The sequence below is a fragment of the Bufo gargarizans genome, chromosome 4, assembly GCF_014858855.1.
Source record: "Bufo gargarizans isolate SCDJY-AF-19 chromosome 4, ASM1485885v1, whole genome shotgun sequence".
In the NCBI taxonomy this organism is placed as follows: Eukaryota; Metazoa; Chordata; class Amphibia; order Anura; family Bufonidae; genus Bufo; species Bufo gargarizans.
This window is the reverse complement of record NC_058083.1, coordinates 519,096,289-519,240,467: the sequence shown is the minus strand read 5'-3', so window position 1 is coordinate 519,240,467 and position 144,179 is coordinate 519,096,289. Positions and strand designations below refer to the sequence as shown.

The 144,179-nt window shown below is 44.4% G+C and overlaps 2 protein-coding genes across 2 annotated transcripts in view; both read left to right on the top strand.

The window, feature by feature from the left end:
* The window catches only part of TLR5 (toll like receptor 5), an 18,342-nt gene extending 548 nt beyond the window's left edge, over nucleotides 1-17,794 (top strand). The window contains exons 2-3 of the mRNA XM_044290334.1: nucleotides 8,134-8,196; nucleotides 13,130-17,794. Of these exons, the coding sequence (XP_044146269.1) occupies nucleotides 8,195-8,196; nucleotides 13,130-15,734 (2,607 nt within the window). The 5' untranslated portion in view covers nucleotides 8,134-8,194 and the 3' untranslated portion in view covers nucleotides 15,735-17,794. The remainder of the gene's footprint in view (nucleotides 1-8,133; nucleotides 8,197-13,129) is intronic.
* Nucleotides 17,795-47,827: 30,033 nt separating this feature from the next.
* DISP1 (dispatched RND transporter family member 1) lies at nucleotides 47,828-110,864 on the top strand. The gene is made up of 9 exons (XM_044289786.1): nucleotides 47,828-47,951; nucleotides 51,734-51,828; nucleotides 74,677-75,194; nucleotides 93,441-93,470; nucleotides 99,604-99,727; nucleotides 102,538-102,668; nucleotides 103,521-103,618; nucleotides 104,576-104,673; nucleotides 107,283-110,864. Exons 3-9 carry the CDS (start codon nucleotides 74,704-74,706, stop codon nucleotides 109,902-109,904), a joined length of 3,594 nt encoding a protein of 1,197 aa, XP_044145721.1. The 5' UTR covers nucleotides 47,828-47,951; nucleotides 51,734-51,828; nucleotides 74,677-74,703; the 3' UTR covers nucleotides 109,905-110,864.
* The last annotated feature ends 33,315 nt before the right edge of the window (nucleotides 110,865-144,179 follow it).

Sequence of the window (144,179 nt, the reverse complement as noted above, 5' to 3'; positions counted from 1 at the left end):
CTGATGCTGCGTTCATAGCTGATCGGGGCATCTATCATTGATATTACAGTGTAACATAAAAAAATCATACTTATATCGTCCATTTGATCGCGAAGAACCGGCCGCCGCCATCCTGATTGAAGATCTAGTGCAAAATCTCACGTGGCCCATGATGACGTCATAACGTCAGCCGGCATGGTGACATCATACGTCACCGCGCAGGGGATTTCGTGCGAGATCTTCAATCCAGATGGCAGCCGCTGGGTCTTCCTGCTCAAACGGATGAGGTAAGTATAATTTTTTTTACCACCAGGGAAAATCGATTTGCTACCACGAGGAAATTCGGCTTCGCAGTGAACCGAATTTTCCCTGAAATTTGGATGGAAGTTTGAGTCGCTCAACATTAATTTTTATTATTATTACACATTATTTTTATCAGTAATATTTTGGGCAAAAAATTTCTCCCACATAACTTTACCCGCTGCTATATGCACGTGGTGCGTATTACTTACAGATTTTCTGTGCCATAAAATCCGCAGGGTGATACAGTACCAGCTAACGCTACTTTCACACTACTACTTTCACCCTGGATCCGGCAAGGTTCAGCAAAAACGCTTCAGTTACTGATAATACGATCATCCACATCAATTATGAACGGATCCGGTTGTATTATCTTTAACATTGCCAAAACGGATCCGTCATGAACTCCGTTGAAAGTCAATGGAGGACGGATCCGTTTTCAATTGTGGCAGAGAAAACGGATCCGTCCCCATTGACTTGCATTGAGGGTAATGCCGGATCCGTTTTTCCCAGGACGGAAAGCAAAATACAACATGTTACGGTTTTCTCTCCGGTCTGGGAACAAAATTAAACGCAACGGAAGGCATTTTGGAGCACTCCGTTCTGTTCAATGAATGGGGACAAAACTGAAGCGTTTTTTTTTCCGGTATTGAGCCCCTATGACGGAACTCAACACCAGAAAACTTTAACACTAGTGTAAAAGTACCCTTAGATTTTCGAAATCTCATGTACGCGGTGCGGAAATTTTCCAAGTGGAAATTGACCTGCGTATTTTGAAGCTTGCAGCATGTCGATTGCTTGTGCGGATTTTCAGTGCAATGCAAAGGGTGAGATCTGGGTCACAATCCACAAAACACGGTGTGCGTACACCCTTACAATGCCTTCACTGCAGGAATTCAGTTCCATTGATATTAATGGGATTTTTTGGGCTGTCAAGCACATGGATTTCTGCAAGCGCCATTCAAATAAATGGAACTGATTTTCGGTTGCAGAAAACTGCTCCGTGTGGGCTTATATTTTTTTTAAAATATCCTTTCTGTATCAATTCCTTCCTGTTTTCTAGGATCTCTGCTTGCTGTGATTCAGTTAGAACCTTCAATCTGTTTCAGTCATGTGAAGGGCTCATTACATTACAGACGTAGCTCTGATAACGGTTTCTCTCTTTTTTCCTTGTTTTTGAGTGTCGGCATTTAATCATTTAACCCCTTGGTGACATGTGCCATAAAGTGCATGGTGCTGGTAGCCGGTTGCTGTGCCGTAATAGCGGGGAGCACAGTAATCATTCGTAGGGGCTGTGGTTGCAGCATCCCAAGGAATGTGGGGGAAGGTTCTTCTATTTCTGACTGGCCCAGAGGATTTTAAAGAACAGCCCTAGGCCTAACAAAGACCCCCAGGGCTGTCCTATACTAAACCTTCTTAAGACATACCCGACCATTTTCCAGGCAGTAATGTAGGCATTCCTGCGCATTCTAATAAAACCATAATCATGATGTATTTGTCTTTTTTACAGTTGTTTATAATAACAATAATTGATTAAAATTCTACAGACGGAGTGCAGATAATTTTTGACTCGCCCTTGTACGACGTTGATAGTGGAGGGACAAAAAAAATATTTTAAAACAGTTTAATAAAATAATTGTTCAAAAATATGTGCATAATTATTAAGAAACACATAATAAAATGTTATTAAATAAAATCATAAAACATGAATTAGTCGTAGCAAACTCATATAATACATTTAAAGGGGAAGTCCGGGCTTTTACTATTGAATACCTGTTCTTGGGGTAGGTCATCAATATAAGATTGGCGTGGGTCTGACACCCGGGAACCCTGCCGATCAGCTGTATGAGGAGGCGGCGCGCGCATTACTGTCTCCCTTCTCTCTTCCTGTCCACCACTGCTGTCTATGGCAAAGACCATTGACAGCAGCAGCTGACAGGAAGAGAGAAGGGAGAACAGTGCGCGCGCCGTCTCCTCATACAGCTGATCGGCGGGGTTCCCGGGTGTCAGACCCACGCCAATCTGATTTTGATGACCTATCCCAAGGACAGGTAATCAATAGTAAAAGCCCGGACTTCCCCTTTAAATGTATTATATGAATTTGCAACTACAACCTCTTTAACACACATTTTATGGTGTTTGGAGAACTATGTGGAAAAAAGCAGCAGAACCGGATTTAAAAAAAACAACTAGATATGTAATTTTATGTGTCGAAAAAGAAATACGCTCCATGTCCATAAGGATACCTGCACACAGTACAGATTTGTGTGCAGAAAATACGCAAGAAATCTGCACCAAAACCACACACAAAAAAAACGTACATAGATCCGCACTCTTGGTTTTTATGTGGCTTTGGGTGCGGATTTACTGCTTATGTTAACAATCCCATTGAAGTCTATAGGGAAAACCCCTCTACAGAAGGTGCGAAATCGACATGTGACATGTGGATTTTAAAATCCTCACAGCAGGTCAGTTTTCGCACGGAAGAAAAAAGCAAAGTGTTGATGAGATCGCTCAAATCTTGTTCACTTTGCTTGTATTGTTTTACGCTGCTGTTTTCCTTCATGAAAATACACACAGAAAAAAACCGCACCTAATCCGCATCGTGTGCAGGTAACTAAGGGTTAATGTATGATAACTGGGATGAATGATCCACTAGACACCAGGTATGATTAACTTCTTCGCTACGTTAGACCACCAGATATGCTGACAGTCAGTGATGGCCAGTTTGCAGTGTTCGCCAGCGAACACATGCGGGCTGCCATCTTTAGTAAGGTTAGACTCCGAGGGGGCCTTCATCGGGCTGTTCTCGGAACTGCCTGCTCCCGGTGACCACATTTGATTTCAGACCGGCTTGCGGCACAGACACAGGTAAGGGCTTACCTGTGCATCGCCGGACGGGTGAGTCTAACCTTACTAAAGATGGCAGCCCGCATGTGTTCGCTGGCGAACACTGCGAACTGGCCATCACTGCTGACAGTAACCTCTTGTCCTGACCCCAGATCACCAGAGATACTGGCATTAACCTCTTACTCCCCTAGACCCCCATAGATGCTGACATTAATCCCTTACTGCTCTAGATCACCAAGGACGGTTACAGTAATCTCTTCCCTGCAATAGTCCATCAACCATGCTTTCATCAACCTACTGACAGTTTGGCATCTTCACACTTGGCCACCAGTAATGTAGGTGTTGACATGTAGACCATCAGGAAAGTTGGCCCCTCCTAGACTACCACTGACCACCAGTGATGTCAGACAGTAAAAGGTCACCAGTGATACTGACATTAACCTCTTACTGCCTTAGACCCCCAGGGATGCTGACATTAAAGGGGTTGTGCAGCGATATATATTGGTGACCGGGACCCCCATCAATCAACTCTTTGAAGAGTAGGCAGCTCTCCATTTGAGCGCCGCTTCCTGTTCATTACACTGCACTTCGTTAAAGGGTTTCTGTCACTAGAATTTTCAGTATTAATCTGGCTGACATTAGCGATGTGCTAATGTCAGCTGCACCTAACTCTGCTATTCTATTATCCATGCCCCCATTACTGTAGAATTCTTCCTTTTATAATATGTAAATGAGCCTCTTGGAGCGGGGGCTGTTGCTCCTGTACCTAGAGGCTCCCGTCTGCCACCTCAAGTCACGCCTTCCAAGTGTTGATTGACAGGGCCAGGCATTATTCGCGTCCTTCTGCCTGTGCTGTGCCCTGGGGAAATCTCGCACCGTTCAGTATTTTAAGAAGTGCAGTGTAATGACGAGAACAGCCCGATGAAGGCCCCCGGTGGCTGTTCTCGGAACTGCCTGCTCCCGCTGACCCCACTTGTTTTCAGACCAGCTCGCGCACAGGCACAGGTAAGAGTTTACCTGTGCCTCGCCGGACTTGTGAAAAAAGATGGCAGCCCGCATATGTTCGCGGGCGAACAATGCGAACTGGCCATCACCGATGACGAGTACTCACTCCATTAATTTGAATGGAGTGAGTATTTGAATTACACTATGCTGCCGCGTAGTGTAAAGACCAGGAAGCAGCACTCGCATTTAACCCTGCCTCTTCGTTAAATAGCTGAACGGCGGGGGTCCCGGGTGTCAGACCCCCACCGATCAGATATTGATGACCTATTGTGAGGTTAGGTCATCAATATAAATCACTGCAGAACCCCTTTAATCCCTTACAGCTCTATATCACCAAGAATGCTTACAGTAACCTCTTCCCTGAAACAGACCATCAATCAGGGGTGGATTGGCCATAGACCCTACAGGGAAATTTCCTGGTGGGCCGATGTCTAGGAGGGCCACTCAAGCCCTCCTCATGGCCACCAGCTGGGCACATATTGATCTGATGCTCTCTTACGCCCCTGGCCAGCAGCCGCAGGTGTCCTCCTGAATTCAACTTTATCAACATCCTCAAGACAGCGATACAGTTGAATACTGTGGCGCAGGTGGCAGTGTTTTGTGCTGCATTGTGGTGTTTGGTTCAGCTGGGGTGGTATATTGCTCGGCACTATGGTATTGCTGGCCCTGCTTACTTCTGTTGTCCACTGCTAATTATGTTGCCCTGTCTTCTGTCAATTTGGACCTATCTGCAACATGGGGCTACTTTTACCGTTTTTTCCAGGGCCACTTTTAGTTCCCAGTCCACCCCTTACATCAGTGATGCTTCTTTAACCATCCGTTAATCATCAAAGCACTAGACCACCAGGGATGTAGACATTAACCCCTCTATTACTTATACCATCAGGAAAGCTGACATTATTCAACTACCTTGACCACCAAAGATATGATAAAAGGTCTTTGTATGAAGACCCAAATGACACCTCCTTTTTATCCAGACCACCATCCATTCCTGGATTGAAGTATTTTGCCCCATTAGCAATGATCCTGGGAAAGACTAGAGTTGTACAGGCCATAGACTTTGTGTGATCTTGTAAACAAGTTGGCTCTCGGCTGAGCACTTCTGACTAATCAACCTAGAAATCCATGGGCAGTGTCGAAATGAGGTTCTTTGGCCATCAGAGAAAATTATTCTCAGGACTCAACCTCGATATCTTCAATAAAGTCTAAAAGATTTTGAATCTAATTGTCGAAGGTGGCAAGTTATTGAGGCAGCTCCAAATGAGATCTTTCTCCTGGACCTCTGGGGCCCTTTATAGTATGAGAGCCTCTGGTACTCTGGTGGGCCAGTCCAACGCTCTCCGTGGGGGATATGTAACTAGAAGTTAGACATTTACTTTTTGATTATTAGCAGTCACTCATATACTATGTATTGTACTGTTTAGTCACAGGGTAGTGACTTGATCTCTAAGTGATGTTACGTTTTTTATTTATACAGCGCTCAAATATGCTGCTGCATCGTACCAACTTTGTCCCCACCCTGTCCCTATTGGGGCTCGCAATCTAAATTACAAAGGAACCTGTCTGTATGTTTTTGGAGTGTGGGAAGAATCCCACTCAAACTCGGAGAGAACATACATGGTGCATGCAGATTTTTCCCTTGGTCAGCTTCATACCCAGGTCTCCACCACTGCAAGGCCACCCTGCTGCCTGTGGTATATCTGTCTCTTGGTTTTCAATTGCACCTTCCTGTAAACAAATTACTGGTAGTACAAATGTAAAAATCTCCCATTGTCATACTAAACACACATGTAGGGCCCATTCACTTGTCCTTAGTGCCAACCTGCCTGTGTTGTGGACCACAAAACATGGGCACCAGTCGGATGAACTCTGCATTGCAGACCCACAAGATATGGTATATAAAGATAGGTCTTTTTCAGAGCGGAGGCATGGACCCGGAAGCCTATGGAATCACACAAAAGCCCTTCCGTGGGCTTCCAGGTCCGTGCCTCAGGCTCCGCAAAACATAGGACATGTCCTATCTTTAGCCGTATCTTGTGGATTGCTGACCCATTGAAGGCAATGGGTCCGCACCACAATATGAAGTTCACACAGCTGATGCCCATATTTTGCGGCGTGCGGTCCTCAACCCGGGCACCGAGGCACTGCAGCTGTGTGACTGGGCCTTAAGGGGGATGTCCTATGATATACATTATTATTTCTATTGCTTATATGGCGCTAACATATCCCACAATCCAAGTTCTCTATCAGTTTGTCATTTGGAGTGTGGGAGAAAACCTGAGCACCCGGAGGAAACCCACGCAAAAACGAGAAGAACATACAAACTTCATACAGATGATGCCCTTAGTCAGATTTAGGACTCTAGCGCTGAAAGTCACTAACCACAGGATAAGGGCATAAGTGTGCGATGGGTGAGGGTCCAACCACTACGGCCACCTACTTAACTTGTCAAACCTACATACAAGTTGGCGTGACTCTCCAGTGAAATGAATGGAAGTGATAGAAACTGCTAAGTGAGTCCTATATATATGTTATGGAAACTATATGACTGAGCGAAGCTCATGTCTGCTGCATTTTTTTAAAGTGGACAATCCTCAGTGTATTTGGCCAAATACGTCTTTTCACAGATTTCACCCTCGGTATTGTATTGCTTTGAAATCCACACCACAAGTTACATGCGGATTCCGGTGCGGACCCTCTTTGAAGCTCATGGATCAAATTTGTGAAGATCACATCCGCTTCTGTGCAACTTTAAATGCTGCAGATTCTCTGCATGCCATTCCACTGGAGGAATGTTACTGTGCACTAAAGGGGCTATCCTATTTAGTAAAAAAAAAAAAATCTCTCAGTCGAACAATTTTCATAAAATAATATAAAAATGTATACTAACAAACTTCATCCCCCAACGCTGCTAGTGCCTCTGCTATCCGCCACTGCAGCCAAGATGTCATCTTCTTGCAGAAATGATGTCTACACCAGACACCACTGCACCCAGTCACTGACCTCACTGGTATATACCACAAGACTGCTGAGGTCAGCGATTGGCTGCAGCGGTGGAGTATAAGGGCACGTCACGTTTATAGCCTAACAAACAAAGCCTGACGGGGAAGATCACTGGAATTGATGGGGGATGAAATGGGTGATTATACATTTCTAGAAGATACCCTCATGGACATTTGATTAGACAATTTTTTTTTAGCTTTAAGATATGTGACCAGGTTTTAAGATAAAATCCAAAAATCTTGAGATGGAGTTGGAACTGAAAAACGGATATAAATTGTAAGGATTTGAGCCAGGAGTAGGGTGATAAAACATTCCTGAGATGCAAGCGAAGCGTATTTATTCACTGTATGAGGAAGTCACTTTTTGGAGAGAAGCAAACAAATCCAAGACAGAGCCTCTGCTAAACCACAGAGGACATGCCCCACACCTTCCACTCCCCACTCCATGTTCCACAGTGGTCAGCTCATTACAACACTTCCCCTAAAAGTTACTCAGTAACTTTTAGAGGTCACAATTTGTCAATATTTGGTAAGTGAGTGATATGTGTGAATAAGCACCCATGCAAGATCATGCTTATGTTTATATACACGTACAGTAGTATGTAATGAGCGTGCTTATGTGTGCCTGTAAGTAGCTTGTTGTGTCGTATGCTTTTTTTGCATGTCTGTAATGGGCATACAAATTTGCATGGCATTGTATGTAATATACGCAAGCATGTGTTTGCTCACGTATAGCAGCACTGTTTATGTACGGTATGACAGTATTATTAGGCATTGTAGGGCAGTATTATATGCTATGTAAATCAGAAGCTGGTTCTCACGACACTATCAGCTGAAGCCTGAAATCCCAAGTGTCTGCTTATCATCAGTAAACCTGAGAAACACGTGAAAATGTCCCTGGCACCAATACCTGTAAAATATGAATAGTGGGTAACATCATGGTTCATGTGAGTGTAACCCTCGATCTAACCCTTGATCTTTCATCCTCTGTCTTCAGGAACCTCTGAGTAACAACAACGACTGCAGCCGAAGCCACCATTACTGACCGGAGGAGCATCATGTAAGTTTATATGACTTTTATATATTTTTGTGTCTCATGGTTGTAAATTTCTATCACTGTCTCCCTCATTTTTTAGCTGCCACTGATATGATAGGTCACAAAGAGAAAGACACTCTTTCTAAGGATTTGGATGCTGGCTAACATGTGAGGGTCCTGAACGGAGGAGCCCCTCTAATAAATCAGAATTCCCTACTAGTATTTCAAAATGGGATTTATGAACCAGACAACTACATTGGTCATCCAAGTAGAAGACCATTAGAGAACTAGGGTTATTTTATATGTTAGTGAGTATATGAGAGACATAAAAAGATAGACTGTGGTTTGGATCTAACTACTCAGCTGGTCCCAAGAAGTCATCCTCTCCAATCCCCGCTGCTTCCTTTCAGATGCTGTTCTGGCCCTAACTGCTCCTCATTTCTTATACTAGGTCGGCATGCAAAAATTGCCAGGAAAGAACCTCTCAGCCAATCACTGGCCGTCGTGGTGATCCACCTCAGAGTGTGATTGGTTGGGTGAGCCTTTCCAGACATTTATGGTGTGTTGTTCGGTTGGGACAGAAAGTGGAGAGCAGCCGAGACCGGGCCCTCATCGGCAAGGGAGCAGCAGCAGGGATGGGGAGGGGGGTCAGTGAGTAATTCTTCTTTTTCATGTTTTGAAAACAAAAACTTGCAAATTTTTTCACATCTAGAGAGACCTGTAAAGGGCAAATTAGGTACCTACTCCCTCTATGGGTCCTGGTCTGTCTTTACTGAACTTGCAGACCCTGCATGTAAACTTCCTTCATGGTCAGGGTCAAATGCGCTGCTGCTGCGCTGCTGCTGCCAATACATGGACTCAGGAGTAAGGTGTTTTGAAGAAGAAAATCACTGCTGTCATGTGCCACCTGGGGACACGTCATGGCTGGGGCCAGTTATTGGCTGCATCGACACATTTAACCCCGTCCTTGCAGGAAGTTTACATGCAGGGATCGGAAGTGCAATGAAGACAGCCCCGGAGCTGAAACCGTGCGGTAGGGAGCAGCTAATACTGTGTAGTAGTCAGAATAGAGGTCAGATAAGCCAGGTCACGTCAGGTCAGTTCAGGACATGGGCATCAAAAAGTTTAAAAGCCCAAAGAGGGGTAAAACCATCTCTTCTGGGGTCTCTACCTTGACTCCAGAGGTGTAACTTGAAGATTCTCGGCCCGAGTACAAAATCTATAAAAGTGCCCTCCCAGCATGCATTTTCTACTGGTGTCTTCTTATGAGAAGCCCTCTCATTCGGGCCCCCTCAGGCTCCTGGGCCCAGTAGTGACTGCTACCTCTGCACCCCCTATAGCTACCCCCCTGCTTGACTCCCCACCCCCATCACAAAACGGTGGGAGGGAGGACAATGACATGTCGCTAGAGATCAGAAAGGTTGAAACACAAATCCTAAAAACGTACCATCAGTGACTTTGTCCAGAGATCTCATGGATGGCCCACTAAAGTGAAGAAGATAGTTGGCTGGAACCAACAAGACACACAGCGGGATGGCGCCTTCCTAGCACTGTGGCAACTTAATTCCATAGGTCAAATAGTTGAACCTCCAGCAATCAGACCTAGATCTCATGTCCTAGCGAGAGTCTATCGATTTCCATCATGAGTCAACACCTTTAAAGGGAAAAGTATCCTTTCACGATTGTAAATACAAGAGAAGTGGATTATAAGCAGCTGGAAAGGCCAAGTAGTCATCACCAGATGGGTTACCTGCTGACTGCCGCGAGAGACAATGATCTGATTGTAAGCACAGGGTGTGGGGGCGTGTTGTGTAATAAGCAGGAGAACCTCAATTGTGCAATCCAGAAATCTGCAAATATCATGTCACTACTGTACAAGTCTGAGACAGTGGCCTTAGGATCCCATGTTTTCTCAAGTGTAGAGTGAGAGACAGATACTTGGTCTCTAATTATCACATATAGGGGCCAGATTAGTCTCATCAAACACACAATTATCAGTAAAGTCTCCATGTTCCACTATCCTCCTGTCCAAACTGAATCTTTAGTGTAAAACCTGCGGAGCTCTTCTCTAAGGATACCCATTACACGCTGCAGTAATGGTGACTATAACTAGAGAGGAAGATATCATAGATTTCTAAAAGATGGAGAAGGTTTCCATAGAGAGTGCAGCTCTTGAGTATAATACAGGATGTAACTCAGGATTAGTACAGGATAATAATGTATGTACACAGTGACTGCACCAGCAGAATAGTGAGTGCAGCTCTGGAGTATAATACAGGATGTAACTCAGGATCAGTACAGGATAAGTAATGTATGTACACAGTGACTCCACCAGCGGAATAGTGAGTGCAGCTCTGGAGTATAATACAGGATGTAACTTAGGATCAGTACAGGATAAGTAATGTATGTACACAGTGACTGCACCAGCAGAATAGTGAGTGCAGCTCTGGAGTATAATATAGGATGTAACTCAGGATCAGTACAGGATAAGTAATGTATGTACACAGTGACTCCACCAGCAGAATAGTGAGTGCAGCTCTGGAGTATAATACAGGATGTAACTTAGGATCAGTACAGGATAAGTAATGTATGTACACAGTGACTGCACCAGCAGAATAGTGAGTGCAGCTCTGGAGTATAATATAGGATGTAACTCAGGATCAGTACAGGATAAGTAATGTATGTACACAGTGACTCCAACAGCGGAATAGTGAGTGCAGCTCTGGAGTATAATACAGGATGTAACTTAGGATCAGTACAGGATAAGTAATGTAAGTATTAACAAAGTGACTGGAAACTGATAAATGATGTTCAGAGGTGAATGTGTCTGCCCCTCTCTAAGAATGTTGGAGGAAGGATATATCCTCTGGTTAGAGGACTATTGTCATACATGTGTCACTGGCTGTAAGACAGCGGACAATAAGAACAGTGATTGTTCCCTGTTTTGGATGTTTGACAGAGTGAATTGGCAGGGTTTGTAGGAAACTGAAAAGTGAGACTGAGAACCGTACACAAAGCAGGTGGTGAAATGTTACTGACTTGTGATGGAAGGCCGGACCCATCTACGGCATCATCAAGAAGCCGTACAATGCTGGGAGTTATGCAGATGTCCTAAAGCAACCATGACTGATGCTTGGCTGTACGTTGTTTTATACCGGTGTTTGCTAAAATAATTTAGGAGAATGACTACTTGTTCTTCTGTCCTGACTGGCTTCAAGGGAAATATTACCAATGGGCAATTGAAGAACCAGTTTTGATTTTAAAGCATTATGTATTTTTTCAACAAGTCTTTGACTGTATTCATCTAAGGCATCTAAAATAAAAAATAATAATAAAAATAAAAAAGTCTATAATAAATAGTCTGTTGTATTCCTGATAACCTACTGGCAGCAGAAGAGGGGCCTGATGGAAGAGAGACTGCAGGATCAGACTACACACAGGGTGTTTTTGTAGGCGGTAATCATGGAGACGTATTGGAGCTGCATACTGTTAGACTGGCTGTAGGGATCTCCTGGTTGGACGCTACAGCCTTTACTCACAGCAGAGGCGAGGGGCTTCGGAGCTGCTCATAGACTGAGCCTGAAGCACTCATTGATTAAAAGTAGGGCAGAGATACTATATGTGTTGCCTCCTGTACCCTGTCCCTGCCTATGTCTGTCAGCAGTTTTGCATGGACAACACTGCTGACGGACACCAAGTATTATATGGTTGTAACAAGTCCTCCAGAGCCAAAGCCAATCTTAGCAGCAACCTTACACTGGTATAGAGGGTCTGACGATAGACTATTCCCTCTGTAATGTTCCAATGGAATAACCCCTTTAAATGGATATGTGGTGCATTTGATCACCTTCTTCAGGTAAAACAATTTTCTTAAATGGCATCTGTCAGCAGTTTTGTACCTATGACACTGGCTGACCTGTCGCATGTGCACTTGGCAGCTAAAGACATCTGTGTTGGTCCCATGTTCATATGTGCCCGCACTGCTGAGAAAAATAAAGTCTTAATATATGCAAATGAGCATCTAGGAGCAACAGGGGCGATGTCGTTACACCTAGAGGCTCTGCTTTCTCTGCAGCTGCCACGCCCTATGCAGTTTGATTGACAGGAGCAGGCAATGAAAATGTCATCACACCTGGCCCTGACTTCTCCTAAAGTCATTGAAAGTGCCTTGGGCATGGCAGTTGCATATATAGCAGAGCCTCTAGGTGTAACAGTAACGCCCCTGTTGCTCCTAGAGGCTCATTTGCATATATTAAAACTCAGCAGTGCGGGCACATATGAACATGGGAACAACACAGATGCGTTCAGCTGCCAAGCGCACATGTAACAGGTCAGCCAGTGTCACAGGTACAAACCTGCTGACAGATGGCCTTTAGGAAAATTGCTTTACCTGAAGAAGGTAAAAAAAAAAAAAAACACATATCCAAACTTACTCTTATATACATAGAACATTCTTTTATTCATAGGTCAATTCTCCTTATCTGCAGCAATTTAGGAGAACTCTGCCAAATACAGGCGTGGACTGGGAACTTAAAGTGGCCTTGGAAAAAAATGTTTATAGTTGGGTCCAAATTGAGAGTAGTCGGGGCCAACAATATCATATTGCTGCACATTATACCACTCCTACAGAGCCAAATACCACAGTGCATTACAAAATACTGCCCAAGCAGCACAAAATACATCCCCAAAAACTGCCATTGGCCGGCCATAAGGAGGGCCAGGCTCCCCTTGGGCATCCCACCGGGAGATTACCCTGTAGGGTCTATGGCCAGTCCACCCATGGCCAAATATGTTGCCACTATATCAGGAGTCCTGTCAATCCTACTGGGATTATTACCATTTGTGTTTTAGAGACTTTATGTAACCATGGCTGTCTTATGGTTCCTTTAATGATTTAAGAAGAAGTCTAACTCTTAATATTGAAGAAGTTGCTAACTGTCCTTTTTCTTTTATTTAGGAACACTGCCATTTATCTCCTGATGATTCTGTTTGTTGTCGACTCATTCCTCCTGGAGAATGGTGAACCGATCTGCAAGACTATTAGTCGAACCGCCTTTTTTCAGTCTTGCAAATTGACTCAAATCCCTTGGGTACCAATGAATATTACGTCACTGGTCTTAAGTAATAATTACATTCCGGAAGTGAACGCCACATCATTTCCACCACTGCTGAACTTAACTATGTTGAAACTGGATGGTCAGATAACTGGAAGGTTAATAGTACGCAAGGATAGTTTTAAAAATGTACCTAAGCTGACTCACCTGGATCTGTCCTACAATAAAATCCTGGTGCTCGATCAAGATGCCTTCACCGGCTTATCACATCTAGAAGATCTTGTGCTGTACTACAATCAGTTGAACGGATCCTTTCTGGAAAACGATTATTTCAAGGATTTGACCAACTTGGTATTCTTAGACCTGTCATATAACAGCCTCACATATCTCAAACCCCATCCTAAATTTTATAATTTATACAGACTTGAATTATTAGATTTAAAGGGAAATCAAATATCGAGACTTTGTGAAGGAGATTTACACAGTTTCCAATATAACACATTTACAGTTTTTGATATTTCAAAGAATTGGCTTTATAAATTAGATGTCACTGATTGGGAACGCTGTGGGAATCCCTTTAGAAATATTGAGTTTAATACACTAAATCTAGGTGGAAACGGATTCAGTGAACCGACCACAAAAGCATTGTGCAACGCCTTGAATGGAACCAAAATCGTTCATCTAAAACTACGTAATCACGGCATGGGACCAGGTTTTGGCTTCAAAAACCTCAAGGATCCAGATAATTCAACATTTGCTGGACTCGAGAACAGTGACCTCACAATCTTTGACATATCAGATGGAAAAATTTTTACTCTGCAGTCGGACGTATTTGGAAAACTTTCTAAGCTTTTACTTCTTAATCTTGCCCAAAACAAGATAAACATCATTCAGAAGAATGCCTTCCATGGTCTTCAAAACTTACAATACTTGAATATGTCCTTCAACCTGTTGGGTGAATTATATAATGATGCTTTTGATGGTCTCCCCAATATACAGCAGATTCATCTGAACAACAATCATATTGGACCAATACAGAATGATGCCTTTAAAAACCTCCCGAACCTGCTGTTTGTGGATTTAACTAATAACGCCATTGCAAATCTTCAATTTTGTGAGTCTCTGCCATTGATGCAGTTTATAGGTTTAAAGGAAAATAAACTTAATTCAGTTAAGGCTGCCAAAGTGAAGACTCCAACCATTAATCTTTCTGAGAACCAACTAACAAGTCTTGACGATGTCTTTGAATTTCTTAAGAACTCTCTCATTGAAAATATCTCCCTTCGAAAGAATCGACTGGCAATCTGTAATTATCAAGTTAGTCTTCCAAAAGAAAATTCACTCCATTACTTAGATCTATCTGATAACATGATTCAGCTGATTTGGGAAGAAGGCAAATGTTTGGAGATGTTCAGGAACCTTAGTGTTCTTCAGACTTTATATTTATCTAACAATCATCTTCGATTCTTACCTTATGGGATTTTTGGTGGCCTGACATCCTTACAAGTTCTTAACTTGTCATACAACTTTCTCACAGATGTCCCGTCAGACGTTTTGCCAGTCAGTCTTCACACTTTGGATCTATCTAGGAACCAATTGTTTTCACCCAACCCAGATGTGTTTCTTCATTTAGGAACCATTGACATAACACATAATCAATTTATCTGTCTATGTCCCCTTACAAATTTTTTGATATGGTTGAATGAAACTAATACTACAGTATTGGGTGACCGGAAGGACATCTCCTGTGCATATCCCGACTACCTAAAGTCTATACCGCTTGATGATCTTGTATTTTCTGACTGTGATGACCTTACTGTATTAAGGCCACTCATGTTCGCTTTATATGTGTTCATGTCATTTGTCATTGTGACCTTTATGACAACTGTGATTGTATATAACCATTTCCGAGGGTTTTTCTTTGGACTCTATAAGAGACTGATACAGTCTGTACCTAGGGAAGAGAATCAAGAGGAAAAAACCTTCAAACATGATGCTTATTTGTGTTATGCCAAAAAAGATTTCACGTGGGTTGAAAATGTCTTCCTCAAAAACTTAGATTCTGACTACGGTGAGCGGAACCGCTTCAATCTGTGTTTTGAGGAAAGAAACTTTATTCCTGGTGAAGATCATATTGTAAATATTCGCGATGCTATTTGGAATAGTAAGAAAACGATTTGTGTTGTGACAAAGCATTTCCTGCAGGATGGATGGTGCGTGGAGGCCTTTAATTATGCCCACAGTCGATACTTTACCGAACTCAAAAATGTTCTTATCATGGTTGTGGTAGGGTCTCTATCAGATTACCAACTGAGGAAATATAAGCCCATCCGGGCATATTTACAGAGGTGCGCGTACCTGACGTGGCCTGAGGACGATCAAGATGTAGAATGGTTTCTAAGCAGACTTTCCTATAAAATACTACAAGAAGAAAAAGTCAAAAACAGAGACGTAAAAGTCAGTTTAGTAAGCTCTACTATAGAATTACAACAAATACATGTTTCTTGAGCGGTCATGAAAGAATTCATGGCCGTCCAGCACTTGACATTCATTGACACGTCACAACATTCCTAAAAAGAGCATCATACTTTTCTGCATGATCACATGTAGCCACCCACCAGATGAACCATGCTCCCATGCTCCCATATAACCGTTTGTCTCGCAGAGTTTCATCATATAAAAATATGGGGGTATTTGGCAATGATACGGTTGGGTTTCTATGAGTCAAGTATTTCTATATAAACTATATCTGGAGTATTCTCCTCTGGAATATTCTCCTCTTGAAGTATTTTATACTTGGAATTGTTATATGAAGATTTTCTTTGAATCTAAATCTAAATCCTCCCTGTCTGCCATCACGGGAAACAAGAATCGGGCAGCTTGCATTTCAATATGTTAAACCTTTTTGTTGAGCCTGGAGATAATCTTCTGCCATAGTATCCGGCTCCAGCTTGTCTCTACCAATGCAAACAATAATGGAGTCCATGCATATTTTTGGTGGAGGTTTGGAGATAAATCTAATTCTGCATTTAAACTGCCTGACCTAGCAGGCAATTATCAGGAAGGGATAATTTGCATTTTAGATCATACATTCTTGTATGCAATGAGATAATGAGTTTTATTAGTCTAGTTGTATCACACAATTCAACACTTATTTGACTACTTTACGCTACAGTGGATCATGACCCCCCTAGGCAGCTCTGCAAGTGGAGGCAATCAGTCCTGCCCACATTCTAGGATAGCTCGCTTGCGGCCATTTTAAATCACTCCTGGTGTTTCCCTTTAAAGAGGCTGTCCAGGATTTTAGAATCTTCCGGATAGGCCATCAATATCTGATCTTCGGGGATCCCACACCCCACACCCCCAAAGATCAGCTACTTTGTGGTAGGTCAAGTGAAGAAGTTGGTGCTGGAACTACACAGCTCTGTGGTGTGATGTGTAGTAGCTGTGTAGTTCTGGCGCTGCCTTCTGGGTCAGACCCCAGACGATCAGATATTGATGTCCTATTCTGGACACCTCGTTTAAGCTTTGTGAAGAGAAGCATTATGTCACATGGCTAGACACCCCTTTCTACGTGAAACCAAAAGAGTCTCTAAGGTGAGGAGATGTTTTTACAAACTCTTGGTACATGGTACCCCTGCTCTTTTACCCAGACATCTGGTGGTGCCACTACATGGGGCCACCGATTTTGTCTCTTACCATTGGGCTGGAGGTCCTGGCACTCCTTATACCTCTCCTTTGGACAACCGAGGTCACCATGTGACCTACTTTAAGTAGATAGTGGTGCAATGTGCCCACTAGATAAAACGTGATTGGGAATCTGGAAGATGCTTCAGTCTGGATCCTACTATTGTGGACCACTATGACAAATATTTCCATGGGCAAACTTGTAGATGACATGTCTGGTATCCTTGAAAAAAGTTCTGCTACAACATGTGGCTATCACACTGCAGGTGGGTCAGATAAAGAATCTTTTGCAAGATATTGGATATATGTGATGTCATCTACAAGTTTGCATTTGAAATTTGGCCCTGTGGGGGGTTCATGGTACTTGACAGAGTGACACCAGCCCAAAGCTGGGGCATCTATGCTGTTCCATTGCTGCAATTTCTAGATCACTCCATGACTTAAAAGGGTATTAATCTTATTGTCTTTTTACTGCGCTATACAATACCTCATTTTTTATCTCACTTTGAATGTTTTGTATGTGTTAGTCAATATGTACCTCTCATGTCCCACAGCGGAGGCAGCCATATTAACTGGACGAGTAGCCATCTATTAGGCACTGACTGGATAGTTAAACATAAAGGGTTTTAAGCATCAGTGAATAGAGGGGTCTCCCAGTTTCAGACCCTTATCTATCACCCAAAGCAGAGGGCGCCTGCAGAGAGTCGTTCTCGCTCTGGAGGACCCAGCAAGCCCATGCATTACATAGACAGCCCATTGATTTCAATAGTGTAATTCTTCATTTCCCCTGCGGTGGCACTGCAAGGAATTGAACACGTATCATTGGGGTCCTTCCTAGATTACAGATGATCAGTGAGGGATCCAGCAGTGGGACATCCTGTCAGATTCTAACAAAAAGGGATTGTCCAAAGAGGACAACCTCCTTCATCTTTTATTTCAAATGGGTACTTTGGAAGGCTCCTCTGCTAATAAGATGATCACTGCTAATAGTTTCCCCAGCCATAATCTGGATGGGCAACCTATCTACAAGGGTTCAATTCCCTTACAGCGCCTCCACAGGGGAAATGGAGCATTACACTGCACATACTGAAATCCTCCATGACGGACCTGCTATTTGAAGTTGCCCTCTGCTCTGATTGATGGAGGTCTACATTGAGACCCCACTCTATTAACTCATTGTGCTAATCCTGTTAAATATGCATAGGAGGTAATACGTGTATGTAGGTGCTCCTTGTGTATATGTATAGGGGTATAACTATAGGTTGTGGGAGAAGATCATACTATTAACCCCGTCACTGATACTGGTCCAGTATATGCAATGGCTGCTTCCTCTATGTGCGGATGATGGGGACAATTTAGTATATTTAGGAAATTTCAAGTTTTGTAAAGATTTAAATACTTATTTTATAGTATAGACCAAAGAAATTCAACATTTTATTTTTTCAGTTGTTTAATGACAAATAAAATCTATTTGTAAAAAAAAAAAAAAATATAATGTTGGCTTTATTTTGTAGTTCTATCGGTATGCTTGGAAATGGTATTCAGTCAGCGATCCTCCACCAAAGAGTCCAATCAGTGGCTAAATAATCAAGAGAATTAACAGTTTATTAGAGCTATGAACACCTTCAGGAGCATTTTTTATGATTGGATTTTACGCATTTTGGGATAAAAATTTTTTTTTCAATTGGTGTGTATCAAACAGTTTTTGTTAAGTTTTAGCCTGTCTGTAGAGTATCTTACTTTCAGTTTCACACTTAGTTGTCAGCTTGCTTCTCTGACGGCTGGATGTGCAGCCCTTCTCTCTGAACTTCTGACAGCTCCTAACACCCATTTAAAGGGTATCTGTCAGCTCTGAAACACGACCCAAAACTAGATTAAGCGGTGTATAGTGTAGTTGACACAGAGACCAATTTTATATTATTTTTATCTTCATACTCGCATGCATTCTGACACTGTGCTCCGACAAACCAGCAGTAAATTGCATGGAGAGGACTCCTGAGCTGATGCACATCATGGAGAGGACTTAAAAAGAGGAGTCATGTCTCTGCATTTTGCTGCTGGTTTGCAGGAGCACAGTGTCAGAATACATGTGAGTATGAAGTTAAAAACGACATAATTGGACTCAGCATCCCTTACACTATACACGGCTTACTTTAGTTTGGGGATGTTTTGGAGCTGACCGATTCCCTTTAAGCCATGTTCTCATCAGTTTGCTAAGAATTTAGCTATAACAAGTGTTTGTGAGCTGTCAGCAGTTCAGAGATAAGAGCTACACATCCAGCCGTCAGAGAAGCAAGCTGACTATTAAGTGTAAAACTGAAAGTAAGATACTCTACAGACAGGCTGAAACCTAAAGGCGAGCAATTTTTTTTAAATATTGCATTATTGAATTGAACTAAAAATCATTTTTGTCCTTTGTAAAAAATTTGCAGCATAACAGTGTAATCTGTGTATTTACAGAGCGGCCGGGTTCTGTTCTGTGTTTACATTGAATCCCATCATCTGAAGGCTCATGTGAATCTCTTATCTGTATTCTCCTGAAGCTCATACTTATTTAAGCCATATTCTGATCAGAAATTTTTAGTATAGACCAATTGAAAAAAAATATTTTAAGCCCAAAATCAGGAGAATACAATAATAATAATAAAAAATGTCCCCAAAGGTGTCCAGAGCCTTTTACCCTGTAGGACAAAACCCCTTGCAAAGTTTTAACACAGAACAATTGAAATATTGGTTTTTAGCCCAAAATGAGAAAATGCAATCATGAAAAATTGCCCCTGAAGGTGTTCATAGCTATCAAAGGGGTCGTCTCACTTCAGCAAGTGACATTTATCATGTAGAGAAAGTTAATACAAGCCACTTACTAATGTATTGTGATTCTCCATATTGCCTCCTTTGCTGGCTGGATTAATTTTTCCATCACATTATACACTGCTCGTTTCCATGGTTATGACCACCCTGCAATCCATCAGAGGTAGTTGTGCTTGCACCCTACAGGAATGTACTATGTGATGTCTGATTTTCCTAGTACATTAGACAGTCTCATTCTATTGAAGCTAGGACCAATCTTCTACCTCACATGGGTCCAGAGATCTCCCCATTCATTGCTTCTATAACTTTGCTAGATGTATTTGAAGCTGGCAGCTGAGGGGTGTATTCTATCTGGGGGGACATGTCCTTTCTGCTTCAGCTCTCCCTTTCACAGCTCAGGGGGTGTGTCCTTTGTCAGGGGGTCCGACTGCTGGGAGAACTAACAATCATGAGAACAGTGGTTCCAGAGTTCCCTACGTGAATGAAGCGGGTGGAACGCAGTATATTATGTCAGTCTGTCAGTATACTTCTGACACATAGCTTATTAGTCCCTGCTTCCAGCAGGACCTAATAGGATTCTGTACTTGAAAAACCCAATAACAAAATTCTGGACCACCCTAGTGCTATATACAGTAAGTGCATAAAATGAATAAATTAAAACTGAAAGAGTAGACCCACTCAAAAATAATCTGGGTGTAAAGAGGTTGAGGAAAAGGCCAATCTATGAAATGCCTTTTACACATGAAATACCAATAACACATGTCATGGTTAGGAATAATATAATTCTACATTAAATGTTGCCTGCTTAACCTAGGAAGATCTGAAGCTCTGTCTAAAAAGCACTAAAATGGACAAATCACTGGGTCCCAATAGCATACACCCCTAAGGGAACTAAGTAATGTGACAGACAAGAGGTTTATTTATAATATTTAAAAACGGTGTAATGACAAGGTCTGTTCCATAAGATTGGCGCCTAGCATATGTGATGCCAGTATTCAAAAAGGGATCAAAAAGTGAGCCTGGAAACTATAGGCCATTTAAGCTTAACCTCCATTGTGGGTAAAATATATGAGTATTTTCTTAGAGATGCCACCCTGGAGTATCTCATTGACAATAATCTGCCGAAGCAAAGAGATGAAACTTTTCCAAGTTTCAAAAAAGCACCGCACCTTTCCTTCTTTACCTAGAGAAGCCTGAGCCCAATCCGTTTTAAATAGATCACGGTCGTGGATTCATACCTGCGGAATGGACTTAATACCAGTTGCTGCCACTAAATGTTAAAGCTTACGAGCTCCCAGAGAACTTGTATATTTATTCGGGTCTAAATATTCGAAGATAGCCCATAGATGTCCATCAGGAGCAAAATTTGTCAGTAAACTGTCGTATTTGTGTCCAGAAGGGTTTAATAAACGACCTTAGGCAGCTAAATAAATTTAGCATCGGGAGAGTGAAACCTAAAACATTCCGAGGTTGGGTAAAGCACCATTCTGTGACCCTTCTGTAGAGTAAGATAAGATCTATGACAGACCTTTCATTTCTAGGAAACGAGCCAGCCAGCCGAGGGGAGGAATTTATGGGCTTGATCCAGAGCGTTCAGGCATCATAAATTTCTATGATGGATGATGCTAGGAGCTCAGGTCAGATGAGCCGCGGGTGGTCCAGGAGGTGCAACCAAAACATGGACCATTTCTTCCAGGCTTCAGACTGCTGACACAAGCTTTAGGCCTTATGCACATGGCCGTTGTTTTGGTCTGCATGCGAGCTGCAGTTATAGCGGCTCGGATGAGGACCTATTCACTTCAATGGGGCCGCAAAAGATGCGGACAGCACTCCGTGTGCTGTCCGCATCTGTTGCTCCGTTCCGTGGTCCAGCAAAAAAACATATAACATGTCCTATTCTTGTCCCCGCTTTGCGGACAAGAATAGGCAGTTATATTAAAGGCTGTCCGTGCCGTTCCGCAAATATCCGTGCCATCCGTGTTTTGCAGATCCGCCATTTGCGGACCACAAAACACACCATGGTTGTGTGCATGTAGCCTTACACAGATACTTTACAACCTATATTTATTGAGGACTTTGTAAGGGTTGACCCATTAAAGTGACCAAGGGGTCTCTGAGAGCATGGGCCCACTAAATTCATTGAAGTGTCTCTGGGAGGGTGGGCCCACTAAAATAACCAAGGTGTCTCTGGGAGGGTGGGCCCACTAAATTCACCAAGGTGTCTCTGGGAGGGCGCTCTCCCATCACCCATACACATTCTCTGGTGCCGCAGTAGGCCAGGCAACCACTGGCCATAAGCCAGGGATCTCTAACAAGCCGTGCAAAACTACAACTCCCAGCATGTCCCGAGATTTCCCTGTTCATAGCAGCTGGAAAGACCAAGGAGTGATCACCAGATTATCTGCCATGAGAGACAATGAACTGATTGTGTGTGAGCACAGGGCTTCTTGTGTAATAGGCAGGAAAACCTCAATTGTGCAATCTAGAAATCTGCAAATATCACTGACTGTACAGACGTTATGTGACATCAGGGTCCTAGTGTTTCCACGTCTTGCTTATGATTTTTTTGTAATAATTTAAATAGGCCCTGTACTAAGAGCGAAGGATCAACACCGATCAGTCATAACATTAAAACCAGGTAAAGTGAATAACATGGGTCATCTTGTGACGGTGGCTCCCGTCAAGGGTGGTATACAGGGAGTGCAGAATTATTAGGCAAGTTGTATTTTTGAGGATTAATTTTATTATTGAACAACAACCATGTTCTCAATGAACCCAAAAAACTCATTAATATCAAAGCTGAATATTTTTGGAAGTAGTTTTTAGTTTGTTTTTAGTTTTAGCTGTGTTAGGGGGATATCTGTGTGTGCAGGTGACTATTACTGTACATAATTATTAGGCAACTTAACAAAAAACTAATATATACCCATTTCAATTATTTATTTTTACCAGTGAAACCAATATAACATCTCAACATTCACAAATATACATTTCTGACATTCAAAAACAAAACAAAAACAAATCAGTGACCAATATAGCCACCTTTCTTTGCAAGGACACTCAAAAGCCTGCCATCCATGGATTCTGTCAGTGTTTTGATCTGTTCACCATCAACATTGCGTGCAGCAGCAACCACAGCCTCCCAGACACTGTTCAGAGAGGTGTACTGTTTTCCCTCCTTGTAAATCTCACATTTGATGATGGACCACAGGTTCTCAATGGGGTTCAGATCAGGTGAACAAGGAGGCCATGTCATTAGATTTTCTTCTTTTATACCCTTTCTTGCCAGCCACGCTGTGGAGTACTTGGACGCGTGTGATGGAGCATTGTCCTGCATGAAAATCATGTTTTTCTTGAAGGATGCAGACTTCTTCCTGTACCACTGCTTGAAGAAGGTGTCTTCCAGAAACTGGCAGTAGGACTGGGAGTTGAGCTTGACTCCATCCTCAACCCGAAAAGGCCCCACAAGCTCATCTTTGATGATACCAGCCCAAACCAGTACTCCACCTCCACCTTGCTGGCGTCTGAGTCGGACTGGAGCTCTCTGCCCTTTACCAATCCAGCCATCTGGCCCATCAAGACTCACTCTCATTTCATCAGTCCATAAAACCTTAGAAAAATCTGTCTTGACTTGAGATATTTCTTGGCCCAGTCTTGACGTTTCAGCTTGTGTGTCTTGTTCAGTGGTGGTCGTCTTTCAGCCTTTCTTACCTTGGCCATGTCTCTGAGTATTGCACACCTTGTGCTTTTGGGCACTCCAGTGATGTTGCAGCTCTGAAATATGGCCAAACTGGTGGCAAGTGGCATCTTGGCAGCTGCACACTTGACTTTTCTCAGTTCATGGGCAGTTATTTTGCGCCTTGGTTTTTCCACACGCTTCTTGCGACCCTGTTGACTATTTTGAATGAAACGCTTGATTGTTCGATGATCACGCTTCAGAAGCTTTGCAATTTTAAGAGTGCTGCATCCCTCTGCAAGATATCTCACTATTTTTGACTTTTCTGAGCCTGTCAAGTCCTTCTTTTGACCCATTTTGCCAAAGGAAAGGAAGTTGCCTAATAATTATGCACACCTGATATAGGGTGTTGATGTCATTAGACCACACCCCTTCTCATTACAGAGATGCACATCACCTAATATGCTTAATTGGTAGTAGGCTTTCGAGCCTATACAGCTTGGAGTAAGACAACATGCATAAAGAGGATGATGTGGTCAAAATACTCATTTGCCTAATAATTCTGCACGTAGTGTATACAATACCGGAAAATGAAAAAATAAAACTTAGAAGAATAGGGGATAATTATTAGATTTGTGGGGATCCTCCTGCTGGGATCTCCACCGATCAAGAGGGGGCGCTACCATTCTTACACCTAGCTACTGTCTCTAATCGCTACCAAAGAATGTCATCTGGGTATTTAATTCTAGGTCCTCTGATACTGTGCCTTAATAATATTGTTATGCTACTGTTATTACATATAATGTGCCTGGTTGTCCAGGAAGAGGCAGTGTATCTGGCAGAGAGTACCATTAGATGGAATGGAACTTACCATTCCATTCTCCTCTTTTTGGGCAGAAGTGGGCTAGTCCTGCTTCCTACCAGGGGATGGGTTGGGGGAAGATACAGTGGAGAAATGGAGTTCAGAGTTGGAGCAAGAGAGTGAAGTAGCACGGTGTGGTGAGGGAGCATTTCCCCTCACTGCTGCAGGAGCTTTGGGGAAGTAGCTCAGAGAGCAGCCCACTCCTGATATATAAAAGGACTTAGTACTTCTGAGAGGCAAAACGGAGCCAAAGACCCCTACTCGGTAAAATGGGTCACAGGTTACCTCACTCTCATAAAAAACAGTAACTGAAGCCTGAGATTAGCACAGCAACAGAGAGATAAAGCAAAGTATTCAAGTTTACCTGCCAGTTTATACATAAAGATCACCCTGTAAAAAGAAACAACCCCCTCAAGCTTTTCTTGATATACTACTGACAGTTCAAATAGTGGTCATGAGTGCGAGAAGCACTCAAATTAATAAGGTGACGCTATCAGGGTCACTATTTTGATCTAATGTAGAGCCTGGATCTTTATTTTAAGGTACCAGAATTCCTTTTGTCCCATTTACTATAAGGACAAAAGAACTATAGCATTTTTTCAGCCACCGACCCCCCCCCCCATAAAGGAGGCGTATTAGGGGTTAAACTATCTGCCGCGCGGCTTCTGGGAGCGCTAGCGTCCTTACCCATCCATAGCAACCGCTGGAGGCTGGTATATTAGCGATCCGCGGAACCGGAAGTGACATCTGCGTTCCACCGTACCGGAAGTAAGGTCATTTTTAAGGAGCAGAAGCCACCTCTACGCCACTGCCATATCGAGTCCTTGGGAGGAGGCAGTCATGACAGGAGCTGGGAGCAATTAGTAAGTTTACCTGAATGTCTTTGCATGTGAAAGCGAACAGTATGCCCTCCGATTGAAGGGCTTTTTTGTATATATCTTTCTTGCATCTGGGACCTATTTTTTATTGTATCCTTTTGATTACAGATAGCAGCCCCACTATTAAAATAGGATCTAGCGAGACGCCCAGCTCGCATCTGATAAGGTCTGTTTAATTATTATTATTAATTGGGACTTCGCAGTATTCTTTCAGGACGACAAATGGTATAATATACATACGGTGATTGTATCAATTTCACTTGTCCATGTAAACACTGTAATAAGTGTTATCATATATATCACTGGAACCAAGACCCCCTGAGGAGCCCTTCAGTGGGCGAAACGCGTTGGTGCATTGTGTTGTGGGGTACTACATTGGTACCTGACTCATAGACAACAATCATCTCTGTTGTGGCAGTATCATTTGGGTATTGTGTTGTGGGGTACTAATTTGGTACCTGACTCATAGACAACAATTATCTCTGTTGTGGCAGTATCATTTATTATATGTTAATTGTTCTCATTATCACTGTCAGGGTGTTACAGGGAAAGTAGGGAAGGTACGCGGACAGGGAAACCCCACCATCAGGGGTGACCCCTGGGCAAAGGTTAGAGGAGGATTGTGTTCGGGAAAGAATTCCCATACAAGGATACTAACCGATGACCTCCCCAATCGTACTGTACACTGTGTATGTCTGTTTGTGTATTGTTTGTACGTTACAACTGTGGCAGATGCTATATGTGTAATAATAAGTAGCCGGCCTGAGGTCTGCACTTATTGTATAGTGTCAGCCACTAATAAGGGGTATTTATTTTAAAGATAAACAATAAAAGGTATATTTTATAAGGGTCCGAAGCTGACTAGAGAGAGAATAATATTGATGAGAGGACCTATTATTATCTCAAAACATAATAAAACGTGTCAATACCTGCCAGTTTACCCTTAGCCTGCTGGAGCCAAGAGAAAGATCAAGTATTGTTTGGATGACACAAGTTTATTGCAAATGTATTCAAGTAAAAACCGTTAAACTTGCACAAGTCTGGACTCTACTTACTCCACCAACTATACAACTCCTTCTTTGCTGCAGTATCCAGGTAGGAGCACCGTAACACCAACTATTAGAGCCACAACATACCACTTAGCATTCTTAAACACTGCGACTCGACTGGGCCCTGGGGGATGCCCTGCTGAAAATGGAGGCCCCCATACCCCCAAAAGGAACAGAGCGGCAGGTTGGGCATGCACCCTGCCACTCCAGTAATCACTATGGAAGTTCTGGGAATAGCTGAAGCCTGTACTCTTTCAATTGGGTCCGCCAAAAAAACCTGAAGTTACTCCGTGTGCATTCAGTTTCCGTTTGTGAGTTCCGCCAAAAAAATAGAACAAGTCCTATTATTGTTTGCATTATGGACAAGGATAGGAATGTTCTATTAGGGGCTAGCTCTTTCGTTCCACAAAATAAAGAATGCACACCGCGTCATCCGTATTTTTGGCGGAACCGTTTTTTTGCGGACAGGAAAATACATACGGTCATGTGCATGAGCCCTAAAGCCGCTGCCAGACACTTTTATCTCCCAAAAGGATTGGACAGTTTAAATCCAACAGCCTGATCCTTATCTCCCCCGATGGCAGATGTGTGGATATCCCCATACAGATAGTAGTCCGGTCCTGCTGAAATTGTCGAGTTTGTCCACATGCCTCTGGTCTATGTCCAGCTTTAGGGCTCATGCACACGACCATATGTATTTTGGGGTCCGCAAAACACGGATCCGCAAAAAAAAAACGGATGACATCTGTGTGACATTCGTATTGCATCCGTTTTAGTGGTAAGATTTTTATTGAATGTGTGCTGATTCTGATCTATGGATGTGACGTGGACATTGAGGTGAGGATGCGTACGGAGAAGATGGAAGATCTCACACTACCATAAATGTAGTCCCCAGCAGCACAGACTATTTAAGTAGGGACCTGTGCACTTGTGTGATTACGATAGTGAGGACAGGGCTGTGTCATGACGTGACGAGAATGTCTATTACTAGACTTAGAAACAGACTCCCCCTCTCCGCACAGCAGAGCTGAGTAAGCGATATGAGAAGGATATGTCAAGGACGCGCCCCTTCAGGTAACGTTTCACTAGGAAATCAGAACAACCTCCACATACGTAGGGTCTTGTAGAATATTTTCGTACGTCTGTTGTACTTTTCTATGTCATAGATACTGTTACTCCTCTTCCCAGCATTGTGTCGAGCATTGTTCCCGGTGGGAGCGAATATCTCAGTCCTATTTACCCAGATCAAGATGGTCTTTATTTCTCCATCACTGGGATTACGTCTTCACAGCCAAGTATTTGTTCTGGAGGAACACACTGACCCTCTGTCAGATCAATTCATGTACGCGGATACGCTCCTCTGGTCTTACATACATGGATTTGATCTATAATGTCATCAGATTGTCTTCTCAAATTATGGGAAGGGGGTCAATACCCAGCAGGTGTATGTAGCGGGCATGGGTTTGACGAGTCAGTGCATAAAATATGGTGATGCCATAAGAACAACAGGCGACAAAAATAATAGAAATTAAAGGGTTCAACACTGCCACTTGGTGGTCAGAGCAAGTACTGCAGGTTTATTTTTTAACCCCTTAGTGACCATTCTTTTTTGGGCCTTATTGACCAAGTGTTTTTCTTCATTTTTTTATGGTCGCCTTCCAAGAGCTATAATTTTTATATTTTTCCGTCTATGTAACTGTATGAGGGCTTGTTTTTTTGCGGGACAAGTTGGATGTACTGTTTCAGGTGGATGCGGGTGGACGGATCACGCCCAATCTGTTTAGAAAAGAAACATCAGTAAATGCTCTCCTGCATGCAGATTCGTCACACCCAAGCAACCTAATTAAAAGTATTCCAGTCGGACAATTCCTGCGAGTTCGCAGGGTTTGTTCCTCCGATGAGATGTTTGAGGTCCAGGCAAGGGACCTGAGGGAAGGGTTTGAGCAGAGAGGCTATGGCAGGCGTTGTATCGAAAAGGCCTATTGGAGGGCCAGATCATCAAGGAGAAGAGATCTCTTACACCAGAAAAGTATGCGGGATGACTCACAACAACTGAGATTCATCACAGGATATAACAACAAGTGGAAGGAGGTAAATAGGAGGGATATTCTATTACAGGACCCACAACTACAGGGGGCCATTACCCCATACCCTTCGATCACTTTTAGGGGGGCTAAAAATTTGCGGTTGGTCCGCAGCCACTATACCCGCAAAGAGGTGGGCCTCTTTGGGACAAAGGGGACCCCGTGGGAGAGCAAGCCTTGTGGTAAGTGTGTTGCCCGTGCTAACATGGAGAGAGCAACACAGTTCCACAATTCTGCTAATAACAAAACCTTCAGGATTACACATTCCATTAATTGCATGACAGTGGGGGTCATATACTGGGCCATTTGCCCATGTAACTTGATTTATGTGGGGTTGACATCCCGACAACTAAGGAGAAGAGTCAGAGAACATGTGCTATCCATTATAGCAGCTAAAGATGAGGAAGATGAGACACAGTTGAAGACCTTGGCAAGACACCAAGGAAAAACATGAATCAGATGGGTCTCTATTACGGGTCAGAGGTATCGACAGGGTTCTTATAGATACGCGAAGTGGCAATTGGAAAAAAACACTGGCCCAAAGAGAAACCAAATGGATTTTTCTTCTTGGCACCATTACACCTTTTGGTTTGAATGAGGGAAACAGTTTTGCCCCATTGCTTTAAAATCTTTCTCGTTGTTGAGTGTGTTCCTTCTCTGTTGCCTTCGGTGCACTCATATGACATTGTTGCTTATGGCCCCGGTTCCGAACCAGTCACTCGCTATGTGTTTTTAACTGTCATTTTATATTAACATTGTTGTTTCTGTATTTTTAATAGAATTACACATATGGGATTTGGTACCTGCAGATCTTACGTGTGCCCTGGATCATCTGACCATTCTATATTTACAATCTGGATCGGGTTGACAATCATGCGAACACAGAGAAGAGAGTGCCATCTGATATATTTTTATATTTGATTGATGGTTTTATTCATTTTGGGGGGTAGCCTTTGGATATGTAGTCCGGCGTATGCACTAAGGCCTCTTTCACACTTGCGTTGTCCGGATCCGGCGTGTACTCCACTTGCCGGAATTACACGCCGGATCCGGAAAAACGCAAGTGTACTGAAAGCATTTGAAGACGGATGCGTCTTCAAAATGCGTTCAGTGTTACTATGGCACCCAGGACACTATTAAAGTCCTGGTTGCCATAGAAGGAGCGGGGAGCGGGGGAGCGGCATACTTACAGTCCGCGCGGCTCCCGGGGCGCTCCAGAATGACGTCAGAGCGCCCCATGCGCATGGATGACGTGCCATGCAATCACGTCATCCATGCGCCTGGGGCGACCTGACGTCACTCTGGAGCGCCCCGGGAGCCGCACGGACGGTAAGTATGCTGCTCCCCCGCTCCCCACTACACTTTACCATGGCGTCCCGGCAGCCATGGTAACCATTCAGAAAAAGCTAAACGTCGTATCTGGCAATGCGCCGAAACGACGTTTAGCTTAAGGCCGGATCCGGATCAATGCCTTTCAATGGGATCCGGATCCGGCCTTGCGGCAAGTCTTCCGTTTTTTTGGCCGGAGCAAAAAGCGCAGCATGCTGCGGTATTTTCTCCGGCCAAAAAACGTTCCGTTCCGGAACTGAAGACATCCTGATGCATCCTGAACGGATTTCTCTCCATTCAGAATGCATTAGGATAATCCTGATCAGGATTCTTCCGGCATAGAGCCCCGACGACGGAACTCTATGCCGGAAGAAAAGAACGCAGGTGTGAAAGAGCCCTAAAGCTTATATTTTATTGAACTGTTATATGGGTGAAACTTAGGATGTTCTGTATTATCCATCATATAGTCATTTAAGTTAAGAAATTTAAAATCACTGCATGTCACCTGCATGTTTCACTGGCACTGCACCGCACCATCACAATTTCTTATTTTATCATTGTCTATGGTCTGTTGTTATATTTATTATTTAATAAAATATTTGTGTTATAATTGTACATGTGTGTCTTTTGTTTCAATTGGTTGTGTTATAACTCTTCGGCACACATAATCTCATCCTTTGGATGATTTAATAGGTGGTATTGCCTGCTTCTAGCGGCATATACTATTTTCCTTTTCCTCCTTTTGATTTTGGATCCATTATACCCAGTATCTGCCGGTTGAGCTGCTTATCGCAGCGCTAGCCTGCACTGCTGCTATTCTATTTTATCATTGTTTATGGTATGTTGTAATATTTATTATCTAATAAAGTATTTTTGTTATAATTGTATATGTGTGTCCTCGATTTAACTGGTTGTGTTATAAGAATTTGGCACACATCAAATTCATCCTTTGGATGATTTAGTAGGTGGTTCCAGTTCGGGAGCTCAGCCTAAAGCCCAAAGAGATTGGGGCTCCCCTAGAGAGGGGGAAGATCTTCCAGAGTCTCTAAGCCCCCCAAGAAGTCCTCAAGGCTCCTCGAGGCTCTTGGTACCTTGCTGATCTGACTGGATTTCCAGAACTCCCTGCTCCCCATATTCCGATAGGCGGTCACCTACAAAATTTTCTAGAGTCTTGGCAGACTCATATCCAAGACCCGTGGGTTCTCCGTATTATATCTCAGGGATACCTGGTAGACTTGGACAGTCCCCCTTTAGACAAGTTTGTTCAAACAAAATTGCTTCCATCCAGCAAAAACAGAGAATTCTGGAGAACTACGTTCTGGAGTATCTTCGGAAAGAGGCACTAGAGGAGGTGCCTCTTCTAGATCAGGGAGCAGGTATCTATTCCCCAGTTTTTCTGGTAACCAAGGTGACCGGCAGATGATCATAGATCTGAGATACTTCAATCAGTTCATCAAACGCAAGCATTTCTGGATGGAAACTATCCAGTCAGTGACCAATCTTCTCTTGCCAGGGGATTTCCTGGCAACCTTGGACCTTAAGGATGCCTACCTCCATATTCCCATCCATCCTGGGTCCAGAAGATTCTTAAGGATTGCAGTGCAAATCAGGGGAGTCCTAAAACACTTTCAGTTTGTGTCCCTCCCGTTTGGAATTTCTTCGGCTCCACACACATTTACCAAGGTGGTAGTTTCCGTGGTGGCAGCTCTAAGACTTCAGGGTGTGAGCATAATTCCGTATTTGGACGACTGACTCTTCAGAGCCCCTTTCCAATCGATCCTGTCCCAACACATTCAGCGGGCTGTAGCCTTCCTCCACCAGTTAGGATGGATAATCAACTGGGACAAGTCCCAGCTCCTACCAGCTACCTCAGTGAAGTTCCTGGGATTCCTGGTGGATTCAGTGGAAATGACTATTCATCTTACTCCCGAAAGAAGGCTATCTGTTCAGAATTCAGCCCGCTCTCTCTCAGTACCTCGGAAGGTAACCATTCGTACTTTGATGAGGATGTTGGGACTAATGTAATCAGCCGAAGAGGATGTTGCTTGGGCATTATGGCATCTACGTCTGCTACAATCGGAGGTACTAGCCAAGTGGAATCACAGTAAATTCCATGCACTCCCTGTCTTATCGTGAACCCGTCTCGAGGACGGCAAGTCCCTGATCCAACCCTCGTGGATCATACTTACCACAGATGCATCCCTAGTAGGCTGGGAAGCACATCTTCTAGACAAGACAGTCCAAGGAACCTGGACACCTCAGGAGAAGTTATCATCGAATCTCCTGAGAAATCAGAGCGATCAAGCTAGCCCTTTTTCATTTCGCTCCCTGCATTCAAGGCAAAGCGATGAGAGTACAGTCAGACAGCATGACCGCTGTAATGTACATCAACAAGCAGGGAGGCACGAAGTCACAAAGTCTCCTGAGAGAGATAGGTGTGATATTGGATTGGGCAGAATTAAACCTCAACCACTTATCAGTCGTCCACATTTGTGGAGTTCACAATATGATAGCAGATCGCCTGAGCCGAGGTCCCTTCCAACCAGGGAGTGGTCTCTCCATCCAGACATCTTCAAGAAGATAACGCTCATGTGGGGAATGCCAGAGATCGATCTCATGGCAACGAGGTTCAACACCAAGGTGGAGAGGTATTGCGACAACCCGGTGGCAATAGATGCAGTCAATCTCATGGAGGTTCGGGCTTGCATATATCTTCCCTTCAATTTCCTTGATTCCGAGGGTATTGATGAAAATCAGGCAGGACCAAGCGTCAGTCATCGCCATCATTCCATACTAGCCTAAACGAGCTTGGTTTACCCAACTCATTTAAATGAGTCGGGGGCAATTTTGGAGGCTTCCCCCAGAGACAGTACTGGTGTCGGGGGACACTCAGACCTCCTCAAATCTTCAACCTGACAGCCTGGAGGTTGATCAGTCCCTTCCAAGAATAGAAGGGCTATCGGGGTCTGTCTTGAGAACCCTAGAGCACTCTAGATCTGAGGCTACCAACAGATCTTATTCAAGAATTTGGAAGATTTTCTCAACTTGGTGTTCCAGTCGTCAACTGTCATCCACAGATGTGTCCATACCTACCATCCTACAGTTTCTGCAGGATGGTCTGGATAAAGGGTTGTCACCTTCGACCCTCAGAGTGCAAACTTCTGTGATCTCAACAGGTCCATTTCTCAAGAACCCCTTATCAAGAGGTTCCTTAGGGGAGATTCAAGGTTAAAGCCTACGATAATTAAACCTATCCTGGTATGGGATTTAACGGTTGTGCTCAGGGGGTTATCATCTCCCCCCTTTGAGCCCTTAGAGGAGGTGGAGCTCAAGTTTCTAACCTGGAAAATTACTTTTTTATTAGCTATCACTTCTGCAAAACGAGTTGGGAAACTCCAAGCTTTTTTTGCTTTTGAGCCGTACACCAAGTTCCTGCAAGACCGGGTGCTGCTCAAGTTTTTACCTACCTTTATTCCAAAGGTGCCTTTGTTCAACAACATCAACTAGGTGATTTATCTTCCAGTTTTGGCTCCTCTCCCCTTCTCAGAAGAAAGAGGGCTCCATACCCTTGACGTTTCGAGATGTCTCAGGAGTTACCTGGAACGGTCCAAGGTATTTAGGAAGGATGAAAACCTCCTTATCCCTTTTTCCGGGACCCACAAGGGTAGGAAAGCCTCAATCCTCCATCAGTCGAAGGATCAAAGAGTCAATTCGGGAGTCTTATGTTTCTCAGTGTTCGGAGCCACCTGAGTTCGTGAAGGCCCACTCTACTCGAGCGGTGGCTACTTCCTTTGCAGAAAGAAGCTCGATTCCGCTGGATGTCATCTGTAAGTCGGCTTCCTGGAGTTCTCACTCCACTTTTATCTCACACTATAGAGTGGATTCTAGGATAGATAGCTATTCCTCATTTGGCCGGACAGTATTATCTTCCGCCAGGCATGAGAGCCCTCCCATGGGGGTTTCTATTTGCTAATCCCTATCTGTGCCACTGGTTATGACGTAAGGGAATCGTTAATTTCTAACGATAATTAGTTTTTCCTTAGTCCTAACAGTGGCACACAAATACCCCCCCCTAGTTATACTTTAGTGTTGCCTTTTTTCTGCTTGTAACTACACAGGGGGACTGGGGTTGATCCCCTCTTTATAAGGGTGGGAGGGTCTTGTTAATTATTTAATTACTTTCATTTGTCAATAAATTTCCACCTGCCACTGTTAGGAATAAGGGAAAACAAATTATCGTTAGAAATTAACGATTATAGCTCAGTTCTTATCTTACTGATAAGAATTTGGCTGAAATCAGTGTTTATGACCTCTTAGTGATTTAGAGAGAAGATTTATTAGATGATCGGCACAAAGTAAAAGTAAAAGTACCAGTCACACAGCTAGAAAAACAGTTAACCCTTTCTGAAAGAATAGCTCAATATTTTGAATAAAGAATAATTGAAAAAACTATTTTTAGCCCCAAATGAGTAAAATGCAACATAAACAAAATTTGTCCCCTAAGGAGTACATAGCCTTTAACTGTTCATCTGTGTGAATAGTACTTTCTCATTAACTTTGTGCTAATAAACCTTATCTCTAAATTACTAAAAGGTCACAAACACTTATTTAAGCCACATATCAGTAAGATAAGAACTGAGCTGTTTGTAAGGTCAGAGATAAGAGATAAGTAGCTGTCCGGTGAGCTGCCTGATGCAACAGAGTGAAGATTCAGATCCTGCTACTAGAGAATCTCAAGGCTACACAAAGACAAGGGCTCAACATTTTTTTATAAATACCAATCGAAAAATATATATTTTTTGCTGAAACTGAATACAATGTAATAATAATAAAAATTGCCCCTAAAGGTGTACATAGTTTTTAAACCGGTTGTCTGGGAACAAATTAATTTTCACAGGTGCCCGTCTTCAGTATGGAAAGATGCAGCTGTCCATCTTCTGGTCTGTGATTTGTTTACTTCCTCCCCGACATCACCTTCTCCCACTGCAGCCAATGACTGACTTCAGCAGTGATTTCTCCAGAAGAGACCTGTCGTCTCTGAAGCCAGGGCTTGGCTTCAGTGGAGCAGATGATCATGCCCATGGCGGGGAGGAAGTAAAAAGCTGTGCACTGGAAGATACACAGGAGAAGGTAAGTATGATTATTTCCATAGTGGAGGCAGGCCGTGGGCCCCTCGAAAAGTCATTTATTTCCAGACAATACTTAAATACATTAAATACATTAATAATGTACAAAATGAGAATCAGACATCATATAGGACATGCCACCAATATGATAACCGGATCAATAGTTGTAATACAACGAAGAGGGGCAAAAACATGTAAACTGAGCCACAAACAAATAGCAACGCCACACTTCGGTGAGAAAGTGGTAAATACAAACTTTATTAAAGGTAAAATATTACAATACAGTACATAGATAAATATTTTAGACAGCAGCCATAACAAAATGGAGGAGACAAAACCAAGGAGGGGGCTGAGGGGTCAGCACATACGGGACACTGCGAACAGCATGAAAAAAGCAGACATCCACATTCACCTGTCTATAAGGTGCATGACACTCCCGGACAAAACCAGGGAAAAAGGAAAGAGCAAAAGTGACATGTGGAGAAACATAAATATAGTGAATACCTGCCGTGTGCTGACCCCTCAGCCCCCTCCTTGGTTTTGTGCCCTCCATTTTGTTATGGCTGCTGTCTAAAATAATTATTTATTTATGTACTGTATTGTAATATTTTACCTTTAATAAAGTTTGTATTCACCACTTTCTCACCAAAGTGTGGCGTTGCTATTTGTTTGTGGATCATATAGGACAGTGTTTCCCAACCAGTGTGCCTCCAGCCAAAGGCTGTCCGGGCATGCTGGGAGTTGTAGTTTTGCAACAGCTGGAGGCACACTGGTTGGGAAACACTGATATAGGACATGACAATCTCTTTCTAACAATGCTAGAACCAGCCCTGGACCAGCCCATTGATCCAGATTTCTCCCCATTCATTGCTCTGCTAGATTTATATCAAGCTGGCAGCTGAAGGGGAGTGTCTTTTCTACTGCAGCTCAGGGGGCGTGTCCATGCTCTCCCTATCATAGCTCAGAAGGCAGTTGAAGAATGAAACTGAGCATGTGCGGCCATCTCAGTGAGTAGGACAAAGAAATAAGAAAAATAATAAACAGCAGGTGGCGCTAATACAGATACATTTTATTTAATAACTTGGTAGCTTTACCAAATTTTTAATTAAATGCAATTAGAAAAGTATTCAGATGCAGGTTCTGGTTTGAAAACTGTTGGCTATTTTTCATGGGACAACCCCTTTAACCACCTCAGCACCCTTAGCTTAAACCCCCTTAATGACCAGGCCACTTTTTACACTTCTGCACTACACTATTTTCACCGTTTATTGCTCGGTCATGCAACTTACCACCCAAATGCATTTTACCTCCTTTTCTTCTCACTAATAGAGCTTTCATTTGGTGGTATTTCATTGCTGCTGACATTTTAACTTTTTTTGTTATTAATCGAAATGTAACAATTTTTTTGCAAACAAATGACATTTTTCACTTTCAGTTGTACATTTTTTTTAAAAAAACAACATCCATATAAATTTTTCTCTAAATTTATTGTTCTACATGTCTTTGATAAAAAAAAAATGTTTGGGTAAAAAAAAAAAATGGTTTGGGTAAAAGTTATAGCGTTTACAAACTATGGTACAAAAATGTGAATTTCCGCTTTTTGAAGCAGCTCTGACTTTCTGAGCACCTGTCATGTTTCCTGAGGTTCTACAATGGCCAGACAGTACAAACACCCCACAAATGACCCCATTTCGGAAAGTAGACACCCAAAGGTATTCGCTGATGGGCATAGTGAGTTCATAGAACTTTTTATTTTTTGTCACAAGTTAGCGGAAAATTATGATTTTTTTTTTTCTTACAAAGTCTCATATTCCACTAACTTGTGACAAAAAATAAAAACTTCCATGAACTCACTATGCCCATCACAAAATACCTTGGGGTGTATTCTTTCTAAAATGGGGTCACTTGTGGGGTAGTTATACTGCCCTGGCATTTTAGGGGCCCAAATGCGTGCAAAGTAGTTTGAAATCAAAATCTGTAAAAAATGGCCGGTGAAATCCGAAAGGTGCTCTTTGGAATGTGGGCCCCTTTGCCCACCTAGGCTGCAAAAAAGTGTCACACATCTGGTATCGCCGTACTCAGGAGAAGCTGGGGAATGTGTTTTGGGGTGTCATTTTACATATACCCATGCTGGATGAGAGAAATATCTTGGCAAAAGACAACTTTTCCCATTTTTTTATACAAAGTTGGCATTTGACCAAGATATTTCTCTCACCCAGCATGGGTATATGTAAAATGACACCCCAAAATACATTGCCCAACTTCTCCTGAGTACGGCGATACCAGATGTGTGACACTTTTTTGCAGCCTAGGTGGGCAAAGGGGCCCACATTCCAAAGAGCACCTTTAGGATTTCACCGGCCATTTTTTACAGATTTTGATTTCAAACTATTTCGCACACATTAGGGCCCCTAAATTGCCAGGGCAGTATAACTACCCCACAAGTGACCCCATTTTGGAAAGAAGACACCCCAAGGTATTCCGTGAGGGGCATGGCGAGTTCCAAGAATTTTTTATTTTTTGTCACAAGTTAGTGGAATATGAGACTTTGTAAGAAAAACAAAATCACAATTTTCCGCTAACTTGTGACAAAAAATAAAAAATTCTAGGAACTCGCCATGCCCCTCACGGAATACCTTGGGGTGTCTTCTTTCCAAAATGGGGTCACTTGTGGGGTAGTTATACTGCCCTGGCATTCTAGGGGCCCTAATGTGTGGTAAGTAGTTTGAAATCAAAATGTGTAAAAAATGACCTGTGAAATCCTAAAGGTGCTCTTTGGAATGTGAGCCCCTTTGCCCACCTAGGCTGCAAAAAAGTGTCACACATCTGGTATCGCCGTACTCAGGAGAAGTTGGGGAATGTGTTTTGGGGTGTCATTTTACATATACCCATGCTGGGTGAGAGAAATATCTCGGCAAAAGACAACTTTTCCCATTTTTTTTTATACAAAGTTGACCAAGATATTTATCTCACCCAGCATGGGTATATGTAAAATGACACCCCAAAACACATTGCCCAACTTCTCCTGAGTACGGCGATACCACATGTGTGACACTTTTTTGCAGCCTAGGTGGGCAAAGGGGCCCAAATTCCTTTTAGGAGGGCATTTTTAGACATTTGGATCCCAGACTTCTTCTCACGCTTTCGGGCCCCTAAAATGCCAGGGCAGTATAAATACCCCACATGTGACCCCATTTTGGAAAGAAGACACCCCAAGGTATTCAATGAGGGGCATGGCGAGTTCATAGAAATATTATTTTTTTTTGGCACAAGTTAGCGGAAATTGATTTTTTTTTGTATTTTCTCAAAGTCTCCCTTTCCGCTAACTTGGGACAAAAATTTAAATCTTTCATGGACTCAATATGCCCCTCATGGAATACCTTGGGGTGTCTTCTGTACGAAATGGGGTCACACGTGGGGTATTTATACTGCCCTGGCATTTTAGGGGCCCTAAAACGTGAGAAGAAGTCTGGAATATAAATGTCTAAAAAAAATTATGTTAAATGGATTCTGTGAGGGGTATGGGGAGTTCATGTGAGATTTTATTTTTTGACACAAGTTAGTGGAATATGAGACTTTGTAAGAAAAACAAAAAATAAATAAAAATTTCCACTAACTTGGGCCAAAATAATGTCTGGATGGAGCCTTACAGGGGGGTGATCAATGACAGGGGGTGATCAGGGAGTCTATATGGGTGATCACCCCCCTGTCATTGATCACCCCCCTGTAAGGCTCCATTCAGACGTCCGTATGTGTTTTGTGGATCCGATCCATGTATCCGCGGATCCGTAAAAATCATACGGACGTCTGAATGGAGCCTGACAGGAGGGTGATCAATGACAGGGGGGTGATCAGGGAGTCTATATGGGGTGATCAGGGGTGATCAGGGGTTAATAAGTGACAGGGGGGGGTGTAGTGTAGTGGTGTTTGGTGCTACTTATTACTGAGCTGCCTGTGTCCTCTGGTGGTCGATCCAAGCAAAAGGGACCACCAGAGGAGCAGGTATATTAGACGCTGTTATCAAAACAGCGTCTAATATACCTGTTAGGGGTTAAAAAAAAAATCGCATCTCCAGCCTGCCAGCGAACAATCGCCGCTGGCAGGCTGGAGATCCACTCGCTTACCTTCCAATCCTGTGAACGCGCTCGCTCACAGGAAATCTCGCGTCTCGCGAGATGACGCATATATGCATGACTGTGCGCAGAGCTGCCGCCTCCGGAACGCGATCCTGCGTTAGGCGGTCCGGAGGCGGTTAAGGGTCCTTAGACACGTGAATTTTGCACTGGAATTTTTTTTTACCAGTAAAACAACAGAATATGGTTATGTTTTTGGGATTTATTTTTTAGAAGCATTTTTTCCTAAATTGCTTTTAGAACAGTTTTTCTTTAGCATTCTTTGGTCTCATGCACACGACAGTATTTTTTTGCGGTCCAGTGTGTCCCATGTTTCATATTTCCCATAGACCTTCAGCTAACATCTGGAGCCGGTGCTTTTCCAGTAAAAAAAAAAATAATGCAGTTGCTGAAAATGCGGCAAAAAATGCAAAAGGACAGAAAAACTAGCAAAAACTTTTGTTTGAAAGGAGCCTAAAGGATTAAAGTGATAGAATATGCGATGGTTGGTGGGGTCTGAACTGTGGGACCCCCACTAATCCTGCAGAGCTGTCTCCCCTTATTTTTCCCTGCACAACAGCAGTGGATGAAGCCGACCCTATCCCACTTGTATGCGGTGTGATACTCTAGGACAGTTGGGATCCTAGACGCCGGACCTCCATCGATCATAAAGCGAGGGCATATCCATCACTTTATAAGATGGGACTACCACTTGAAAAAGGCAAATTAGCCCAGCTTAAAGGGGTATTCCAACTAAATAAAAAAAGGTTGCAGTTGGATACAAATGGGTTAAAAAATAGCATAACTTATACTCACCTGACCGATCCCTCACCATTGCCGCTCTGACAGGTTCCTCTGAGCTCCACTTACTGCTCCTGTTCTCAACCCACCAGGAAATAGGAGTGAACGCCATTAAGCCAATCACTGGCTGCAGCAATGACTCGCCTAAGCCTGTGATTGGCTGACCGGCATTCCCGCCCATTTCCTGCCACGTTGGGATGTCAGCAGGAAGTGGAGCGCAGCTGGCCACATCTGGCTGTTAGGGCTCATGCACACGACCGTTGTTGTTTTGCGGTCCGTTTTTCAGGATCCGTTGTTCCGTATCAGAGTTTTTTCTCTCTCTGATTTAAGTCCTCTTCCGTTCCGTTATTCCACAAAACATATCCGTATGGTTTCCATATGCGATCCATTTTTTGCGGATCGGAAACGGAAACAGTAACTTATTAATCACCAAACACATGAGCAATATGGGCTGGGCATAGCATTTCTACGGTATGAAGGCGCAAAATACGGATGTGTTCCGTGTGCGTTCTGTATTTTATGCGGACCCATTGACTTGAATGGGGCCTCAGACCGTGATTTGCAGACAATAATAGGACATGCACTACTTTTTTGCGGAACAGAAATGGAATGCACACGGAGTACCTTCCGTTGTTTTTGTGGACCCATTGAAGTGTATGGTTCTGCATACGGTCCGCAAGAAAACCGGAACGGAAGCAGAAAGAAAAAACGTTTGTGTGCATGAGCCCTAGTGGTGACATGAGAAGAAGATGCTATATTGTTATATCATTTATATCCTACTGCAAACGTTTTTAAATTTTGGCTAGTGTACTCTTTAAAGACATTTTACACAGGGCATTAGGGTACTTTCACACTTGCGGCTGAGGATTCCGGCAGGCAGTTCCGGCAATCCTGACGCAAACGGATGGCATTTGTCAGACGGATCCGGATGCGGATCCGTCTGACAAATGCATTGAAATACCGGATCCGTGTCTCCGGTGTCATCCAAAAAAACGGATCCGGTATTTCTTTTTCTTTTTTTTTAAAGGTCTGTGCATGCGCAGACCGGAAAACCGGATTCGTTCTGCCGGAACACTTAATACGGCACTAATACACTTCAATGGAAATTAATGCCGGATTCGGCATTCCGGCAAGTGTTCAGGATTTTTGGCCGGAGAGAAAACTGCAGCGTGCTGCGGTATTTTCTCCGGCCAAAAAACAACCTAAGGCCTCATGCACACGACCGTTGTGTGCATCCGTGGCCGTTGTGCCGTTTTCCTTTTTTTTTTTTCGCGGACCCATTGACTTTCAATGGGTCCGTGGAAAAATCTGGAAATGCACCGTTTGGCAGCCGCATCCGTGATCCGTTTTTCCTGGCCGTGAAAAAAATATGACCTGTCCTATTTTTTTCACGGCCAACGGTTCACGGACCCATTCAAGTCAATGGGTCCGTGAAAAAACACGGATGCACACAAGATTGTCATTCGCGTCCGTGATCCGTGTCCGTTTTTTCCTATCATTTCAATGGCAAACTTGACTTAGATTTTTTTTTCATTTTTCATGTCCGTGGATCCTCCAAAAATCAAGGAAGACCCAAGGACGAAAAAACGGTTACGGATCACGGACCTACGGACCCCGTTTTTGCGGACCTTAAAAAAAACGGTTGTGTGCATGAGGCCTAAGAGGGACTGAACTGATGCATCCTGAACGGATTGCTCTCCATTCAGAATGAATTAGGATAAAACGGATCATTTTTTTTCTCGGTATTGAGCCCCTAGGACGGAACTCAATGCCGGAAAAGAAAAACGCTAGTGTGAATGTAGCCTTATTTGTCCAAATAAACGTTCATGAACATGGTAGCCGACACTACAGGTGAACGCTCTGTTTATGTTAATTGCACTTATTTGGGCCTAAAAAGTTTGTTTTAGTAACTACTTGGATTACCTTGTAATAACAATTCTGGAGCATCTATTCTTATGACTCTATGATGTGCGATTCCTCTATTATTCCTGCTATAAGTTATGAATGAATTGCCAGCAGTTTGCAATGAAGGTCCAGCTGGGTGTTACCAGTTGTAGGTGTGTCCCACGGGCAGCACTGATGGGATAGTGTCAGACTGTGCAGGGACCCCCCCTCCCCACACAACTGGTAACACCGGCCTGGACTTTAATCGCAAATTGCTGGCAATTCAGTCATAACTTCTAGCAGGAATAGCAGAGGAATGTCCCAACATTGAGTCAAAAGAATAGACGCTCCAGAATGATTACAGGGGGAATGCAAGAAGTTACTAAACCAGACATGTCCGCAGAGGCGAGAGGACTTCTTTAGACCTCATGCACACGGACATTGTGCAGCCGTTCCGTGCATTGGGGACCGCAATTCACGGTCCCCAATGCACGGGCAACGTCCGTGCGGCAGTCGGGACGGATCGAGACCTATTCAACTTGAATGGGTCTGTGATCAGTCCGCACTGCAAAAGAATAGAACATGTTCTATTTTTTTGCGGTGCGGAGGCACGGACGGAAAGACCACGGAAGCGCTCCGTAGTACTTCCGTGGTGTTCCTTGTCTCAGCTCCGGATTGCAGATCCATTCAAGTGAATGGGTCCACATCTGTGATGCGGGGAGTACATGGCCGGTGCCCACATATTGCGGACCTGCTGTTTGGGGACCGCAATACGGCCACGGCCAGGCAGCGGCCATGTGCATGAGGCCTTAAAGGGGGATTCCCAAAAATAACATTTATCCTCTCTGAGCAGTATCTGGTTTAGGATTACCAGTGGGAACCTCACAATCACTAGAACGGGGGCCCTAAGTCGCGGGTTCTGCCTCTCGGCTATTTTTGACACTCCCGTAGAAATGAATGGAGGGCGCCCTCCGCCACTTTCCAGGCTCCGTTTTATGGACCCGCACCTATGAGACAATGGGGGCATATTGTAGTGATATGCTCCCAATGTCCAAGATGGGAATACCCCTTTGGGCTCATGCACACAACCGTATGAATTTTCTGGTCCGCAAAACACGGATCTGCAAAAAATACAGATGACGTGTTGTGAAGTCCGTGTTGCATCCATTTTTTTGGCGGATCCATTGTAACAATGACTACCCTTGTCCGCAAAACGGACAATAATAGGACACAGTCTATCTTTTTTTACGGAACGGCCATGCGGACATACGGAAACGGAATGCACACGGAGCAATTTCCATTTCTATTGTTTCCTCATATGGGCCGCAAAAAAAAAATGGAACGGACACGGAAATGAAACGCGTTTGTGTGCATGAGCCCTTTTATTGAGTTTAACTATTGAGTGATCGCTGTAGTGCAGAAGATTCCATACAGTCAGTCTCCTGCTGTGGACTACGGCTGTAGCTGCGCCCATCTGGATTCGCTCTTAGGTCTCAGGCACATGAACGTATCCGTTTCACTGTGCACAAAACACGGATCCTGGGCAGACAGCCATTTTTAAAAAATCCTTGTCGAAACGTCCTATTCTTCTCCGCAAAATGGACGAGAATAGGACAAGATCTTTTTTTGCAGGGACGCGGATCATACACACAAATGTGGGAGGTACACGGTGGTCCCAATGAAAAGCGGTAAAATAATACGGCTGTGTGCGCGAGGCCCGAGAGAGCGTTTCTTCAGCCGCTGCAGTGAGCCTGGAGCTCAGTACCCCGGCTACGGAAAAACCATACACACCAAAGCTGCTGCAGAACATCCTAATAAAAGCCTCAGCTGCTGCAGAACATCCTGATAAATGCCTCAGCTGCTGCAGAACATCCTGATAAATGCCCCAGCTGCTGCAGTACATCCTGAGAAATGCCTCAGCTGCTGCAGAACATCCTAATAAAAGCCTCAGCTGCTGCAGAACATCCTGAGAAATGCCTCAGCTGCTGCAGAACATCCTAATAAAAGCCTCAGCTGCTGCAGAACATCCTAATAAAAGCCTCAGCTGCTGCAGAACATCCTGAGAAATGCCTCAGCTGCTGCAGAACATCCTAATAAAAGCCTCAGCTGCTGCAGAACATCCTGAGAAATGCCTCAGCTGCTGCAGAACATCCTAATAAAAGCCTCAGCTGCTGCAGAACATCCTAATAAAAGCCTCAACTGCTGCAGAACATCCTGAGAAATGCCTCAGCTGCTGCAGAACATCCTAATAAATGCCTCAGCTGCTGCAGAACATCCTAATAAGAGCCTCAGCTGCTGCAGAACATCCTTATAAATGCCTCAGCTGCTGCAGAACATCCTGATAAATGCCTCAGCTGCGGCAGAACATCCTGATAAAAGCCTCAGCTGCTGCAGAACATCCTGAGAAATGCCTCAGCTGCTGCAGAACATCCTAATAAATGCCCCAGCTGCTGCAGAACATCCTGATAAATGCCTCAGCTGCTGCAGAACATCCTGATAAATGCCTCAGCTGCTGCAGAAAATCCTAATAAAAGCCTCAGCTGCTGCAGAACATCCTGATAAATGCCTCAGCTGCTGCAGAACATCCTTATAAATGCCTCAGCTGCTGCAGAACATCCTTATAGATGCCTCAGCTGCTGCAGAACACCCTGATAAATGCCTCAGCTGCTGCAGGACATCCTAATATATGACTCAGCTGCTGCAGGACATCCTGATAAATGCCTCAGCTGCTGCAGGACATCCTAATATATGACTCAGCTGCTGCAGGACATCCTAATAAAAGCCTCAGCTGCTGCAGAACATCCTGAGAAATGCCTCAGCTGCTGCAGAACATCCTAATAAATGCCTCAGCTGCTGCAGAACATCCTAATAAAAGCCTCAGCTGCTGCAGAACATCCTTATAAATGCCTCAGCTGCTGCAGAACATCCTGATAAATGCCTCAGCTGCTGCAGAACATCCTGATAAAAGCCTCAGCTGCTGCAGAACATCCTGAGAAATGCCTCAGCTGCTGCAGAACATCCTAATAAATGCCCCAGCTGCTGCAGAACATCCTGATAAATGCCTCAGCTGCTGCAGAACATCCTAATAAAAGCCTCAGCTGCTGCAGAACATCCTGATAAATGCCTCAGCTGCTGCAGAACATCCTAATAAAAGCCTCAGCTGCTGCAGAACATCCTAATAAAAGCCTCAGCTGCTGCAGAACATCCTGATAAATGCCTCAGCTGCTGCAGAACATCCTTATAAATGCCTCAGCTGCTGCAGAACATCCTTATAGATGCCTCAGCTGCTGCAGAACACCCTGATAAATGCCTCAGCTGCTGCAGGACATCCTAATATATGACTCATCTGCTGCAGGACATCCTAATATATGACTCATCTGCTGCAGAACATCCTTATAAATGCCTCAGCTGCTGCAGAACATCCTTATAGATGCCTCAGCTGCTGCAGAACACCCTGATAAATGCCTCAGCTGCTGCAGGACATCCTAATATATGACTCAGCTGCTGCAGGACATCCTAATATATGACTCATCTGCTGCAGAACATCCTAATAAATGCCTCAGCTGCTGCAGAACATCCTTATAAATGCCTCAGCTGTTGCAGAACATCCTTATAGATGCCTCAGCTGCTGCAGAACATCCTTATAGATGCCTCAGCTGCTGCAGGACATCCTAATATATGACTCAGCTGCTGCAGAACATCATAATAATCCCATCTGCTGTAAAATGTCATGACTAATAACTCAGTTGATGCAGAACATCATAAGGGCTCATGCACACAAAAGTATTTTTTGTCTGTGTCCGTTCCGTTTTGCGGCCTGTATGCGCAAAAAAATAGAACATGTCCTATTATTGTCCATTTTGCGGACAAGGACAGGCATTGTTACAATGGACAAAAAAACGGATGTGACATGGACATCATTGATATCATCAGTTTTTTTGCAGATCCGTGTTTTGCTGACCGCAAAATACATACGATTGTGAGCATGAACCCTAAGGGGCTAGGGCCTAAGTCCAAAAATTTCGGATCTGCAAAACACGGATACCAGCTGTAAGCAAAATGGAGAACGGAACGGCCAGCCCATAATAGAACAGTCCTGTCCTTGTTCGTAAGGGCTCATGCACATGAACGTATTTTGTTTCCGTGTCTGTTCCGCTTTTTTGTCGGACTGTAAGCGGAACCATTCATTTCAATGGTTCCGCAAAAAAAAAAAAAAAGAAAGCTACTCCATGTGCATTCCGTTTCCGTATGTCCGCATGTGCGTTCTACAAAAAAATAGAACATGTACTATTATCGTCCGCATAACGGATATGGATAGGACTGTTCTATTAGGAGCCAGCTGTTCCGTTCCGAAAAATACGGTATGCATACGGACGCATCCGTTTCTTTTGCGGATCCGTGTTTTGTGGACCGCAAAATACATATGGTTGTGTGCATGAGCCCTCATACGGACAATAATAGGACATGTTTTGTTTTTGCGAAACGGACAAGCGGACATACGGAACACACATGGAGTCATTTCCCTTTTTTGTGGTCCCATTAAAGTGAATGGTTCTGCATATGGGCCCAAAAAAAAAAACGGACAAAAAATAGGCTTGTGTGAGCCCTAAGGACTGATGCACACGACCGTATGTATTTTTCAGTCCGCAAAAAACGGATTGGCTAAAAATACGGATGACGTCCATGTGCATTCCGTATTTTGTGGAACAGAACAGCCGACCCTTTATAGAACAGTCCTATCCTTGTCCGTAATGCGTACAATAATACGACATTTTCCTGTTCAAATACGGACATACAGAAATGGAATGCACACGGAGTGAGGGTCCATTCACACGCCCGTATGTGTTTTGCGTATCTGCAAAACACGGACACCGCCAATGTGCGTTCTGCATTTTGCGGACCGCACATCTCCAACACTCTCATAGAAAATGCAATTGCGGACAAGAATAGGACATGTTCTATTTTTTTCGGGAACGGAATTGCGGATCTGGAAGTGCGGATGCGGACAGCACATTCCGGCCCCATTGAAAAAGAATGAGTTCCACACATGTTCCGCAAAATTGGAACGGATGCGAACCCATTTTGCAGATGTGTGAATGGAGACTAACTTCTGGTTTTTTTTGTGGACCCATTGAAATAAATGGTTCCGCATACGGTCCGCAAAAAAAAAAAAAACTGAACGGACACGGAAAGAAAATACGCTTGTGTGTATGAGCCTCCCTAAGACCTAGTTCACACGATCGTTTTTTTTGCGACTGTACAGGCCATTTTTTTGTGTTCCGTATACGGAACCATTCATTTCAATGGTTCCGCATTAAAAAGAGAATGTGTTCCGTAAGCATTCCGTTTCCGTATTTCCGTTGAAAGATAGAAACGTGTCCTATTATTGCCCGCAAATCACGTTCCGTGGCTCCATTAAAGTAAGTGGGTCCGCAAAAAAAAAACGGAACACATACGAAAAAACAATAAGGCCTCTTTCACACTACAGTATGTCGATTTCAGTGTTTTGCGTTCCGTTTTTTCACGGATCCATTGTTCAGTTTTTTTGGTTCCGTTGTGTTTCTGTTTCCGTTCCGTTTTTCCGTATGGCATATACAGTAATTACATAGAAAAAATTGGGGTGGGCATAACATTTTCTATAGATGGTTTAGAAAAAACTGAATGGATACGGAAGACATACGGATGCATTTCCGTATGTGTTCTGTTTTTTTTGCGGACCCATTGACTTGAATGGAGCCACTGAACGTGATTTGCAGGCAGTAATAGGACATGTTCTATCTTTCAACGGAACGGAAAAACGGAAACAGAATGCATACGGAGTACATTCCGTTTTTTTTGCGGAACCATTGAAATGAATGGTTCCGTATACGGAACGCAAAAAACGGCCTGCAAAACGGGAAAAAAAACGGTAGTGTGAACTAGGCCTATAATATTGTATAAAGTTCCTGTAAAACATGGTAAATTCCATCCCCTACCACTAGATGTCACTAGAGCCCAGCAGCTCCCGCACTGGAGCGGCTCTCCCTTCCTCGGCTGGGATACAGCACATTATAATAGTAATAACAGTAATAATAAGTATATGAGATGGTGATGGCTGTTTACAGAGCTTTGTGTCCATTTCCTGTGCACTGTGACAACCCTGCACAATAGCCCCCATGTCTCTGCAGGCCCCCAGGCAGTCAGAGCCCCAGGGGTTAATGTGCCTTGCAGGGAGGGGTGCCTGGTGCGGCGCTGTGCATGTCCCCAGGCTGCAGGATAACACAGGGATTAGCCCAGTGACACAGGAAGCACTCTCTCCATAGCTGCTTCCTGTGCTGGGATCAGAGGAGGAGCTGGGGAAGCTACAGACCTTCTGCAATGTGCCCACACAGCTGCCTGGGACATGGATGTGAGCAGCCAGCAGCATGAGCCCACAGGACACAGCAGGTATGGAGCCCTGAGGGGGGACTACAAGTGCCAGCACAGCCACCTGGCACAGGCTGGAGGAGGGGAGGGGATCAGGAAGAACTTTTCCTTTTGTCTCAGGGTGAGAAGTTTGTTGTCCTCTCTCCCGGATACAATGTTGCAGGCTGCACTGTAATCCTTGGGGGCATATCCCAAATATTATTGTGTGGGAAGACCATGTTTAGATAATTGAGGTTCTGCAGCTGTTGTGGGAATACAACTCCCATCGGGTCATGGTTACTCTGCGGCTGGGACTTGTAGTTTTACAACAGGCGGGGAGATGCAGATTTCAGGTTCGGAGAGTGATTTATGAGAAGCCGTGTTCTGCTTTCTTGTCCTTCCTCATCGCCCTGCTTCTCCCTGCTCTGCCCGTCAGTGTGGTGGGAAAGCTGGGTGGCGGCGGTTTTGGCTGTTGTTTTGGTTGCCACCCTGCTTCTCCCTGCTCTGCCCGTCAGTGTAGTGGGAAAGCTGGGTGACGGTGGTTTTGGCTGTTGATTTGGTTGCCACCCTGCTTCTCCCTGCTCTGCCCGTCAGTGTGGTGGGAAAGCTGGATGACGGTGGTTTTGGCTGTTGATTCGGTTGCCACCCTGCTTCTCCCTGCTCTGCCCGTCAGTGTGGTGGGAAAGCTGGATGATGGTGGTTTTGGCTGTTGATTCGGTTGCCACCCTGCTTCTCCCTGCTCTGCCCGTCAGTGTGGTGGGAAAGCTGGGTGGCGGCGGTTTTGGCTGCTGATTCGGTTGCCACCCTGCTTCTCCCTGCTCTGCCCGTCAGTGTAGTGGGAAAGCTGGATGGCGGCGGTTTTGGCTGTTGATTCGGTTGCCACCCGGCTTCTCCCTGCTCTGCCATAGGGCTCATGCACACGACCGTATGTATTTTGCGGTGTGCGAAAACGGATCTGCAAAAAATATTAATGACGTCCGTGTGCATTCTGTATTTTGAGGAACAGAACAGCCGGCCCCTAATAGAGCCTCTTCTCCTTGTCCGTAATGCGGACAATAATAGGACATGTTCTATTTTTTTGAGGAAGGGAAACACGGAAATGGAATGCACACGGAGTAACTTCCGTTTTTTTTTTTTTGTGGACCCATTGAAATGAATGGTTCTGCATACGGTCCTTGAAAAAAACGGAATGGACACAGTAAGAAAATACATTTATGTGCATGAACTAGGGATCGACCGATATAGATTTTTTAGAGCCGATCCCGATAACCTGTGAGCGTTCAGGCCGATAACTTATACCGATATTCTGGGCATTTAGATTTTTTTTAAAATAAATAAAATCTTGCACAAATCTGTTTTATAATCTAAATGCAAACAATTACGCCCAGAGCTTTATAATAATATATAGCGCCATATCCGGCAGCACCACCACATAGCCAAGACAGATCCGTCTGGAACACCATTGAAAGTCAATGGAGGACGGATCCGTTTTCTGTTGTGCCAGATTGTGTCATAGAAAACGGATCCGTCCCCATTGACTTACATTGTGTGCCAGGACGCATCCGTTTGGCTCAGTTTCGTCACGTGGACACCAAAACGCTGCAAGCAGCCTCCAGAGCGGAATGGAGACGGAACGTAGGCAAACTGATGCATTCTGAGCGGATCCTTTTCCATTCAGAATGCATTAGGGCAAAACTGATCTGTTTCTGACCGCGTGAGAGCCCTGAACGGATCTTGCAAACGGAAACCAAAACGCCAGTGTGAAAGTAGCCTAAGATACCGAAAATCATGAATATCGGCCGATAACATCGGTAAATCCGATAATCGGTCGATCCCTAGCATGAACCCATACAGTGTGGTGGGAAAGCTGAGTGGCAGCTGTTTTGCCTGTTAAATTGGTTGTCACCCAGCTTTCCCTGAAACGGATATTATGCTTGAAAAGATTACCAGCCCAAGTCAGCAAAAGTCAGCAACCAGAGTGTTTGTTTTTTGTTCTAAATGACAATTTTTGTCGACTTTTGCGCAGTTCGTGGACAAAGCTTTATTATTTTTAAGTTACCAAAATAGTTTTTCATGTCATTGTTTTGGGTCAGTTATATATAGTTTTTTTTTCTGTTCCTCTTTTTAGTTTTTAACTGGGAAAAATACTAAAAACAAATAAAATACATTTATTGGTCGCTATTTAAAAAAAAAAAAAATTGAAATGCACTTAAAAATAAAGTGTGATGCCTAAGGCCAAGTCGGTCAGTGATTCCTCCATGTTTTTGTCCGTATGTGCGTTTCGTTTTCTGCTCCGTATTCCATGTGCACTGTTGCAGAGATTTCCGGATATTAGTAAATTTGCCGGGTCCGGAGTAATGTTCTCCAGGACAGGAGCGTCCTGCCTTTCTGTAAGGGCTCATGCACACAAACATATTTTATTTCGTTGTCCGTTTCGACCGCAAAAAAAAACGGAAGGTTCTCCGTGTGCATTCCTTTTCCGTATGTCAGTATTTCCGTTCCGCCAAAAAATAGAACATGTCCTATTATTGTCCGCATCACGGACATGGATAGGACTGTTCTATCAGGGGCCAGCTGTTCCGTTCCTCAAAATACAGAATGCACACGGATGTCATCCGTATTTTTGGCGGACCGCAAAATACATATGGTCGTGTGCATGAGCCCTAAGTGTGATTTCCGCCCCCCTCATATCTGTTTTGTGAGCTTCGGAGCTGAAAACAAACCTAGTGGGACGTAAGAGAAAGGACATCACAGCAGAATAGTCCTGGCAGATTTCACAGAAGGGAAAATCCCTCCTGCTTGTGAGAGAAATGCATCTATCTGTGCACCTGAAACAGGGAATACTATGGCTGAAAAAGACATCAGGGAAGCCCAAAAAAAGCCTATGTCTGGCAATTGCATACACTGCAATTCCTTAATACACTCGAATTACCGGGATTACTTAAAAAATATAGCACAGACCATTTTATGGCAGCCTGGCGTTGCTGCTACATTGGCTGAATGCAGACTACCATAAACATCAGCATTTTTACACGGGTGACCACGTGTATTCCTGGCTGAAATTCACATGAAATTCTTTCCCAAATTGCGCCCCTTTGATCCCACGATGGTTCACACGCTCGCAGTTGTCGTTTGAAGTCTGCATAGCAAATCGACACATGTGGATTAGACCTCTTTGAATGGGAATAAATCCTTGTGCGGATCCGCGGTGTGTCAAACTGCAAATTCGCGGAGGAAATCTGAGAACCGGTTTCGGATTTCTGACGTAGATTGTCTGTCTAAACAAAGCCTAAGGGCTCATGCACACGAACATATATATATATTTTTTTCCGTTTTACTTTTTTACAGGTCCGTATGAGAACCATTCACTTCAATTGGGCTTGAAAAAAACGGAAATGACTCAGTGTGCATTCCGTATCCGCATGTCCGTTCCGCAAAAAAAAAAAAATAGAACATGTCCTATTCTTGTCCTTTTTTCCGGACGAGGATAGGCATTGTTCCAATGGATCTGCCAAAAAAACGGATGTCGTCCGTTTTTTTTTCTTTCTTGCAGATCTGTGCTTTGCGTACCGCAAAATACATACGTTCGTGTGTATGAGCCCTCTAAACGAGTGTGGTTTCCAATGCTGAAGTTTAGGGAATTTAGGGAAAATTTTATTTTTTGGAGCCACAGACCATCCCTTTTCCTCATCGATACCGCTGTGTTCGTAGTTCGCGCTTCGTCCTCTTGATGACGTCACAGAACCAGTGCCACCCTGAATTTGCAGGTAAATATTCTGACCCCCCCCCTCATGGTGTTAAATATTTGCCCATGTGTCTTGCAGGAGCCCTCTCTACGTGCTGTTGGCGGACTGATCTGCTCTGAGCTTCTGCGCGGACTCTCACCTCGCTGCGAATACGCCACAGACATTCCTCGCAGGTACGGAATGCTTTCTGCCATATGAATTACAATCCCAGTGCGTCCATTGTCTACGGTATTTGCTGATCCCGATGAAGTGCTCTCGGCGTAAATCTGCCAGGTGCATCTGCGGAGGTCGCGCCACGCCTCATTCCAGCCTTATCGCCTCGCGGTCTCTGCCTATGCTGCTCATTATCGGACAGTAAACAATATATTGGGATCGGATGTTACATGGGAAAAGCGTGTACAGATAAAGACCTGCGGCCCATATGGACTGCACACGTAGCGCAGATTAGATAACGAAGAGAGGAAGGATGAAAACCGTATTTATCTGAGCCATTATTCTCGCCTTAAAGGGGTATTACAGGATTTTTTTAACGCATGACCTATCCTCCAAATAGCTCATCAGTATCTGATCGCTGGGGATCCGGCACCCAGGACCCCTGCCGATCAGCGGTTTTCTCAGTTGCGCTGCGGCCTTCTCCCTGCTCACCAAGCACAGCGCCATACATAGTATAGTGGTCACGTTTGGTATCACGCTCAGCCCAATTCACTTCTATTGGGCTGAGCTACGCCTAGGCCAAGTGACCGATGAACATGACATTGCCAGATCTAGGGGCTACTGCGAGTGCCCGTGCCTTCTCAAACAGCTGATTGGCGGGGGTCCCGGGTGTCAAATACTGATGACTTATCCAGAGCATAGGTCAGTAGTTAAAAAAATCTGGGAAAACCCTTTTAAATATGTTACATTTTCATTTAAATAAATTTTTTGCATTGTGCCGAATTTAGAAGGGATGCTGTTCATCCAGGGCCTCCTGGTTCATGTCTTACTGTGACAGGTATAGAAGCAGAGCAGCGGGGGGAGGGATGTTACCAAGATAAGTCATGGAGATTTCTGTGGCAACAACTATAGACGGAGTAATGGTGGGCATTAGGAAATCCTGGTAACTCGGGGGCATACGTGATGCTTTTGAAGGTAGAAACTAGAAATGCGTGTGGTGTCTGTTGCTCGGCCACGTCGCCGCCATGATGCGGCCTTAAGATGTGCAGGAATAAGGGTTCGCTAGAAATCGGTGCAGCAGATGTTTGTTAAAGGGATTGTCCAGTTTAGAAAACTCCTTTTCATGCATCTTATTAAAGGGCATCTGTCAGCAGTTTTGTACCTATGACACTGGCTGACCTGTTCCATGTGCGCTTGGCAGCTGAAGGCATCTGTGTTGGTCCCATGTTCCTATGTGCCTGTATTGCTGAGAAAAATGCTGTTGTATCATATGCAAATGAGCCTCTAGGAGCAACGGGGGCGTTACCATTACACCTAGAGGATGCAACTGCCGCGCCCTCTGCACTTTCATTGACAGGACCAGGCAGTGTAAACCTCATCACGCTTGCCTGGCAATGTCAAAGTGCAGAGGGCGTGGAAGTTACAGAGAGAGCTGAGCCTCTAGGTGTAATGGTAACGCCCCCGTTGCTCCTAGAGGCTCATTTGCATATAATAAAACAGCATTTTTCTCAGCAATGCCGGCACATAGGAACGTGGGACCAATACGGATGCCTTCAGCGGCCAAGCGCACATGTAACAGGTCAGCCAGTGTCATAGGTACAAAACTGCTGACAGATGCCCTTTAAAGGATTCTGGGGGGTGGGGGGGGGGGGGGTGTCTATTCAGGATACGTAGCTCTTGATCAGAGTGGAGGGCGGCTAATACACATTATACTTTTGTCAGCCGACATGCTAATGTATGTAGGGAGCTCCCCCCCCCCCCTGCCCCCGACAGATAATACTGGGGGAGAGAAGGATCAGGTGGAATAGATATTTTTGTCAGGTCGCTCTGTTCTCCCAGGAGATGACCCGTTGTCCGGCAGCGTCTGTCTCCGCTCTGCCCGTATAATACACAGACACGTTCAGCCGAGCTGGGAAGGATTCTTTACCGGAACATGTATACATCAAAATTTGTGTGCGTTGTTCCTCTTCTTGTGTCACCCGTATGGACCGCGGGGTCGTCTGGTTTGTGTCTTTCCTGCCCCTTGGACAGGATGGGTAGAGATTTCCTGATCTCATGAGAAGCAATCTATGAGTGTGGGATAAGGGAAGCAGCAGTCCTATATATTAGATGGGAGGGGGGGGGCTGCCTGTGTGCTGCAAGGAATGTGAAGAATTTCTTATTCGGAGAATTGCATCATTAATTCTGGATTTTTTCAAAATTTTAAAAATGTATATTTTTTTTTTTTTTTTTTTTGCGAATGGCCTCCAATACCCTATAGGTTTGGTAAATCCACAACTCCCATCATGCCCTGACGGACTCTTGCTGGAGGGTCACGGCTCCTTGTGAGGGGTTGTCCCACAAAAAATATTCAGCAGTTTTAAAACCACCACCTGGATCTGAACGCTTTTCTAATTACCAGTAAATAAAAATTGACCACAACCACTGAGTTATTCAGTAAAATATCTGTACAGCGCCACCTGCTGTTTGCTGTTTTTATTATTTCTCTGTCCACCTCACTGAGATGGCGGCACATGCTCAGTTCCATCTTTCAACTGCCTCCTGAGCTGTGATAGGTAGAGAGCTGTAGCAGAATGAACACGCCCCCTGAGCTGCAGCAGAAAGGACATGCCGCTAAGCTGACAGCTTGGTATAAATCTAGCAGAGCAAAGAGGAGATCTCTGGGTCCATGTGAGGTACAGGGCTGGTTCTAGCTTTGTTAGAAAAAGTGTGTCATGTACTAGATTATATATGCTTTTTATTTTTTACATTAGTCATGGGACAACCTCTTTAAGTGAATGGTGCTGAGCTGCAGTACCACACACAGACACATCAATGAGAGTGGCGCTGTGTTGGGTACTACAGTAAAGCGGTCATCAATGGTACCATGGATTGCCTGTATGATTGGCCCCCAATATGTGAGCTGTGGGGGGTCCATCCCTTTAGTACCACCACTGATTACCAGTACAAAACGCTTCCCCTCATTTACTGCGCCAACTGGTACAGCACCCTTGCTACTGCATCCAAGCCCCAATTTCAGGTCGAGCTGCAGTACCACACATAGAACAGGAGTGGCGCTGTGTGCCTAAATAAAAGACACATGGTCCCTTATTTCTACAGCTGTACCGGAGGTGGGACTCCCACTGGGAATACTTTGATTGCCTAAGATGGGCATAGTCCTCTAGTGTTAATATCGGAGGCCATCATCTATGGGGCCCATAAAACATAACAGGCCCTGCAGTAACCGTCCATGTCTGCGTGATTGTCCTTTTTACTGCAGCCTATCCTCCATCAAAGGTTATTGACGCCTTCAGGGGCGTATTTTTATAATGGCGTTTTACTTATTTCGGGCAACAAATCATTCAGCCATTTCTGAGAGACAGGGGTTAAAAATCAGTCTGTTTACACGCTGTCAAAGTATGTTTTCTTTGAATCCCATCATGTGACTGCTCATGTGTAGCTCTTATCTGTAATCTCCTGACCTCCTAAACACTTATTTAATCCATATTCATATCAGTTTGATAAGAACTGAGCTCTAATGAGTGTTTGAGGTCAGGAGATAAGAGCTACACATGAGCTGTCAGATGATGGGATTCAAAGAAAAGAGACTGTGACAACTTGCAAACAGACTGATTTTTAACTACTTTTAGTTGAACATTTTTAATAAAATTGTAATTATTTTAAGCCCAAAATTAGTAAAATGCAATCATAAAAAAAATTGCCCTGAAGGTTTCCATAGCCTTTAAGGAGGTATCCTGGTTACATTAAGTTATCCCCACCATCCACAGGATAGGGGATAACTAGTAGATCAGTGGGGGTCTGACCGCTGGGACCCATACCAATCACAAGAACGGGGGCCCCATACCCCCTGAAGTGAACTGAGCGGCTGGTTGGGCATGCTTGCGGCCACTCCCTTCATTTCTATGGTAGGTGAGCGCTGTAGGTGAACTCCCATAGAAATGCCCAACCGGATGCTCCGTTCATTTCAGGGGGATGTGGTCCTCATGATCGCTAAGGGTCCCAGTGGTAGGACTGTGGATAGGGGATAACGTAATGTACCAGAATACCCCCTTTAAGTGAATAGTGCTGAGCTGCAGTACCGGACCCAGCCACAGGAGTGGCGCTGTGCTGGATAATACAGTAAGCAGATATATCAAATACAACTTTTGACTTTGGCTAATTCACCGAGGGCCGCATCTTTTCCATCCCCTCCACTTGCGTCGACGTGAACAGATGCTTTGACACGGAGTCTTTAGTGAGCGCTCAGCTTTTTTTTTGTGTTTTCCCAATTTGCTGCAAGGCAAAAGGATTAGGTTACAAAAGTGAAAACTTTTTTTCTCTCCGTCTCCTTTGTTGTGAATTCCTCGGACTGAATGGTTGTCATAATAAAAATTAAAAAGAAAAGGTCCCTTCGATTAGATTCGGTAGAATGTGCGATGCTGGAACATGTCACCATTGTGGAGATGGCTGAAACGCGTTTCGTGTTTGCGTCTGTCAAGTCATTGTTCTTTTGTGTCTCTGATAAGTCTGATGAATAAAGGCGCGATGGTTTTCCAGGGTTGGGATGTGCTGGATAGAACGTCTCGGAGGATTTGGCAGGCGCTTGGTATTACCCGGCGAACACCGCTTAAATCTTTCTCCAGCCGAGCCGCGCAATACTGAGAAAATAAAGCTGGCACCCTGACAAATGTCTGTTTGTCTAACGCTAATGTTCTGCAAATGTTACAATTTGTGCCGGCAAAATAATATTCTTAACTAATTAGAGATGGTCTCCGAGTATTGAACAAAAGCCAGATTTTATTTATTTTTTTCAAAAAGAAAAGGGGAAGGGCTTACCACTCGGACTCTTTAATACGTTTTTGTATTGACTGCGGTATCTAAATACGCCGTTTTCGTCTTTTGCATATCAACAATCTCGTCTTATTGGGTTACAGGTGATGTTGCAGTGCGAAAAACGTACCTGTGATGATTACATCTCATTGGCTGTCTTGACTAGATTCCTCAGGGGCGTGACCCTCTGTAAAATTTGCATTAAAAAAAAGGATCACATGATTCGGTGGTAGATAAATGTTCTTCCTGCTTGAATTTGTCCTGAATTTACGGGACTGTCCCTGATTTTCAGAGACAGACCCAGCAATTTTGGGCTGTCCAAGGCTGGAAATGGGCGGGGCTAGCATTGACATCACCCATAAATGGGTGTTACTGGGCGGAGTCGGGGTGAGGCCCCGAATTTATCAACTTAAACATTGCTAAGTGTGCCATTGATGATGTCATTCTACATAGGAGGACAGCCCAGAGAAATGATGAGGCCTACGCATTCATGGTCACACCTTTTTGTTTTAAAGGGGTCCTATGAGTTAAAAAAAAAAATGGGTGAGAATATCAGAACTTTTACTCATGGACTTCAAGTGAATACCAGACTGCAATATCAGACCCAGCCTGAGGAGAAGAGAGGCGCTGGAACAAAGTAACCATTCTTTTTTTAAACTCTTATAAGTTCTATTTAAAGGGGTAGAGCAAGTTTAGAAAAACATGGCTGCTTTCTTACAGGAATGTGGGTTGGGGCGCGCAGTGAAGTTTAGCTCTGTCGAAGTGAAAAGGTCTAGGCTGCAATACAACAAACAACCTGTGGACAAGAGTGGTGCTGTTTTTGGAAGAAAGCAGTAGGACCCTCTGTTAAAGGGGGTTTAAAAAAAAAAAAAAGAAGCTATACTCTCCCTCGCTGCTCCCCCCCCCCACCCCACTGCTGCCGTTTCTATGCTGCACTGGTCCCCGCTACTCTTCACTCACTGGTCCTGACTCTACACACCAGAAATGCCAGAAAAGACCTGTCCAGCCAATCACAGGCTCTGGCGAGTCACCAGTACGGCCAATGATTGGATAAGTGGCTTGTACCATCCTTTCTGGCCAGGACCAGGAGGTGGAGAGCAGCGGGGACCGGAGCAGAATCGCAACGGCAACAGTGGGGGATCGGTGAGGGCGAGTATGGCTTATTTTTATATTTTTTTTTTTTTTTTTTTTTTTAACCCTCTGTGAGACATATATAATACCGCTGGACAAGCCCATTTAACTTGCTGAAATCAAGAGTGGATCCCATCTTTCCTGCTTTCCTCCGATGGGATCTGATTTGTTTTAGTTTTCTACTCTTCTGCACCTCACATACATAAGTATCTTCATGCAGGCTCCATATGTTTCCAGGACCCCATACATTTTATATCAGCTCCACCGCTGGGACCCGCACCTATATCGAGAACGGAGCCCCGAAAGTGAAGGAGAGCGCACTGCGCATGCGCAGCCGCCCTCCATTCATTTCTATGGGGCCGCCGAAAATAGCCGAGCACTGGCTCGGCTATTGCTGTTTGACGCATAGAAATGAATGGGAGCATGGGGATTAGCGCTTGGTGGTGGACGGACCCCAGGAAATCTGGGGTCCTCCAGCCACAGCGCTCCCCGCTCCGTTCTCGATATAGGTGTGGGACCCCCCACCCATCAGACAATGGGGGCATATCCTAGCAATATGCCCCCATTGTCTAAGATGGGAATACCCCTTTAAAGGGGTTTTCCTTTCCTCCTATATTGATGAATTAGGCTACATGCACACGACCGTATGTGTTTTGCGGTCCACAAATTGCGGATCCGCCCAAAAAAAATAAAAACTGACGACATCCATATGCCATCCGGATTTAGTTTTTTTGGCGGATCCATTGTAACAATGCCTAAAACGGACAAGAATAGGACATGTTCTATTTTTTTGGTGGGGCTACAGAACGGACATACAGATGCGGACAGCACACGGTGTGCTGTCTGCACTTTTTGTAGACCCATTGAAATGAATGGGTCCTCATTTTATCCGCAAACAAAACGGAACGGACACGGAAACAAACAACGTTCGTGTGCATGTAGCCTTATTCTCAGGATAGCTCATCAATATCTGATCAGTGGGAGGTTCTGAATACCATCACAGATTTAACTGCCAGAATTTGTTTTGGAAAAATTACATCCGGTTTTGCAAAAGTTTACATCCGGTTTTGCTGGTGGATTTCCAGCGCAAGGGATCAAATCCGCTGCATAAACCATGAACACTCATCTGCTATTTGGGTACTGTAATACGCTTCTTTACAGTTCCACCACATGTGAACATACCTTTTTAAAGAGCAGCTGTCCGCAGGATCAACCCTATTAAACCAGACATTACCTGGTAGAGTTGATCCTGCTAATTAAAATGATACCTGTCTTGTGAAAATCGGTTGCGGGGTTCCCGAGAAAAAATACTTTTGTTCTTACTACAAGTGAGGGCTTCACTGCACTGAGGGGCGTGGCCAGCACTGGAAAGCTGATGAGTTAAGCCCCGCCTCTCTGTGCAGTGAAGCCCTTATTTTGCATAAAGAATAATAGTCTTATTTCTTGGGAACGCTACAACCGATTTTCATAAGACAGGTATCATTTTAATCAGCAGAATCATCCCTACCAAGCTATATATCTAGTTTAATAGGGTTGGTAAAGCTGACCATTGACCTTTTAAGTGCAAAAAAAAAAAAGACTTCTTCTACAAGTAGCCGGCGACAACAAGCAGCTGGATCGTGTCTTGGGTTTGTTCTTCCTCCGGCAGTGGGTGAACATGCTTAACCTATTATGTATGGCTTTTATACTACTTGCGAGCAAGGTCAATGTGGCATTGAAGTGAATGCTAATGAAATACATCGGACAGAATGCTGCAAAGCGTTTTCGCTAAACCGCGGTCCCCCCTCCCCTCGCCCTTTGGGATGGTTTCGGAAAAGTTTGCAAGCTGTAAATAATTGAGAATAAAGTAAAAAATCACAATAAGAGATTTCTTGGCTCGCAGATGTGTATAATTTCATGGTATTGGCTCCATGCATATGGTTTACCAGCAATTGAAGACAGGTTTTGGCTAGAGGAAATGGGGGCAAAGTAGCTGCCCTCAAAACTCTGCTAAATAAATATGTGGTTCATTATGTCCGTCCACAAAGAATTAGAATCCTGTCACCAAACACCTCCTTTTGTCATTTAAATGTTTGTGTGTATGTATATAAAATCCCTAAAAGCGTTCTACCGGACACCATACATTTACAAGAGGTGCCTCTTTCCAAATTTACTGAATATGAATCTTCTCTTCATTCTAAATGTAAATGGGGGCGCTGTTCCATGGATGCCTATGGAAAAATGTTTTGACTCTGGCAGTGGTGGAAAGTGGTACTACAAGTTACAAATTTGGTAGAAAGTACCTACCAGTATATGCCACAAGGGGTGTGTTGTTGACTACTTTTTGGGAGCCCCCCAAAAAATGCCTACCTCCTATTATGGGTCTTAGGAAGTATAGAAGTCCATGGGCCTTAAGTGATGTATGATTTACGGTTTGTTTTTAGTAGTATGGTATTCGGGGCAGAGCCAGGAATCCTTGACTGTCTGGATACTGGGATGCGAGCCCCATGTGTGGTCAGCCCTCACCTGTCAGTGTGCGTTTTTTTTATATATTTTTTCTAAATAAAAGATGATAGTTCCCTTTAAGAAGAATTTTAAAATGAGTAGTAAGATTTATCACAGGCCCTCATCCTACTAATCCTATAATGGGTCTTATCGCAGCTTTCTGCCCCCCCCCCCCCATCCTTATCCTGGCTCTTAATTATTGAGGGGCCCGTTATATATTCTCCTATATGCCTTATGTCTTTTACTCTATTCACATCCAGAGCTGCACTGAAAAATCTAACAGTAGATGCATTAAAAAAAAAATCGGGCTACAACATAACTTTTACTCTGTTCACATACAGAGCTGCATTACAAAAATCTAACCGTACTTCTGGGCTACATTGTCTTTTACTGTATTCACATCCAGAGCTGCATTAAAAAATCTAACAGTACTTCTAGGCTACATTATGTATTTTACTGTATTCACATACAGAGCTGCACTGAAATCTAACCGTACTTGTAGGCTATATTATGTATTTTACTGTATTCACATCCAGGGCTGCATTCAAAAATCGAACTGTACTTCTGGGCTACGTCGTGTCTTTTACGCTGGGTTCACACCTGAGCGTTTTACAGCGCGTTCCTACGCGCTGTAAAACGCACAACAGGCAAGAACCAATGATTCCCTATGGGAATGGTTCTCACCTGGGCGTTTTACAGCGCGTACGATCGCGCTGTAAAACGCCCGACGCTCAAACAAGTGCTTGAGCTTTTTTTTGGGCGTTTGTCGCGCGTTCCCGCACATAGATATTCGGGAACGCGCGACAATGTGTGAACGCCAGTCTCTGTATGGGCGATTGTAAACGCCCGTACAATCGCGCATACAGAGCACTCGTTTCAGAACGCTCAGGTCTGAACCCAGCGTTACTCTATTCACTTCCAAAGCTGCAGTCAAAAATTGAACAGTACTTTTGGGCTATGTCATATCTTTTACTCTGTTCACATCCAGAGCTGTGTTAAAAAATAAATAAATATCTAACCATTGCTTCTTGGATTCCTATTATGAAGTACAGTCTGTGGTGCTGTATGGGGGCAGCAGACAGTTTCCAAAGCTGAAAAGTAGCAGAATTCTGAATGCAGCTCTTGAAGTGAATGGAGTATTATACAGAGTGTAGCTCAGGTAAGGGGCCCATTCACTGGATATGTTTGCAGCAGAGGTGCAGTGTTCAAAACCACATTGTGTTTGTCTGGCCGACATTACGGGGTTAATAAAGCACATACAGTGCCAGTCTCCACTGCCGCTGTGGTCGTATTCACTTAAACAACATCTGTTATCAGTTTGGTGGGGGGGGGGGGGGGATAAGAAGGGGAAAATATTGTAACCAAAATCAATTTTTCACAAAATGTAATCTGAAAGGTAAAAGAAAATGATTTGGTGGAGAGAAGCGGCGCCTCCTAATGAGCAGCCGGGTAATAGGTGCAAAGTATCATCGGCGCAATATCTGATCTACGGGGTCACAGGTCAGCGTTTGATCTCGCAGCCTAAGGATTTACGTCTGGCAGCACCTCGTTATATCCGGAGGGTTCTCCTCTGCCGCTCCTCCTCACTTCTAATTTAAAGGCACCTTCCATACAGGACTATTTATATTAATCTACCCCCCCCCCCCCCAAAATAATACCTGCTCCTGAGCTGTCCGTTATAGAACCGCTTCACTAAACCTCTGTATCTCCCGTAAACGGCTGCTGTCCCGGAACTCTTTAGGGCTCTGTCCCTCTCTTATTCCTCTTGGGAAATTATGATTATTTTGACAGTGGTTGTTACCATTCCACTTGGTGCTGACGACCCTGATTGGATTGCGTAGGTACACTCGCCATAAAGTGGTAACACCCAGGTGTCGGCTTAGGCTACTCTCACACTTGCGGCAGAGGATTCCGGCCGGATCCGTCAAAACGCATGCCAACTGATCTGGATCCTGATCCGTCTGACAAATGCATTGAAATGCCGGATCCGTCTCTCCGGTGTCATCCGGAAGAAAAACGGATCTGGCATTTATTTGTTTTTCAATTTTTTTTGTTTTATATTGTTTGCACCCTTTTCGTATTCGCCATAGCGCTGTAATGATAAATAATATTAGATATCAGCGTTTTTCTGTTTCTGGGGGTGGCGTCTGTTACGGGCCGATTCCTCTCAGGTTGTAGCCCAGATACTTGCTGCCTCCATGTTGCTTTGTTTGTATTGACTTAGTGTTTTTAGGGTGGGGGGGGGGGCAGAGGAATCTCCTGTGAATCCCCTCCTGGCATCTCCACCAGTACACAGGGCGATCGGGGAGGATCAATATTTACCAGGGACACAACAATGGCGGAGGAGAGAGGAATGCGACGTCTCCTACAAGCCTCTGCCACATGTAGCTGAAGACGTAGATGTGACCCCCCCCCCCCTGCCTTGTGTATCTTCGGATGTGTTTGGAGTAGACAATGATAGATGGGGCTTGTGGTGTGAACCGCTGTGTACATGAGAAATCGGCGACAACAACCACATGGATGGGCGGCCGGGTGTGGGGATCCATGGCTCTGCAGATCTTTGTGTGACATTTCCGCTTTATGTTCAAGAACTCTGCTTGCTTTCAGTAAATGGCATCGTGCTCTTTTTAATCCGCAGGCACATAGGAGTGGTTTCTACGCAGTCTGACCCTGTCCTCTATTGATAAATGGAATGATAGTGCCCTGTTGTCAGTTTATGCACACGTTTCCAGGAGGAATAACAGAGGGAAAGCAGAATGTAGTTGTAAGAAAGCTGTTCCAGAATGATTCAGTCATGGGGAGGAGACGCCTCCTTAGGCTACTTTCACACTAGCGTTTCTACTGGATCCGGCAGGGTTCAGCAAAAACGCTTCCGTTACTGATAATACAACCGTCTGCATCCGTTCAGAACGGATCCGGTTGTATTATCTGTAACCTAGCCGAGACGGATCTGTCATGAACTCCGTGGAAAGTCAATGGAGGACGGATCCGTTTTCGATTGTGGCATGACCCACAATGCAAATAAATGGGGACGGATCCGTCTTGCTCCGCATACCAGGACGGAAAGCAAACTACAACATGTTGCGGTTTGCTCTCCGGTATGGGAACGCGCAATTAAACGGAACGGAATGCATTTCGGAGCGCTCCGTTCTGTTCAGTTCAGTTTTGTCCCCATTGACAATGATTGGGGGAAAAAACGGAAGTGTTTTTTTTTTTTTTCCGGTATTGAGCCCTTATGACGGATCTCAATACAGGAAAACTTTAACGCTAGTGTGAAAGTAGCCTTAAAGACCTACACGCCTCACAGCAGAGGGTTTGGTACAGTTGCATCTTGTATGGGAAATCTGTGTATTAAATAGATGCACTTATACATTGTAACAAACCTTCAGGATAGATCTATAGACAATCCTTGCTATACTGTCACCGCAGTGTTGTCATGACTTACGTCGCAGGACTGTTTTCCTCTTTTCCTCTGTGCTGCTGTTTTTGGGGGGACAGATGACGTGGCTCTGTTGGTGTCTCCGGTGGTTTCATGTTGCTGGTTTCCCTGTGGAGAAAATATCACCTCCCAAGTTGAGCTCTGGGTGAAGGAACGTCCTGAGCTCCTTCCAGCTTAATGGTCACTAATTGGAATCTGACACCCCCTGCCAGGTGGAGCGTCTCACTGCGGAGCCCAGCGTCAGTCAGTGCCCTGCCGGGGGCGCCACAGAGGGATTAACACACAAAACACAGTGAGTGACTCCGTCTTATGTGTTATGTCTTGGGGGTGACCGTTTTTGCTTGTGGAGACCACCAGCTGATGCAGAGAGCAATGCAACCTGGGAAAAGTTATGCAAATTAGCTCTCCTCCAGAGGGAAGGAAGGAAACCTCTCTAGTGCCCCCCACAGGCAGCTGCCCTGCAAATCAGTGTCTGGTGCATATAGGAGCCGTGAAACTTGACTGTAGATGCCCATCTGTAGAGGGGGGGTCCTGCCCCTCGTCGGTTCTGATTGGGTGAAAAGCCCTTGTTGTAGCTGTCAGGAGGTCCTGCTGAAGTCATACAGGTAACACCCCCTGGGCATAGTACCAGCGCCAGCAGATGGCATGGGTCTGTATGGGACAGTAATAGGGGACATGATGATGTACATGAGATGCTGCACCTGGTGATACGCAGTATTATAGAGGTTACAGTGATACCTTCAACCTTGGGCGCGGGCCCCCTTCAGCCTTGGGCGCCGGCCCCCTTCAGCCTTGGGCGCCGGCCCCCTTGTTCACACATGAAGGGATCGCTGTGGATTTCTGAAAATCCGTAGCCGCCATGTGGAGGAGATGTTCGTTAGCCTCCTCCGCACGCTGCGTAAAGTCGCTTTAAGGGTACATGCGCACGTTCAGGATTCATGTGCAGAGAATCCGCACTGAAATCCGCAGGTGGTCGCAGGCAAATCCGTGCGGTCAGTCTGCTTCAATCGGTGCGGATTTTACTAAGTGAATGAAGAAAATCCGGTCAGGAAAAAATTAAATAAATTGACGTGCTGCAGATTTTTAAATCCGCTCGGAAACAATCTGCATTGTGTGCATTGAGAATTTCAAATTCTGATGGAATACAATGTACATGACCTACGGTGCGGTTTTTCCGCACGCAATCATGATCGTGTGCATTCAGCCTGACTTAACTGTGGGGCGCATTTTTCAACCTGAAACGCGTCGGCTCTTTTTGCAGTTTGGTCACAGATTTTTTTGTAGATTTTCCCCTTGTAACTTTTTGTAGGGAATAGCAGTATGGCGGCTTTGTGCTATAAAGTGGGTTTTCGGAAATATGGTGCTATTATTCATCCCTTTTTAAATTTTTTGCACTAGTTGGTAAGGGCCCCATCTTATTTTTCTTTGGGGCCCTATGAATTATACTTACGCCCCTGCCCATTGGGCATCTGTAAATATAACCCAACTTTCTGGTGGGGGGGGGGCTGTCACCCAGGGGACCCGGGGATTTATCATTTTCTGGCCGCCCCTATGGCCGCCCATTGGATCTTCACATTTGGGGGAAACTCTGAAAATGAAATGTTGTAGAGAAACAGATCAAAGGCAGAAAATAACAGAAACCAGCTCTGCGGACCCCCCCTCTCTGGAAGCAGGAAGAGGCTAGAAATTACATGTCACCTTCATATCCTGACTTGGTGACCCTGTGTTCTCAGGAGGCTCTTCCCATCCCAGCTGTTACCACTAAGCACATAGCCCCCAGGCTCCTCCGGAGAGGAGGCCGCCCCTGCGCCCCCATTGGTCGCCTCCATCCCTCCATGACCAGCCTGTGGAGTCAACATGTGCTTGTCAGTCAGGCTCCAGGCTGCAGAGGAGGAAGGACTCTGTGCCTCAGACACCGCACTTCTGCAGGGCTGACTATGGGACCCCTCTGCAGGATGGGCCCCTGACCGCCCGCCGCTGGGGCTCTCCAAGGTACGACCACTGTATAGCTGAGGGGTTGTATCCCAGGATCGGCCATAAGCAGATCCCGGATTGCTGGCAGCCAGGGGGAAAGATTGCAGGAATGTACTGGCCGCACTGGTATTTTTCTGCCTCTGCTGGGGGAGGAGGAGACGGAGGTTTATTATATATATATATATATATGGGGCAGAATGGGGGGCTGCTTTGTGTGTATATATGTCTATCTCATATCTATCAATTATTTATCTATCTAATATCTATATCTCTCTCTATCTCTCTCTAACTCTCTATCTATATCTATCTCTATCTATCTATCTCTGTCTCTATCTATCTCTATCTATCTATCTCTGTCTCTATCTATATCTATCTCTATCTCTATCTATATCTATCTCTATCTATATCTATCTCTATCTATATCTATCTCTGTCTCTATCTATCTATCTCTGTCTCTATCTATATCTATCTCTGTCTCTATCTATCTATCTCTGTCTCTATCTATCTATCTCTGTCTCTATCTATCTCTGTCTCTATCTATCTCTGTCTCTATCTATCTATCTATCTATCTATCTATCTATCTATCTATCTATCTATCTATCTATCTATCTCTGTTTCTATCTATCTATCTCTGTTTCTATCTATCTCTATCTATCTATCTATCTCTGTCTCTCTATCTATCTATCTATCTATCTATCTATCTATCTATCTCTGTCTCTCTATCTATCTCTGTCTCTCTCTGTCTCTCTCTCTCTCTCGTCAGCACATCATAGGATTTTCAGTGTTTTGTGCCTTGTAGGGTCGGCTTCATTATATAATAACTACTACCTGCCGCCTCCTGTATATACATAAAGAAATGATCATTTACTGTAATTATCTTTTTAGAACCTTTTTGGTCTCTAGACTTTTCTGCCACATTTGTGTTCTAGACCCGCTGCCAGTCTGTGCTCCTACCTCTCACTGTTTCTATATCTCCAAGGTGTATTAGAGGAAGATCCCTTGAACTAGAGTCCTGCCCCCCCCCCATTATACCGTCATCATCAACGATCTCATTAGTGCAACATTTACAGAATTATTTTATGATTTTTTTTGTTTAATTAGTTTGAAATAATTTTATGCTGTTTTTGTGTGTGAGTTTTTCCCCTGCATGTAACATAATGTGGAATTGAGCGTGGTCATATGAGATCCTGGAAATTCGCTAATTGGATTTGTTTATTTATTAATATTCCCCACATCTTCTACACAGCACATGGCCGTAGATTTCTAAGTGGCTGCAGGTTACTTATTGTTACTGTAGTACTACATGATGAATTCAGATTCCTCTCCTTCCCCCTTTAGGATCCGTCTATAGATTCCTCTCCTTCGTCTTTAGGATTCCTCTATAGATTCCTCTCCTTCGTCTTTAGGATTCCTTTATAGATTCCTCTCCTTCCTCCTTTAGGATCCGTCTATAGATTCCTCTCCTTCGTCTTTAGGATCCGTCTATAGATTCCTCTCCTTCGTCTTTAGGATTCCTCTATAGATTCCTCTCCTTTGTCTTTAGGATTCCTCTCCTTCCTCCTTTAGGATCCTTCTATAGATTCCTCTCCTCCGTCTTTGTATCCGTCTATAGATTCCTCTCCTTCCTCCTTTAGGATCCGTCTATAGATTCCTCTCCTCCGTCTCTGTATCCGTCTATAGATTCCTCTCCTCCGTCTTTGTATCCGTCTATAGATTCCTCTCCTTCCTCCTTTAGGATCCGTCTATAGATTCCTCTCCTCCGTCTCTGTATCCGTCTATAGATTCCTCTCCTCCGTCTTTGTATCCGTCTATAGATTCCTCTCCTCAGTCTTTGTATCCGTCTATAGATTCCTCTCCTTTGTCTTTAGGATTCCTCTCCTTCCTCCTTTAGGATCCTTCTATAGATTCCTCTCCTTCGTCTTTAGGATCCGTCTATAGATTCCTCTCCTTCGTCTTTAGGATCCGTCTATAGATTCCTCTCCTCCGTCTTTGTATCCGTCTATAGATTCCTCTCCTCCGTCTTTGTATCCGTCTATAGATTCCTCTCCTTCGTCTTTAGGATCCGTCTATAGATTCCTCTCCTTCGTCTTTAGGATCCGTCTATAGATTCCTCTCCTTCGTCTTTAGGATCCGTCTATAGATTCCTCTCCTTCGTCTTTAGGATCCATCTATAGATTCCTCTCCTCCGTCTTTAGGATTCCTCTATAGATTCCTCTCCATCCTCCTTTAGGATCAGTCTAAAGATTCCTCTTCTTCGTTCTTTAGGATCCGTCTATAGATTCCTCTCCTTCGTCTTTAGGATCCGTCTATAGATTCCTCTCCTTCGTCTTTAGGATCCGTCTATAGATTCCTCTCCTTCGTCTTTGTATCCGTCTATAGATTCCTCTCCTCCGTCTTTAGGATCCGTCTATAGATTCCTCTCCTTCGTCTTGGCGCTGAGTCACTTGAGATGCTGCTGGAAGTAAATGATCCGTTTTATTTGTTTTTGCAGCCAGTTTTAGTCTCTTCTCTTTTTCCGATTCGCTTCCTAACACTACAGTGGATGGAGACGCACAGACAGTAAATTTCCTTTAAAGTAGTTTTGCCACCATTAAAAGTTGATGTAATTTAGGATTAAAGAGTTACTTTTGTAGTTTACTTTCTGTTCCGAAAATGCTCTCTTGCACGTCCACCTACTGAGCTGGATCAGCATAGCCGCCCGTGCTTAGTTCCGTCATTTAACTGCCACCAGCCATATCTACTGTTAGACCTAGATAAGGAGGGAGCTTTCGCAGAGAGGACACACTCTCTGAACTGTGATGGAGAGAGCTGCAGCAGAAAGGACACATCCCCTGAACTGTGATGGAGAGAGCTGCAGCAGAAAGGACACATCCTCTGAGCTGTGATGGGTAGAAAGCTGCAGCAGAAAGCACATGCACCCCTGAGCTGCCATAGGGAGATAGCTGCAGCAGGAAGGACACGCCCCTTAACTTTCCATAGAGAGAGGTGCAGCAGAAAGGAGTAGACATGTGGAGATCTCTGGATCCATGTGAGGTACAGACATCAGTGGCCAAAATATAATAACAAATAACAAATCTCCTTTAGATCTTCAGATGCTCCTATTCCTGCGAAAAATTGTGAACATACTGTAGATCAACATCGAAATCTGTAAATAGGTCTGTTTGCTTTCAGTGAATGGAAACAGAGGTAAAAAACTTAAATCTTCCCATACCTGGAGATTAGCCGCCTCTGCATCCAGTACATGCAGGACGGTATATGGAGATGCGGGGTGCCACAGCAATTCCCTAGGCCTTATGCTACATTCACACCATCGTTGTGTGTTTTGCGGTCCACAAATTGCGGATGCGCAAAATAACGATGGCGTCTGTGTGCGTTCCGCAATTTGCGGAACGCCACGCACAGTAATTAATATAACTGCCTATTCTTGTGCACAAAATGGACAAGAATAGGACAGGTTATATTTTTATTTATTTTTTTGCGGACCACAGAACGGAACAAGGGATGCGGACAGCACTCGCTCACCTTTTGTGGCCCCATTGAAGTGAATGGGTCCGCATCCAAGCCGCAAAAACTGTGATTTTTTTATTTTTTTAAGGTGGTTTTCTCCAGTGAGTTGGAGGCGCTGCGGGATCTTACTTTTCTACGGAAAACTCCCCGTCATAGGTCTTGGCGTTTTCTTCTGGCTGCCAGTGAAGGAAATTAAATCATTTTAAAGCACTAGACGCGCTGGCGCGGCGCCAGGAGGAGATGTAAGGTTTAAGGTAACTTCTCTAAGTCTGCTCAGGCCGATGGCTGCGAGGAGATTTTCTCACTTGAAAGAGGCCAGACGTGTACCCGGAGATCGCTCGTCCGTTCCCTTACAGAAACCCCATTCATTTCTGAGACAGGAATGTGCTCGCGTCTTGTGCGCAGAACAAACACGTATCGTCCAGAGGAGCAACTCAACACTGCCCTGCATTCACTGTCGCCGTGTTACATTCATAATCTTATCGGGAGCGAGCACGTCAACCCTCTGTTACAAACTGCAGCTTTTCTTGTAATTCTCTGTTGTGCCAGTCCTCTGTTATTCCTCCTAGAAATGCATACATAACTCGGCCGCAGGGCATTGCCAGTCCTATACAGCGTGCCGCTGTCAGCACTGATTACATTGTGTTTGACTGTGCCCCACACACAGTGGTTACATTTATTAGAGGAATAACAGAGGAACTGTGCAATATAAGGAAAGATGCTCCAGAATTGTTATCTCACAAGTACTGACTGTAACAGACGTGTCAGGAGAAGTGGCAGATCCTTTTTTTAAAGGGACGTGCATGTTTATTTAAAGAAAACATCCTTCTAAAAGTTGTCTTGTTAGATAGACCTATAAGACCTTCCCCGCCCCAATTAAAGGAATTGTTTGACATTTTTTTTCCTCCTTAAACAGCGCCACTTTTGTCTACAGGCATAGTCTGGTATTGCACTTTGGCACCAATGCTCAGCTCCAGTACCAGCTGATTGCACCGTTCCTGGCCAAATATAATTGCTTCTTTCTATAGAAGAGAAGCGGTGGAAGCGGCTGCGGGGTGCCTTCAGTGACGCTTATCTCGGAGTAGGGGCGGATTGGTCAAAAAGATTGTAAAATGGCAAAAGAATTGGTGGAGGTGCATCCAGCCATACCGCTGGTCGTTGTTAAAGGGGTTCTCCGGGATTTTCTTATGGGATAGAGATTGGTAGGGGTCTGATTCCTGGGACCCCCACCAATCAACTGTATGAAGAGGCTGTGGCGCTGCGGGAGTGCCTATGTCTCCTCCTGGGCCAGTGACGACATTGGTCTAAACACAGCTCAGTCCTGAGGCTGAGCTGCAATACCAAGCACAACCACTATACAATGGATGGCGCTGCGCTTTGTAAACCACTAGGAGACCGCGGCGCTCACGGACGCTCTGGTGAGGACAGGACATCAATATGAAGATCTCCGAAAACCCCTTTAAGATGCTATAAGAATATTATAAAGCACGGGGGGGGGGGGGGGGGGCAAATGCTCGGAGCCAAAATGCTGAGGAGCCTAGAAATGTCACGAGTGAGGTTATTGGTTTTCTAACTGAAGTCTGAAAGTTCTTCCTTGGCTTCTGAAAAACTCATCCTTGAGTTAGTGTGACCGTCCCTTTTAAAGAGGGGCTGTCACTTCTCCTGACATGTCTCTTTTAGGAGGTACCTGCATCCCCCTCGTAATAGCAATTATGGAGCATCTATTCTTATGACTCTATGTTGGGTTATTCCTCTATTATTCCTACTAGAAGTTTATTAACGGATTGCTAGCTCTTCATAAACTTCTAGCACTAATAATAGAGGAATTGCACAGCATAGAGTCTTAAGAATAGATGCTCCAGGATTGTTAATACTTGGGGGATGCAAGTGGTTAATAAAGCGGACATGTCAGTAGAGGTGCGAGCTACTCTTTAAAGGGACAGTCACACTAACTCAAGGATGAGTTTTTTCAGTTCCCTCCTTAAAGGGGTTGTCTCATCTTAGACACGCTAGGATATGCCACCAATGTCAGATACGTGCGGGTCCCACCTCTGGGAGCCACAGCTATCTACAGGACAGGACCCCCGAAGAGCATGGAGAGCAACTGCACACGTGCGACTGCCGCCCGTTCATTTCTATGGAAGAGAATATGGCAGAACCCTCGGCTGTTTTCGGAACTGAACATGCAGCGCTGGCGCGGTGTGCTCTCCTTCTTTTTTGGAGATAGGTGCGCGTCCCACCCCTCAAACGTACACCTATCTCCAGAACGACCCTCCAAAAGTGAAGGAGAGCACGCCTGCGCTGCATGCTCAGTTCTGTAAACAGCCGAGGGCTCTGCCATTTTCAGCGCTGTCGTAGCGATCTGTCATCAAGGTCTCAGATAACACAACCCCTTTTAGGCTACTTTCACTCTTGCGGCAGTGCGGAACTGCCCGCCGGATCCGCCGATCTGCATGTGACTGAAAGCATTTGTGAGACGCATCCGGATGCGGATCCGTCTCAGAAATGCATTGCAAGAACGGATCCATCTCTCCACTTGTCAAGCGGACAGACGGATCCGACTTGTATTTTTTTTTCCACATTTTTACCGGTCTGCGCAGACCGGAAGGACGGATCCGGCATTCCGATATTTTGCATGCACTAATACATTCCTTTGGGGAAAAATGCAGGATCAGGCAAGTCTTCAGGTTTTTTCGCCCGAGATAAAACCGTAGCATGCTGCGGTTTTATCTTTTGCCTGATCAGTCAAAATGACTGAACTGAAGGCATCCTGAACGGATTGATCACCATTCAGAATGCATGGGGATATGCCTGATCAGTTCTTTTCCGGTATTGAGGCCCTAGGACGGAACTCTATGCCGGAAAAGAAAAACGCTAGTGTGAAAGTACCTCAAGTCTAGAACTATCACACCCATCGGGGGATCTGAACCCCCGTTCTTTGCATTGGAAGGTTTTCGGCTCGAACCGTGTAAAATCTAGGAACTGTTCAGAAGTGCGTTCCGATCCTCTCTGGCTTCAGGATGTGTCCGCCTGGCTTCTAAATCATTACAGATTACACTAATTCGGACCCGCCCGCCCACACGTCTGGGAGACTTGTCATGTTTAAATCTTTACGCCCACAGGGACATCATCATCACCGGGAGATGTCCCCTTCTCACCCCAAAATTTGTGGAAAAAATATTAAATGACTCTTCAATACGCCCGTCACGTAGCTGTCGGCCCTTGTTTTGGCTGGCAGCTATCCTTCCTGACTCCCCCGCAAGCATTGGATCGGCTGAGCATGCCTGCTTGTCTCAGTGGAGTCAGGAGATAAGCGGTTGCCTGACACATCAAGCACTGCCTGTCTCCCTTGGCTCTGTTGCCCATAGCAACCAATCAGATTCCACCTTTCATTTGACAAAGGAGCTCTGAAAAATGAAAGGAGGAATCTGATTGGTTGCTAGGGGCAACTAAGCCAGTTTTCCTTTACATCAGTTTTGATAAATCTCCCCCCTTGGTATATTAACTCATCGAGGTCCATCTTTCTTTATCTTTGCGCGGCTGCTTCCACACATGTCAGAACATGGCCGAAGTCGTCAACTTTCATTTTCATCTACTGATACTACTACACCAGCATCTCCTATCACCCCCATCATACTTTAGGACAGAGCGCAACTTTCATTTTCATTTTTCTGTGCTCGTTGTCGCGACAACTGCCTTAGGCCTCATGCACACGACCGTTGTTGTGGTCCGCATCCAAGCCGCATTTTTTTGCGGCTTGGGTGCGCACCCATTCACTTCAATGGGGCCGCAAAAGATGTGCGGACAGCACTCCGTGTGCTGTCCGCATCCGTTGCTCCGTTCCGTGGCCCCGCAAAACAAAAAATAGAACATGTTCTATTGTTGTCCGTTTCGCGGACAAGAATAGACATTTCTACAATGTGCCTCCCGTTCCGTTTGCGAAAATTGCGAAAGGCACACTGGCGGCTTCCGTTTTTTGCGGATCGGCGGTTTGTGGACCGCAAAAAAGGGAACGGTTGTGTGCATGAGGCCTTAGACTAATTTCTAGTTTAGGGAAATAGTTATCAGAGTTTGCATGGATTCAGCCATCAACTGGACTAAATAGACTCCCGTACTGCTGCCCCCTATGGACAGGATGACCTCCTAGTTCAAACCTTCTGCTTACATAGGATACCCCCGCTTAGTTGCGGCTGGGACCCGTCATCACTGCAGAATCCTGGGAAAGTTGTGTTTTTTGGGTATTTTTGCATTGTAAAAGTTTGCAGGATAACAGGTGTTTGGTGCGGGCTGTGGGAGACGGCCGCGCGTCCATCAGGAATGCGGGGTATGTCTTAATGCGCTGTTTCTCCATTTGCCCTTAAAGTGGACATACTTGGCATTCCCCGATCCCCGCGCATTTTATCGCTTCTGTTCTAGAATTTGCTTTTGTTTTAGTGTTTTTAGACTTTGCGGATAGGAAAATTTCTAGAAATAGGTGGGGTGGGGGGTTAAAGGGGTTTCCTGGCCTTCTTTTTTTATACTGGATTTGTCATTGTCTGATCAGTGGTTGTGCAATTCCCGGGAAGCCTGCTGATCAGCTGGTTGAACGCCCTTGCCTCCTCGCAGCTTACCAAGCACAGCGCCATCCTTTGGATACTGGCCATGCATGGTATTGCAGCTCAGTCCTATTTACTTGAATGAGACAGAGCTGCGCCTAGACCATGTGACCGATGAACGTGACTTCACATGCGCTAGGGGCAGTGATGGCTAGCCTCCGGCACTCCAGCTGTGGTGAAACTACGACTCCCAGCATGCGCCATTCATTTCTATGGAGTTCTGAGGACAGATAAGCAAGTGTACAAAAGTTGTAGTTTTACCACAGCTGGAGTGCCGGAGGTAAGCTGCGAGAAGGCCGCCACGCCCGCAGGAGTGCTGCAGCCTTCTCCAAACAGCCGTTTGGCGGGGTTCCCAGGTGTTGGACCCCCACCGATCAGATACTGATGACCTGTCCAGAGGATAGGTCATCAGTATGAAAAAGTCGGAAAACCCCTTTAAAAAGGTTTTCTCACAATAGACATTGGAGTGTTACTCGCGGGGATCGGACACGCTGAACCCCACAATGTGCAGGATAGAGGGGTTGCCCCAATGTCTTCCTCCTCCCCCCCCCCCCTTTTTCTATGATAATTGATTAGACGTCCATGTGGCCATACTTGGTACGGCTCATCTCCTGACCATTGAAGGGACAGGTAGCAATGTGTTCTATATAAAGTCCTCTTCTCCAGTCACTGCCAAAGCAGCATTCAAGATTCTTCTGCATTGTTGTCAGCTCTGTCTGCTGGATCTTGTATGTTCCCTGCTTCACAGCAGGACAGTGTGCTGATGCAAGAAAGCAGCATATACCGCAATGCACCAAAACCCTGTGCCCTTTCTGCAAACACAGAGCAGAATTATGAATGCAGCTCTGGATGTAACTTGTGCATAAGACGCAATACTTATCCCCAGTACTTCTTGTTAATGTCGTTTTTGTTTTCTCCCTCCTCCGTAGACTCTTCCATGATTGTACGGCGTTGACATGATGGCGGTGAACAGCAGGAACAGCGACTGTGTGACCCTCGGCAATGGTAGCCTCCCATCCAATACGCATTCTACGGTTCAGCCCCCATCCAGCGATGGAGACCAGACTCCTCCGACCACCGAGGAACCAAGACTTAAAGGGAGCCCCAACGGATGCATCTCTCACAATGGTGCCGCCAAACCTGGCCCTGTGTTCCTGGAGCACCAGAGGCCGACGATTGTCCACCAGTGCTGCCACCACTGCTCCTATCATCCTCCTCTGACCAGCCGGCCAGACTCTGCTCCCCGCAACGGAGGGACCGTGCCTTGCGCGCTGAATTCGGGGTGTTCCCAGCAGCACTCGGACTTCTCTCCCACCTCCGTCTGTCCCAACCATCCACCCGTGTATCACCCCGTCTGCTGCGTGCAGCCACCCACCTCCTTCTGCCTCCACCAGTGGCGCGACCATTTTCAGCACCAGCAAGTGCCGCCTCACTTGGTGAACATCAGGTCAGTAGCTCGTTCCTTCTGGACAGGGTTCATGACCGTATTCGCACTCTGCTGCCTCAGTGGTCTATGGGGGTTGACCAGCATGTCTCAAATTTAAAGGGCAGTTCCATTTATGGGCCGTATTCATGTATATCGGACAGATATCATTTCCAGGTTGTGTGGTAGTGAAGTTGTAGAGCATAGGCCTTACAGACAGGCATTTCATCTTGTAAATTGTCATCTAAAATGCAGATTCTGCGTTTTCGTCCTGGGGGGAGCTTTCCACCGCGCTCTTTGTCGCCCCCCGCTGTGTATTGCACTTTATAAAGTAGAATAGAGGTAACCATAGAAGAGAAAATGTGTTTGTCTTACTGGTTACGTTGCGATACCCTTTAGAGGTTCCCCTTGTGATAATAATTCTTATGATTCTGTTGTGCTCTTCCTCTATTATTCCTACTAGAAGTTTATGAATGATTTTCCAGCATTCTGCAACGAAGGTCCATCTGGGTGTTACCAGTTGGGGATGTGTGTCCTGGTACAGAATGACACTGGCGGCGCTGATTGGATAATGTCAGTCTGGGTAGGGATCCGAAACAAAGCAATGGAGGCAGCATATCCGGTAAAAAAAACCCTTTATTGGGTCCAGCCAAGTGAACTTGACGTGCAAAAAAGTTGTGACGTTTCGGCCGCTTCACAGCCTTTATCAAACATTTTATTATGTTTGATAAAGGCTGTGAAGCGGCCGAAACGTCACAACTTTTTTGCACGTCAAGTTCACTTGGCTGGACCCAATAAAGGGTTTTTTTTACCGGATATGCTGCCTCCATTGCTTTGTTTCGGATTCATCATGAGGGAGCCCTAAAGAATCTTGGACTCCAGGTGCGCTGTTGCATTCCGGTTGACCGTGAGATCTGGTGAGTGCGATTCCAATACCTTATTTTTTATCACAGTCTGGGTAGGGACACAGTTTCAGGGGGGGGGGGGGGGAGAGAGATGTGCCTGCACAGACTGACATTAGCAGTAACCCCCCAACAGTAGCACCGGGCTGTACCTTTCATTGCTGACTGCAAAAAAATAAAAATAAACCATTATATAACAGAGTAATGGCACAATGTACAGTGATAAGAATAGATGTTAGAACATGTCTGGCCATCCTCCTGCCCTCCCTGCTGTCAGAAAACTGTGGTTGCTGGAGAGAAGAACTCCTCTGCTGTGCTGGGCTGATTCCTCAGGTGTGTGACAGCAGTGAGCTGTAGCAGACTGTAAGGGGGAAATAGGGGATTTGTTTATAGCAGACTCAGATCTATGAATGTGTGCTGCTCTCTACAGACTCTCCCCCAGGTCCCCCCAATGTCTCTGCTTTAGGTGCAACTTCATTAGTGCCACAGCTCCAGATGCCCCCTAATGCCCCCACTCCAAATGCACCCCTAATATTGCCTCTTCTCCAGTGGCCCCCCTAATACCTCTGCTCCAGGATCCCCACTATTACCCTACCTCAGGTGACCCTAATGCCTCTGCTTCAGTTACGACCCTCCGTTTGTGCCCTTTGCTCACGTTGCTCCTCTAGCACCTTTGCTTGGGCTTTGTTAAAGGTTAGGACCTGCAAAGGGGGTTGGACTTATGACTGAAAAAATCTGCCCAGTGCGTCACATTCTCCAGTATTGACACGTACGGTTTACATGGCGGCAGTGATGATATTCCATATTTACAGGCATCACTGCTGCCATGTAAAGAGATATTGGTGGTGGAGGATTTAAAGGGGTAACCCAGGTTTTCAAGTTATCCTCTCCACAGCATAGGGCAGGCATGTCCAAACTGCGGCCCTCCAGCTGTTGCAAAACTACAACTCCCAGCATGCCTGGATAGTTTACAGCTATTAAGGCATGCTGGGAGTTGTAGTTTTGCAACAGCTGGAGGGCCGCAGTTTGGACATTCCTGCCATAGGGCATAATTATATGATTAGTGGGGTCCGATTCTGCGACCCACTGATCCCAGGAACGGGATGTGTTCCCCCTTTTTGATGGTGTGGCAGGCCACACATACGCCCTGCTGCTCCATTCATTCTCTTTGGGAGCAATGGAAGTAGCTAGCGCTGTACGCCAGCGACCCCATAGAGAATGGATGGAGAGGCTGGGCACATGCTCGACCTGCCGCTCAGTCAAGAAGGGGGATCAGTGGGGGCTCCAGCGTTCAGACCCCCACGGATCACTTAGTTATCCCCGATCCTGTGGATAGAGGATAACTAGAAAAGTGGACACCGGCCCTTTAACAGGCGAGCATTTCTATTTTAGTTTGACTCATATTTTGTGCCAGATTTTAAATTTTTATTTTATTTTACACCCAAAGAAAACCTTTAAGGATAGGGAATGTGAAAAGGTGAAACAGCTATGACACGACAGGTGATAAGTGTCTGATTGGTGGGGGTCTGACTAATGGGACCCCCCATGATCAAGGAAAGGTGGTCTTAGGACCCTTGTGTACATAGATTGGCGGTAATGTAATTGAATGTCTCAGGACCCCTTTTTTCCTCATCAGTGGGTGTCCCAGCAGTCAGACCCCAGCAATCCGACATTTATCACCGATCCTGTAGATGGGCGATCGGTCATTATGGTAGGAGAACCCTTTTAGTTATAATGTAGATTATGTACAATCTGAGGAGGTTACGATTTGGTAAATTTCATGCCAGACATTTATGCTTAATGGGGTCAGTCTTTTTTTTTTTTTTTTGCGGCCCAGTTGAAGTGACATGGAAAGAAAATAAAAAATTGTGTGCAGGAGCATTAAGGTGGGCCCCCAGAATCAGTTACACTGGGGGGCCCTAAGTACCCAAGTCCAACACTGTATATGCCTTATCACTTATCCCAGAAGAGGTTCGATAACTCTCCTGACATGTCTGAATTAGTAAATATTTGCATGTTTTCTTAACTCTGTCGATCCTCTGCTGTTCCTCCAGGAAATGTACGAACAGGCTAAACTGAGTCTGTCACCTTCAAAATAATTTCCAATCTGTAAACACGCCGCCGTGTAGCCTAGGTTCCATGAAACATAACCATTTAAAATAATTTTAAGAAATGCCTTTTTTTATTTCTATGAAAATCGGGTATCAGGTTTTGGGTCACTCCATTTGGTGCACCGTCACTCCTCTAGTAACACAGCCCAAAGCCTCCCCCTTGTTTAACAGTTCCCGAGATTTCTGAACTGGTAGCAATGACACGGGGGATGCCAGGTGCCCCTAACGGAGCAGCCCCCCGCCCACAGTGCACGGAAACGCTTTTGGCGGTAGGTTTACTTTTTCTAACTGATTTTGGGGGAGGCATTCCCCTTGTGTCCCTACCCAGTCGGACATTGTCCAGTCAGTGCCTACAGGATCAGAGCAAACCATTCATGAGAAGGTCCAGTTGGCAGTTTATACATTTCCAAGAGGAATAATAGAGGAAAAACACAAAGTAGAATTGTTTTTTCCATGGGTGAATACAAGTAAAACAGACCTGATATTTCTCTGTTCAGAGCCTGGGGCGGATGACCCGGCTCCTGGGATAATGTCCCTCTGAGATTACCAGGAACCTAATATGGTAGAAGATCTCTGTTTTCTCCATCTGCTGCAGCAGAATCTTCTTGTTGGTTGTCGTCCAAGCCTTGTACCGCAATTATCCTGGCAGACGAGTAACAGACGGCGCAGTGATAATTAGGAGGGTCAGATATCCAGTCCTGTAACGTTACAGTAATTGTGGACTTGTTAGAGGAATGATCCGATTTTTAAGGCGTTTTCTTCCCAGAATTCTGCTCCACAAGGAACTTCTACTAAATCTTCTACCACAGATAGTCTGGAAGTCCTGATTATTAGGACTGCAGCCTGCCGCTTCCCTGCTCCTCGCTGTGGGCACAGATGTACTGCCTCCATCCGCTTAGTGTGGGTGTGCCCTCACCTTCAGTGCGCTCTTCCAAATCCTGCGGGTCCCTGAGTATTGAAGGTGCTCTCTCCATGCAGAGGGCGCCTGAGCTTTAAGGGTCCGTTCAAGTGCAAAGGAAGGAGCCGTCCCGTAAAAGTGAATGGGGACGCCATACCTGTATGTACACTGCTCACCACTGTAATTGCTGCGGCGTGCAGGTAAACGGAGCAGAGAAGGCAGCACTGCTTTATCTTCAAACAGCTGATTGGCGGGGGTGTCGGGAGTTGGACCTCCGCCGATCTGATATTGATGACCTATCCTGAGGATAGCTCATCAATAGTAAAAAGCAGACAACCCTTTAAGTCAGACTGCTTCTGCATTTTTATTTTTTTGGGTTTTGTTGCTTTTTCTGTATCCCGAGCTCCTGCCAATTACACAGGACTATCCCAGGAGGTAGCAGTCCGGTTGCTTCCATTCAATGAAGGCCAGATCCCTGTACAGGGTTTAAAGGGTGAATACCAGGGGAGCTCCGGAATAAGTTGGCAGAGTGGGTCCACAATCGCTGATCCGTAACACTGATAATCCATAAAACTCCATAAAACCTTGAAATACAACATGTTGACTGATCCTTCTTTTCCACGGAAGATGGGTGTTGGAACCTGGCATACTTTGAGGAGCGATGAGGGTTGATTGGCTGCAGAAATCAAACATGTCTGTGTCAGACGGGGACGCCCATAGACTGTAGATTTTTCTTGGCAGATCTATTCAGAAAACATCTGGGATCAGTTGAACCAACTACGGACCCCAATGGAGGAATGGATAGATCCTTTATTTTTGGTGAGCCAGCCAGGAAGAATGGTCATATCACTCAACTTGCAAAAGACCCTCTTTATAGTCAACAAATCGGTGGTTTGAAAGTTCATTTCCAGTGATCTGGACCAGGAGCATCATTGTGGCCAAGTGACTGCTCCCGCAAGCATTGGTCTTTACAATATCCGTAGATCAGTGCAGATACCTTGTGGCCTTCGAGATGTAAAAAGTTGGTCAGACTTTAATGGGATGACCCTTCGATATAGCTCATGGATGGGCTAACCTACGGCTCTCCAGCTGTTGTAAAACTACAACTCCCACCATGCCCTGCTGATAGCTGTAGGCTGTCTGGGCATCCTGGGAGTTGTAGTTGAGCCATCCCTGATATAGGTTTTGATTTAAGCGCCATACTTCAATACACCCCTTTAGTTTTATTTACGCACCATCCCAACTCTCTACGACCCGTTCTGGCCTCCTGTCGGGTTTAGTAGAACATCCTCGGGGCTTTCTCTTGACAATATCTACTTGCAACTTGCGCCTGATCTTAAAAAGATCTGTTGCACAGAGCGCACACCTCGTCATGCAGGGTTTCATTTCTGGTGGATAAGTCCAAGATTTGAGTTATTTTTTTTTTTTTTACTGTAAATTGTGAAAGATTCTGCCGGTGCTACGTTGCCCTCTGCTTCAGTTTTTGGCTTCTTTTCAAAAAGTGACTCATGTAGGCATTTTAAAAAGGCTTTTTTTTTTTATTGTTCCTTCTGAAAGCTTTTATTTGAATCTCGAAGCAGAAAGCAGCTTTCCCGTTGAAATCAAAGTGTTTTAGAAGAGGAACATTCCTGTGTGGACGTACAGCCAGTGACGTCTGGGTCTGAGAAGTGACAAGAAGCAAATGTCCGTTTCCTTAATCTTCTGCACTTTGTTTTATCAGTTTCCCCTGAGACTACGTGACATTAGTTCTGGTGGAAATACAGGAAACAATGAGAGAATTGTAACATTGTAGATTATTTATATAGTTTATTACAGTGAAATGTATCAGTGGCTGTCATTAGAAATGTTCTAGACAAATACAAATTAATTCCCATCTATCTGACTACTTTTTCTTGTATATCTGTTATATTCCTGTACATAGGAGCAGTATTAGGCCTCTTTCACACTGGCGTGTGCGGCCTGTTGCCGTATTGCGGATCCGCAATACACGGGTGCAGTTCCGTGGGCATTCCGCATCACGGATGCGGACCCATTCACTTGAATGGGTCTGCAAATCCGGAGGTGCGGAACGGAACCACGGAACGGAATCCTACCGAAGCACTACGGAGTGCTTCCGTGGTGTTTCGTGCCGTACTTCCGTTCCGCAAAAAGATAGGACATGTCGGACCCATTCAAGTGAATGGGTCCGCGATCCGCTGCGGCTGCCCCACGGACTTTGCTCGTGAATTGCGGCCCTCAATACCGCAACGGGGTGCACACGCCAGTGTGAAAGAGGCCTTATAGTAATTATATTCTTGTACATAGGAGGCAGTATTATAGTAGTTATATTCTTGTACATAGGAGGCAGTATTATAGTAGTTATATTCTTGTACATAGGAGCAGTATTATAGTAATTATATTCTTGTACATAGGAGGCAGTATTATAGTAGTTATATTCTTGTACATAGGAGGCAGTATTATAGTAGTTATATTCTTGTACATAGGAGCAGTATTATAGTAGTGATATTCTTGTACATAGGAGGCAGTATTATAGTAGTTATATTCTTGTACATAGGAGGCAGTATTATAGTAGTTATATTCTTGTACATAGGAGCAGTATTATAGTAGTGATATTCTTGTACATAGAAGGCAGTATTATAGTAGTTATATTCTTGTACATAGGAGGCAGTATTATAGTAGTTATATTCTCGTACATAGGAGGCAGTATTATAGTAGTTATATTCTTGTACATAGGAACAGTATTATAGTAGTTATATTCTTGTACATAGGAACAGTATTATAGTAGTTATATTCTTGTACATAGGAGGCAGTATTATGCTATAAACTGAAGAGAAAGTTCATTCCAGCCTCCGGATAAAACAATGAGAAATAGTTATAAAATCCAGGTATGCCAAACACATAGTACACAGAAAAAACGTACCTCCTGTTACAGTAACAGGAGGTACGTTTTTTCTGTGTACTATGTGTTTGGCATACCTGGATTTATGACTATTTCTTAATAATAAAGGATTCCATTGTGTTATCCGGAGGCTGGAATTAACTTTCTCTTCGGTTTGCATTTGTTGGAGTGCCACGCTTTTCCGTGCCCTGGACCTCTGTATTGGAGCTGGCCGTGATTATCTTTTGCAGTATTATAGTAGTTATATTCTTGTATATAGGAGGCAGTATTATAGTAGTTATATTCTTGTACATAGGGGGCAGTATTATAGTAGTTATACCCTTGTACATAGGAGCAGTATTATAGTAGTTATATTCTTGTACATAGGAGCAGTATTATAGTAGTTATATTCTTGTACATAGGAGCAGTATTATAGTAGTTATATTCTTGTACATAGGAGGCAGTATTATAGTAGTTATATTCTTGTACATAGGAGGCAGTATTATAGTAGTTATATTCTTGTACATAGGAGGCAGTATTATAGTAGTTATATTCTTGTACATAGGAGGCAGTATTATAGTAGTTATATTCTTGTACATAGGAGGCAGTATTATAGTAGTTATATTCTTGTACATAGGGGGCAGTATTATAGTAGTTATATTCTTGTACATAGGAGCAGTGTTATAGTAGTTATATTCTTGTACATAGGAGCAGTATTATAGTAGTTATATTCTTGTACATAGGAGCAGTATTATAGTAGTTATATTCTTGTACATAGGAGGCAGTATTATAGTAGTTATATTCTTGTACATAGGAGGCAGTATTATAGTAGTTATATTCTTGTACATAGGAGGCAGTATTATAGTAGTTATATTCTTGTACATAGGAGGCAGTATTATAGTAGTTATATTCTTGTACATAGGAGGCAGTATTATAGTAGTTATATTCTTGTACATAGGAGGCAGTATTATAGTAGTTATATTCTTGTACATAGGAGGCAGTATTATAGTAGTTATATTCTTGTACATAGGAGGCAGTATTATAGTAGTTATATTCTTGTACATAGGAGGCAGTATTATAGTAGTTATATTCTTGTACATAGGAGGCAGTATTATAGTAGTTATATTCTTGTACATAGGAGGCAGTATTATAGTAGTTATATTCTTGTACATAGGGGGCAGTATTATAGTAGTTATATAATTGTACATAGGGGACCGCAATTATTATTATTTTTTTTACCTTATAAAGTAGTATCCTAAAGTCCGGACTATCCAAGAACCCAGGTTAGTATTTCATTGAAATTCTACATCTCCCATACATACTTTAACTATATATTTAATTAAAAACATCAGTAAGTGCAGGCCTCCTGTAGAAGCTTCTACATTAATGCGGCGCCTCGCTCGGTTTAGTCATTCCTGGTGTGTTGTCATTCTGTCCTTGTCTGAACACTGGCTTGCTGCATTGCAGGGGAGTTTGGCACGTAACACTCTCTTATTGTGCACTTAAATTGGACAATTTTAGACAAAGCCAAAAAGTTGCCTCTTGTGTAGCCTGTCAGCGCCGCTCGCTGAAACATTTCTGTAATGTGCAGTATCAATTTTCAGCCTTTTTTTTTTTTTTTTTCAATGATTTATGGAAATATGAAACTTTTCTCTGTGCACAAAAATGTAAAGAATAGAAATAATTCTTATATGGGTGGGGGATGCTTGGGGGCGGCGTATGGTAGCAGTTTCAGGATAAAAGAGAGTGCTTTTTAGATATTACAGTCCCTGAAAGAATAACAGTATGTTCATAAAAGGGCAAGAACTCTTGCTTTCTTTCTTTTTATGGCTCCAATGCATCTAAAATTAAAAATGAAATTTAAAAATCGCCTGTCATTTTGTGTATGCAGTCCCTATGTAGACCTACCGTATGTCTCCACGCCAAAGCCCCCCCCCCCACCACGGATTATCAGATGTTACCGATTGTCATATGCCTGATAATAATTAAATGTCCCCCCTCCTTGGTATCAATACTTTTGCACTTCCTGTTGGAGACCAATATCAGGAACATTTGGCACCAAGGGCTTCACAACCCACCCACACCTTGGCCGATTGCTATCGCACTCCACCGCCTCTGAAACGGCCCAGATGATGAGATGAGAAGATTGGGTCCCACATGTACTGATATTTCCAATACTGTGGGACAACCCAAAACATAAGCAAATGAAAACCATGTGGCGATCGAAGAGGAGAGGAGCGTAATCCTCGGACTGATCCCGCATTGTGTAATCTCATCCCCTCTGCTCGTCTTGCTGTGACCATTCAACCTGTAAACAAAAGTTTATGGTCGCCTCGGGCTCGCTGCTCGCAAGGAATTTAATTTAGAAACTCACATTTCTGTTCCTCTAATTTAGCTTGAGCTCTTTGATGCCAAAGGGTAGGAAAGGAAGAGTGCTTTTGGGGGCATGGCGAGGAATGCGTGACAGCTGCCTGTCCGCAATAGTGAAATCTAAGCTTGGCAACTTTTTGACTTTTTTTGGGGGGGGGGGGCCTTTTCGACTATATATTCATAATAGAGGTTCCGTTTTTTGCGTTCCGTATACTGAACCCTTCATTTCAATGAATCCGTTAAAAAAAAACGGAAAGTACTCCGTATGCCTTCTGTTTCCGTTTTTCCGTTCTGTTCAAAGATAGAACATGTCCTATTATTGTCTGCATAACGGACAAGGATAGTACTATCAGGAGCCAGCTGTTCCGTTCCGTTTTTGCGGACCGCAAAATACTGAGCAAGCTATACGGTCGTGTGCAAGAGGCCTACGTTTTTCTAACTTTTACTCAGGATCCCAGGTAGCTCTGCAAAACCTGTCCCTGTGCTGATGAGGTTCAAAAGGACGGAACAGATGTCATCAAAGATTGGTTAGCAAAGTAATGGACAGAACAGTGGCCTTACAGGAAATGTTTTTTTTTTTTATCGGAACATGCATGGAACTGTGATGTATGTGTTGGGTCACTGGCGGGATTTGACTATTATGGCAGAATCGGTTATGATCTTAGATTTTTATCTGTGCCTTATCTGGTTGTAGATGCCTCCATTTGTTCTTAGCGTAGATAAGCCTTTGGCCTAATATCATGACCGTGTTACATGTGGCCTGTTCTTACTAATGGGTCACTGCCTCTGTCAGGATCAGCACACTGCTCCCCCTCTGCTGTCATCATTCTCATCATCTGGTCAGTTACAATAAATTCTAACCCCACTTTAATGATTTATGTCATGGTCTCAATGGGCCTTGTAGTCCCAAGTGGAAAGGTCACTGTGTCCCACAAGATCAGTACAATGCCCTCCAGCTGCTGCCATTAGTATCTGACTACATCATGTCCACTTAATACCCACATGGTCAGCGCACCGCTTTCCTGCTGCCGTCATCAATATTATGATCTGACTGGCCAAAAGTGGTTTTGCTGTGGGGCAGCTTAATCACTAGTCCACTGTCACAATCGGCCTGGTAATCACAGCTGGACTAGTCACTGCCTCCCGCAAGAGCAGCACACTGTTCTCCTGCTGTTCTGATCATAATCTAATTGGTTACAAAGTGCTCTGCCCCTGCCAACTTAAAGGGGTTGTCTCATCATGGACAATGGGGGCATTTTGCTAGGATATGTCCCTATTGTCTTATAGGTGGGGGACCCGCACCTATATCGAGAACGGAGCCCCGCAAGTGAAGCAGGGCTGCTGCTCATGCGCTGGCTCTGCTATTTCCGTCGGCCCCATAGAAATGAATCCCATTCACTTCTATGGGGAGCCGGCTTGGTGGTGGCCAGACCGGAGTCCTCCAGCCACCACCTTACAGGGCCCCGTTCTTGATATAGGTGCGGGTCCCAGCGGTGGGACCCGCACCTAATAAGACAATGGGGTCATATCCTAGCGATATGCCCCCATTGTCCATGATGAGCCTTTATTGTCAGAGCAACTTTTTTAATCAGCCTTTAATCCCCAAGTGGACAAGTCACTGCCTTCCTCCAAATCGGCACACTCTTCTCCTGCTGTAGTCCTCATCATCATGGCCTGATTGCTTACAAGATGTTCTGACCCAGCCTACTTAATAGCTATTCCATAGTCACAAGTGGACAGGTCACTGCCTTCCTCCAAATCGGCACACTCCTCTCCTGCTGTAGTCCTCATCATCATGGCCTGATTTGCCTACAAACTGTTCTATCCTGGACCACTTAATAAGTACTCCATTGTCACAATGGGCCTTGTAGTCACAAGTGGACTCATCATTGGCTCCCACAAACTCACCAGACTCCTGAAATACTCTGTTATGCTGTGAACAGTATGATGATAGGATTGGCTAGATAGTGCTTTGTCTTCTGGGATCATCTGGCACAAACACGTGATGGGGATAGCCCCACTGCCGATTTTTTTTCTGCGGTACCAACAATGATAGGTGCTTTCTCATCACTTAAATTGGTTGTCTCTGGGAGATAACCCCTTTCTGTGTCCTATTTGGTCATGTTATCCCCTCTGTGCCCCCAGTGTTGGGTGAAGCTGAGCTCTGATGGACCTGGCCCATCTATGTAATACATGTAATAGAAGTCGTCATCCATCTGAATACTGGGCTGGCAGTTAAATAGTACCTATCCGCAGGATCAACCCCATTAAACCAGCCATTTAATAGGGTTAATCCTGCTGACAGACTCTTTTTAAAGAGCTTGCACAGTTTGAGTTGCTGCCTAGGAAATAAGGATGGTCCGGTTGCTTCCCGCAGCTGTTTGTGGTGGGTTCCTACGGCAAGAATTAAGTGATCATTGTTGAAGAATGTGTCAGAATGAAAGGCTTTGTTCAAAGTGGACATTCCCTTTAAGAATTTTTTTTTTTCTCCTCAAGATTTTGGGTCAGTGATGCTTGACCAGACCGATATGACTCAATCTGCTGTCCATGCAGCCCTGGATGTACAAGACTTCTCAAGATCCAGAGACATGGAAGGGGGAACGGTTTTCCCACCAGATGTAACGAGGGTCCTGACAGGTGGAGATTTTGAGGAGCCTCCAGTTTCTGGGACAATGTCATGTTATGCGAGAGGCTAAAACCTGGTTTATGTGGCCTGTTCACAGCTCGTAAAAATGTGTGAGATGTCGCAATGCAATCTTTTCACACGAGGCAGCGGGGACTTGGCATTGGCGCGCAGCATGATGTAATGCTCGCTTAGCAGCTATACATTAAGCTATATTAGATCATTACGTTATTTTTTTCCGACAGTTTGGCCTTCTAGTCCCGGGACCAGATTTATTTATTTTTTCTGAAAGCGAAATGGACTTCTCAAACGTAACCTTACTGCCCCCATACATTAAAGATGCGGTAACGTTTCAAGAATGCACAGTAAATAAAAAATCTTTGAGGTTTTTGTTATGTTGATCCCATCATGTCTCAGTGTGGAGCACAGATGATTCTCCTCGGCACAGGTCTCGTGTGCTCATTGTCGGCCCCTCACTAAGGGTACGACCACATGTCACATGCGTGTGCTACTTATCCAGCCGGCTTCCAGTCAGCCCTTGGCCCAGTCCCATATGCACTCCTCTACCAACCACCAGTGTCTATTGTGTCTTTTGCAGTCTGTGTTCACTGTGTAGGCCGCTGGGTGTGTCGTATAGGGCTTGCGCTCGTCCCCAGCCTCTTAAAGGGCCAGTAAATGCACATTCAAATCCTTCCCCCAACCTATGGTTGGCTACCCATGGGTATTTAGGGCACTTTCCCCAGTCGGAGGATGCCTGAGCTTTAGGTTCCTAATCTCTAGTTAAAAAGTGAAGGTTCATTCTTTGGTCTGACTGCCTGTGTACTGAACTTCTGCCTGACAAATGACTCCAGCCAATTCTCTAACCTGTTTTTCATATAGACCAATTGACGCTTTGTCCTCCCTGACCTAGGTCTGTCTCTTGACTACGTATATGTATTGTCTGACCCCTCGATGTTTCACACTGGTGTCTCAGACCTTCTAGGGTCAGCCGCCAACTACACCAGGACTATCCCATCCTGGTGAGTTCGCTGCAGCAAAGACTAGATCCCTATATAGGGGTTAAAGGGCCAAAACCAGGGAACCGCCATAATAACGAGTTATCCCAAAGCCAGACCGATTAGTTGGTACAGTGGGTCCACACCCACTGCCTGTGATAATGTGTTATGGCGATGTCATAGGCTTTGGGGCAATTTTCATAAAATTGTTGAAAGATCACCATGATTTTACTGAAAATTGCAGCAGGTGCCTCTGTAGGACCTTAAGTTGTGAATACACCCATCCAAACTCCTATAAAACCCAGGTCTAGAGGTCTGTCCGTGTACCAGGAACCGATGTGAAGGGCATGTGTGGGGGTTCCTGTTCCTGGACTCCCACAGATATAACCTTCTGACATGCCGAACACTGGCAAGTCCTTCTAAGTAGTGCATTCTTGCCGTAAATTACTATGGCGGCCTGCTGTGAAACATAGTCATTAGCTAACACGCTTTCGGTAGCATTTATCTGGTGTCATTCCCTTCTACTCATGTCCTAAATAGATCTGTAATGAGCGAGGACTCGGAGGCGCTAATTCCAAAATTACAGATCTGAAGCCAAATTGCCGGGTTGCCCGTACTTCCCCCTTCCCCAATGGAAATGTCTCCATTGTGCAGGAGGAGGAGACGGACGTTGCTTTGCATTTCTCAGCCTAAGAGCATAGCAAAATAATTTCTCGAGATGTTTTCAGGGGATAATATTCCTCATTGAGCGGCATCGTCCAGGCCTCATGATAACAGCTGCAGGGGATTGGTTTCTCGGCTGGAATGCCTTTGGTGCGCACATACTGTTATGCGTCCTTTTAGAAGCAAAAATTTTTAACGATAGCAGGTGTGACCTCTGACCCCGCGTCTAGTGTCAGGGCTTGTTCTAATCTATAACATACAGGTTACAGTGGTGGAGACCGGGTGCTCCTCACAACATGTCAATGAGGATCACCAGAGCAAACATCCGCAATATAGTTGTCATCACCTATAGGTGGGGGTCCGGACTCTCTACGATGAAGACGCCCTTAGCACTTTTGTCCCTTTAGCTTGTAGCGTGCAGATGTTTGAATCTCAAAGCTAATGTGGATGGACTTGAAATAAACATTGATAATGAACTTGCATGTACGTTTTTCACTCCATCCAAAGCTGCATTCATAATTCTGCTTGTTGCCAATCGGTTGGGATCAATTAATTAGTGTTGAGGACATCCCTAACATGAGGCTACTATGCAACACGTGATTCCTTGGCACCCCCTTGAGCATTAGTTTGAAGGAGCTGTGGCTCTCTTGTGTGAGAGCTGTGTTCTCTTCAGTGTTTACCCGCAAGTCGTCTATGTTGTAGTGGTGTGGCAGTCACAACTGTCTTGGCCTCGTCAGCACAGGGCAGGTTTTAGATATAGAGAGAGAGAGATATATATCTATGTATATGTATTTGATTCATGCTTTGGACTCCTCATTGATCTAGGGATACATTCACACAATGGTGAAGGCCATTAAAACGGCAAAAGGGTGTATTTTTGATGGCCATTTTTTCATAGACCCCTTTCTTTAAAAAAAAGGTTGTACCGGTCAAGGATCTAACATGTTGTCAGGCAATAATAGACAATAATAAAAAAAAAAGAACCCAAAAATTAGGTGCCATCAGCAATGTACTGACCATGTGACCATTGACCATGTGGCTCCGGGATTTGTCAAGCCTTGCACGGACCCTTTGTTATGATGCATACAATGTTTTTTGACTTGAAACAACTTGGTAGATGTTTGTGGAAAATTCTACCCAAAAGTCTATCATGTTGAATTTTTTTGTTTGTTGTTGGGTGTAGTCATTGGCATTCTTAGAAAGTGTTTTTTTTTTTTTATGCCATATGACAGATGTGCACCATAGAGAATGCTGGAATACCAGTTAAGATGGGACTACAAAAGGCTTTTGTTTATGTATCACGATAGAGATTAATCAGCCATGGTTTCGGTCCAGAAGGAGAACTCTCACAAATCAACCGTAATCAAAAATCATCTAGAGAACAGCCATCTGGAATCTCAAGAATATGGTCCTCTTAAAAGTTATGGAGAACCTACATATTAAAGTTGAAGGGTCAGAAATTGTTAGCATCCCTCAGCCCTTTATTCTCTTTCCTTTTGACATGTCAAATTGGAACCTAAAATTTTAAAAACCCTATAATATAAATGTGGATGTGTATTATGGATACTGCTGAAACCAAACTACCTCTGACCGCTTATCTTCATGGTATGACCTCTGTAGTCCATCATTTCGCCATTACTCTCTGCGGGAATCAGTGGGAATATCGGTGTAAGATTTCCAGCCGCTCCACCACTTGGACCCCGTCCAGCAGTCGGATATTGATGTCTGAGCTCTCGTCCTTACACTACAGGGACTGTGTTCTGGAAACTGTAGAAGTTGACGTTCTCGTCTCATGTCTCTTCCACTTCTATTATTTTCCCAGAAATAAAATGCAGTGAAAAAAAATATATCCCAGAACGCTAAAGCTCTGATTAAATGTAAAGCAAAACAGTATTTATCTCTCGGAGGGTTTTCTTGCAGTGTCACGGGTGGTTTTGTAGATTTAGATCTCGGTTACACTCTGCTATGAGCCCTGTAATTTTGTTTGATTGTTTAAGGGAAGTGGTGGCATCTGTATAATCTGCTTTTATTGAATGTTGTGTGTGAAGTCAAATGCAGAAACGGCTCGTGTACTGTTTCAGGCTGCAACCTGTGGCTTTCTAAGGTTCTAGAACCCCAAAATGTTTCCAGAATCAACGTTAAATATCTGTGATCGAAAGGATAGACCATGATACTCTGACACGTTTTGTGTACCTGTTGGAAGGGGCCATGATTAAAGGAGTTTTTTGAGTGTTTTATACTGATGACCTAGCCTCAGGAGAGGTTATCAGTATTTGATTGGTGGGAGACCGACACCCGGGACCCCCGTCTTCAGCTGTTTAAAGAGGCCAGAGGGCTTCGGTCTCTTCCTAGGCTAGTAATGACACGTTCATTGGTCACATGGTCTAGGTGCAGCTCAGTCCCATTCAAGTGAATGCAATACCAAGCATAGCCACTATACAATGGACAGCAATGTGCTGGGTAAGCTGTGTCCAGGCTGCGGCGCTCACCGGAGCACTGAAACCTACTCAAACAGCTGATCGACAGGAGCGCCAGGAGTCAGACTCCCACCGATCAGATACTGATGACCTATCCTGAGGTTAGGACATCAGTAGAAACTCTTTAATAGGAACCTGGCATGTTGTCCAATTAGCGGGCAGCATGTTATAGAGCAGAAGGAGCTGAGCAGATTGATATACAGTTTTGTGTGAAAAGCTTCAGTATGACTTGTAATACATTCATTTAAATCCCTGATCACTTGGGGTGGTGAAGACCAGTGGGCGGTCTTACTGAGGACTGTCAGCCCGCCCACTGGACTCATAAATGAAAATAATTACTAATTATACTGAATCTTTTCCCATCATACTATATATCATTATGCTCAGCTCCTCCCGCTCTATATGCTACCGCTCAGAGATGGCATAATGTTCAATGTGGAAAGTTCCTTTTGGGGGCCTGACCCAATAGATAGAAAATGCAGTGACCTGTTTTATTGTCCATATTGGATTTTCTTCTTGAGATCTTGTCTTGTGCAAGAAGGTTTTTTTTTTTTTTTTTTTAATGCATAATTTTGGTAAATCAGTGGTTTTGAGCATCCAATGGGCGTTTTCTATCCGTACGATTATTGGAAAAGCTTCTTCTACCTGACGGGAGATCTTTGCGTAGCGATAGCAGTCCCAAGATTTGACAGATTTCAGTCCGATCAATGGACCATTTAATAATCAGAGTGGTATCGGTGTGGTTGGATAGACATTGGTCAGATCTTGACCTCTGATTCTTCGCGGGCCGCTATGTTGGCTTTAGTTACCTTTCAGCCTCCTCGTGTTTTGCCACCTGAGGTCCAGGAAGTGCAACGCTGGTTTTCCAGTTGTTTGATTCTTTTTAGATTTCTGGACTGTTGGGTCTGCAGTTATAGGAATATGGCAGCGTACCATGAAATGGACCATTAACACATGGTTAGATCTTGACCTCAATTCCTTGTGGGATGCTAGTTTGGCTTTACTTCCTGTTCAGCCTTCACTTGTTTTGTTTTTTTGCCGCCTAAGGTCTGGTAAATGCTGGTTTTCCAACAGGATTGGATTTCTGGACTGTTGGGTGCCAGATTAAAGGAATATGAATGTATCAGGGCTGAGCTCATATTTTATTGTGTTAGTGATTTTTTTTTACATAGGACTGCAGATAATTTTTTTATATTAGTTTGACTTGTCTGGAGGCATTTGATGACGATGTGACTGCTCCGTGCCGTTGGACGAGCCGCCCCGCTGGGATTGCAGAACTAATGGCATAATCTGCACACGAGTAGCCATTTGGATCTTCTACAAAGTGCTTAGGTTTGGAAACTTAAATGATTAGGAGAAACGAGATCCTCCAGTTCCACCTAAAGCTGTTTAACATCTGTTGGCAAATTCCCTAAAATCTTCAAAGGGGTTTGTGCTCTCTGCGGGGTTATTCCGTATGGTTATGAATCTCATATGTGCTGTCTGTTTTATTACCTGTGTAACGAGTGGCTGCCATTGATCCGGTGCCCATGCAGATTACTAGCATGGCACGTGAGGGCACATTTCCAGGTTCTCCCTTGGTTTAGTAGCGTGTTGTTTTGTTTGCATTGAAGTCCCAGGGAAAGGAAGGAGGGGGTGACATAATTACACAATGTCATTCCCAGGCTGCGACCTTCCATTTGTTGCTGGGAACACAACAGGTTTGTGACATGGAAGGCAGCTGGGATTTATTGGTGACTGGTGCCGTGAAGCACAAATGGCAAAGATATTTGCAAAAACTTTCCACGGTATTGGATGACTTTAACAAGCTGCATAATATGTATTGGTGGCAGATGCCTGGTTAACCCTTTGTGTTCTCTTCCCTTTGAATGTTGTGAAGGGGTGGGAGGGTCACATAATGCTGATTTCAAGATCCATTTTGAGGGCCTTATCTTTCACGTACGGTACAAGCTCCTTCATGAATGGGCTAGAAGGAGTGGATGGGTCTCATAGACTTCAGCGGAGAGGGCACACGCGTGGAATCATGATGGGCCTGGTTTAAGGGTGGGACCGGGGCTCCACCAACTTTAAAGGGTTTGTCTAGGATTAGAAAAATGTGTCTGCTTTCTTCCAAAAACAACACCACACCTGTCTGCAGCTCATCCTCATTCACTCCAACGGAGCAGGACAAGTTTGGCGCTGTTTCTGGCATAAAGCAGCCATGTTTTTTTCGAAACGCCTTTAAATCTGGTCCTGGAGATAGTGAATATGATTTCATTTTTTTTTTTTTTGTTTTGTTTGTGATGACGAATTACAGTAATTTTGTATATTTGTAGGATTTTATATTGATTTTATTTTTGTCTTTTCTTCACAGAACTGCAAAACCATTCCAGCTTCCCAAAAGGTAAAAGTTTGTGTTAATTCATTTTATTTATGGTGACATTCATTCTGTTGTCACAACCCCACCCAAAATATGAATATCCTTCCCCTATTTGTTGCCCAGACCCTTCTAAACCTTGGGCTATTGTGGGCTATTGTCCTGGCCCCCGTCTTCCCTTCCAGTTGGCACCAGTTCTTTTAAAGGGGTCGTCACCTTATTGATATGTATCCCCTATCCTGTGTGGATAGGGGCTGATTGTCCAATTGATGGGCGTCTGACTGCTGTTTGGAGCGGCAGTCAGGTGCAGTGATTTTCTCAGCACTCGGAGTGGCGGTGCACATGGACGGGATAGGTTCCCACCAGTCTCTTGCAGTAACACAGATCCTGGCTCTTCTTCATTCACCATTATACTTCATTCAGTATCCACTGACAATTCTGATAGGGCGCGTTTCGGGCCATCCTTAGCCTGGTTGAGAGATTCCGGATGGGACGAAATGTGTCCTATCATACTATATTCAGTATTCGGACACATTTCGGCCCATCTTCAGCCCCTCAGCCAGGCTTAAGGATGGCCCGAAACGAGTCCTATTTATATGGTCAGTGGATACTGGATGAAGTATATCGGTGAATGAAGAAGGGCAAGTGCCGGGATCGGTGTCACTGAATGGAGTAGCGGTCACACATGCGTGCTGTTGCTCCAATCGGTTGTATGGGACTGTGAGAGAGCCTGATACGAGCGCTCCATGATCTTCGTCAGTCCCCAAGAGCTGAATGGAGCAGCAGCGACCATGCGAATGGTAAAATGCAGAGGCCCCAGCGGTCCGACCACAAGCTCATCAGACATGTATTTCCTATCCCCTTTTTAAATGCAAGCGCCCAAGTAGAGCAACATCTTGCTTGGCCTCGAGTCTGCCCGATTCACAGAGCAACATATAAAACGGGTGATTCGACTTCCAAAAGAATGTGGCAATTGGGTATCGTGCACCATGTTTGTACGAGATGTGCAGCGTTTTTAAACTCGCGCTGTGAGGTGTATGACCTATTTAAGGGTACTTTCACACTTGCGTTAAAGTTTTTCGGTATTGAGTTCCGTCCTAGGGGCTCAATACCGGAAAAGAACTGATCAGTTTTATCCAATATATAGCAATGGTGGCGCTAAACGTATCGTGGACCTGCGCAGTTTTATTGCTGCGGAGTGTCGCTGGGGTTTACATATGTATTAGTAAATATTCTTGTTGATTGCTTTCCGTTCATCCAAATTGTCTCCCGGTTGTCTTCATTATTGTAGAAAAAACTGCTAGTTCACGGCTCTACATCTCACAGATGCTGCAGCACCTCTTTCTTCTAGTCTATTCTCTCCACTGCCTGTCAGCCTGCAGCTTTTGGCCCTCCGTAGTGCAGATGCTGCAGCACCTCTTCTCTACAGCTGCTTAGTTCCACATAGAGCAGATGCAGGGTGGCTCAGTGGTTAGCACTGATGCATAGCATGGGCGACATCTACAAGGAGTTTGTATGTTCTCCCCGTGTTTGCGTGGGTTTCCTCCTGGTTCTCCGGTTTCCTCCCACACTCCAAAGATCTACTGATAGGGACCTTAGATTGTGAGTCCCATTGGGGACAGCTGGATGCTAATGTCTGTAAACCGCTGCGGAATATAGTAGCGCTATATAAATGCATAAAATAAATAAATACTACAGCGGGGGGACGCCCGTCCTTTTTACTGCCTGTCCGTTGTGCTTGATTTTTTTTTGGGCATTTTATATATTTTTTTTACAACCTGCGTTTCTCCAGCTTTTGCAAATTCCATCTTCACAGCTGGAGGGAGCGCTGGTCTGTGGCGTTCCCCTGCGATGTCTTCCACTCCATCACCTAAAGATATTTTCTTATGCGAGAGTCAGGCTAATATTGACTTAGAGCCATTCAGGGCTATGTTTTGCCTGCCGCTGATCTGTGACTAACATAACCAGCGTAGCCTGTAAATGTCAGCCGAGAGTCTCCCACATGAGCGGGCGTCACAGCTGAGCGTTTTATGTGGGAACTGGTAATGTCCCGCCGGAATTCACACTTGGTCGTGTCATTACACCGCTGAGTTGTAATGTTATTTCAGCATTTGTCATCATTTTTCCAGGATGGGTCTGGTCTGACTTATCGCGTCAAGTTGTCACTTGAAGTACAATTTTTTTCGGCCTAAAATACTCTGGCGCCGGCTCGAAATTATCCTGAAATCTTTTGGGATCTGGAAATCCTGGTTTTATGTAAATTCAGCTCTACATCTTTCTTGTTGTCAGTGAATGAGAAGACTATTGTTTCCATTCAGAGGCGGTAAACCTTTACAAGGCTATGCTCTCAGCAGAGAAGTGGATACATTGTATCCGGTGTGGACAATGCTGGACTACAGGCTGATACGTTGTAGCCGCTGCTGCTGATGTGTTTATTTTTGCAGATCGCACCTGGATCCATTTTTATTTCTGTGGGTCTACCAAAAAAATATGGTCACCACACGTAGAACATGTCCTATTCTCGTCTATTTTGTGGACAAGAATTGACATTTCTACAGTATAAGGAAATCTGTGCTTTGCGGACCACAAAACTGAGATGACCTAAGTTATTGGGACCGCTCAGTGTCTGTTGTGTGACCGGTCCGGCACTTAGTGATGGCTTCTATACAGAATTTATTTTCAATAGGCCCTATCCATTTATATAGTACACACCCTCGAGCAGTGATGGCTAACCTCCGGCGCTCCAGCTGTGGTGAAACTACGACTCCCAGCATGCTCCATTCATTTCTAAGTTCTGAGAACAGCCAAGCAAGCGTGCATCTTGGGAGTTGTAGTTTTCCCATAGCTGGAGTGTCGGAGGTTAGCCATCTTGGGCCGAGAGGATGGCATTTGAATCACAATTAGTACATACTGTACGACCCCCTTCACTAGACTGGATGAAGACCATACACCAGACCTTCTCAATAGTGATATAGACCCCAGGGTCAGATTCCATGTATGCAGATCCTAGCCCTGTATACAGGCCCCAGACCTCCATTGTATGATATACTCCTATATATCCAGACCCCAGATTAGCCCCTCTTCTGAGAGGCTAGGCCCCTCGTGGTACCTGTGGGCTTGGTGAGGGAAGGTCCCTTCAGAAACACCTTTCCGTACTGCCTGTCCCTTTTGAAGCCCATCAGGTTTGCCCCAGAATCCTTCACTGCTTTCTAGTAGTAAGAGGGCCCTGACTTTATCTCCCTCTGACCCAACACCTCCACGGCACTTCCCAACACACCCCTTTCTCTGTCCAACCGAACCATCCACTCTTCACAGGTTCCTTCCACTCACTCCACTCCTGGCAATCGGTAGGCCGCCACCAGCCAGGGTGTAACCCGCCATTGCTTCCTCCACTCTCCTTCCATTGTGGTGGCTGGTATTTCCTTACCTGCCCATTTCTTGACACTGTGCATGCCCCATGAGGCTGCGGGCTAACCCCGGGAAGACTAGCCATGTTTACATATGCAAACAAGAACGTTGTCATTCCGTGACGGGAAACAAAAATCATAGAAAGGTACGGAGCTGAAGCATTAAATAAATTACAATTTGTACAACTTTAGATTTATATACTGATTAAGATCTGTAAACTGGACAGCACCTTTAAATAGAGGGGGTGGGGTCCTCCATTCAGGACGGTTATCAGTGGCTACTAAGAGGGCCTCTTTCTGGAGGACCCATCCTGTCCTTACATTTCTTAGAAAGACCATTCATTTCCATGGACACCATGTAATGCAATATTTGGCGCTGCAGGGAAATTGAGCACTGATTACCGATCCCACGTAGATTACAGATAATTGTAGGGATTACAAACGCAACCTGTGTTCAACTCATTTTGTGGAAATGTTTAAAAAGTACACAACCTTCACCATTGATGAGGTTCTCTGTGTCGGTATAAGTAAAGTTTTTAATGACCCTTCATTTTAATGTTTCCGGCGTTGCCTAAGCAGAGGGACCACCCCTGTCTCCTACAGCCAATGTGGTCCTGAAATTAGTGCATCCCTCAAAAACACAGGTATATTATAGACTCTCTTCATTCAGAAGAAAGAGGTGCGGTCACTTTATTCCGTCACGCTTCTGGACGTCTCTTGCTCCATTTTATTTATAGATCTGAATCCATGTCGCTTCCTAATGGAAATTGTTCCGTTTGTAGAGAAGAAGGCGATTACAAGCCGTGACTGCCGGGTCTGTTCTCCGAGCTCAGTGTGTGGGATCCGATCGGAAGCTTGTGGCCTATATATAACAAAGGGCTGTGTGTAGAGTAGACTGAGATCCACTGACTCAACAGCTTCTCAAAGTTGGTAGGATTGAAAAAGTTTCATAAACTTTAAAGCACAGTAATGCATTAAAGAGGGTTGGCCGTGGAGGAGGATCTGTTCTCCGCAACTCGGGAGATCCACAGTTAACAGGGAACTAAACTTTTGTTGAAAATGAAAAGGCAGAAGCATTGGAGCACTCCAGCTCTTAGGCTTTCATCAGCTCTCCTCGCTTTTTAGAGTGTGTGGAATATGGATCGCATATACTTTTTATGGATCTGTAGTCCACACGTTCGAAAAGCCAAGCAGAGCCAATCAAAGTGGAAGGGGAAGTGCTTTGTCTTGCTAGTAGCACTCCATCTCCCTGACCACCCTCCCTCTCCCCCCAGGCTGTCCTCTGTCTTTGTGCCTGCCCTCTGTCTTTGTGCCTGCCCTCTGTCTCTGTCTTTGTGCCTGCCCTCTGCCTCTGTCTTTGTGCCTGCCCTCTCTCTCTGTCTTTGTGCCTGCCCTCTGTCTTTGTCTTTGTGCCTGCCCTCTGTCTCTGTCTTTGTGCCTGCCCTCTGTCTCTGTCTTTGTGCCTGCCCTCTGTCTCTGTCTTTGTGCCTGCCCTCTGTCTCTGTCTTTGTGCCTGCCCTCTGTCTTTGCGCCTGCCCTCTGTCTTTGCGCCTGCCCTCTGTCTTTGTGCCTGCCCTCTGTCTTTGTGCCTGCCCTCTGTCTTTGTGCCTGCCCTCTGTCTTTGTGCCTGCCCTCTGTCTTTGTGCCTGCCCTCTGTCTTTGTGCCTGCCCTCTGTCTTTGTGCCTGCCCTCTGTCTTTGTGCCTGCCCTCTGTCTTTGTGCCTGCCCTCTGTCTTTGTGCCTGCCCTCTGTCTCCCCGGCCGTGCTCCATGTCATATCGATTTATGTCCTATAGAATTATGTCGTATCGATCAGTTTATCCTTCCATCCATGTCGGAGACCCATACTGCTGAATAAGCCGTGTCTGCGCTCCATCCAGAGTTGCTGCTTACTGATTAGTCTATATTTGGGTCTCACACTGTGAACGGTCTGATCTGTACTTTGGCTGCTCCATACTCACATTTCAATCATCTGGAATTTGTAGCTTTCACCTCTGTCTACTTAATAAATGTCTGTATTAGAGCGGTGCAGCGTACACTCAATCCCTTGGATGAGATCACCACCGACAAGCTATTGCCAAGTTATTGCAAAGACCTGAGCTTGTGTTGTTTTCCAAAACTGGGCTGACGTAAGGCGGGGGTCATTTTAGTATTCAGAAAACCCATCATATGCACCTCTTACACTTATTTCTCAGGTGCTGCATTTTAAAGGGGTTTTCTGGGACCCCTTAATTACACATAACTTGCCTCTAGGAGAAAGTTTGTAATATACTTTACCGTTCTGAAGTTGCATGGATCAACCTTCTGGGAACCCGGTCATGTGACGCTTCTCTTCGGAAAATCCATCTTCCTCGACGTTACGTCCTTTACCAGGTTTCCAGTCTAGACTATGGACAGGGCGTCATTTCCACTGTGGATGGGGCCAGAACCGTTCTCGTCCCTGGCGGATCCTGTTGATTAATGGAATGACGCCTCCCTGATTTTAGGGGAAGCTCTTTAGAGTCGCTCCTTACATGGCAGCCATTAGAATAAAATAGCGACCATGTAATATATGGTTCTACTGAACCCACCAGAGTTGGGACCTCTTTCCAGTGACTCAGAGGGCAGTCCAGAGTGGCTGCCCCCCTTCCATGAGGTCCATATACCCTAATAGGTCATAGACAGTGGGGTTTTCAGATGGGGTGCCTTTAAATGTAAAATTTTTAGTTGGCCAGATAGACTTACCATTTGATGACCTCATCCATTCTCTTCTAGTTATGCAGCTTTAATAGCAGACTGGCCCGTGGTGGTTCTCGGGATGTGCACCGTGCTGATCGTCGTCTGTGCCCTGATTGGCATCCTCGTGCCTGATCTCCCAGACTTTTCTGATCCGCTCCTGGTACGTATGTCTGTACACATTGCCACCTATACCTCGATGTGTGCAGTAGATGATAATATTTTATATCGCCTGTGTTTCTGATGTCTAATATAAATAAATACATTAAAAATAAATATATCAAATCCTGATTTTACATAGAAATTCCCATTTATATGTTAGAAAATGTTAGCTTATATCATGTAGAACAATGTCAGGATGAGCTCCTGGGCCCCAATGCAATAATCTGTAAAATGGTCCCTCATCTATCATGTGCTATTTATCAAGAGCTCATGCACGCAACCCTATTTTCGTTCCGCATCCGATCCACGTTTTTTTAGCAGATCAGATGCAGATCAATTAATTTCAATGGGGCCGCAAAAGATGCGGACAGCACACCGTGCGCTGGCCACATCCGCATGTCTGTTCCGAAGCCTCACAAAAAAGATAGAACATGGCCTATTGTGGTCCGTTTTTGAGGGCAAGGATAGGACTGTTCTACAGGAGTGAAAATAAAAATAGTAGCATGCACTCGCAGACCCCAAAACCCCTATAGTCGTGTGCATGAGACTTGTTACTAGTGTCATCTTGTGTGGGAGTGGGGCCCAGGTGCTGGTGCGACTGCTTCTTCTTCCCCCCCATGGCTACACCACTGCTCATAGGTGGAATTTGTTTGCTTTGAGACAAATGAAACTAGAAATTATAAATAAATAAAATTATTGAGCCAAAATTTTTGGAATGAAACTCTTGCAATATTTCTTGAATTTTGTTATTTTCTAGTATTTTGTAACAGGAGATGCAAGGTTCAGTTATACAAGGCTTGAAAAACATGGCTGCTGCCTTCCAAAAACAGCGCCACCCCTGGCCATGGTTTGTGTGTATGATTACATGATGCTGAGCTGCAATACAAGTCACAAACCATGGACAAGGTTCGCGCTGGTTCTAGAAGACAACAGCCATGTTTTCCTAACGCTGTACCTCCCCTTTAAGGTCCATTTCCGTGTAGAAATTTTTCAAACTTCTCACAAGCATGTTTTTTTTTTTTATGGAAGCAGCCAAGCACGCTTGTTCATGGGACCCTTGTTCTCCCAAAAGATGGGTATATTTGGCAGAACTTTAAATATTTGTCCCTACCACATCAGTGGCACAACGTGTCATTGTGTTGGGTTGACCGGGAGGTGGCTATTTCCCATCCGCCAGTCACATTGTGAAGTGGTGATATTACACAGCCCGATTCTGGACCAGAACAAGCAACGATCAGGCCAGTTATTGGTGCATGTTTGAAAGGCTTTTACACAGGCCAAAGGAAAGGGCATGGGGACGAACGATCATTACTACGCCTGTTGGTTCATCCACCATAATTTTACACTTTGCCGGTAGCACATCATCTGTTTACATGCGGAGATGTGCGGCCGACCAGTGAGCCCTTTCAAGTTCGCATTATCAAGCCAATCGGTATTTACCTGTATGATTAAAATGGCAGCAGAGAAAGCAGAAGAATAGAGGAGACCCCAATTGGATATAGCCTCTTTGAAACTGTTGCCTGTAGCAATCCTAGACTGGCCTAAAGGTGGCCATACACATCAGACAAGCGTCGGCGGTGGTGTCCAAACTTTCCCACAACAGCAGATTTCAGAGGGAAGGAAGAAAGGAAGGATCGGCCATGTTTGTGTTCAGCATGTTCAGTCCTTTATAAGCCAGTGCTAAAGGTCCCTGGCAAAGGATTTTTTTCCACACTCCTTATTGAGAATGCATGCAATTTAAGGCTACTTTCACACTAGCGTTCGGGCGGATCCGTTCTGAACGGATCCGATCATAATAATGCAGACGGAGGCTCCGTTCAGTACGGATCCGTCTGCATTATTTTTAGCATAGAACAGCTAAGTGTGAAAATAGCCTCGGACGGATCCGTCCAGACTTTCAATGTAAAGTCAATGGGGGACGGATCCGCTTGAAGATTGAGCCATATTGTGGCATCTTCAAACGGATCCGTCCCCATTGACTTACATTGAAAGTCTGGACGGATCCGCACGGATCCGCACGCCTCCGCACGGCCAGGCGGACACCCGAACGCTGCAAGCAGCGTTCAGCTGTCCGCCTGTCCGTGCGGAGGCGAGCGGAGCGGAGGCTGAACGCCGCCAGACTGATGCAGTCTGAGCGGATCCGCCTCCATTCAGACTGCATCAGGGCTGGACGGCTGCGTTCGGGTCCGCTCGTGAGCTCCTTCAAACGGAGCTCACGAGCGGACACCCGAACGCTAGTGTGAAAGGAGCCTTATCTTGCATGAGGTAAAAAGAAAGGGCAGACAACCAAGCATTAAGCCGACAGCTTTGTAACATGGATGGCCACCAATTAATTGGCCAGAAACATTTGATGAAGGTGACCAATTAACTAAAAATATATTGAAAGAATAATCATTCCAGAATCGGACAACCTACAGAAATCAGATTTTTGGGCTGTTCTTTGGTGATAAGCAGATGTTTTCGAGCTTGTTGGTTATGCTTTTCTGTGTGGTTCTTGTGGGTGTATTTTATGTAGGGCTTGATAGGTGGACTTCAGATGATGGTGACATTTTCTACAGTATGTCCTTGGGGTGTTGACTGAATGAGTAGACGTCTTCAAGTTAGCATAATAAGCATTTTAGATGAAGAGGAGTTGTAGCCCCAGGCATTTATGGGTAACACTGAGCACTTCATCTCCAGCCTGGAGTCATCAGTTGTCACCCACCTGTTAGGAGTCTATAACCCATGACCTTTGTGCTCTGACCTCTTTCTGTGCATTAGCTTGTTTGTGATTCTTTTGTTGTCATCATTGACATTTCTTTTATCTTCCAGGGGTTTGAGCCTAGGGGGACTGCCATTGGCCAAAGACTAGTGACCTGGAACAACATGGTGGAGAACACGGGATACAAGGCAACACTGGCCAACTATCCATTCAAGTATGCAGATGAGCAAGCAAAAAAATAGTTACGTCGTTTTTATTTATCATCTTTTTAATGTTTTTTATATTTTTATAGACCTTTTATATTTGGCATTGGATGGTTTTAATATGTCAAAGCAATCGTACAACGCCCAAGCCTTTCCTACATTGGATTTTTGCCTGAGAGGTGGCCCTGATCACATACTGCCTGGTCTACCAGCAGAGTCTCTCGCCAACATTGGTATTGTCATGCAGAGGTTCTCGAGATTCATCTGGACTACTTCTTCTAGTTCTTAACTCTATTAAGCAGGCCATACACATTTGTTATTGGGACGATAGACCACTGCCAGAGGACTCTGGCAGCAGCTTCCGTCTTTTTGACTCCTGAGATTTCTCTGGCATAAGATACAAAGTCAATTCATAATGATAATTTCCCCCTTTGTAGTCCACGTTTATCCATATCAATGATTTTTCAGTGCCTTGTGATTCATGCTGAGTCTTGCAATAAGAGACTCTTGTGAGTATCAGCAGGGGGGCAGCTTCTCAAAACAAGGAGAACACTGCCCAAGGGCAAACAAAAGCTTCTTGCCAAAACAGAGAACAAAGACATCAACCGCTCCCCTCTCCAGGGTATGCAAGAGTTTATAAATACAACATTTCCAAAAAGTCTCCTACCAAACCCCATCACTGGTACCGGTTTGGAAACTGACCACATTTTTAACTTTCCTTCCTGAACCAAGTTCTGGGTCGAAGTGGACAATTTCTCTTTTGAAAACTATAGAAGTGATGGAGACGCATTATTAGATCTAATTCTGGCCATACAGGATAAAATGAACATTAATGGTTTAGTTTGATATTTTTCTGATACATGTGTTTATCGTATTGTCTTCTGTTACAGTCAACAGGCCGACCGATGGTCAGAAGATCACTACGAAAGGGAGAAAAGACAGGTACACTGGGACTTCCATAAGGATAGCTTTTTCTGTGAGGTGCCAAGTAAGTCTGTCTTCCATGTTTGGATCTCTTAAGTGTCAAGCGTATGTTGGCCAAACCCACCGATTTTGAACACTGAATTTGTAAGGAAGCCTACCTGTGCACTGAGGATCATGAGAGAGAGTTTTTGGCTGAATGCTCATAGGGTATTTTGTGTATGGCCAGCCTTGCCCTGGGGTAAAACAAAATATTTTGCCGAGATGTATGGAACTGTGTGCATCACAACTTGCAAATGTACTTCGGTTAACTCAACTGAACTCTTCTGCCATGACTTCCGAGGGCATTGTTTCGATGATCCATGTAGGAAATGCTACGTCCATTTGTGTTGGCCCAGCATTGTCAATTTGGACCACTGTTTTATATTGTACAGTTTTATAAGAGGGAATATAAAAATCAGTTGTGGTTCCTCAGGATGGGAGAATGTTTTCCAGGTAAAATATTCCATTATGGTGTAAAAGTTGGCCATCATTAGTTTCTGAGAAGGGAATGGTTCCGGTCCAGGCTGGTCACTTGGGAATGATGGGGTTTAGAAATGCAGATGGTTAACATCAAAGTGATAGGTAAAAAAGCAGACACATATAAAATGGGGGGGAAAAAATTTGACTTTTTTTATTTGTATACTTTTTTAACCCAAAGTTAGGCTACTCACATTTGCCGCACCGATTCCGGCACTGCCGGATGCAAACGGAATGCCCGCCGGCCCCATTAAGTATAAAATTGCTGTGGTTTGTGTCCGGCCGATTCCCGGCATTTTCTGCCGGATCAGACTGCCTAATCTCCATGCCACAGATGTGAAAGTAGCCTTAAACAGGCAATAATCTGTTACCAGGTGGCGCTGCATTTTATTTAACCTCTGTTGTGAGAGGGGTTTAAAGGCTGTATTATGATGCAAAAGTCAATAAATATAAAATTTGCTCCTATTTTTTACTATTTTTCTCTTTTTTTTTTTTTTCTTTTCAGATGACCACTATTCCCGAATTGTTTTTACCTCTGTGAATGGACAGAGTCTGTGGAACTTGCAAGCCATCAAGTCCATGTGCAATATAGACAATATAAGGGTAAGTCCAAAAAACTTCTAATATTTGAAGCATTCCTGAAATTCTCTTAATTAAGTCTCGAGATTCTGAAACAAACACCCCGTCTCCTAGTTATAGTGTTTTCTTTCAGTGAGTATCCAGGGGGTGGGGTGGGATATTTGTATAAGACTCTTGCTAGGACATCCCATTCAGAATACCAGAGGCAAAAATCTTTCTAAGCTGAGCTATTTGTATTGGGAACATGAATAATGTTTGAGAGTCAACAGGTGGGTAGGGCTGGTGTCAGCTTCCTTTACAAATCTTCCTGTATGTCTCCGGGGTAGGAATGGAGCTGAGTGACAAACGTGTCATTCCCACCGTGATTTGGGGAATCCCATTAAATTGCTGAAAATCCTGAAAATTCACACTAGGATGCTGCATTCCTCAGTGATTCCTTAGGGCAAAGCTGGGAGCTGGGGAAGAGTCACTTATGATACAAAGCAATAAAATGTTGGCAAAAAAGTAAATAATAATAAAAAAAAATTACAAATAATTTTGTAACCCTTTGGGCCAATAAGATTACAGTTGAAGGAGTTTTTTCTGGTCTTTGATATTGATATTATATCATATCCGCGGGGGTGAGCTGTTTGAGGAGGTTGTGGCGCTCTGGTGAGTACAGCACCATCCATTGGATAGCGGCCGGGCTTGGTATTGCAGCTCAGCTCCCTAGGCCATGTGACCAATTAACATGATGTCACTGACCTAGGAAGAGGGCGCAGTGCTCACCGGTGCTCCGCAGCCTCTTCAAAAAGCTGATTGGCGGGGGTGCTGGGAGTCGGACCCCCACCAATTAGATACTGAGGACCTATCCTGAGGATAGACTATCATTATCAAAGTCTCAGATAACCCCTTTAACCCACTGGGAAAGACATCAAACCATTCTGATAATCTGGAGTGTGAGATAATCCAGAACCTTTCTAGTTCCATGTGTGCTAAATTAAAGTAAAACCTATTCAGGGTTACATTTTAACAAAAATAAAATCTAAATAAAACACCTTTTTGGCTATCTCTCCTTACCCTTCATACATGTGTTTGGCCCAACGTGTATGCATTCTAAATGGGGAGGGGAGAGAAAGAGTCCACCAGTGGCTTATCTCCCTGAGAACATAGTGATCAGGCATGTTGAAATCCAACTTCCCGATCTTTCTCTCCTCAAGGGAGAGTGTTATGTGAATGGCCATCTTTTAATATCTTTCTAATCCGAACTTCACTTCGGGTTAATTTTCCTTCTAAACGATTTAAAGCAGCAGGAGTTCATCTCAAGAAGAAGAAACCGCTCAATTCCCAGGCTTGTGTTCCTGGGTAATTATGAGCGAGTGACTAATGGAATTCAGACGCAGAACATTTCTAATTTAGCTTTTCTTAATCACTGTAAGACACACAGGCAATTAGACATGTAATACCAACTGCTCAGGCCCTTTTAGTTATGGTTCAGGCCAAGCCATAAAAGCGACCTCATTACCGAGAGCGCTGGAGCCGTAATCTAATTATGGACGACATAGTTAAACCCCCTCGTTTGTACAGTAACTTAACGTGACGGCAGCGTCCGAGTACCGAGCAAGTAATGGGGTTTTTATGGCTGAGAAGTTCTCAATCATTATTCAGCATTCAAATCCTGCTTTGCCAGAACTGTGGCCACTGATTACACCCTATATCGTATAGTTGTCTGACCTGCTGTGTTGGGTTTTTGTTAGGTGGACCATGCTTTTGAAGTTTATGGTAACGGTTGAACTTATCATCACTTGTTGTTTGGGAGGAAGTCCTGATATTTTAGATTTATTTTTGGCTCTACATGGTGTGACATTTTTGTAGGGAATTGGGTCAAAACTACAACCATAGGGCCAATAGTTTGGACAGATTTCCATCTTTTTATGGTCACTTTTGCCAGTCATGCTTAGTACAGATTAGATAAAATTCTGCTAAACGGCCGACGGGATAATGTTTGGGGAGGGCGGCAGTTGCCCATGTTATAAACGTCCCATACACCTTAGGTAGCTTCAGCAGCTCTATCTCTCTCAATGGCTGACTGTGTGTGCGTTTTCAGTAAAGTAAGTGGAGAAAAAAAACATGGGCAGATATCTCTGGTAGCTGCATCTCTCTTTGGGCATTAAAAATTATTGTGTCCCCCCAATATGATCTGTATTGGGAGAGTTGGAAGCTCCCCATAAACATTAGATAGTCAGGTGATCCCATGGAAAATGTTTGATATGGGTATGGAGGCCTTCAAACACGTCAGATGTTTGTTGTCCCAACCTGCTGACCATGTAAGGTTTATGGGGGCTGACTCCCCCCCCCCCCCTCCGTTGGCAGGTGTTGAGGGAGATTTTTGGACGTGTTGGATTTCAGTTGCTCAATCCTTTTGTTCTCCGGCAGATAAATTGTCATCTTATGATTAGTTGACTGCTCTAGCTGTGTTTTCAACTGGTGATCATTTACCTGTTTATTGGGTGATTGGCAGAACCATTACACTGCAGTTATAAGGAAGGAGAATTTGATTGCCCTGATCATTGGCCCATATAAAGGACCCTAAGACTGAGTGTTTAAAATTTCCTTCTCATTCTTCTCTTTTTTATTTCTTTTCCTCCCTACAGATCAGATCCCACCATCAGTTTTCAGACCTGTGCCAGAGGACCACCGCAGCTTCATGTTGCCCCAGCTGGACCTTAGGAAACTACATTGCCATTCTTAACAACAGATCATCATGCCATAAGATTGTAGAACGTGACGTGTCTCACACGTTGAAACTAATTCGTAACTGTGCCAAATATTATCATAATGGAACTTTGGGACCAGACTGCTGGGACATGGTGGCCAAGAGGAAGCAGAAGTGTACAAATGTGCCTCGAAAATGTACCAAGTATAATGCTGTGTACCAGATTCTCCATTACTTGGTAGATAAAGACTTCTTCAATCCAAAGAATGTGGATTTCTCCAGTCCAGTTCTAAGGCACAGTATGCTCTTCTCCCCGACCGAAAAAGGGGAGTCGATGATGAACATTTATCTAGATAATTTTGAGAACTGGAATTGTTCTGATGGTGTAACGACCGTCACGGGAATTGAGTTTGGAATCAAACATAGCTTATTTCAAGACTATCTCTTAATGGATACTGTGTATCCGGCAATCGCCATATTAATTGTCCTCTTGGTCATGTGTATATACACAAGATCAATGTTTATCACACTGATGACCATGTTTGCCATAATTAGTTCACTGATTGTATCTTACTTCCTCTACCGTGTCGTATTTAACTTTGAGTTTTTCCCCTTCATGAACCTCACTGCACTGATCATTCTCGTCGGAATCGGGGCGGACGATGCTTTTGTCTTGTGTGATGTCTGGAACTACAGAAAATTTGACAAACCTCATGCGGAGACCTCGGAGACGGTCAGCATCACCCTTCAACATGCTGCTCTTTCTATGTTTGTCACCAGCTTTACCACCGCAGCGGCCTTCTACGCCAACTACGTCAGCAATATCACCGCGATCAGATGTTTCGGAGTCTATGCTGGCACTGCCATATTGGTTAATTATCTTCTCATGGTTACGTGGTTACCTGCCGTAGTTGTCCTTCATGAACGTTACCTCTTGAACATTTTTGACTGTTTGAAAAGTCCACAACGACCTTATAATAACAAAAGCTGTTGGAATGTAATGTGCCAGAAGCTACAGGAGTTTCTCTTTGCGGTTTCCGAAGCATCAAGGATTTTCTTTGAGAAAGTATTGCCATGTATTGTCATTAAATTCAGATATGTTTGGGTCTTTGCCTTTCTGGCCATAACTATTGGTGGAGCCTATATTGTATGTGTCAATCCAAAGATGAAACTCCCATCGTTAGAACTTTCGGAATTCCAAGTGTTTAGGTCTTCCCATCCATTTGAGCGATACGATGCAGAGTACAAAAAGTTGTTTATATTTGAGCGGGTCCATCATGGGGAGGAGCTCCATATGCCCATTACTATCATCTGGGGAATCTTTCCAGAAGACAATGGAGATCCCTTGAATCCAAAAAGCAAAGGCAAGCTCAAACTGGACAGTAGCTTTAATATTGCCAGCCCTGCCTCACAACAGTGGATTTTGAATTTTTGCCATAAGTTGAAAAACCAAACTTTCTACTATCAAACGAATGAACGGGACTTCACCAGTTGCTTCATCGAGACCTTCAAACAGTGGATGGAAAATCAAGACTGTGACGAACCTTCACTTTACCCCTGTTGCAGCCAGTCAGGATTTCCTTATAAGCAGGAAGTGTTTGAGCTCTGTATCAAAAGAGCGATCATGGAGCTCGAAAGGAGCACCGGTTACCATTTAGACAGCAAGACCCCTGGCCCGCGGTTTGACATCAATGACACCATCAGAGCTGTAGTATTACAGTTCAAAAGTGCTTACCTTTTCACCTTTGCCTATGAAAAGATGCACCACTTCTACAAGGAGGTTGACGCCTGGATTTCAAAGGAACTCCAGTCGGCTCCCGTTGGTCTTAGCAACGGATGGTTTGTCAGCAACCTTGAATTTTACGATCTCCAAGACAGCCTTTCTGATGGAACCTTAATTGCCATGGGATTATCTGTTGCCGTAGCCTTTAGCGTCATGCTCCTTACTACGTGGAACATAATTATAAGTCTGTACGCCATAGTTTCCATAGCGGGCACTATATTTGTTACTGTTGGCTCCTTGGTTCTTCTCGGATGGGAACTCAACGTTCTAGAATCTGTCACAATATCCGTTGCTGTCGGTCTCTCTGTGGATTTTGCCGTACATTATGGCGTCGCCTATCGTCTTGCTCCAGATCCAGATCGAGAAGGGAAAGTTGTTTTCTCTCTGAGTCGCATGGGTTCTGCTATAGCCATGGCTGCTTTGACGACCTTCGTGGCCGGAGCAATGATGATGCCTTCAACTGTTCTGGCCTACACCCAGTTGGGTACCTTCATGATGTTGATTATGTGCATTAGCTGGGCATTTGCTACCTTCTTCTTCCAATGTATGTGCCGTTGTCTAGGGCCGCAGGGAAGTTGTGGTCAGATTCCTTTGCCAAAAAAGTTGCAGTTCAAAGCCTTTTCACAAGCGTTATCGTCAAGCGCGACCGAAAGAGGACAGAACAAGGCGAACCACAGTAATAAGTATCAGTTAGACACACGAGGTACAAAGTCGGAAGTGGAACATGAACATTATGAACTGGAACCTCTAGCATCACATAACAGTAGCACATCGTGAAGGACAACTCACTGCAAGAAACTTGTTGAGATATTCTTTGCGCGCACAGTTTTGCGTCTGCACCCTTTACAAATTGTACACGGTATTGTAACAGTCTTGGCAGACTGTATGTTCTTGGACCAGCCTAGCCTTACATATGCCTGCGTGGTCCATTGCTTACTGCATCCCCATCCTTGCTTCATGTCCAGCTCTTTTCAGTTGGCTCGCACTGTGGAATTGCCTGGTGAAACCTAATCCTCAATAATATGATGCCCATCATCTGAGCTGAGTGAAAGGTGGCATGTACTATAAGATTACCCACCAGTGCCCCACCTGTCCGCAGGTTGTGTGTGGTATTACAGCTTGCCTCCATTCACTATAAGGGAACTGAGCTACCCTACCAGACACAACTCATGGACTAATGTGGAACTCTTCAAAGCCTTTTCACTGAGTGTGGCCAGGGGTGGGTAGTAGAATTTTACCTGTTTCCGCCCACGCTTAGTTAAATCTAGTGCAGGGCCATAGAGTGCTATTGGCATCTGAATTGACCATAAAGAGCCAGCATAACCAAGTGACACTATGGTGACAGTTAGAATTTTTTTACCATTTTTATTTAAACTTTTTTATTTTTTTACATGTATCTATCTTTTTGTTTTTGCCTGTTCAGCCCATAAAAGCAATGCTCCAAAATGCTCCTAGAAGGACGCGAGTATAGGGGGAGACGGAACGTGCGCAAAAATCAAATAGCACTTCAGAGCAACAGTAATGTACATTGTCCCTCGCATTTCAATTCTGAATGTCTGTTTTAGGCCACAATGTCGGGAACCTGACACTAAATCTGTACAACCCACCAAGTGATGTAACTGTCATGGTCAAGTGCAATTGTATTGAGTGATTGTCTTATGCCAAACATTGATGCCGACGTGCCTGCTGTATTAAGAGAGATATCAAAGTTTATGACAATAAAACCATATAGAGTATTGTGTATTTTTACAGTGTTTTTGTATGTTTTTTATTTATTTATTTTTTTGCAAATGTAAAGCCAAACTGTTTTCTCTCTTTCGGGACCTGGAAAGGGAGTCGCCAGGAAATTCACTGATAAACCAGGCACAATGCCTCGTAGGGCTACCTCAGCAGAATGTATAGAAACCTTTCACCTAGCGACCCGTTGCTCCATTTTAGAGAGAGCGAGTACTTTTAATCCATATGCAAATGAGTGGCTAAGTGCACCGAGGGCGGGCCCAATGAACACTGTGCACCCTTGATTGTCTGGGGCAGGTTCATTCATAGCCATCTCACCTGGACCTGTTAATGAAGGAGGAGAGGGAGGGGCTAGCAAAAGAAGCAGAAGGGGCCAGTGTGCACGGAGTGTGTTAGGCCCGCCCTCATTGCACTTCTCATTTGCCTATCGATTAAAAGTTGTTGTTTTTTTCTTTAGAATGAAGCCACAAATCACTAAGTGTATCACTACATTCAGCTGAGTTAGACCTACGAGGCATTGTGCCCGGTTTACCAGTGAATTTCCTGGCGACAGACTCCTCTAAGGCCCCATTCACACGTCCGCAATTCTGTTCTGCATTTTGCGGAACGGAATTGTGGACCCATTCATTTCTATGGGGCCGCACGATGTGCAGCCTGGACACGGAATTGCGGACCCCGACTTCCGGGTCCGCAATTCCGTTCCCGAAAAAAAAAATAGAACATGTTCTACTCTTGTCCGCAACTGCGGACAAAAGTAGGCATATTCTATGCAGTTTCGGCAATGTGCGGTCCGCAAATTACGGATCGCACATTACCGATGTCTGTGTTTTGCGGATCCACGGGCCCGTGGATCTGCAAAACACTTTTGGACGTGTGACTGGGGCCTAATGCAACTGGTGGTAACTTTTTGTGAATGTCAGATTGATTGAGATGGCACCAACATAATGAAGTGGTATTGAAGACGACCTGTCGGCTCTCCTGACATGTCATTTTTAGTAAATATATTCCCCATTAAAATAATTCTGGAGCATCTTTTCTCAGAGCTCTACAGTGTGTTGTTCCTCTGTTATCTCACTAGAAATGTATGAATAAATTGACGGCTGGGTATTACCAGTTGGCGGTGTGTCCCATTACTTGACAAAGGGAATAGTTACACCCAGTTATAATTTATTCATACATTTTTTCCTAAGAAAATATGCTTTAGAGTTCTGATTAATGAGGAAATACAAGTACTGATGTGTAACTGAGCATAGGATATAGCAATATTCCATAGCATTCAAAGATGGGAATATAACTTAAAGGGAGTCTATCATCCGTTTTGACCGTGCTTAACTGCTGACAGCAGCAGTAGATAGGGGCGTGGGAGAGCAGGACAAACGTACCTATTGTGAAACTTTTCTCATCAAGAGTAGTGTGAATATGAATGTTTATTCTGCCAGATTCTGCTCCTGCAAGTGCCCAGGAGGCGGAGCTTCACTGTGAAGTGCTCTCTGTATTGAGCTGCTTCACAGCAGCCCCTCTCCTCTGCTCTGAGTGACAGGTGTAGCTTCCAAGTAGGAGACCACTATAGTTGTCGCTCACAGCATAGGGAGGGGCTGTGAAGCGGCTTAATGCAGAGAGCATTTCACAGTGAAGCTCCGCCTCCTGGGCACTTGCAGTAGCAGAATCTGGCAGAATAAAAGTTCATATTCACACTACTACTGATGAGAAAAGCTTCACCATAGGTATGTTTATACTGCTGTCCACAGGCCCTATCTACTGCTGTCAGTATTATCAAAACTGATGACAGTCCCTTTAAAAGGTATTAAAGTTCTATGGAATATTGCTATAATACACTATTATATTCTAACTCTACCCCCCCCCCCCCATGAATCTGAAAATGAATCCCCCACCACTCCTGTTCCGATGCTTCCCAGTCCCACGCTATGACCACTGATTGGCTCAACGGTCATTTTCTGTGTGTTAAGAGGGACCCGGAAACTGAGAAAGGGAGGGGGGATCGGGAAGTGTCTTAAAGGGGTTGTGCACTTTTTATGTGTGTGTGTGTGTGTGTGGGGGGGGGGGGGGGTAGAGGAGGTTGTAAACTCCCCCCTCCTGTACAGACCTGCAAAGAAAATCATACTTACTGCTTCCCGGCACTGGCTCCTTGGATGGTCCGCTGCGCTCCATGGATGTAAAGTTCCTGTTTGACACCGCTGCAGCCAATCGCTGGCTACAGCAGTAACCTCTAAATTTTGCACATGGGGAGCAGGTCTCCATTGTGGCCAGTGATTGACTGCGGCGGCATCAAACAGGAAGTTTACATCCATGGAGCGCAGCGGAGCAGCCAAGTACGGGGGCTGAAGTAGCTAGAGAGGGTCCTCAGAATCGTCTATTTTGCTGGACTCAAGAAACCCCGGTCCAGTGATACCCTGACATATATTATCCTATAAGAAAAGACTGGAAGGCGCCATGGATAGGTTGGTCAGTGGTAGGAATCATCCGTCGTAAGTTAAATCAAAACGCCATGGCACTCTCTCTTAGAGGCAAACGGTGGGGTCATTTATCAAACTAGTGTAAAGTAGATCCGGCTTAGTTGCCCATAGCAACCAATCAGAATACACCTTTCATTTTCCAGAAGAGATGTCAAAAACAAAAGGCGGAATCTGATTGGTTGCTATGGGCAACTAAGCCAGTCTTGCTTTACACCAGATTGATAAATGACCCCCAGTGTCTTTAGTCTCTGTTAAAGGTGCTCCAAAATATACATGAAAACGGCCGACGCTAGTGTTTCGGTCGCATTAATTGGACCTTTGTTCGTGGCCTTTAATATATACAAATAAAACCAAAAACCAGTACAGGGATCAGAGCATCTGCAAAATAATAAAAACGGATTAGAGTCGCCCAAAACAACGTCTAGTAAAAGTACAAAGCCGACTAGGTATATGACGGGAGAAAAAGACACATTGCTAGGTGACCATGGAGGAGGCAGGGCGCCATTGAAAATTATTAAAAAAATATATATATATTTGTAAACCAAGATCTAATATGAGGAGCATCACAATATATCATGTTGCAGATCACAGATTGTAATTTTGGATGGAAGACGACTCAATCTGCCCAGAAGATAGCGATAAGAGGAGACATCATGGAGATGAGGCCCAAAAAGTATTCTAAGTAACCAAACAGCTGTATCATCTGGAGAAATTACAAACCACCTGTGAGAAAGGTGTCTGTGTACCCCGTGACAACTCTACGCCGCCTTATGCTCTGACAACTTGGCATCCTCATCATCATTACCCGCTGTCTGTGGTAACACTGAGCCGCCAGATCATGGGAGCAAGAAGCATTGTCTAGAGCAGGGATGCTCAACCGGCGGCCCTCCAGCTGTTGTAAAACTAGAACTCCCACAATGCCCTGCTGTAGGCTGTTCAGGCATGCTGGGAGTTGTAGTTTTGCAACAGCTGGAGGGCCGCAGTTTGAGGATGCCTGGTCTAGAGGACACAAGCAGAGATATTAAGGCGAAGCACACAGACGAGAGATAGATAGATAGTATCTGGCAGTACATTACTGGACTGGCCATTCGGTTGCCTTTGTGCCAATATATATTGTTATTTATAAACTTCATTCTTGTGACCGTGGGAGGAAACTTCCTTATCGTATCTTTGGTTTCTATTTATGCCAAACATCTCTGCTTCCTGTTGAATGCAAATATTCCAGATGTTATCTTGATCCTGCAGCAGCGTCCATAGGACAACACTTTTCCTTGCAGACTCATTTAACTTCATGTTGGAACCTTCCTTCCGATGTCATTGTCTGATTACCGACTCTAGCAGACAAGATATGTCCAAACAACAGGATAAAATATTTCTTTGTGACATTATTTTGTCACTGGACTTCCATTGCCATCACAATACCAGGGGTGGAGGACGTGCCACGGATGTCATTGTAATGTTACATATAGACTGTGACTGTGCAACATTGCTGTAGTGTATGATTATCGACATTGTGTACAGTTATAGGAGACAATGCTAACTAACCCTTATGCAAAAGAATATAACAAATATTTTAACTGACCCCTATAAACAAGAATATAACTACTATAATACTGCTCCTATGTACAAGAATATAACTACTATAATACTGCCTCCTATGTACAAGAATATAACTACTATAATACTGCTCCTATGTACAAGAATATAACTACTATAATACTGCTCCTATGTACAAGAATAGAACTACTATAATACTGCTCCTATGTACAAGAATATAACTACTATAATACTGCTCCTATGTACAGAAATATAACTACTATAATACTACCCCTGTGTACAAGAATATAACTACTATAATACTGCTCCTATGTACAAGAATATAACTACTATAATACTGCCTCCTATGTACAAGAATATAACTACTATAATACTGCCTCCTATGTACAAGAATATAACTACTATAATACTGCCCTTCTATATACAAGAATATAACTACTATAATACTGCTCCCTATGTACAGGAATATAACTACTATAATATTGCCTCCTATGTACAGGAATATAACTACTATAATACCGCCTCCTATGTACAGGAATATAACTACTATAATACTGCCTCCTATGTACAGGAATATAACTACTATAATACTGCTCCTATGTACAGGAATATAACTACTATAATACTACCCCTGTGTACAAGAATATAACTACTATAATATTGCCTCCTATGTACAGGAATATAACTACTATAATACTACCTCCTATGTACAAGAATATAACTACTATAATACTGCTCCTATGTACAAGAATATAACTACTGTAATACTGCTCCTATGTACAGGAATATAACTACTATAATACCACCTCCTATGTGCAAGAATTTAACTACTATAATACTGCCTCCTATGTACAGGAATATAACTACTATAATACCACCTCCTATGTACAGGAATATAACTACTATAATACCACCTCCTATGTACAGGAATATAACTACTATAATACCGCCTCCTATGTACAAGAATATATCTACTATAATACTTCTCCTATGTACAGGAATATAACTACTATAATACTGCTCCTATGTACAGGAATATAACTACTATAATACTGCTCCTATGTACAAGAATTTAACTACTATAATACCTGCCTCCTATGTACAGGAATGACCTAACTAGATACTCAACCTCCTATGTAAAGATAGAACTACTATACTACTGCTCCTATGTACAAGAATATATCTACTATAATACTGCTCCTATGTACAAGAATATAACTACTATAATACTGCTCCTATGTACAAGACTATAACTACTATAATACTGCTCCTATGTACAAGACTATAACTACTATAATACTGCTCCTATGTACAAGACTATAACTACTATAATACTGCCCCTATGTACAAGAATATAACTACTATAATACTGCCTCCTATGTACAAGAATATAACTACTATAATACTGCTCTTATGTACAAGAATTTAACTACTATAATATTGCCTCCTATGTACAGGAATATAACTACTATAATACTGCGCCTATGTACAGGAATATAACTACTATAATACTGTCTCCTATGTACAAGAATATAACTACTATAATACTGCTCCTATGTACAGGAATATAACTACTATAATACCAGCTCCTATGTACAGGAATATAACTACTGTAATACCGCCTCCTATGTACAAGAATATAACTACTATAATACTGCTCCTGTGTACAAGGGTATAACTACTATAATACCAGCTCCTATGTACAGGAATATAACTACTGTAATACTGCCTCCTATGTACAAGAATATAACTGCTATAATACCGCCCCCTACGTACAGGAATAAAACTGCCATAATACCGCCTTCTACGTACAAGACATTTTTTGATGTGATATCTAAATTTATTAAACAATTATTCTTTATACTTTTCCCAAAAATATAAGAGAACTAATAATGTTATACAGCAGGTTGAAAGGCTGCAATATGAATTCAGCTCTGTGCCACCTTCCTGTGCAGGGAACTTCTGTATGACACCATTTAAGTAAATAGGTCCTTGTACAGCCAGGGGACCGAGTGGACCATTGTTTACAAAACCAGGTCCACCCCTTATAGCAGGGATGTCAAACTCGTGGCCCTCCAGCTGTTGCAAAACTACAACTCCCATCATGCCTGGGCATACTACAGCTATCAGGGAATGATGGGAGTTGTAGTTTTGCAACATCTGGAGGGCCATGAGTTTGACATCCATGTCTTATAGCATCACAAAGTGATGACAAATCCTAGTGATGGACCATCACTTTATAGCAGGGGAGTATTCCTTTAAGGTGCTATTTGAGCGTCATATGACGGCATTATTTAGGCACCTAATGGGCAGTATTTAATTACAAAAATGCCTATCTGTAGTTTTCGCATCACAGTTTTTGTAATGTCTTTTTAAGCAAAACCTCTTCGGATGTCGCCTTTTTCTCTGACCCGTCATCTGAAATATCCAAGGATGGGTTTGACCGGAGTTCCCCTTTAAATCAGATTGGTAACATGGTTTTGAAAATGAAGCTGTGGTTGTTTTCCTGCAGCCCAGAATATGTTGGCCTTTATAAATGTTCCCCCACGTCCTGTTTACAGCACGTTATGGACCCGGGATATTTTCGTGGTCCTTCCATTTGGCCTCTGTGAAGACGCGTTGTGTACTGACCTTTGTGTGACAATGAGGGCTTTTGTGCCGTAACATTTGGCTGCTCCCTTCTCCACTAACACAAGAGCTTCCAGTCTGTAAGTGGTGACTTTAGCGATCCGCCGCCGCCAATTAATGGTCCCGTGTGGTCAGCAGCGACGTTCAAAGGCAGCAATTAGTGACAGTGCGCTTTTATGGCGAGTGTAAGTAGGACTTGTGCTGCATGGAAACGCTAGAGCGATATTTTAAAAATCAATATAGCCGGCCTTGTCCTCCCCCCGACGTGTCACTTCAGTCCTCAATATTAGCGTCATGGGGATATTCCAAACTGAGCTCTCAAAATACACTTAAAGGGGATGTCCACGAACCATTACAGGATAAGTGATGTTTTACTGATAAATTGAGCTCTGGGACGATCCCAGTTCAGATTCCCCTGTGTGACCGAAGTGGTAGCGCACAGGCGTGACCACCTCTCCATACTCCTCTATGGGACTGATGGAGATGGCTGAGAGCGGTACTCCGCGCTCCCATTGTGGTCATCCACCTATCCTGCCAAAATAGTGTACTTCGCCAGGCTGGCCTGTCCGTATACGCCAAAATAAAAGAAAATGTAAAAGCAAATTAGACTATGTTATACTATTACTAATAGATACACACCTTAGACCAGACCCCCCCAAAATACACTGAAATAGAGACCCCCTGAATAAATACAGACCAGACCCCAAAATAGACACAAATAAATAGTCCCCATACTAGACTGCCAAGTATAGATCTTAGAGCAGATCAGACCCCCTAAATAAATGCAGACCCCAGACCAGACTCCCTATATAAATGCAGACCCCGGACCAGACCCCCAAAATAAATACAGACCCCAGACCAGACTCCCTATATAAATTCAGATCCCCTAAATAAATGCATATCCCGTAAATAAATACAGACCCAAGACCAGACTACCTATATAAATGCAGACCCCAGATCAGACCCCCAAAATAAATCCAGACCCCAGATCAGACCCCCTATATAAATACAGACCCCATATCAGATCCCCTAAATAAATACAGACCTGAGACCAGATCCCAATATAAATACAGACCCCCTAAATAAATGCAGACCCCAAAATAAATCCAGACACCAGATCAGACCCCCTATATGAATACAGACCCCCTAATTAAATGCAGACCCCAGATCAGACCCCCAAAATAAATCCAGACACCAGATCAGACCCCCTTTATAAATACAGACCCCTAAATAAATGCAGACCCCAGATCAGACCCCCTATATAAATACAGACCCCTAAATAAATACAGACCCCAGACCTGTGTCCGTAAGACCTGATCATGTTATTTAACCCCCGCAGGCAACACCATACAAACCAATGACAGAACTGCTGTTTTTCTTTCATCTCACAAAAAGTTTAAAAAAAACTTGAAAGTGCCACCTGAAAACCTCAGCTCCTCCTGCAAAAAACAGGCCTCACACAGCTCCATCCACGGAAAAATAAAAAATGATGGCTGTCAGACTACAGCGCTGCCGGCACATACCGTTCTTCTGTGTGTTTTTATTCTCTAAAAGTAGAAAGACGTGAAAAATAAATAAATAAATTGGGTTTTTGCTGTTATCGTATTGGCCACAGAATAAACCGCATGATACTGCACGATGAACAGAACCCAAAAAGTGCAGAATTTTTCCACCTCCCTGTATAAAAAAAATAATAAAAAAATAGTTTTTCAGTGCATTGTATGTACTCCAGAATTGTGCCTCTTTTTTATGATACGTAGGTAGAATCCTTAAAGACTTTCCTCATATAATAAGAACTCTGGAACATCTAATTCTTATGACTTTGTGTTGTGCATTTCCTCTGTTATTCCTACTATCAGTTATGAATGAATTGCCAGCAGCTTGCAGTAAAGGTACAGATGCACAGCCTGAAACTGGTAGCACTGATTGGATAGTGTCCAAATGGCAGGTCGCACCCCCAACTGGTAACACCCATCTGAACCCTCATTGCAAGCTGCTATTAATTCATTCATAAATTCGATCAGGAATAATAGAGGAATGGCACAACATAGAGATATAAGAACAGATGATGCAGAGTTATTTCTAGCTTCTTCTCTGCTACCCTTCATGTGGATAGGTACAACGTTGGCCATTCTCCAAGCGTCAGAAACATCCCCTGCCAGTCAGTAAGAGGAGCAGCAACCACAGATCAGAGTCCTGTAAGGACTTTGGGGTGAACGCCATCTGGACCCATATCTTTGTTAGACACCCCCAACTGGTAACACCCATCATGTCAAAATAATAGAAATTCAATCATAAACTTCTAGTGGGAATAATAGAGGAACGGTACAACATAAAGCCATAAGAATTGGAGAGGTGAGAAATTTAACAAATACAGAACCCTGAATAAATAGGGTCCCCGGAACAAACCTCATAAATCAAGACAGAGACCCCTGAATAACTCTCCCAGTTTTTTAGGGGGGGTCTGTATCCTGGGGTACAGATGGGGGAGACATGATTAATCATGACCGGTCTGAAGATAAAGGGGGAGTCTGAGCCGCAGCCTTGCTCAGGTTTGCACCGGCAGCAGCGGCTCCTGGGAGTGAAGACGTCTCCTTCCCTGTTTATTCTCCTCACATTCCTTGCAGGCTGATGTTGCCCAGCAGGAGATGATAAATTCCTCCCAGAAGCTGCGCGGCGCGTGGGGCCGCTCCATTACCGCTGAACTGAACGTGACCCAAGTCCCTGCGCTGCGGTGATATATATACTGTATATATATATATATATATATATATATATACTGCAGGGGGGATGACTTCTAATTAGTGTTGAGAGAATTGACTTCGATCCGAATTTCAAGAAAACTTTGATTCGCCACGAAGCCAAATTTCCTGGAGCTTCGTGGGACCGGATACATTTTTCCTGAAATGACGGTAATAAAAAATATATATACTCCCCTCATCCATTGGCTCGCGGATTCGCAGCTATCTTATTGCGCGCTGCCATGTAACGTCACCACGCTGACCGGATGCGGTGACGTCATCAGTAATGACGTCACTGCGTCCACCCAGCGTGATGACGTCACGTGGCAGCGCGTGCGCGTTTTATTCAAGATGGCCGCGATGGCCTCTCCATAAGTAAATGGATGAGGTGAGTATATATATATTTTTTCAAACCCCTGAAAGGCCTAAATGTGACCGTCCGATGCCGCGATCAGTGTTGAACGCGTCATCTAATAAAGTTAAATGACGGGGGACGGTGCAATTCCATTCAGTGGAATGTGATGCGTGACGAAGTAATTCATCAAGAATCAAATTTCTTTGTGAACGTCGATGAAGCAGCCGAATCGAATTTTCGCAAACGTTGCTCATCTGTATTTATAATAGTACGGTAGATGAAACTCTCCGGAAGATAAGTGGTTAAACAAAGAGGCGGCATATCCAGGGCTCGCTCCAGCTCACCGCGCGGTGTGTACTGGGGCAGAGGCGCACGCCACTATTTTACTTCGCTCTTTGTGCCATTCCTGGGCTGGTGCTTAGAAAACGGTTCATCCTGAGCCTCCTGACTGCCAAGATTGCAACGAAGGCTGAGAACAAAGAAAGATGAAAGACAATAGTTTTTCTTCAATTAAGATTTTATATATTTTTTTGCAGCACGCTCCAGCTATGGCGATTTTTATTTTATTTTTTACCTTTTTTTTTTTTTTTTTTTTTTTTTTTTTCAAGTACATGAAAAATGCCTTTAAAGAAATGCATGGTAAAATCTAAAAAAAAAAAACACTTGCAAAAACACATGAGAATACTGTAAGGGCTCATGCACACGAATGTATTTTCGTTCCGCTTCCGTTCTTTTTTTTTTTTTTTTGCGGACTGTATGCCGAACCATTCACTTCAATGGGTCCGCAAAAACAACGGAATTTACTCTGTGTGCATTCCGTTTCCGTATTTCCGTTCCTCCAAAAATTTGCGCATGCCCTATTATTGTCCGCAAATCACGGTCCGAGGTCCCATTCAAGTCAAAGGGTCCGCAAAAAGCACAGAATGCACACCGAACACATCCGTATGTCATCTGTATTTTGCGGATCCATACTGTAGAAATGTTATGCCCAGTCCATATTGCTCATGTGTTTGGTTATTAATAATTTACTGTTTCTGTTTTCGATCCGCAAAAAACGGATCGCATACGGAAACCATACGGATATGTTTTGTGGAATAAAATCAAACTTAAATCAGAGAAAAAAAATAACTCGGATACCGAACAACGGACCGCAAAACAACAACGGTCGTATGCATGAGGCCTAAGTAGTTAATTTTACTAGCCAAATAAAACCTAAATCTGGGAGCCTACAGTCACCACTAGGGGGAGCTACCTACTATGTTAGTACTGAGTTCAATGTATCAACAGCATGCAGTAAGCTCCCCCTAGTGGTGACTGCGGACATACAATTCATTCATTGAACTCTTTTTATGCAGAGGATTTGGTACTTTGTAGCATTTAGGCAGACCTCAAATACTGAACGCACTGTGTGTGGTCTGTATAGAGGCAAAACTATGTCATGAGCCTGTTTTGATGCGTCCTATTATTTTATTGGCCTTGGCAGCAGCTGCCTGGCATTGGTCACTAAAGTCGCAGCGCAAGTGCAACCACCACTCCATTCACTTCTATGGGACTGCCTGAAATAACGAAGCCGACTCTCGGCTCGGAGGTCTCATTCTGTACAGGGAGGTCCCGGAGGTGGGACCCGCACCGATCTGACATTAGGATATGCCACTTATATCTTAGAGGAGACAACCCCTTTAAGTGACTGCCCATCAGTGACCACTTTTTTGCCATTTGCATACTTGGTCTAAATCCATATTTATCCACGCTGAAACTCATTTACCATCTTGCATTTTGTCCGTGAACCAGGAGGATCAGTATGAACGTATCCACAGAGCAGGAATGTGGTGTGTCTGTCCAGGGCTGTCTGTCTCCATTTTTCAGCCTTCACCTCATTAGAGATGGATTTCGGTATTACTGATAAGAGGGGTCCGGCTGACATGAAGCAGTCCTCTCTCCCCGCAGCTCCTGTTTTCTACATTACTGTTAACCCTTTCCCAACATCTGCCGCTGGATGCAGGTTATTACTGACCCACCTCTGCAGGGTGATGACATGGGAAGCAGAAGGCAACTCCGGTTTTCGGCTGTTTAACCCCTTAGGTGTTGTGGTGGAAAACGACTGCGTCAGGTAAGTGATGTATAGTAAGGAAATGGTCCTCTTTGTCCTCCTATCACCACCCCCTCTGACATGACTACGGTTAAATATGGCAGCCAGGGGCAGAAGTAATTTATATTTTGTGTTCCCATAACCGTAACAACCAGAAAATAAAGTTAAATCACAGAAATAAAAATATGAATTTTACATAATTTTGCAAGATCTCTACTTGCTGTCAGTGAACGAGGAACATTCTTCTTCCTCTTCAATCAGAGGCTGAAAGCCTGTAGACATGCGGCTTTAGGCCCCGTTCACATGGATTTTGCAAAGGCAATATTTGGCCGCTTATTCCACCGTTTTTTGGGTTTGAATGACGCAGACCTGCTCCCAGTTTAGTCCCACTGAATGGCGCTAAACCATAATGGACACCTGCCTTGGTTCCTGGTGGCATCCGTTCAGACACTGCATCGAAAAAGGACACGTCTTTTCTTGGCACGGCCTCATAACTGTATTTTCGGCCCGATCCGCCTTTTTTGCGGACTGTATGCAGACCCATTAATTTGAACGGGGCCACAGAAAATGCGCAAAGCGCAACGCATGTCCGAGCCGCAAACAAATAGAACGTGTCCTATACTTGTCCGTTTTGCAGAAAATGAAGGGGGAAAGAAAATGGCGGCACGCACATGGCCGCTATCCATGTTTTGAGGGTCCGCGGTTTGCATGAGACCTTATAACGTACGGCCATCACTGGCCATCTGCAACAAAGTTCCATGTGAACGGGGCCTTAATGTTTTTTTTTGAAAGTCTGCCATTAGAGGATACCCTTAGCCTTCTCTTCTGCTAACCTTTCTTAGTTAAACAAAAATAAAATATCCTGCAAAAAAGCCGTTGGCGAGATCGTCTAACCATTTTAGCAGTTTAAAAAAAAAAAAGTGCTTTGCCTTAATCCGCTTTGCTGACGGTAGGTAAGAAGCAGCAAATGTCTTCCACATGTGAGCGCCGCGTCCCGCTCAGGACGCACATGCTACGTGAGAGGTTCCAATTAAGCGTTATCCTTAAACACACACACCAGACTTGTTAAAATATCCAGGAGGACTTATAATAAATCACGACAGCCGAATTATTATGATATCTAATTATGGGAGTTGATCCTGGAGAGGTTCCAGGGAGGTCACATGGCTGCTACTTCAAGGACTTCCCGAGGAAAGCTTCCATGATATTGAGCGGGGCCTGCAAGAAATGGATAGTATTAGAAGTGTCTATGGCCCTTGTGTGGGGCAGAAACCATGGTAGGGGACTATAGGTGGCACAGATGGGTCATATATTGGTAAACCCTTATGGGGTGCATTGGCCCGTGAAGGACTACAATCGCATTAGGCTCCATGCACATTTGCATTCTGGTGTTAGGTTTTCTGGGTCTTCTATACTGATGACACATGTGATGCAACTTTCGACACCCACGCCAATTAGGCAATGCTATAGGGGTTGACGGGTACAGAAAATTGGTTGTCTTACAGCCTAGTTGGGAATTCTGACCTAATAGAAAGAGATTCCCAGTTTAGGACCCTCTTCTTTAACTGAGAATCCAGCAATATAGATAATTATTGCATCTGGGCCCTGGTGCCTGAGGAGTCTACCGGCTAAGGAGACACCAGTCTTATAAATGACATTAACCTTTATTTATTTATTTATATATATATATATAATTCCCTTTTTATTTTAAGAAAAAAAAATATTTTTTATTTTTACATTTTCAGAACAACAAAATTTTTTCTTTTTTTGTTCTGAAAATGTAAAAAATAAATTTTTATTTTTTTTCTTAAAATAAAAAGGGAAGTATGTGTGTGTGTATATATATATATATATATATATATATATATATATATATATATATATACAGTACAGACCAAAAGTTTGGACACACCTTCTCATTCAAAGAGTTTTCTTTATTTTCATGACTATGAAAATTGTAGATTCACACTGAAGGCATCAAAACTATGAATTAACACATGTGGAATTATATACATAACAAAAAAGTGTGAAACAACTGAAAATATGTCATATTCTAGGTTCTTCAAAGTAGCCACCTTTTGCTTTGATTACTGCTTTGCACACTCTTGGCATTCTCTTGATGAGCTTCAAGAGGTAGTCACCTGAAATGGCTTTCACGTCACAGGTGTGCCCTGTCAGGTGTAATAAGTGGGATTTCTTGCCTTATAAATGGGGTTGGGACCATCAGTTGCGTTGTGGAGAAGTCAGGTGGATGCACAGCTGATAGTCCGACTGAATAGACTGTTAGAATTTGTATTATGGCAAGAAAAAAGCAGCTAAGTAAAGAAAAACGACGGTCAGTCAGTCAGCCCAAAAACTGGGAAAACTTTGAAAGTAAGGGCTATTTGACCATGAAGGAGAGTGATGGGGTGCTGCGCCAGATGACCTGGCCTCCACAGTCACCGGACCTGAACCCAATCGAGATGGTTTGGGGTGAGCTGGACCGCAGAGTGAAGGCAAAAGGGCCAACAAGTGCTAAGCAGCTCTGGGAACTCCTTCAAGACTGTTGGAAGACCATTTCAGGTGACTACCTCTTGAAGCTCATCAAGAGAATGCCAAGAGTGTGCAAAGCAGTAATCAAAGCAAAAGGTGGCTACTTTGAAGAACCTAGAATATGACACATTTTCAGTTGTTTCACACTTTTTTGTTATGTATATAATTCCACATGTGTTAATTCATAGTTTTGATGCCTTCATAGTCATGAAAATAAAGAAAACTCTTTGAATGAGAAGGCGTGTCCAAACTTTTGGTCTGTACTGTATATATATATATATATATATAAAAATAAACTTTATTGTCTTAATGTCATTTATAAGACTGGTGTCTCCATAGCCAGTAGACTCCTCAGGTACCAGGGCCCAGATGCAATAATTATCTATACTGCTGGATCCCTATGTGATGTATGGACATGTTGGGTACTCCAGAGTCACTTTCTGTATTTATTCTCAATTAAAAGCAAAACATTGGGTACCCTGCATGGTTAGTACCTAGTAGTAGCAGCACCTTTAGCAAGTATCACAGCTTGTAAACGCTTTTTGGAGCAGCCAAGAGTCTATCAGTTCTTGTTTGAGGGATTTTCATCCATTCTTCCTTGCAGACGTCTTCCAGTTCTGTGAGACTTGGTAAAAGTTCAACAGCTTTACTTGAATAAACTTGCATTCAGACAATATTTGGTCTTTCGCTTGGCTCCAGATGGCTTTGGTCTGGTAGCTGGACTTTCTGCCAGTTCTGGTACCTTTGAGCGGGGTGCTTTTGGCCATTGACCCCCTCATAATGCTCTGTCTTTAAACTGTAAGGGGTCAGGGTGCTTTGCAAGCTGCTTCTCTTGGGTGACTCCTGCTGCAGGAGGAGGGGGCGCTCCCCTCACTGCAACATGTCTGCTCTCCTTTCAATTCTCAACTTCCCTCTCTTCTAACTATAGCTCCCTACAACCCCTCCCTTGGCAGGAAGCAGGACAAGATGTCCGTACAGTATTAATCAAAAGTTTTGAACGATGCAACTTCGGATGTAGTATCTGAAGCTCGCTTCGCTCATCCCTAATTATGAACAGGCCTTAACCCTAACAGACTATTTAAGGTCTGCGACCTCGGTCAAAGTTATCTGAGCGTGCAAATCTCCTTGGGTTCCCATAATTTTGCAAGATACTTCTTTCCTTTTTTCACTCAAAAATTCTACAAAACCAAAATAATACAAGCAATAATACACTGATATTGCTTAAAATGTTGAAAGGTGTTTCATCTTTAACTTTATACCTTTTGGAGATTATTTCATCTTCAACTTGCATAAATGGGTTATCCTGGAAAAGATAAAGATGACTTATCCTCAGGGTAGGTCATCATTTTCACATCAGCGGGAGTCCGAGTCCCGACATCCCCGTTTATCAGCTGTTTCAGGGAGCCCCTGTGTTCACCGGAGCTCTGGTGAGCAATGCAGAGTCCCCACAGCTTTCCAAGGACAGCACTGTACATTGTATAGTGGCAGTGCTCGGTATTGCAGCTCAGCCCCATTGACTTGAATAGCCCTTAGCTGCAACAAGGCCATGCTCCCAATGTACAGTCGTGGCCAAAAGTTTTGAGAATTACATAAATATTGGAAATTGGAAAAGTTGCTGCTTAAGTTTTTATAATAGCAATTTGCATATACTCCAGAATGTTATGAAGAGTGATCAGATGAATTGCATAGCCCTTCTTTGCCATGAAAATTAACTTAAAGGGGTTGTCCAGGTTCAGAGCTGAACCTGGACATCCCTCCATTTTCACCCAGGCAGCCCCCCTGACATGAGCATCGGAGCAGTTCATGCTCCGATGCTCTCCTTTGCCCTGCGCTAAATCGCGCAGGGCAAAGGCATTTTTCTAAGTTCCGGTGACGTACCGGGGCTCTCTATGGGGCTGACAGGAACCCCGGTGACGTCACCGGCACTGATGGGCGGGATTTGGCTCTGCCCTAGCCAGTAAAACGGCTAGGGCAGAGCTAAAGCCCGCCCCTCAGAGCCGGTGACGTCACCGAACACACTGCTGGGCGGAAGTTACCGCCCGGCAGTGTGTTATTGTAAACACAAGAGCCTGTGCCCTGCGCGATCTAGCGCAGGGCACGGGAGCGCATCGGAGCATGAGATGCTCCGATGCCAGGCTCAGGAGGGCTGCCGGGGTGAAAATAAGGGTATGTCCGGGTTCAGCTCTGAACCTGGACAACCCCTTTAATCCCAAAAAAAAACTTTCCACTGCATTTCATTGCTGTCATTAAAGGACCTGCTGAGATCATTTCAGTAATCATATTGTTAACTCAGGTGAGAATGTTGACGAGCACAAGGCTGGAGATCATTATGTCAGGCTGATTGGGTTAAAATGGCAGACTTGACCTGTTAAAAGGAGGGTGATGCTTGAAATCATTGTTCTTCCATTGTTAACCATGGTGACCTGCAAAGAAACACGTGCAGCCATCATTGCGTTGCATAAAAATGGCTTTACAGGCAAGGATATTGTGGCTACTAAGATTGCACCTCAATCAACAATTTATAGGATCCTCAAGAACTTCAAGGAAAGAGGTTCAATTCTTGTTAAGAAGGCTTCAGGGCATCCAAGAAAGTCCAGCAAGCGCCAGGATCGTCTCCTAAAGAGGATTCAGCTGCGGGATCGGAGTGCCACCAGTGCAGAGCTTGCTCAGGAATGGCAGCAAGCAGGTGTGAGTGCATCTGCACGCACAGTGAGGCGAAGACTTTTGGAAGATGGCCTGGTGTCAAGAAGGGAAGCAAAGAAGCCACTTCTCTCCAAAAAAACATCAGGGACAGATTGATCTTCTGCAGAAAATATGGTGAATGGACTGCTGAGGACTGGGGCAAAGTCATATTCTCCGATGAAGCCTCTTTCTGATTGTTTGGGGCATCAGGAAAAAGGCTTGTGCGGAGAAGAAAAGGTGAGCGCTACCATCAGTCCTGTGTCATGCCAACAGTAAAGCATCCTGAGACCATTCATGTGTGGGGTTGCTTCTCATCCAAGGGAGTGGGCTCACTCACAATTTTGCCCCAAAACACTGCCATGAATAAAGAATGGTACCAAAACACCCTCAACAGCAACTTCTTCCAACAATCCAACAACAGTTTGGTGAAGAACAATGCATTTTCCAGCACGATGGAGCACCGTGCCATAAGGCAAAAGTGATAACTAAGTGGCTCGGGGACCAAAACGTTGACATTTTGGGTCCATGGCCTGGAAACTCCCCAGATCTTAATCCCATTGAGAACTTGTGGTCAATCCTCAAGAGGCGGGTGGACAAACAAAAACCTACTAATTCTGACAAACTCCAAGAAGTGATTATGAAAGAATGGGTTGCTCTCAGTCAGGAATTGGCCCAGAAGTTGATTGAGAGCATGCCCAGTCGAATTGCAGAGGTCCTGAAAAAGGACCAACACTGCAAATACTGACTCTTTGCACAAATGTCATGTAATTGTCAATAAAAGCCTTTGAAACGTATGAAGTGCGTGTAATTATATTTCACTACATCACAGAAACAACTGAAACAAAGATCTAAAAGCAGTTTAGCAGCAAACTTTGTAAAAACTAATATTTGTGTCATTCTCAAAACTTTTGGCTACGACTGTACAGTGATGTCACTGGCTTAGGAAGAGGCTGCGATGATCAAGACCTCTTCTAACATCTGATTGGGGGGAGTCCTGGGTGTCGCACCCCCATAGATCTGATATTGATGACCTATCCTGATGGACATTCTATGTATCCTATATATATCCTTTCCTGGATAACTCCTTAACTGTTCAGAGTAACAGTAATTTTGACCAGGAGTGTCCAACATGCCACTATACTGGTGTAAAGATATATATAAAATACGGTATATATTTCCTCTCACCATGTAATAAACCACATTTGTAGACGCGCTGTTCCCTTGTGCACTTTGCTCTTATCCTACAGCTTTCAGATCGTGACTTCCTGCAGCATTCCTTTCTGTGAAATCTATAGCCCCCCTGTCATCTGGTTTTAATAAATATGAAGAATAACTGACATTTCTTTTTTGTTTGTCCAGGGAAGTCATACAAAGCACTAAGGATATTAGTAGCTCTGCCATCTTATTATAGGTGGACACTTACGTAAGACTCCAGGGTGATTCCTGCCATCTTCATACCTGGGGCAAATAGGTACAAATTTTGGCCCAAATCTTTGTAATTTTAGAATAAATAAAAAATCGAATAAAAAAAAACCACATCAATGTTATACACAACGCTACAGATGAAACATTCGCACCATTCACTGCTCTCCTCGTGGGTACCATTTCTTCACAGTCTTTGTATCTATTTATACCTTTAGCCGAGGTTTCTTAACTGTTTTGGCACTGGGGAAAAATCTTGAGGAACCCCCGACCAAATATTCCTTTTCTAAAGAGAAAAAAGGTCTCAAACAAGTAATACCCAAGACACAGCAAAATTGATTCAGATCTTATTTGTCAGAACTCCCCATTAATTCTGACCCCAAGAAAAGTCAGACCCCAGGCTCCAAATTTCAGGGTCAGCAGTCTGGGGTCTAAGTTGTCTCTGAGGTGTACAGCTTCCACAACCCTCCTTCCTCATATGGTAGCCTTACTGCTCAGCTTGAGACCACAGGCTCGATCTGGACCAGTGTTGGCTCCTCCAATGGATTGCGTCAGGCTTGGCTTGCAGAGGAGGACCTGGAGCTACAGGACTCCAACGAATAAGGGAATGGCAGCAAAACAAAGATGAACACAAGTGTGGACTGATTAATCCCATTTCTTTTGTACTGCGCAGGTCAATGGATGGCGCATGCACAGTGCAACCAGAAAAAAAACGGTCCGGAACCATGGACTGTGCACAGAACCCCAGGAGGGATACACTACCTTTTAGTGAGAACAATAAATCACCAAATTCTGCAGAATTGCAGCAGTACATATTGCGTTATGGAATAATGTAGTCACAACATTTCAGCCGTGTCTCTTTCATTGTCCCATGTGTCTTGGCCTTGTGAGACATAGCCAGCAGAAGACGTAATGAAGTATCTGGTAGGTGGCAGCTAATACACTACATCTGCTCATTCCTCACGGCCGCCATATTGGAACACTCTGGATTTAGTGTTCACTCCTAGTGATATCTGGTACATATGCGAATACATTGTGTAGTGTGAGGAACATCTTGTTCCACAGAGAAGATCACAGCATCAGCCATGAAGTTCCCCTGAGTCCGGCAACTTGAGACTCCAGTGGTCCGCTGGCAAAAGTCTGCAAAAAGCGGGTGGGATGTGAACTGCAAGAAGAAAATAATGAGAAAACTTGGAAGGAGCCTTCTCTTTGTTCTGTCTCCCATCTACAAATAAATTAAAACCAGTTTGGGAAAACATGGCCACAGCACAACTAATAAGTAGAGCCGAGATGTCATGTCCCATGTTTCTGTGCTCAGCAAACCTATGTAGAATGCATTCATTGATGCTATGCTCGCCCACCACTGGGGCACTCAGTCAGGAGGCCCAATGTCGTATCTTGGTACACCACTGTTTGATGGTAGAAGTGCTGCACTTAAAGGAAATGTCTCATGAATGTGAATTTAGTTTCATCATTAGCTGCCAGACTGTACACGAAAAATAATGAGTAACAAAAAAAAAAAGGTTGTAGCTAAAAACGCTTTTCTGGCGGCCATATTGGAGGGACAGACTTCCTGTATTGTCTGTATAGGCAGTAGGATATGTGCTTTATGGCAGCTGCGGTGTGAAATGTCATAGATTATGACAGTGTCCAGGAAATGATGGAGTAAAACCCCTCCCCCAGAGAACAGAGAGTGGTCTCTTCACAGATAACCCCTTTTAGAGTATGATCGCTACTTCGATCAGCTGATCACCAAATATCACGTCCCCCTACCCCCAGCAAACAGCTGATTTTGCTGTGGCAATTAATGACCAGCCAGGCATTCCTCCTGCAGTCACCGCTGCTGGGGAAATGTAGTATTAGACTCATGCACTTGACCGTATTTTCGGTCCCCATCTGATCCGCATTTTTGCGGATCAGATACATACCCATTCCTTTCAATGGGGCCGCAAAAGATGAGGACACCCACACAGGGTACTGAGTGTGGTAGTTCCCTCTATGATATCCATCTGCTCTAACAGAAAGGTCAGCAACCTCTGCCAGTCCAGCTGTCGTCGAACTACACTCTCAGCCTGCACACTCGCTCAGCTGTTCTCAGGAACTCCCATAGAACTGAATCAAGCATGCTGGGAGTTGTAGTTTCACAACGGCTACAGTGCAGGAGGTTGCTGACACTTACCCTAATAGAAGGTTCATGAGCCAACCCTTCTAAATCCCATACACTTTTATGGCAATGAGATGACTCTGTTCATTCTGTCTCTGTCTACGCAGCACAGCTGACAAGTGAGATGAAGAAGATTGGAAATATGTGTCTGTCATAGTGGCTAGTGTAAAAACTGCAATATATCAAACCTCCAGCAGTCCAGCTGTTGTGGGGCTACAACTTCCAGCATGTACAGTCGTGGCCAAAAGTTGCTGCTAAACTGCTTTTAGATCTTTGTTTCAGTTGTTTCTGGGATATAGTGAAATATAATTACACGCACTTCATACGTTTCAAAGGCTTTTATCGACATTTACATGACATTTATGCAAAGAGTCAGTATTTGCAGTGTTGGCCCTTCTTTTTCAGGACCTCGGCAATTCGACTGGGCATGCTCTCAATCAACTTCTGGGCCAATTCCTGACTGATAGCAACCCATTCTTTCATAATCACTTCTTGGAGTTTGTCAGAATTAGTGGGTTTTTGTTTCTCCACCCGCCTCTTGAGGATTGACCACAAGTTCTCAATGGGATTAAGATCTGGGGAGTTTCCAGGCCATGGACCCAAATTGTCAATGTTTTGGTCCCCGAGCCACTTAGTTATCACTTTTGCCTTATGGCACGGTGCTCCGTCGTGCTGGAAAATGCATTGTTCTTCACCAAACTGTTGTTGGATTGTTGGAAGAAGTTGCTGTTGGAGGGTGTTTTGGTACCATTCTTTATTCATGGCTGTGTTCTTGGGCAAAATTGTGAGTGAGCCCACTCCCTTGGATGAGAAGCAACCCCACACATGAATGGTCTCAGGATGCTTTACAGTTGGCATGACACAGCACTGATGGTAGTGCTCACCTTTTCTTCTCCGGACAAGCCTTTTTCCTGATGCCCCAAACAATCGGAAAGAGGCTTCATCGGAGAATATGACTTTGCCCCAGTCCTCAGCAGTCCATTCACCATATTTTCTGCAGAATATCAATCTGTCCCTGATGTTTTTTTTGGAGAGAAGTGGCTTCTTTGCTTCCCTTCTTGACACCAGGCCATCTTCCAAAAGTCTTCGCCTCACTGTGCGTGCAGATGCGCTCACACCTGCCTGATGCCATTTCTGAGCAAGCTCTGCACTGGTGGCACTCCGATCCCGCAGCTGAATCCTCTTTAGGAGACGATCCTGGCGCTTGCTGGACTTTCTTGGACGCCCTGAAGCCTTCTTAACAAGAATTGAACCTCTTTGCTTGAAGTACTTGATGATCCTATAAATTGTTGATTGAGGTGCAATCTTAGTAGCCACAATATCCTTGCCTGTGAAGCCATTTTTATGCAACGCGATGATGGCTGCACGCGTTTCTTTGCAGGTCACCATGGTTAACAATGGAAAAACAATGATTTCATGCATCACCCTCCTTTTAACAGGTCAAGTCTGCCATTTTAACCCAATTAGCCTGACATAATGATCTCCAGCCTTGTGCTCGTCAACATTCTCACCTGAGTTAACAAGACTATTACTGAAATGATCTCAGCAGGTCCTTTAATGACAGCAATGAAATGCAGTGGAAAGGTTTTTTTGGGATTAAGTTAATTTTCATGGCAAAGAAGGACTATGCAATTCATCTGATCACTCTTCATAACATTCTGGAGTATATGCAAATTGCTATTATAAAAAACTTAAGTAGCAACTTTTCCAATTTCCAATATTTATGTAATTCTCAAAACTTTTGGCCACGACTGTAGACTTGGTCAGCTATTCTCGGTACTCCTATGGCATTGAATCGAGCATGCTGGGAGTTATAATTTTACAACATCTGGAGTGCATGAGGTGGTTGACCCGTACCCTAAAAAGAGGTTCATGAGACAACCCCTCTAAATCACCTACGCTCTTATGTTAATTAGATGACTCTGTTCATTCTGTCTCTGTCTATGCACCAAAGCTGAAGACAACAGAAATATAGGGTATCCGAAAATGAGCTTTCCAAACGAGAAAGATCTCACCCTCTCAAAGTCATGATGAAAGTCACGGGCGGGCTGCTACGTGCCACTAATGAGATTGCCCTTTTTGAGTCGGGAGGTAAAAATAGCTGTGAAGAAGAATTGCCGTAAAACCCTCGAGTGCTATAATATGCGATCAATACATTCTGAACTTCAAACACAGGAAGAAGGACTTCATCTCTGCGAAGAGCAGATTGTCCGTATTCTGTCCAAACATCCGGAGTGCCGAGGCCTTATATTTATTATAAATGACGGTAGACAGTCCATGCCAAGGAGACATCAAAGCATCTGTAAAGCTGGACAAACGTAACGTGCTCCAACAATATACATTAAGAACAAAAAAGATTAAAATAATGTACATAAAATATGACATAAATCTGGAAGACTTTACATTCTTATGCTCTGGTTACATCCTAAGCTACATACATTCAGAATCCTTCAGGTGGCAATTGATCTTCTTCAGTCACTAATGTGACTTTACACCTTGGTTCTGTGCCCATGGTCATCTTATAGACCTGAGACACGTGGCCCACAGACTGATGGGCTTCTAATGTACCTCCGAATTCCATGAAGATGGAGATTTATGGACTCTGTTTGCTCCTGTACACGGTCTGAGCACACACTTTTATTGTGTGCATCAAGCCTGTCATTTGAATCCCCATCATCCATTTGGTGAGAGAAAACTAGCATGACTCTGTATGCTGCTCTGGATGTGAGTGGAGTATAAACCGAGCTGCGACTCGACAGCAGTACAACATTTATAAAGCTTAATACAGTAAAATTCCTTTAATCCCCCATTAACGGGCCCTAATGGGTACTGGGCTATCAAATTATCGAGATCATTGGGTCACATGGAAATTGTAAGTATAGTGCAGGGCCGGTTGGATGATGCCCTGTGCGGTATATTCTGTTGGTGTTCCCTCCCCATAGGGTGTGGGGTCCACATTATTTCTAGGACTTAAAGGGCATAAACACCTTTGGGTAATTTCTTTTATTTATATATTTGCATTTTACTCATTTTGGGCTAAAAATCTTTTTTTCAATTGGTCTTTATTAAACATTTTCAGCAGTTTTGGTCACAAAGGGTTAACTCTTTGCCTAGCTGTGAGCATCTTGCTTTCGCTTTCACTTTCACTTTGAGCCATTATCTACCAACAGCTCATAAACACATTTTTAAGCCATATTCTTATCTGTAAGAAAATAATTGAGCTATACTGAGTGTTTATGAGGTCAGGAGAGCAGCGAAAAGGAGCCATCAGCTGAGCTACCTGATGGGAAACCGTATAAACACAGAGCCTGGTACCGGAGAATCTCAAGACTGTACAGAGAAAGAGGCAGAACATTTTTAATAAAAGCCGCTTGACACCATCTTAACCAAATAAGTTCATCTTGGTCTCATCAGACCCCAGGACGAGGTTCCAGTAATCCATGTCCTTTGTCTGCTTGTCTTCAGAAAACAGTTTGCGGCTTTCTTGTGCATCATCTTTAGAAGAGGCTCCTTCTTCAGACCAATTTGATGCAGTGTGCGGCGTATGGTCTGAGCACTGACAGGCTGACCCCTCACCCCTGTAACCTCTGCAGCAATGCTGGCAGCACTCGTACCACCTCTGGATATGATGCTGAGCACTGACAGGCTGACCCCTCACCCCTGTAACCTCTGCAGCAATGCTGGCAGCACTCATACCACCTCTGGATATGGGCGCTGAACACGTGCACTCAGCTTCTCTGGTTGACGATGGCAAAGCCTGTTCTCAGCGGAACCTGTCTTGTTAAACCGCTGTATGGTCTTGCCCACCGTTCAGTTTCAGCTCAGTTTCAGGCTGCTGCCAATCTTTCTATAGGCGAGGCCATCTTTATGTAGAGCAACTATTCTTTATTTCAGATCCTCAGATAGTTCTTTGCCATGAGGAGCCATGTTGAACTTCCAGTGACCAGTATAAGAGAGTGTGAGAGCGATAACACCAAATGTAACACACCTGATACCTTGTAACACTAACGAGTCACATAACACCAGGGAGGGAAATAGGCTAATTAGGCACAATTTGGCCATTTTCACTTAGGGGTGCACTCACTTTTGTTGCCAGCGGTTTAGACATTAATGGCCGTGTGTTGAGTTATTTTGAGGGCACGCCACATTTACACTGTTATACAAGCCGTACACGGACTACTGTACATGGTATCAAAGTGTCAGATCTGCAGTGTTGTCCCACGAACAGATAGAATAAAATATTTACAAAAAGGTGAGGGGTGTACTCACTTTTGTGAGACACTGTATGTACATAGAGACTCTACCAGCAGAATAGTGAGTGCAGCTCTGGGGTATAATACAGAATGTAACTCAGGATCAGTACAGGATAAGTCATGTAATGTATGTACACAGTGACTCCACCAGCAGAATAGTGAGTGCAGCTCTGGAGTATAATACAGGATGTAACTCAGGATCGGTACAGGATAAGTCATGTAATGTATGTACACAGTGACTCCACCAGCAGAATAGTGAGTGCAGCTCTGGAGTATAATACAGGATGTAACTCAGGATCGGTACAGGATAAGTCATGTAATGTATGTATGGACTCTACCCTCTACTTTTAGCAAATTGCGATGAGCCGGTCCGCAGGGAAGGCTCACAGTGGGCCGATGGGGGTAGTAGATCATGTACTCACAGTAAGCAGAGCCTCCCTGGGCTGACAGTGCAGTGGATGGGAAGACAGCACTAAATCCTCCGGGGCACTCTCTATTGCAGGGAACACCAGCCAGAGGGAAGTTGAGGTGCCCTTGATGGTATAGGTGTTTAAGGTGCTTTGGTGGCTGGGCCCCTGTGTTCGTGACACCAGCACCATAAGGTGCAAATGTTGAGTGTAGTAGTAGAAATGACGAGGAGTCGGTTGTAATCAAACAGTTGAACATTTACTGAATCAATTGTCTTCAGGTAGTCAGTACAGATACAATTCATTTGTATGGCATGAGATGATGACTCAGAAATAGGTTGAGTAGTATTCCTTTGATCAGGTTTAGGTAATTGTCAGTTGAGGAGTTCTCTTTAAGGCTGACACTTTACAGACTTCTGTAATTATTCCAAACTATAGAACTCTGGTACTAAATATACTGTTTTCTATTTATCTTGAGCTATCCAATAAGGGCGTTCTCCCTCGTGGCAGCATCAGTCTTCTGCTACACTATTTGCAGGATGCTCTCCTGAAGAATTCAGGTTTTATTTTTCCACTATATCCCGGAAGGCTTCTAGTGAATAAGGACAATTCTGCGCATCAATTTATCCATTCGTGTCCCGGCACTCCTAAATAGAGATGGCCTTGTGGTTCGCCCGGCGGTCGTTTCGCGGCGAACTTTGCTCGCTATATTCGCACACAACATTATTTTTGCATAGCGCAAAACTTTGACCCATGACACATCCATCAGGTGGGACAGGACAGCCAATTGAGACATTTCAGCACATGGACACACCCCCAACCCTATAACAGAACCCGATCTGGCAGCCATTTTACATTATGTGTTTTGCCAGTGCAGGGAGAGGTTGCATTTTGGAGCAGGGACAGTTAGGGACACCAAATGCTAGCTAATAGGGCCACAAAAGTCCTTTCAAGGACTGGTATATGTGTGTTATCGATAGGTGTGATATACTTATACAGTGGCGTGCCCAGGGTGTTTGGCACCTGGGGCGGGTCATTTCTCTGCACCGCCCCCCCCTTCAATACTTGACCACATACCTCTTACATCCAGGGACATCTCCTGACATGTAGACCTTCTCTTTCCTCTTCTCCTCCGTTAGACCGCCATGAGAAATTCTTTCAGCCGCATCTCGTCTCTACAGAGTTTGTAACACAGACATGTTAGATTTCTCAATTTTTCCTCCCCATCCTGGTGTCCTCCTGCTGCCACCCCCAATACTGTGCCCATCGTGCCCCCCAATGCCCCAGGTAATATACTGCTTAAAAAACAGTGACCCTAATAGACATAATTGGGGTCATTTATCAAACTGGTGTAAAGTAGAACTGGATTTCCAAAAGAGCTGTCAAATATAAAAAGGTGGAATCTGAATGTCTGCTATGGGCAACTTAGCCAGTTCAACTTTACACCAGTTTGATAAATTACCCCAAATGTCCCTATAGTGTCCACAGCAGTTATAATGTCCCCTAGAGTGCCCCCAGTAATAATAACACTCTATATTGTGCTCCAGGCAATAATCTCTGTATAGTGTCCCCAGATATAATAGAATGGCCCCTACAGTGCCTCCCCAATAGCAAAGTCCCCCACACAGTAGTGTCCCCCACACTGCCCCCCACACAGTAGTGCCCCCCACACTGCCCCCCACACACAGTAGTGTCCCCCACACTGCCCCCCACACACAGTAGTGTCCCCCACACTGCCCCCCACACACAGTAGTGTCCCCCCACACACAGTAGTGTCCCCCACACTGCCCCCCACACACAGTAGTGTCCCCCACACTGCCTCTTACACACAGTAGTGTCCCCCACACTGCCCTCCACACAGTAGTATCCCCCACACTGCCCCCCACACAGTAGTGTAACCCACACTGCCCCCACACAGTAGTGTCCCCCACACTGCCCCCACACAGTAGTGTCCCCCACACTGCCCCCACACAGTAGTGTCCCCCATATTGCCCATATAGTAATTTCCCCCCCACATAGCAATCCCTCCCATAATAATTTGCCCCCACACAGTATCCCACCATATTCCCCCCCCCCCCCACGTCCCCCAAAGTTGGCACATAAAATAAAATTTTAAAAATTGCCCCCACACAGTATCCCACCATATTTTCCCCCCACACGTCCTCCTGTGTGCACCCCGGCCCCCTCATGTCCCCCAAAGTTGGCACATAAAAGAGAAAAAAACAAACTAAAAGCTAAATACTTACCTGCGCTTGCTCGCAGAGACCCGACACTGTGCTGCTGAGTCCCGGCACAGGCGTCATCACACGCGCCTGCGCCGGGATTTCACTGCCGCATAGGCTTCAGGCCTCCGCTCACTGCCCCACCGTAGTGTGTGGGTGTCAGCGCTTCATCAATAAGCGCTTTCATTTGTATTGATGGAAGCGCTCATTGCTCCTGGGCCTGCTGGCACCCAGGGCGGTCCGCCCCCCCTGGACACGCCACTGTACTTATAATATACTTTCTAACATAGAAATTATATTATAGTGTATTTCTATTGTGCAGCAGTTGTGTGAAGGTCTCCTGCGATACCGCAGCTAGATAAGAGGGACAAACGCTATTGGAGTAACTAATTGCAACGGGTGTGATATACCTGTTGCCCCCCAAGTTTCCGCCAAATACTGATTGAGGGGTTCTATATACCTTTTTCTGACAAATACTGATTGAGGGGTGCCATATACCTTCTTCAACGAAATACTGATTGAGGGGTACTATTTCTATATAGCAAATACTGATTGAGGGCTGCGATACACCTGCTTCCACAAAATACAGATTGAGGGGTGCCATATACCTGTTTCTGACAAATACTGATTGAGGCCTGCGATACACCTGCTTCCACAAATACTACTCTTCTCTACGGTCTTAGGCAGAGGGTCATTTAGAAAATGACAGGCAGAGATAGAGGCAGACCGTTCCGCAGGGAAGGTGGGGGTCGGGCAGGTGCACCAGGCCGGAGCCTAAGTGGGAAGTTGGAGAAGGCGCGTGTGATAACTTCAAAGGGTGCACCAGAGTTAGTTGAGTGGCTTACTCAGCCTTCCGCTTCTGCACCCTCCTCATCCTCTCTATCTGCACCCTCCTCACTCTCTGCTGTGTGCACCCCCAAAGACACCACCACCACCACCATAGTGGAGCCCCTCCACTCGAGTCAGAGGAATTATTTTCCCATACATTCCCAGACCTTACCGATGCACAGCCATTCTTGGCATCGGATGAGGAAGAGGAGGTAGCAACGGCTGCCACCCAGCGGTCTGACGACAGTACCCAGATCAGCCCAAGGAGGATGGTCCCCGCTGTTGCTGCCTACTCTGAGATCTCTAATGTCATTGGTGGTGAAGGTGATGATAATGAAGTGTCGATGGACGTCACGTGGGTGCACACGAGAGGAAGAGGAGAGGAGTTCAGAGGGAGAGACGGAGCAGCAGATAGGAAGGAGAAGGAGGAGAAGCAGGCAGAACTCGCAGTGCACAGGAGGCAAAAAGCAGAATGCAAATGTATCTGGAGCGAGCCCTCCACCATGCATGGTCACATCTGGCGCTCCCAGGACGCCGACACATGGCTCCGCAGTGTGGGCTTTTTTTAACGTGTCAGCTGCTGACAATAGTGTTGCCAACTGCAGCCTGTGCTGTCAAAGCATAAATCGCGTTAATCCCAACACTCACCTAGGGACGACCGCCTTAAGGCGGCACCTGACCTCTCATCACCGAGCCCAGTGGGAGCAACGCCGTCAGAACCCACAAAGCCACACTCCCGGCGCTCCAAGTCCTGCCTCTTTTCCTTCTCCTCCCATTTGTCCTCCACTCCACTTTCACCGTGCCGTCGTCGCGTTCATCTGGCACAAGGCACGCTTCTGTGGCCCAAATGTTCGAGTGTAAAAAAATGATGACGCCTGATAATCCTCTTGCCCAATGTCTGACCGCTGGCTTGTCGGAACTGCTAGCCCGCCAACTACTGCCATATAAACTGATGGACTCGGAGGCCTTTAGAAAATTTGAGGCCATTGGCACACCGCAATGGAAGGTCCCCAGAACGGCATCGCGGGGCTATATGGCCATGTTCAGCGGCAAGTGAATGTATCTATGGCACACAGTGTCGGTGCCAAGATACATCTGACCACAGAGACGTGGTCTAGCAAACACGGGCAGGGAAGGTACATAACTTTTACTGCCCACTGGGTGAACCTTCTGACGACCGTCAAGCATTTAACCCGTGGCATGTAACCCGCCTCTGCTTCTCCTCCTCCTACTCCATCCTCCGTATCCTCCTCAGCTGACTCCTCCTTTTCCACTGCTACCGCCTCTTCCGCTGCGCCCCCAAGCTCCCCAGAACCTATTCGACGTGCCAAGTGAGATGTTGCCATGCTGTGCTGCGGCTGTTGTGCCTGGAAGCCAAGAGCCACACTGGTCCTGCACTGCTTTCAGCTCTGCGGCCACAAGCCGATCAGTGGCTATAACCCGCTCAATTTGACAGTTGGTAAAGTGGGGGTCGTCTGAAAAACTGTCTCCGGCCACTAGACCCAAAAAGAACAATCTTACTTTCATCAGTCCACAAAATGTCTCTTTAGACAGTCAATGTGCTCTTTGGCAAATTGTAACCTCTTCAGCACGTCTTGTTTTCAACAGTGGGACTTTGCGGGGGCTTCTTGTAGATAGCTTGGCTTCACATAGGTGTCTTTCAATTGTAACAGTGCTCACAGGTAACTTTAGACCTTCTTTGATCTTCCTGGAGCTGATTGTTGGCTGAGTTCTTGCCATTTTGGCTATTCTTCTATCCATTCGAATGGTAGTTTTTCGATTTCCTCCACGTCTTTCAGGTTTTGGTTGCCATTTTAAAGCATTTGCGATCATTTTAGCTGAGCAGCCTATCATTTTCTGCACTTCTTTATATGTTTCCCCTCTCCAATCAACTTTTTAATCAAGGCACACTGTTCTTCTGAACAATGTCTGGAACGACCCATTTTCCTCAGAATTTCAGAGAGAAATGCACGGTAACCAGCATGTACAACATTTGCTGCCTTCCTTCCTTAACCACTTCAACCCCGCTAGCTGAAACCCCCTTAATGACCAGGCCACTTTTTACACTTCTGCACTACACTACTTTCACCGTTTATTGCTCGGTCATGCAACTTACCACCCAAATTAATTTTACCTCCTTTTCTTCTCACTAATAGAGCTTTCATTTGGTGGTATTTCATTGCTGCTGACATTTTTACTTTTTTTGTTATTAATAAAAATTTTATGATTTTTTGCCAAAAAATGACATTTTTCATTTTCAGCTGTAAAATTTTGCAAAAAAACCGACATCCATATATAAATTTTTCGCTAAATTTATTGTTCTACATGTCTTTGATTAAAAAAAAAAATGTTTGGGTCAACAAAAAAATGGTTTGGGTAAAAGTTATAGCGTTTACAAACTATGGTACAAAAATGTGAATTTCCGCTTTTTGAAGCAGCTCTGACTTTCTGAGCACCTGTCATGTTTCCTGAGGTTCTACAATGCCCAGACAGTACAAACACCCCACAAATGACCCCATTTCGGAAAGTAGACACCCTAAGGTATTCGCTGATGGGCATAGTGAATTCATAGAACTTTTAATGTTTTGTCACAAGTTAGCAAAAAATGATGATTTTTTTTTTTCTTACAAAGTCTCATATTCCGCTAACTTGTGACAAAAAATAAAAACTTTCATGAACTCACTATGCCCATCACAAAATACCTTGGGGTGTCTTCTTTCCAAAATGGGGTCACTTGTGGCGTAATTATACTGCCCTGGCATTCTAGGGGCCCATATGTGTGAGAAGTAGTTTGCAATCAAAATCAGTAAAAAATGACCGGTGAAATCCAAAAGGTGCACTTTGGAATGTGGGTCCCTTTGCCCACCTAGGCTGCAAAAAAGTGTGACACATCTGGTATCGCCGTACTCAGGAGAAGTTGGGGAATGTGTTTTGGGGTGTCATTTTACATATACCCATGCTGGGTGAGAGAAATATCTTGGCAAAAGACAACTTTTCCAATTTTTTTTATACAAAGTTGGCATTTGACCAAGATATTTATCTCACCCAGCATGGGTATATGTAAAATGACACCCCAAAACACATTCCCCAACTTCTCCTGAGTACGGCGATACCACATGTGTGACACTTTTTTGCAGCCAAGGTGGGCAAAGGGGCACATATTCCAAAGTGCACCTTTTGGATTTCGCAGGCCATTTTTTACACATTTTGATTGCAAACTACTTCTCACACATATGGGCCCCTAAATTGCCAGGGCAGTATAACTACGCCACAAGTGACCCCATTTTGAAAAGAAGACACCCCAAGGTATTCCGTGAGGGGCATGGCGAGTTCCTAGAATTTTTTATTTTTTGTCACAAGTTAGTGGAATATGAGACTTTGTAATAAAAAAAAAAAAATAATAAATCATAATTTTCCGCTAACTTGTGACAAAAAATAAAAAATTCTAGGAACTCGCCATGCCCCTCACGGAATACCTTGGGGTGTCTTCTTTCCAAAATGGGGTCACTTGTCGGGTAGTTATACTGCCCTGGCATTCTAGGGGCCCTAATGTGTGGTAAGTAGTTTGAAATCAAAATGTGTAAAAAATGACCTGTGAAATCCTAAAGGTGCTCTTTGGAATGTGTGCCCCTTTGCCCACCTAGGCGGCAAAAAAGTGTCACACATGTGGTATCGCCGTACTCAGGAGAAGTTGGGTTTTGGGGTGTCATTCTACATATACCCATGCTGGGTGAGAGAAATATCTTGGCAAAAGACAACTTTTCCCATTTTTTTTATACAAAGTTGGCATTTGACCAAGATATTATCTCACCCAGCATGGGTATATGTAAAATGACACCCCAAAACACATTCCCCAACTTCTCCTGAGTACGGCGATAGCAGATGTGTGACACTTTTTTGCAGCCTAGATGCACAAAGCGGCCCAAATTCCTTTTAGGAGGGCATTTTTAGACATTTGGATCCCAGACTTCTTCTCACGCTTTCGGGCCCCTAAAAAGCCAGGGCAGTATAAATACCCCACATGTGACCCCATTTTGGAAAGAAGACACCCCAAGGTATTCAATGAGGGGCATGGCGAGTTCATAGAATTTTTTTTTTTTTGGGCACACGTTAGCGGAATTTTTATTTTTATTTTTTGTATTTTCTCACAAAGTCTCCCTTTCTGCTAACTTGGGACAAAAATTTCAATCTTTCATGGACTCAATATGCCCCTCACGGAATACCTTGGGGTGTCTTCTTTCCGAAATGGGGTCACATGTGGGGTATTTATACTGCCCTGGCATTTTAGGGGCCCTAAAGCGTGAGAAGAAGTCTGGAATGTAAATGTCTAAAAAATTTTACGCATTTGGATTCCGTGAGGGGTATGGTGAGTTCATGTGAGATTTTATTTTCTGACACAAGTTAGTGGAATATGAGACTTATTTTATTTTATTTTTTTGTTTTTTCTTACAATTTCCGCTAACTTGGGCCCAAAAAAATGTCTGAATGGAGCCTTACAGGGGGGTGATCAATGACAGGGGGGTGATCAGGGAGTCTATATGGGGTGATCACCCCCCTGTAAGGCTACATTCAGACGTCTGTATGATTTTTACGGATCCACGGATACATGGATCCGATCCGCAAAACGCATACGGACGTCTGAATGGAGCCATACAGGGGGGTGATCAATGACAGGTGGTGATCAGGGAGTCTATATGGGTGATCACCCCCCTGTCATTGATCACCCCCCTGTCATTGATCAACCCCCTGTAAGGCTCCATTCAGACGTCTGTATGATTTTTACGGATCCACGGATACATGGATCGGATCTGCAAAACGCATACGGACGTCTGAATGGAGCCTTACAGGGGGGTGATCAATGACAGGGGGTGATCAGGGAATCTATATCGGTGATCACCCCCTGTCATTGATCACCCCCCTGTAAGGCTCCATTCAGACGTCCATATGCGTTTTGCAGATCC

Coding starts and splice junctions, on each gene's coding strand:
- DISP1 (XM_044289786.1), top strand. CDS start 74,704: ATGATGGCGGTGAACAGCAGGAACAGCGACTGTGTGACCCTCGGCAAT. Junction 99,728..102,537: donor ACTTTTCTGATCCGCTCCTG/GTACGTATGTCT, acceptor TTTATCTTCCAG/GGGTTTGAGCCTAGGGGGAC. Junction 102,669..103,520: donor GATGAGCAAGCAAAAAAATA/GTTACGTCGTTT, acceptor CTTCTGTTACAG/TCAACAGGCCGACCGATGGT.